Source organism: Manacus candei, unplaced genomic scaffold (genome assembly GCF_025592945.1).
Source record: "Manacus candei isolate 608988 ecotype Guabito, Panama unplaced genomic scaffold, ASM2559294v1 h1tg000028l, whole genome shotgun sequence".
Taxonomy (NCBI): domain Eukaryota; kingdom Metazoa; phylum Chordata; class Aves; order Passeriformes; family Pipridae; genus Manacus; species Manacus candei.
In genome coordinates this window covers 38,644,810-38,788,988 of record NW_026138076.1, presented here as the reverse complement: position 1 = coordinate 38,788,988, position 144,179 = coordinate 38,644,810, and the positions used below count along the sequence as shown (strand labels likewise).

General features: G+C 40.7%; 1 long non-coding RNA gene across 1 annotated transcript; it reads left to right on the top strand.

The window, feature by feature from the left end:
* Positions 1-26,733: 26,733 nt before the first annotated feature.
* Positions 26,734-142,338, top strand: LOC127471996 (uncharacterized). Its single transcript, XR_007904830.1, has 10 exons — positions 26,734-26,757; positions 31,940-32,188; positions 43,865-44,072; positions 72,883-72,991; positions 99,716-99,865; positions 111,802-111,959; positions 133,083-133,209; positions 138,918-139,007; positions 140,743-140,821; positions 142,207-142,338. It is a non-coding gene; the product is annotated as an uncharacterized LOC127471996 (long non-coding RNA).
* Positions 142,339-144,179: the final 1,841 nt, after the last annotated feature.

Genomic DNA, 144,179 nt, shown 5'->3' with positions numbered 1-144,179 from the left:
GGGCAGGGAAAGCACACTGGCTGTCCATGAATATAGAGGCCCTTCTCATGGTCACTATGAATATTTTATTTACTTTTTAATTTAATTTTTCTTTTTACTTTTTTATTTTACTTTTATTTACATTTTATTTTCTTTCTCATATCAATCAGCTTCTTGGATTTCCCACTCATTGCATGACATTTGTTTTGGCTTGATTTTTTTGACTTTCCACCTTGGTAATATTTGAACTTACTAGCTTATTTCAACCTGATTTTGGGGAAGAGGCGGTTTGAGCATGCTGAGTTTCTGCGTACTTTCTGAAAATAGGGGGTCAAGTAAAGGACTCAAACCTTATCAGTGCTCCACTAACGAGAAAGGCTGAAATATGAGCTCTACTGTATAATTGTACACCAGGGAATCCGCATGCAAGAGAGACATACTCAATGAAAGCACTCAGAAACCAAATTTCAAAAACTCTCCTGCCTGTGTAATTACTAGTACGTTGGCTTTGAGAACTCCAAAACAGGTAAAGGGGTTTGTGTTTAACCAAAGCAGCTGAGTCCTACAGCAGGACTTGCACTGCACTTTGGCTAGTAATGGCAGGCGAATGTTGAAATGTTATGCACAGAGGGGACTGCCCTGGAGATGTACCCTCTATGATCTGTAATGTGCCGTTTTTGTCATTATAAACTTAAAGTAAGAACCATTTTCTCATTAGAATGGTGAATAGTCTTGACTCCTGAACACTTACCAAAGCACGAGAAGCTGTGCTGTTATCCCAGGATGTGTATTTTCCTTGATAGTTTCTAAATGTGTTTCTTGTTTCAATTTGATACAGAACAGTCTCTTCTGCTGAACAATAGAAACTTCATCTCTTGAGTTTCAAATAAGGGACTATCCCATAGCAGAGTGTTAGAGCTTCATATAATCTGCTGAATGTAAGTGACAAGCCACACAGCAAGATTTGATAGCAATCTGCAAGTGTTTTTAAAACAGATCTTAACCATATGTACAGTGTACCACTTCTGCTGTTGTATATTGAGCTCAGGAGAAGGCAAGTAACATAATTGCCTTCAGCAAAATTGTCAAACAAGGAAATCTTTTAAAACTACATAGAAGGGGGAACATAATGAAAGCCTTGGAAGGAAGAGGCTAAGAGCAGAAAAATTGGCAGGGAACATTAACATATATTTTTCACCAGTCTTTTCACAGAGAGAGGAATGACCCAGAGGCTTGACTGTTATAGTTCTTTTTTCAGTGAAAAAATTTTGTATGTGCTGCTGTGTAGAAGAGAAATGCTTTTTTCCCCTGTGTTATTTTACATTTCAGTTTGGACAAGCAAGAGGAAGCTTTATTTAGCCTGTTGAGTCCAACCCCACAGTAATAAAGCATATAAAACTTCCAAGAAGTGAAAGGCATGCTGAATTCACATTTCAGATAGATTTCAGGATAACTCCTTGGCTGGTATAACCATATGTCATAAAAGACATAAATTATTAGAAATTATTTGCTACAGTCTGCAATCATATTACCTCCCAGGGACCTTTTAGGCTGGATTTATGAAGAGAGATGTTTCCTGAATGTTTTTCCTAAAGAAACAACAGATTGCAGGACAAATCAAATTTTGATGAAATAAGGACTCTGGATTTGAATTGCTAAGTGATACCTAAGAGTTAGTGACTATATCCTCCAGAGGCAGTTAGGGATAGCTATCCACAAGGATATAGGAGGATATTTTTTGCTTTATGACATATGCAGATGTTGCTGAATAGCAGCCACTTATCTGGTTCTTCTCCTGCAGAAGTATTGTGGAGAAATGGCACAGGAGTGAGAAAAGCTTTAAAGATCTTCCATCTGGGTGAGTGGAAAGCTGTGAATCGAAATTGTCTTTAGGTAAGGGCGAGAGATGATCTCTTGGGCCTAAATGGTTGAGTAGAAACCTGCAAAATATAAGCAAGTATCACATTGTGGTGGTTGTAGTTGTATACATCAAGGCTCTGTGCTGCACTGTGGTCATTTCCAGCTTTCATTTACTTGTTCTGGAAAGTGCTCTTCATCCCCTTTTTTGCTTCAACCCTTGTCTGCTTGTGCTGTAAGGCAGTGCAAGCACAGAACATCAGGCAGCTCACAGATCACATGCAAGAGAAAATCTTTGTCCGTGAGATGTAGGTAGCTTCCTCTTTCCTCTGAACATTGTAGATTTACTGTTGCTTTTCCTCTCTTTTCAAATTGTCCTTGCCCTTTGAGGAAAAGCCTTGCATGAATCCATAAATGCCATCCATCCTGTGTTTTCTTAACCAGATACTAAAATCTTATGCACCTGGGTATAGGTGAACGGTTCTGGCTTCATATACATCAAGACTGTGGGCAGTCTGAATACCAGATAATCCTGCAAATAAGGGAATAAGACAGCAATGAGCAGGGCTTGAGCCTTTACGTGGTCTCTGTTACTGGAGCCAGTGTGGATAAAGTGTAGCAGCCTGGCTTTTGGGAAGACACTACTGTTCATTGCTTTGTGCTTCTACAGGTATGATAATCATAGCAATCTGGTCCTGCTTGATGGAGGAAGGAGTCTAGTAGGAAAGCTTTTAGTATGGAGATGTGTGGATAGAGGAATTCCATAATTAACAATAATGATCACCACAGGTGACATTTCTTTGTAGTTAATAGCTGCTGGTATGAAATGCCCTGAGGCAGAGCCTCAAGCTTCTAAGCTAGCAAGTGAATTGCCAGACTATTTGACCTGCGGTTCATTCCTAATATATATGGTGTGACTATGAAAAACCTGAGCAAAATGTTCATGGACTCTGCTTCTTGGGCTGTGTGGGAGCGCCAGCAATTTTGTATTTGGGATTGAAGCAGATATCTCATCTCGGTAATAGTGTTTGCACCAGCTCTCTAGGAAGATGCAGAACTGTAGGCATCACTTCCATCTTCTAGAGGGAAAGCAAAGAAAGTCTTATACATCTGAGAAAGTGTAAAAAATTGTAGCCAAATTCTGCAGTAGAAACATTATGGAGATTTTCACCCTCAGGGCCATGGAAGTTAACCCCAATAAGTGGGTTGACCGAAAAAACAGTAGTGCTGAAAAAGGTGATGGCTCTTAGGCTATCCCTTTTTTCACCATCTCCATTTCTGAAGATTCCTTCTGCAACTCTTTTGACAAAGAAGGGATGGAAAAAGTTAGACGGTTCTGAATTATTCTGCAGGCAGGAGAAATGGGGCTTGTGACCAGGAATGGGAGATGGGGCAGCTGTTTGCCAGCTGAACACTTCAATGTTCCCTGGATGTTGCTTTTATTGGTGATTCAGAGATGGGTCATGCTCTGCACACCTGATCCTGCCAAAGCAGCCAAACTGCCTCTGTCAGTATGGGATGCAGCAGCCAAGTAAGGCTGGGGCTATGCCAGGGTGGCTCACGTGTCACTGTCTGAGCTGAGTAACCTTATTTGATACAAACTTGATTTAGACTGAGAACATGGCTTTTGCAAGTCCTGACCACTTCAAAAATGCAACTTTGGCCAGCTTATTTGGGGGAATAGTCTAGTGGCCCCTAAATGCTCAGACAAGCAAAAGCCAATTTTTTTTCAAAAGACTGATTAAAATACTCCAAGTAGAGGTTCTTCCCAAAGTAGAGTAGAGGTTCTTCCCAAAGCTTTTTTTCCACTTACCATCTCACCATAAAATCTATTATTGCCCACTTTTAAATGCAACTAGCCCTTTGTCTCCAGAGATTGCCCAGTGAATAGTACAGGTCTTGTTTATTGTTCTAAACACACTGAGACACATAAACAGATCTACTGTAACAAGAAGTAACCCATTACTGTAAGAGAAGACTGTGCACTGAAATATATCTTTAGGCTTCAGTCTGAAATACAACCTGCTGTCATGTTTTCTGCATGGCTGGCAATCTTACCGTATGACAAAACAGATCACAGTGCAAAATAGCTGTGTTTTATCTTCTGCTAAAAAATTGAACCTGCTTCAGTGAAGCATATGGGAATTGGACTAAAGAAGTGGACTCTTTCCTGCAGTTGGGTGTGCTGCTATTAGGAAGAAAAAAGCATCAAGAATCCGAACGAAAGGGAAGACAAGCGTAGTTGCTTTTTTTTTGCAGCAGCAGCAGCAGTTGCAAGTGTTATTTGTGTTAATAATATTTGGCCTCATCACAAAAGCATGCTGTCATCAGCTCTTGCATTCTCTCACTTCCTTCACCTATGTGGCTTGTGCTATGCCTCTATTCAGGGTTCTGTGTTTTAGAGAAACTTCAGCTATAAACCTCTCTAGTTGGAACCCCATGTGCTTAACAGTTGACATATCAGTTTGTTTCTATGGAGTGAATATTAAAATTAATGTAAAAGACTAAACCCCAAAGACTAAATTAAAATAACAAAAGAGATATTACTTACTGAAAGGAAATGAATGAACAACATTAGACCATGAATTAGATTTTTCATGAAGCTCAGCTCCTATTAAGCAGCTGTATAAATAGAGGCACTGAAGGGCTTAACCTCTCTCTGCTCCCATGTTTTTCTGTGGGAGCAATTGGCATAGCTGGTTTCTAGATCTGACCTTTTTGCACCTTTTTATGTGCACTTGATTTATTCATTTTAGTTCATCATTAATTGATGAGATGCAGACAGTGAGACCTAGCAGAGGTGGTGTTGTGTCTGACATATGATAGCTTTGCTGAGATGAGGTGAGATGACTGGAGTAGGTCCCCTCTAGGAACCAGCACTGATAATGAAACAGGTCCATTAGCATTGGTACAGTCTTAATCTAGAACAGCTTTATCCCTGGTTCTGACTCTGAAAGCTTTAGCAAGGGCTGTAGTCTACTTGCAAGGTATATATTTGAGTGTCTTCCTGAAAATGGATGGGTTTATAGTTCCTCTTTAAGTATATGTATCAACCAAGACCCTTGATAGTTTCCAGTGTAATCAATATTGTGTTAATGAGCAGCAGATACAGATATGGTCCACACTGCAAAAGCAAAACTATGTCCTAGTTGTACTGGGGACTGTGAATTAGTTCCCAGGTGTTACAACTTTGTTCCTTTGTACCTGGGGGGATGACAAGGAACAGTTCTCTCTCCTGCTTCTCACAAAACAGCCACAGCATGTGTGACTGTTTGTGCAAGGTGGGAGAGGCGGGTGGGCTAACAGTTTAGAAGGAGTTCTAGGTGGTTGCTTGAACCTCCAGGTGAAACAAAGTGAACCCAAGGTGAGAGGTATGTTAGAGACTAGGGAATATTTAAGCTTAGTAGGGTGAGTTACTATCAAACCTGCAAATGAGGGGGAAGTATTTTATTAGGGCAATCCTATGGAGAAGAAGGGCTGTCTGAAAGTGAAGATATTCCTACATTCAAGTTTGGCTACTTCTATTATTTTTTATGGCACTGAACAGGCCCTTTTTGCAAAATGACAACTCTGAAAAAGACAACTAATACCCGTATGCAGCCCTGTGGTTAGTCTCCTGCCTCATCTGTTTTTGTTTTTGGCCTTCACACAAATCTGATTTGTAATCCAGCACTGTTCCCTGTCCTGGAGGTTCAGTTCCTGGTGCCATGAGAAGGCAAGTGCACTGACGTTTGTCAGGTGGACATCACCTGGCAAGCACTGCCCTGAGGAGCTTGGATAAGTGTAATGTGTAAGTAAGTGCAAAGTCCCTGGTTTCCTGTTTACATGACAGTAATTGTTAATTTGAACTAGTGGCTTCAGAAGAAAAGAAAGCATGTTTTATTACCTGATCTATAGGAGGTGGGCATGGAAAAACAGCTGTTTGTAATGGTGCAAAACTGAGAAATGCAAGTGCTAGGCAGCCTATTCATCCCTTGTCTCTCCATTCTGCCTGCTTCCCAAAGTGTATTTGCATTGGCACTGTTGGAAATGGGTGCAAAAGTAGATGCGGATTAATATTAAATAATCCCCCTTATCTCACTCACAAAAGGCTAATATCAGCAGTAAGTAAACCCCAGGTCATCTCATGCAGTGGGTAAACTTGTGCTCCTTAACTAAAGTGCCATCTGAATTCTGATGCTGAGCTTTAAGAAAGTAGGTATTTAAAAACATGGATAAATAACTACCTTATCCTGTAGTATAGGCATCAGCAGTGATCAAGTATCTGAGCTCTGCTTGTCCTGGGGGGAATTTTTTGTTTGCCTGCTTGCTAAATTTTTCAGAAATGTCTCTGAAAGCTGATACAAAAGACTGATGCTGGGTCTCTTATGCTAGAGAGAGCACTTCTGTTCTGACAGTGCTTGTTCCAGTTACTTGAACATTTGGCTGGTGTCCCCTGTGTTCGAAGAGTAATAACAACTTTGCAAAAAAAAAAGCAAAAATACTGTTCTTACTGTAGACTGTAACATTTTCTGTCAGTGACTTCACCCAGTCACATGTTCAGTGTGTCCCCAGAAAGCCAAATTTTCGAAGGTGATATATTTTCCATTAATGGCTGTTGCACAGCAATGAGTTTGATTCCAGGCAGGCACATTATATGAAGCTTACCTTATTATAGATTGTGGTGGGAAAGGCACTCTGTAGATGCAGCTTACTAAATTATCTCTGTGAATCAGTAGGTGGTAACTTTGAGCATGCTGCATGTCTGACCCAGTTGTGAATACAGCCAGTTAAGGGCTGATGTGTTCAGTGTAATAGCTAATCTGTCTCATTTAGCAGGCAATGTGTCAGAGCTTGTATGTGATATATCTGACATGGTGAGTGGCATGTCTGTCTCGGCAGTTGAAAAGCATTACTCATTCTGGAATATATCTTCTTCAATAGAGAATATACACACAAGCACTTATTTATATTTTGTGTTAGCAGATGATTGAGCACACACCAAAATGAATCAATCCTACTTAGTATGCAGAGGGGTTTTCTTGCTCTGTACATCATTCCCCACTTGACCATTATTTTATTTATCAGTAACTGGGATATATTCAAATAATGCAGTCTACAATTGGACTTCTTCCACAGTCTGCTGTGACGTTTTGTTTTTCTGGTTTTTTTTTAATACATTAGCACTGGATAAAATAAAAATATGTGTGAGCATGTGACCAGCAAAAGCTGCTCGAAGGCTTTTTGTCTCTGAGTGCAGGGAAGATTCTCAGATTGTCAAAGAAGTAATTGTAACTTGTTTCTTACCACTGCATACTCTACCATGCCTGCTGTAACTTAGTCTTCTCTCTGTTCAGGGTTCAGAATGCAGTCTTTTGGCAGCCCACGCTCTGCAGGATCACATATTTTTTTCTTAAAAGGGCAAGATGGCTGGCAGCATTTGGAAGGCTGGCAGTGCAGTGCTGCAGGCTGGCTAGAGCTCAGTAACATGGGGTGGGGAGTGGGGATGGTGTCAGCATCTCCAGGACTGTGCTTGAGACCAAGGAATAATAAGAATATTGAAATGTATCTCAGAAGGGAAACAGGGCTACCTCCCAGGTTAAGCTGGCATTCTTAGAGGAACCACAGGAGAGTGAAGGCTTATCTGTTGAGTTAGCAGAATGCCTAATGGGAAGGGGAACTGATCATCTGATTAGCATTGGCACGTTGTCCTTCAGCAGCAGATTGCCTCAGGCAATGGGCACGGAGCTGCTGGTCCTGCACAAGTTTCATGTTGTTCTGCTCCGTTTAGCTTATGCTTTGATTTGCTCCACTTATTTCTCATTTGGTGGAAGATAGAATCAATAAATCTTGAATACAAGTTGCTCAACAGAGGGCTGCACTATTTTTATTCTTTGTGCCGCACACCTGTCTGTGCTATTAGCATGTTTGCTCTTCATGTTGAACTGCTTTCCATATCAATGAAAACATTCTCACTGCTGCTACCTGATTTTTTTTATTATTATTTTTTAAGAGATGAGTCCCCACTGTGCAAATCTCCAACTGTGTGTGCTGTTGATGAAGTCAGATGAGTAGCACCACAAGCAGAAGGCCTGCTGGTCTAAATGCTGTGGGTGGCAAAGCCATTAGTACAACACATAGAATTCCAAGCATTGGTCTATATTACTCAACCACTGTGCCCCAAGCTCCCTTTTTCTCATGTGATAAATCTAGTAGGCTTCTTACTGATGACCACATAAAAAGGAATATCTTGGAAAGATATCTGAAATGCTGCCTGAAACAGCGGTTTGCCTGTTTATTCTTGCAAATGTCTTTATTGCAGCTGGTAAGAAATGTATGCAATCATTCCCAAGTTAAAAATACCTGTTCTTTCTCTAATAGTTTTGCATTAAATTGGGAAGGGGAAACTCACCTTCACCTTTCTTGTGTGCTGGTCTAAATTCCACACTGTGGTGAGCAAATAACACAAATGAGATAATGCTGGCTGTGGGTCTTTTCTCTAAAACCTGTTCCTGAGTATTTGAATAAAATCAGAGCATTTCCTCACAGGGGAAAACACGTATCAGGAAGAGTAATGCACAGGCTGTTTATCTACCTGTCTTGGACTGTTCACTGTGTGATGGAGATGATTTGTGTTACTGTTGATTCTCCAACAGTTAAGGAAGTGGCAGAAGAGAGCCCTCTTGAGTTCAAAACCTTCCTAAAATTTGGACATGCTATAATTTAGAAATGGTCTCTGGATGTTTCTGCTTTATCTCTTCGTTCAAAGTAGGTCCTATAAAAGCAGGTTACTTGAGTCTTGTCCAGTTAAGTTTTAAGTTTTTCCAAGAATTAAAATCCCACAGTCCCTCTGGACACTTGTGCCAATGTTTGGTCATGCATAACTTCGGATAACTCCTCTGTGTTGCAGGACTAGTAGCAGAGGAAGCAAAAATAGTTATCAGATATTGGCAGCTCTCTGGTACTTATGCTGTCCGTGATGAAGTGGTCCAAGCTTCTTCAGGACCAAAGATAAATATCTATACTCATGTCTTCAGTGAGATCAGAGGTGCCAACATTGGCTATGTTGGAATACAATATCCCATATTCAGTCTGGTAGGCACTCAAATTAAATACATGCCAGCTTTTCAAATAATAGCAAAAGAGTATAATGGGGACAGAGCACCCAGAGAAAGCTTGCTGTGTCCTTGTAACTCCTCTGAACTACTATTGTTGGCGACTAAAAATTTGCATGTTTGCTCCAAGTTTTATTGGAACAACGGAAAAAATTAGATGAAAATAGTAGTAGGTACCTTTGACAGCTCAGTCAAATAGGAACTTGCCAGCATATGTTATGCAAAGACAGTAGCTAGCAATAGGGTTCTGTGTTATTTATTTTATAGTATCTACAAACAAACTGTGGATTGTTATCTAAAGGTAGAATTCAAAGAAACTTTGATAATATTTCCAAAGAATTTTTCAGTCATGATGAAGTCTGTCTTTCAGTGTTTCTGTATTACCCTTTCATTACAATAATCAGAGTAAAACTGTGTCCAGCTTAAGCCCCTCCTCCCACCCCAACAATAATTGACTTAAACCACAATTTTTAAGAGATTAGTGATGTGGATTGCTTGGTTTGAGAAATTTCAAGTGTGTCTATATAAGTTAAAATATTGATTTCTATAATTTTGATTTTCCTTTATACTGGCAAATATTTTAAATGGGGAAAGATTTATTTTTTTTAATCAACCAGATATTGTAATTCAGTTACAACTGTTGTCTGCAGGGGTAAACTGTAGTACTATAGACATTTGTCATGTGAGAGTTTTCTACAGCACAGAATTAGTGCTGAAAATTTTCATTCCCACCATCTCTTTTAGTGTTGATGTGAGTCAAGCTTACCATAATTAATTTACATGGAAAACCACTTCTCTACCAAGATATAAAGATGATGATTTTGAGTTGCCAAATTATGTTATAAAATGTATTTATCCAGAAACCTGCCTCTTCCAAAGTAGATGTCTTCATAGTGCATATTCAGTGCACGCCCCTTTTGTGATTTCCACACTGTAGCTGCAATAACTGAGAGCTGAAAACATCATTGCGAGGCTGTCAAATGTGCTGTCTGCATAACTGGTGATAATCTAACTATTCTTCAGCTTCACATATCAAACTGCTGGGAACTGAAACTTCAGCGCTTGTTATTGGCAGCAGTAGGTGGAATTGAGTAATGTGGTTTGAGTGTCAAAGGCCTGTGGTGCTGACAGGAATATTAACCATAAATCAAACACAGCGCAATGGTGGAGCCGGGCTGGAGCAAAAGGCAAGATCTTGCAGACCAGACTGCTTAGACCTTACTTGTGGGAATATTTCCATTGGCTAACAGAAGCAAGGATCGGTGGGCTGGAGCTCTAGTAAGGAGCCATTTAACTTAAAACTAGGAAGGAGTGATAGAGCAGAACAAGTGACATGTGAGATGGCTGTGTGCTCTGCTGAGTGTGTTCCCAGTTGCCTTGCAACCCTGTCACACTTCAGAGGCTGGTGAAGGGGGTATCTCATCCCTGGTTAGGCAATGTCACTGCTACTCCTATATGGCTTCTGCTGTAAAAATCTTTCACTGATGGCTGGCCTTGCACTTGCTGCATTTAAGTGAAGCTTGCAGGGCTGATGTTTAAAATGTCCTTGATTTAGAGCCAGCTTGTGAGATTCTTTCTTGCAGCAAATAGTTCCCCCATTTGCTAAAAGGACCCCACTGCCTGCATTTTGGCTACTCCTAGCACCTACAGTCAACTGAGCTGGGGAAGGTGTGTGACTTCAGCCTCCCTGTTAGCAAATGAATCAAAGCGTTGGGAATTGTTGGTGGGAGGATTGTGTGGAAATTGTCTGGGTACCTCATGGTGACTGCTAACTTTATTTAATGGCATATGGTCTTTCTAGATGCCACAATCATATATTCTATTGCCTTTAGTGACTATTCCAGCAAGTTGCTCTTATGACAAGCTTGACCAACTCTCTTTTTATAATTAGGACCTAGATTATTGCAAGTTTTACGTATTTTTTAAGGTCTGTGCATTTTGTTTATTTACTGTGTTAAACAGAGATGAGGCAAAAAGAGGAAACGGTGCTGAGTTGTAGGGCAGAAGTCTGATTCTAGCTAACTCTACCTGGAAAACCTCTGGGGAAGGGCACTGCAAAATTTTTTTCCAATTATGTGGAGTTTCTCAGTAGGGAGTCAGCTAACAATATCCAGAGCAACTCAGCAAGCAGGAAATGTAAAGCCAGAAGCTAAGCAAAATACAGAGATTTCATTATAAATTAGTGTTGGAAATTAGAGCCAAGCTGTGAAATAACCACAATTAAAATTCAGAGAGCAAAGAAGAAAAAGCTTACCTAGTGACCTCTGCTTGCTGCACAGGGTTAGAAAAGAAGCTGTGCTACTTTAGTATTCTAGCATAATTTGCACATTACTGAAATTGTTGGGAAATTAAAGGAAGACCAAGGGACTGAATCTTAACTGATGAAGAGAGCCTACAGGAAAGACAGAGAGGGACTTTTTACAAGAGCATGTAGTAACAAGACAAGAGGGGAATGGATTCAAACTAAAAGGGAGTAGGTTTAGATTGGATATTAGGAAAAAATTTTTACTTTGAGGGTGGTGAGGTACTGGAGCAGGTTGCCCAGAGAAGTTGTGGATGCCACATCCATGGAAGTGTTCAAGGCTAGGCTGGATGGAGCTCTGAGCAACCTGGTCTAGTTGAAGGTGTCCCTGCCCATGGCAGGGGGCTTGGAACTAGATGATCATTAAGGTCCCTTCCAACCCAAATCATTCTATGACTCTATGAAAAGCAGCCTAACCCAGCTGATATCAAGGCCCCTAAAGTGATGTACAGGAGCTAAAAATGTGCCTCTAAATCAATGGCTCCCCCACTCACTAAGCCAATGTAGATGGAGAGAGCAAAGCAGCTTTTTTTCTGGCAAGTCTATGCACAAGGTCCTAAACTGTATGCGTGTATTCAGTGGATGTGAGCTGTTTAGGAGTAAATAAACCAATCTCAAAGTTAACTCCAGAGGGAGAGAAATGAGTCCTTAATAAATCAGATCAGTATGAGGCAGGGGTTTTTTTGGTGATTCTTTGCTGAATTTCCTTCAGTCAATTAATTTTACTAATATGAAACCAAGTTATACCCAGTTCAAGTTTCTTATGAACATTGAAATTCTAAAATGCCAAACCAATAGCAAAAAAATAGTACCAAGATTCTAACATAAGAGCTCCCTGGAAACAAATTCAAAGGCAGCCAAATAAAACGAGATTAAAATATACAAAATAGTGCAATTTAAAAGAAAATCACTGAATTATTGAAACTCCATAGAAGAGATGTCACAGCAGTACTTCTGATCAGCCTGATTAAAAAAAGCACACTATCCTTTTTTTCTTCCCCTCCTTTGATGTCAAGAAGTGTATTGTAAACTTAAAATGATGTGTGTAGTTCAATCAGATTGATCTGGGAAGTTCAAAGATACTGTAATTTTTTGAGCATTTATACTTTATCCTATATAGTGGAAAGTATGTTGCATGTTTACACAGTGTAACCCTTTTAATACTGTGTTGTAGGACTGCAAACAGAAAACACTTTTATTTAGAGTAAAAAAATAAGCAGCCTCTATGGAAGAGCTCTGTGCTGACCTTCACTGTTCAGGGTCCCTACCTGATGCAGTCAATGCACCAAGTGTCTCACTCACTTGGGGAGAGCTTTGCTCTCCCCAGTTGATTATTTTGCTATAAATTTCCATACAGGCTTTGCAAACTGCCTGAAAATTGCAACATCAGCTGGCAGGTTGAGGAGCTCGAGGGCAGCCTCTGGATCCCTTGCTCTCTGAGCACAAGTGACATTCTCACTGCCGAAGAGGCGCACGGAGCTCGTGATGGCAATTTTGGTGCTGATGCAGCATCCGGGACCCGTCACTGTGCAAAGAATGTGTTTGGGCAGAGCTGCCTCCACAGGATTCTGATATCACTGTGGTGCTCCATACGAAGTGGCCCAAATGAGTGTGAGGGGCAGTGCAGTTCACCTGCTGCCAGAGGTACTGTCAGTATTGGTACTTGAAAGGAGAAGTTTGGGTTTCAGCAGGTGAAAGGGTTGTTATTTCCCTAATGGAACAGAGACTAGGGTTTCCATACGTTGCACGCTACTTAACATGGAAAGAGATGCTTTTTCCCCTTGTAGGGAATTCTGACCCATACTTCTGGCTAACCAACCTATTTTCACCGTCTCTGCCACTGGTAGTTGTTTCAGGTTGTGCTGGGGTCAAGTACCTTTTGAAATTACTTGCCTATTTTGAGTGTTAATTTGTAACCTCTGTCCTAAAAATTCTTCATATAAGTAAATGAGGTGGAAAAAATACTGTTATTGCCCTTTTGAAGGAGAAAAATGAAGCTGTAGACCAAAGCAGTGCTTTAAAAACCCAGTGAAGTAGATGGAAAGGCAGCATTAAGCTGTGGCAGGCTTAGGATTTTGTACCTTTGCAAAGGGCTGATCTAGGCATTGCCAAAAAGAGGTTCAGAGTTCTGCCTCCAGTACAGACAAAGCTGAATTTAAGAACTATTTTAAAGAATTTAAATCTTACAGATTTTCCTTTTAATTATTTATGATATTTTTAGGCAGAATCTATTTAGAGTTTTTCATTTCACCAGAAGTGCCATAGAAAGAAAAAGGAATTGTAATTCTGCATTTTTTTATGGAAACTTTCAATTTATTTTGGCATTTCTGTAGACCTGTTCAATAGACTGCAGAGTGGACCTTGCTTGCTCAAGGCCTGTTGCAGAGAATAAACCCAACTGGCATAATTGAAGCTACAGCTATTTATACTAGCAGAAAGATGTGACCCCTGCTCCTTGATTACTCTGGCAGAACAAAGTGCTACAAGGCAGGGATTTTTTAGTGGTCCTTTATCTACTTGAATTGCCTGGTCAGCTACAAGGTACAGAGCCTGTAAACAAGGGGAAATTGGGATGGCAAACCGATCAATTACAGAATATTGAAAAGATCAAGGAAATGGCAGCAATACTTCTAAAACCAATATGGAAAACCCTTTCTTGTCCAATAACCTCATTCTTGTGACAAAGGTTATAACAAGATGGAAAACGGCACAACATGAATGCATTCTGGTGGCAATGATTGCTGTGAGAATTGGGACTGGTTTGTACTTCACCCATTCTGTCTATCTTTTCTAGATGCTGTATCCCAGGCAACCCAGGCAGAAGGTGTTATATTTATTATGTCCCTGTCGTTTTTTATCTCTTGTAGTGAAAACTGGCATTAAATTGTCTCTCCAACTTCTATTCTTTTAAACAAGCAGGGAAATATGACTACATTACCTTCACTTAATCTCCTAATTATCCCAGTAGAATATATCTTTTTCTTCTCTGACTGATAAGGTGTGTGCCATGGATCTCTAAAGTGGCTGCTGCTAGCACATTTTCTGCCTCATCTTGTAGAAGGGGAGTTTTTGGAAATGGGCTTGGTCTCATTTCCACTACACATCAGGTTTAAGGCCTCAAAAGAGATGAGGTTTAGAGACTGTACACAGAGCTTGAGAGATGGCAAGATACCTGTCTGGAAAGGGTAATGCTTACCTTGTCTTTACAGGGTCTTCTAGATGACTAAAGGCCTTGTAGTTAAAAAATACATATAAATGAAAGACATCTCAGGACATTGCAAGATTTCTATGTTCAGCTTGACAAATCCTTTTTCTTTCTTTCCTGTACTGAAAAGGCTGCTTTGAGCCATTGAAAATGCTCTTTACATCCCAGAGGTTGTTAGCGGCAGGAGGTGTGGAAGGAAAATCCAGCTTTGGCAGTCACAGGATCAAACTTGCCAGGTCAGATCTGTATTATTTTTGATAGGTTAGTGAATGTTAAGGTCACCTGGGTAAGATCAGAACTGGTAAGGGACAATGAAGAGGTGACAGTTTCTTACAGCTGCCTTTGAATAGAGCTTGTGGTGCAGCTCTTCTCTCTCCCTGTGAAGTTTAACGTGTCAGCAAAACCACTGCTGGTGTGGTGGCAGTTTCACTTAAAAGGTATTTTTAAAGTTTGCCACCATGCAACTTTCTACTGCTGCTTCCCAGATGAGTTCATGTGCCAGCAGCACAAAACATGCAGTCAGCTAAGGAACGATGTAGCTTTCTTCTTCTCCTAATGGGTCCCCTTTCCCTACACTCAGCTCCAGTGTAAATCATGCATTCTGGCAAAGCTGGCCAGAGGACACAAGTCCTGGTAGGGCCACAGTCAAGGCTTCTTTCTCTTGCAGACTCTTTGTTGCCCCAATGTATGTTACACGTACTAAATTCAAGTTTCTTTTAGTTCAACCATCACTGCTGCCTACATGATGCTGTTGCCTGTAGCTGGGAAAGTCAAAAAGGAACAATGGAGTGTCAGCAGCTGTCTGAATCAACTCCATCTTCTCTGAGCTGGCAACACTGGTTACTATTCCAGGGCAGGACCATGAGATCCAGGTGAAGTCACAAACCTTAAGGGTTTCCACTAGTTTGTTAGCTGCTCACTGTCTTGAATCTCTCTTTGCTGCTCAGTTCTCGCATGATGGAGTAGGAAGAAAATGTCCGCAACCTGGGACTGCAGCCTGTGCTCCTGGACTGGAGGAGCTTATCTGCTGCTGACTTAGGATCACATACAAACAGATAAGCCAAAAGAGGATCCACACATTCACAAAGATAGAGAAATCCTACTCTAATCTATTGATGAATTCCCTTTTGTTTTGTTCGCTGTTCAACTTAGCTGAGTTACTTCATATTCCTTAGCAAACCAGGGGTCAAGACTTGGAGTTATAGGTGCTCCTTGGTCTTCATCTATGCCCAGATAGCTGCAGAGGGCTCTTGCTACAAAGCTAGGGAAGTCCTCATCTAGTAGCTAGGGAAGAAAGAAATTCCTGTCCTGGTGGTGAGGGAGAAATCCCTCCTTCTGAGTGACATTATGTTTTTCTTCAGCATTACCCACATCAGGTTGTTCTGTCCCCCTTGCTGTCCCCCTCATCCATTTGCAGAGGAGTAGTTCAAAAGTCACAGCTGTTGTTTCAGACTTCATCTATCCCTCTTCAGTTATTCTGCAGATAGGCCAAGACAACAGCTTGTTAGTATTTAAATGAGCCCATCCATATTTTTGCATGAAATTCTCAGTCATTTAAGCCTCATGTCTGGTCACTGAAATGATCTGCTCTCTAATTCAAGGCTTTGCTTTTAAGCCTAACTAGAGTGTAACGCTATTATGTGGTCATTGCCTCTCAAAGGAGGAATAATTCTGAACCTAATCTGCCATTTCAGGGCATTTTTTTTCAATGTTGCTACTACAGAGTGAGGTGCAGGAGGATTCTGCATCATTTGCATGAAAATGAGGGATATCAGAAGAAAATTAGGAGAGGTAGCAGTGGAGTATGCCGTTTTTTGATGCTTCCCTAAAAGAAATTGCAGAACAGCCTGTCAGATCCTGGAATTGCATACTGGCCAAGCCAGGGAAGGATATATGCTACTTAACTCTAAGTCCCTTGGAAATGTAGACTCTGATTGAAATGCTGTTGGCTCTGGCTGACTCAGCACAACCTGGTGCTATTGACTCCCCACCTACCAGCTAAAAATGACAACTCATAGTCTTCTTTGGCTTGAGTCTTTCTGTTACTGTGTTCAGATGGCACAGGGCTTTTGCATCTCTCCCTAGGGCAAGCAGACAGGTTGCCGAAACATGTGGTCGCGTTTCTTGCAGGCAAGGAGGACTCCACGTCCTCAATGCAGTGTGGCTTTGGGAAGCCAAAAGGTGTGTGTGATTCTGGGATTTTGGTTTTCCCCTTCTATGTTTTGGGGGGGCAGTGGAGGTTGTTTGCCACTCTTGTTTGCGTTAGAGCTTCCAGGTGCTTTATACCAACTAACAATATGTATATCATAAAAATGCCAGCTGATGTGCAAGCCAAACTGCTGTAGCTATCATTGGATTGTATTTTTGGAACTGACTTGGATCCAAGGTTTGCATATTTTAAACAAAACCACACTGGCAGAGATCCACACACAGACAAGTTCCTTCCACCATTCTGCTAAGTGACTGACTCTTCCCCCAACAGCTCTTTCTTGATCTCCTCAGAGTTAACTCAACTATGGCTTCAGGGCAGAAAATGACAGTCCAAAATTAACTGAAGAAAACTCTTAAGAATATCTCTCCTCCTCTCCATTACCTTAAAAAAATTAAACTTCTGTTTAGTCTGAAGTGCTTCTGTTGCTCTCAATCCATATCTCCTAATAGGTTTCTTAGAGAAGCATTTTTTTCTATGCAAGTAATTTAAGCTGTACATGCCCTCTGGCTATTTTTTAATTAAAAGAAAAATAAAAAAAATCTTGTCCCGAGTAGGGGGCTTATGCTGTTGATTGACTACAGCAAGGAATTTTGCAGGAATTTTGAATTCTGCACTGCCAGATATGAAGTCAGCCCTATAAGTATAACCCTGACCTGAGGCTGGAATTTTTAAAATGAGATTCTTAATAAGAAAGGGAAGAAATAAATTTGACTTTGAATAAGCATAATGCAATCTCCCTTCACACAAATTGCTCCTTTATTATAGCCCAGATATTCACATTTATCTGTCTAAATACTTAAGTCATATGCAGCTTCATTTTACTGGTCTCAGCTCGGTCCTACCTAAGAGGGAATTTGTTATTACAGTAGCTTCATTCATAGATACTTTTTGTTTATGCCCCCATAACCCAACCAAACACATGTGGCCATGAGCTCCTCTCCTCTTCCTGTGGCTGAGCAGGGACTGCCTCTGTAGTAGAATCATAGAATGGTTTGAGTTGGAAGGGACCTTTAAAGGTCATCTAGTCCAACCCCCATGAAATGAGCAGGGACATCTTCAACAAGATCTGGTTTCTCAGAGCCCCATCCAACCTGACCTTGAATGTTTACAGTGATGGGATATCACTGGGCAACCTGTGCCAGGGTTTCACCGCTCTCATTGTGAAAAATTTCTATCTTATATCTAATCTAAACCTACCCTTCTTCAGTTTGAAGCCATTGTCCCTTGTCCTGTAAAAAAGAGCCCTTGTAAAAAGTTTCGCTCCATCTTTCTTGTGGGCTCCCTTCATGTACTGGAAGGCTGCAATTAGATCACCCCAAAGCCAACTGTTTTCCAGGATGAACAACCCCATCTCTCTCAGCCTTGGTAGTCTTCCTCTGGGCTTACTCCAGCAGGTCAGTGTCCTTCCTCTGTTGGGGACCAGAGCTGAGCTAGATACAGCACTTCAGGAGGTGTCTCCCCAGACCGCAGTAGGGGAGCAGAATCACCTCCCGTGACCTGCTGGCCTCGCTTCTTTTGGTGCAGCCGAGGATACAATTGACTTTTTGGGCTGCAAATGCACACTGCCGGCTCATGTCCAGCCCTTCATCCACCAACACCTCCAAGTCTTCTCGGCAGGGCTACTCTCAATCCGTTCATCCCGAAACCTGTATTTATTCTGTGGATTTCCCTGACCCAGGTGCAGCACCTTGCATTTGTCTTTGTTAAACTTCATGAATTTTCCATGGGCCCACTTCTCAAGTTTGTCCAGATCCCTCTGGATGGCATCCCATCCTTCAGATGTGTCTACAGTACCACCTAGCTTGGTGTTGTCTACAAACTTGGTGAGGGCACACTTGATCCCCTTATGTCATTGATGAAGATATTGAAGAGCACTGGTCCATGTACAGCCCCCTGGTGGACACTACTTGCTGTGAATGTCCATTGGGTAGTTGACCACTACCCTATGGATGCCACCACCCAACGAATTCTTTATCCACCAAATCGTACATCCATCAAATCTCTCTCTCTCCAATTTAGAGAGAAGGATGGGGTGGGGGACCGTGTCAAAGGCCTTAGAGAAGTCCATATAGATGACATCAGCAGTTCTTACCTTGTCCCCCAAAGGAGTCACTTCATCGTAGAAGGCCACTCAGTTGGTCAAGCAGGACTTGCCCTTTGTGAAGCTACACTGACTGTCTCAAATCACCTCCCTCTCCTCCATGTGCCATAGTAGTAAGAATACCAAGCTGTTACAGTGCCATGCAGCTGTATTTTTCAAGATTGTGGAGTAGTTCTCATTTAGTTTTCCAGAGCATTAGCTTTTCTCAGACAGCACAGAAACCGAGGATAAAGGAAATAACCTAATTTATGTAATCAAAAGCAAATCTATCCTCTTGCTGAACCAAATGCAAGGCATTTGGTGCATGCAGTACCTCACAGGACACTTTCCTGCTGTACCATGTCTTCATCACAGAAATGAATATAAGGTCATAGAGTTAGGGATTCTGTGCTCAGAGCATTCCTGTACATGTGGCTCATGTTGTTGGTTTCCATGGGCATGGGGGACATTGTTTGTTAACCATTTCTACCCTTTTCATTTCAGCAACAGATGGTCAGGTTTCTGCCCTCTTCTAACAAAATACTCTCATTAGGTGTATTAGGGAAATTAGGGCAAATCTAAAGGGTTGCCCACAAGCAAGAAGGCACAGTTGGGTTGTGTGACTTTACCTCTTTATCCTTGCTACCAGCACGTGGATGCAGAGGTGACAACCCCCCAGACTAGTGTGAGACTGGCTGTTGTGGACAAGAGGCTGACCGCAGTAGAGAGTCTTGGTTAATACAGCAAAGCATGTCTGGTGGGCAGGGTAACTTTAAGTAAATAAACCAGTTAATGGCAGAGGTGTTTTCTCAGAATGGGTTGACCTTGTACCAGTGGCTGGGGTAGAAAAAGGCCTGAGATCAGCATTGTTTCACCTGTCTGTTTCACATACTTTCCCTTTCTTTTTTTTCTTGTAAAGTCTGATTTTCCTAGCTGAGAGCAGGCTAAGTATGTCCAAAGCAACTCAGCAACTGCTGAAGGTAAAGCCAGAACTGTCAGAAAATGCAGAGCAGAGGTATTTTTGCAGGTTGAAATAAAGGATGGGAGAGCCACATTTGGAATTAAAAAAAAAAAGAATTAACCTTGAACCTCTCTCTAAAGTCTGATTTAAACATGAATCTCATTTGAATGAAAAAAAAAAAAAAGAAAAAAGGCAAAAAGTATAATTCACTGAGCTCTTTTATGCAGTGTCTGCAGTTCCTGCTTTGGAGAAGCGATGAGAAAAGACAGCCAGAGTTCAAGACAGTGGTGCTGACTACAAACTTCACCTGCAAAGGAGGCAGATGCAGAGAGATCATTAACTTTTCCCCAGGTTTGTGCCTTGTCCCCTGACTGGTGTGCCAGATTGATCATTAGGTGGTTTATTATCGCCTTGAAAGCGCTGACAGAGATTATTCTTTGCAGTAGTACCAGAAACAGGCTCCTTACCTATAGGTTTAGGTGAGCCGACATCTTTTTTTTGATATTTTGTGAGGCCATGGTGAGGAATAATATTCCCTATTAATCCCTGGTTTAGGTAAGAGCATTGAAGAATAAATCTTCGTTGCACAAGAAAGTATTGCTTGGTGCAAGAAGTAGATGATGAGGGAATGGAGGACTGAGGAGGCGAAATGGGATATGGTTGTCTGAATAGATGGTCAAACAAAGAAAAGTGCAGTAAACTGATTGCAAGTCAGGAAAGAACACATAAATTAATCCAACTTCAAGGCAGGAATTTACAAAAATCTACCACTAGCCCTTTACATCTTCATCGGACCATTTTTCTGATGCTTGAAATACTTTTTTCTGCTACTACCTACTCCCACCACTTTCAAATACCTAGAGAAAGGGTGAGAGAGGAATCAGTTTTGCAGTGAGCTCAGAACATGTCTAGAATGATGCTAGTAAACATGACCTGAAGTATATTTTTGGCAGTCAGGGATTATCCCTTGGGGAGAAGTGGCAACTCCGCTCAAGTCTCTGCCCGTGATGTAAGATGGACAGATAGAAGACAGATCTACCCTTGGTCAGCAGGGTAGAGTGGGATCTCAGGGAGGAGAAGGAACTTAATTTTATTTTAAAGCACTGCAGTAGCAAAACCCTAGAGAAGTTTTCCATTTGGTGTGTTTGGGTTTGGTTCTTTTTTTCTGTGGAGAACTGTGTTTTTTCCTCTTTAATCAAAAGCCCAGTTTGCCTCATTGGTTTTGATGGAAAATTTTCACATAGGTCTTTGTTGTAAGATACCAACACATCAGAATTATCCCTTTATCTCAGCAGATGTGCTTTCCAGAAGGGGAACACCTCAGATGATAAAAAACACAGCAGCTCTGCTGCCTCGACTCAGAGAAGATTTTTATGGTAGCGAATTTGTCTAAACAGACTCTTTTCATTAAAACTGAAATGGACAGGTTTTGGATTTGTTCAAGTTTTAACTGCTAATTTTTTGCTACAGTTACATGCAGTGCTTCATTGTGCCTTCTGTAGAGACAGTACATATAGTGGTACAGGATCAAGTCTTTGCTTTGACCTTAAACTAGTCTGTCCTGAAATGATTCAGATGAAGACAAGTCATGATATGAAAGAGGCTGCCAATGTATTACATTGTTTGCATCTCACATCTGGAATTGGAAAGTAGTGTTTGACCTAGAAAAAGAAGTTTTTGCCCAATTCTGACTGAGAAAAATCTTTTGTGAGACTGGTTCTTCCCTCCTGAGGACTGCAGAAGTCCAGAAAGCCACCTCAGAACACCTGTGTAATTCTCCCACCAACCACAGTGGGAAAACCTTGCCAACACCAGAATGTTTTAAAAATACTGAGTCTTAAAATATAAAAGCAAAACTTTTCAGTGGTGTGAAAATGTGTAAGCTGGCATATTTAAGAAAAAAACCCAACAAAATACTAAAACCAACAATGTGCACCAACATTTGCCAATGTCCCATGCAGTGTGTGGTGTACAAGCTGGCTGCCAGGCCCGGGTTTCCTTAAGGGTGGCTCTGTGCCGTACCGTGGAGCCTGGTGCAGGGGCAGCTGTGGCAGTGCCGATCAAGGGAGATTAATGGTGTTGTGCTTCAGCCTGGCAAGATACGTTCCCTTGGATTGCCTGAGCAGCACAGTCACATCAATGGTGTGCCATACTGCACTTAATAAGCTTGGGCTCCCAGCAGAGCTAAGCAACATGGCCCAGCATGGTGCTGTCACATCTTTTCCTGCATTTGGTCCAAGCGTTGAGTCTGCATTCAGTATAGTGCTCCCTGGCATAGTTCTAGATGTGCCTTAAATTCCAGCCTAGTGATGTAGCCACTAGACCATGCAGTTTCTCCTCCTAATGGTGTTGAGATGAAATGCCCTTAAAATATATTTTACTTCCCCTCCTGTCTGCTAAAACTACCTGGCACTGCATTCAGGACCAGAGTTCAAACTGTTCCTAAAGGAAAAGAGAGTATTTTTAAAGAAAGTCTTTCAATCTACCTGCTGGCAGGATTTAAGGTCATTTAAAATGAGTCTTTGGTTTTCTAATCCGCTCGGTTGGGCTGGCTGAATGTATTGACTCTGCACCCTTCAAAATCTTCAGTTGCTACGGATGGAACATACTAGATTTTCAGCATAGAAGTTTTCTTTTTCTTTTGAGGTACTTATGACCATCTTAATTTTCATCCATGAAAGGATACATTTGGGTATGTCTGCAAGTGCATTAGCCCTCAGGCTCAGGGAAATATCTGCCTGGTCCTTGTAATCCTCAGTATTCAGTAGGTACTGGGAGTATTGGTAAGCAACAGATGTGTTTTGCAACATATTTGTTTATCACCTGTTGTCTTCTAGAGAACCTCAGATGCCACGAAAAGAAAATGTATACACAGCAATGCCTCTTCAGTAAGGATATCCGAGTATTTAGATCACATTCAGCAAGGACAAAATATTTGTGAGCAGTGAGACGGCCTTTTGCAATGGGATATGACATATTGGTAAAAACCAGCTTCCTGGGAGCCAGTGGAAACACAATTACTCTTCTTTTTCCCCAGCCATGTTCTCCTAGCTCTACTCTCTGCTGATGAACTACCATCTACGCAAAGGAGATTGAAAAGGGGATTTATTTTGATTAGACTGAAAATACTTTCCTAGTATTTTCAGTCATAAGTGTGGCAGCTTTAATAAGCAGGAAAAGAAGATAAATATGAGTCAGACTGACAAGAAACTCAATTGGAAAAGAGTAGAAACTTCCATTGGAAGCCATGCTCTAAATTCCATCTCTTTCTAGAAGAGTTTGATAATCTGCTCAGTCTGAGGAAGGTAGCTTTCTGCCAATCTCTGACAAATACCAACTGAAGGATTTCAAAGGGATAAAATTAAAGCTTTAATTGCTGGGATAGAGCTGAATTTATATTCCACCCAGTTAAGGCTGGGAGAATTTCCCATCAGATTTTCTCTTTCTGTGACATGTTGGTTAACAGGCTTCAATGATCTCCTGCCAATCCCAAACCGAAAGTAAGAGAGGTTTTGAGCTGCACTTTTTAGGATAGTCGCAGAGCCAAGAGGGAGTTGACCTGTACTGGAAAAGACTGGTGTCAAGGCTTTTTGTGATGGGAGTACGGGAAAGTCTGGTCTATTTCTAACAGGATTTTTACAGGATTTATGTTCTTAACCCCAGGAATCTATGCACCGCTTTATCTTTCTGATGAGTCTCCCTCAGGTTTGGATCATGTGTTCCACAGACAGCTTTTCTTCAGAGTTAAACCTCCTAAGTATTTAATCTTGAGACAAGATTGTTAGTTCAGTTTCAGTAAAGCTCAGTGCAGAATTGTCTTGTTGAATGATATTTCATTATCTGTAACAATAATAACTGAGAGAGGAAACCACTGTGGGGACTAGAATTTGGTGAAATTATCTCTGCAGCTGACCAAAGTATGACAAAAGACAGTGTTTTTAACAACATAATAGAAGTTGCATGTGCCTTTTTTCCTCCAAGTGAAGGAAGAGACACTGTGTGTTTGAGGACTTACCCTCCATCCTCTTTGAAAACTGGTGAGATATAAGAACTACTTACTTTCTACACCAGCTGCAGGCATCTTCTCTGACCATTTGACACTCTTGAACACTAGATAAGAGGTGCCATTTTGTGACCACAGAACTGCAGTTACAGCATGGAAATACAATAGTTTTTGGTTCTGTCAAAGAATAAAATTATAGTGGCAATGAATCCAGCAGGTGTGAAAACAACTCCCATATCCTCCTCTAGGAAAAGTAGAAGAAAATATATTTATTCTAAATCAGTGAGCTTGAGCATTTGGTCAGGTTTTAAGAGAAATGGTAAGACCAGACACTACTTCTCTTTTATCATTTTTTGCAAATAGCTAGTCCACTCCCCAATGATAGGTAGGCAGATGGATAGAAAGAAAATCATCGAGGCAAATATGTTCTGCCACAGTAACATATAATTACATGACAAAAATATATCAGTCTGTGCTTCAGGCAAGACATTGTGTCTCATTAGTGTTTGGTGGACTTGATCACAAATAACATGTTTCAAAACTGTGAACTCTCTAATTCTTTTTCTATATACTCACAGTCATGTTCAAAATTAGCAGATCCCTGGAAATAGACTTCATCTGGCCAACCCTGTTTCTAATAATTCACTTGTTTAATTAAAGGAATATGTCCTTCTGCAGCTGCACTTTGAGGGACTAAAAGCAGATAGCTTGTTCTCAGTGAGGGACCAACCATTTTTAACCAATTTAATGATACCAAGTTGTCCTCTGTGCAGTAAGTTATGATAACTGGCTTAGTGCAGTTTTCAAAGATCAGTTCTGGCCATACTAGGTACTCCTGAGATACATGGCCCAGAAAGCCAATCCAAGAGATCCCTTTCGAGAACCAATATTTTCCTCCACTGCTTGAAACTGAATGCAACAAAACCATTAACAACAGCAGATTCACTTAGGGCTGTGGATCTGTGCCTTCATGCTGATACACTGCAAAACATGCATGAAAAAGTTGATCAATCTGCAGCTGAGGGTGCAAACTCATTTTTTTCAGCAGTATTGCTGAAATACATGCAAGCTTCCATTGTTTAGTCCCTCTCCGAGTTCCCACCTGTTAGGGCAGTAGAGAGGAAACAAGAGTTTTTTTCTTGATATCTACAGATTTTTTGAGATACAATCTTTTTCAATCCTATTATTTTTAGTAGAGTCAATGCATGTTGATTGATTTCTTATTGTTTCTATTTTCTTGAAAGACCATATATGAATTTTGACATGCCATATACTCAGTGGCAGACAATAATAAAGCATACTACTTTGACCTTTTCAGTTGGCTGAACTTAAATTTACTGGCTATTTGCATTCCCTTTTTTTTATGGCCCCTCAGTATAACTGGCAAGGAGAAAATAGACTGGACAGCTAGTCCAGATGCAGATTATTTAAAAAGATAAAGACTGGCTTTACTATTCTGTTAAGACTTTATGGTGTTTTGTGTGTGTTATATGTCATTAAAGTGATGATAGCCTGTTCTGAGCTATAGAAACAGATTTGTAGCTGTTTATGGATCAGCATCCAGTTACAGCACTGTGGGTGCAATCTGGATTAAGTTTTGTAGGAATTAATAGATTTTCTCTGAGTTTTGTGGATGAGTCTGTGATTTGTTTAAAAGTGGCTGTGTGGGTGCTCTCCTGACCACCACTCTGACTCCAAACTGCTGGAAAACTACTGGAAAATCAGGGGAAAAATATTCCCATCACTGCTTTTCCCCCGACCATTTTGATTCACAAGAGCTAACTCTGGTGCAAGCTGTGGCAGATTTCCTCCACCACATGCTCATGAAGATAGTGACTTGTCTGACTAATGCAGAGAGGTGAAAAGAGGTAACAGCTGCCTGTGATCTTTCTCAATGCACTTGAGAAATACAAACCACAGTCGAAACTGCATCTTGAGACCCTCACTGCGTTTTGTTGTTATCTGCACACCACAAAAAATTCTGATCATCCTTCAGTTTGGCGAAAGCCTAGAGGAAGTTTTCGCAGTGAGAATGGTAAAATGAGGACAAAATGTTCTGTTGAAAGACTTGTTTGTGTAGGGATGTCTGAGAGTGGGAAATAGTGACAGCATAGCCTAGATTTTTGAGACAGAGCTTTGTGTATAATAGGAAAGTTTCAGTTTTCTGGTGGCTCTGAAAAGTTCTAGGTGGCAATCTATACATTAAAAAGAACAGGAGTGATGAAAAGGTAAAAAAAAAAATAGCAACAGCTTTCGTCATTTTGTTTGTTTCATTTGTTTTTCATCTAATCATTTTGATTTCAGGTTTGCTGTTTCTTATTTTTTATGTCTCTGGAGGGTTGCAATAAAAAATACAATTAGGAGAATAAAGAAGGGTAGCCAAAGCTTGATTACATTCTGTTGCTCATTGCACAGTTTTGCTGATCGCTAGTGCAGAATGGGCTGGTATAGTTTTCTAAACTGACCAGCATATATTAAATTTTACCCATGAGTCCTGCTCCAAGCATAATCACCTGTGGCTGAACTAACCCAAAGTTCTTAGAGTAATATTCAGTCTTGATTTTGAACACTTAAAGATTTATAAAAATCTATAAATCTTTAAAATTTAGGGAGATAGAGACCACCATCCTCCAGATGTTCTTAGAGAACATCCTCCAAGACCTCTGGATAGAATAATGAAAAAGAAAGAGGTGTGTTTCCGTTTGCTTTTTCTTCAATCTGAGTTTCTAACTGGCAGAAAACTGAGTTCAATTTACAGCCTGCAGAGGTAGGAATGATGTGTCTGATGGGCTGAAGAATCTTAGAAACACTAGAAACGCTCTTTCTGCTTGGATAAATTAAGGCAGTGGTGAACTACTAACCTTTTGCCTTTGGTTTTAGAAAGCAAAGAAGAAACCAAGAGGAAATCCTACCTCATGAATCCATAGAACCTAGCATCTCTTGCCTGTGCTCCCAGAGTGGTATGGCTCAGGCATCACTGCCTGGTGGGTGCTGACTGCAGAGACATCACTTAGCTCCAAGAAAATCAATGGGATTCACCGTGGATTAAAGCGTTACCAGCAAGGTAAAAATGTCAGAAAGAAAGGACGCAGTTTTTTGGTGGAGCTGGCTAATAATTTCCTATCCTAGTGTTTTTCTACTGAAAACTGTTTTTCATGAAAGCTTTTGTTTTCCTCAAGCCAAAGTTGTTGTGCAGAATTTGGATGTGTTGTTTTCATTTGGGCTTTGAAACATTTTGATTTTGTTTGGGGCAAGACAAAGTGAAGGAGTGAGTTAAAAGTCAAAGCTCAGCAAAAAAATTGAATAATTCAAGCACAAGACATATTTCTACAGAAAAAGATAAATCTGACTTGCAGTTATGTTTGTTTAACTTTATCAGCCAGTTCCAACTTCCTTAAAATATATCAGCATTCTGTGTGTATTCTCTAAAAAACTGGGCCAAAAAAAATAAAGAGAATTCAGACTAGGAGTTGTTTTTGAAATTTTGATACTATAGAAAAAGGGAGCTCAGACTATGGTTTTACAGGTATAGACATTTGTCCGAGTTTTCTCCAGCAACAAATTAGCACAATGTTTTTGCAGTCATGGGATCAAATTCAAATCAAAGTACCAGTAGAGTCATGAAATCAGGTGGACCACATCTGCAGGGGTGTACACTTCTATTCATGAAGTTACTGGATGCAGATCAGTGGTAGATTTGACCTATTTGAGGTTTTATTGAACAGTCTGAACCATTGTTGAGTTCTCAGCACAGAGTTCAGCAACTGAGAAACTTTGAGCAGGGTGGCTTGGTAAGACATTTCTAAAATTAGTCCTTGGAGGTGTTTGCTCTGTTAATGTTGTTCTGTGTAGAAGAGCTGAAAAGAGAAGAGGTTGGAACAGTGCTGGCTGATTATGCAAATTATAGTCTAAATTAGTATAAGGATACAGAAAATTACCTGAAATCTATACATTCTCTGCTGGCAATTTTTAATTTTCTATTCTATCCAATTTTTTTCTTGTGGATGACTTTTACTGTTGCACCAAGTGGTCCACAGACAATGTCATGTGTGTGGGATGGAGGGACAGAAAGTCACAAGTCTGACTTTGTGCCCTGATTTACAGAAATAGCTCAGAAGGGAAAGATGCTTTCTTCAGCTACGGTTTCTGCTTTGTGCCCAAGCAGTTGCCCTCTGTACCTCACAGGGGATTTTTCAGAGTGTGGACATATATCCCTTAATAACTGGTCTGAGGCTTTGCATTCATAATTTTTTTTGTAGCCACAAATCCTTAATGAAGATCAAAGAAATATTGGGAGAGGAGAAATTATTTTCCCACCCCAGCTCCTGACTCCCTCATTGTCCTGTTAAAAAAGAACTTCATAATTTTTACTGGCATAACAAATCCAGAGAGCCTCTCTTAAAAGAGATTTCTTAAGATAGTGCTGTAGCACCTGACTGGACACCCTTACATTCCCTTAACTCCTCTAATAGGACTATGCCAGATGTATTTAAGACAGAGTTTTAATTCTCTGCTGAGTCCTTCCACCCTCCCCTGCATACATAGATACTTGTGTATTTCAGGCAGTAGTGACTCACTGCTGCCTCTGAGGAAATAAGGTTGTATATAGTTTTCTTTCCACCTGTAGTAAATAACAGCAGATGCCATCGTAGCAGCAAGAGGCAGTCATGGAATGTCAGCAAGATTTTATTAGAGTCCTTCCACCCTCCCCTGTCAAAGAGGTATGGTTTTCTAGCTGTCAGAAACCGAGCAGAAAAACCTATGTTCAGAAAGCCCAATGAGAGCCTGAAGGACGGATGTTGGATACTTTTTGTTTGCCTGAGCTCGTGTTACTGACCACACAGTTGAGTTGTGGTGTGTTTAGAAAACTCACATTTCACTTTCCATCACATTGGCACAGTTTAATATATTCAAATAATTTTCTCCTGCATTTGAATGGGGTTTTTCAGCCCTTCCATTCTAGCACCAAGCTAAAATTATAGCTTTGTGATACAGCTGCCAGATAACTTGGACCTAAGAATAAAAGCACATATTCACTTCATGGTGTAGTTTTTCGAATGGGAACAAAATTAAGGATATTCTTAATGAAGGGTCAGCTTGGCTGCTTCTACCTCCTCTTTGGTTAAACTGAAATCTCTATTAATGAAGTTACAGCTTTATCACACACGATGACTACTGCTAAAATGAAATTGTGTTGCTACTTTTGGAGTGTATTTTTTTTTTATCTTCCTAATTGCATAGCTACATAAGGTGGGATTATAAGAAAGAATGCTAACTATCAAGACTTGCAATAAAATTAGAAGTGATGGTCAACTACACAATCCATGTTGCTTTTCAATAACTTCTTGCTGTAAAGTCACTGAGGTAGATAACTAGGGTGATGAGATAAAGTGTATGTTCTGCAATATTAATATAGTTTGCAATAAATCTTTTCTGATTCATGAGAAGTTTTTTAGTGTAAATGCAAAATAAAATTATTTTACCAGCAAAGTTCAAAAAATAATGATAAAGAATTACTTCTTCCCACTCAGCTGACATCAATAGATGTGTATGCCTCACCTAGAATGCTACATGGTATTCCAAATTTATTGTGACTGTAAGCAACAACTCTGCTTGCTTTATGGCTTTCCTGGGCTGCAACAGTAAAACACAATATCTCTATCTGGTTGAAATTATGTGTTATAACAGTTTTATGGGGGGGGTAAAGCTCTGATAAAGATAAAATAGAGTTTTGCCTTTTTGTGTGACCTTGTCATTTGAAAAAACATTGCACTCTAACGAGATATAATTTAAAAGACCTCTGGGAGCAAATTGAGTTTACTGAGATATTTCTAAGAGTAATTACTTACTGTGAGTTGTCAGTGCACTCTGTTGCAGTTCCTTCTCTAGCAAATGTAGATATCTGGGACTGTGTAGAATGGATTAAAGCTCCTACCATTAATGTTTGATGGGAGACAGTAGTGAAAAAGATGGATGCTTATATAACTGACATTTCCAGCATTTATGGCCATAGACTAAAATGCCAGGTGCATAATTTCAAGTAAAATGGCAGACCCAACTCAATAATATTTAATGATGTAGTAGACCTTGGCTAGAATAGCTAACGGAAGTCATTGAGCTGCATTTATTGAATTGCTAAAATGAGTTGAATAATAATTGTATTTTGCAGGAGTTTTGTTTTAGAAATTTATATCTGTGATCTGGTACTCCAAAAATAAATTATTTATCATTCCAGTCAACACAAAATATAGGAAAGACTTTGAACTAGTTAACTGATGGCAAGATTTTTACGCTGACTTTGTCCTGTGTTTATAGCACAGAAATATATTCAGTGGCTCAGGTTATAGTTTGGAGGATTGGGTAAGATTGATTTGGAAAGCTAGTGAAAGACAAAATTACCTTCCAGAAGAATCTCCTTTTAGAGTTTGATTCTTCGGAAAGTTGGGCCTTTTTGTCTATCATTATATGTCTAGGAATGTCGAGATTTAGATTCTGTGGAGCGTGTTACATAACAGATACCTATGCCAGGATTATGATATCACTGATGATGTCAACAAACAGAATACTAACTTCTTCATTACCATTCTGCTTTAGCCTTGAATAAGCACAAAGGACTTGAACTGACAGAGAACATCAAATTGATAGAGGTCTGTAGGTGTCTTGTTACCAGGTCTGCAGCCACAGAGTCTCCCAGGGCTCTCCCTCAGGTGGCATTTCTCCCTGTGGAAGGCACAAAACAAAGCCGACTGGAAGAGGAAGTGTGCGTGACCTACCATTTGTAGGCCTGTTGGATGTCCATTGGAAAGCAAATTCAGATGATTGTGCAGGCTTTCCAAAAGTTTACAAATTAAAAATGGCTAGTATATAGGCATTCAGGTTCAACAACAACAAAAAAACCTCAAATTTTTACTTTTTGAGTCATCATTTTTAAAGCATTTTATCTCCTAAAAAAATCCAAATATCTTGATCTGAGTATTCTGAGTGTTCTATCTATAAAAAAGGGAAAATTTGGGATTGGAAAGGAGAAAAAAAATATAGATTCATTTTTCAAATGCCAAGATAGAGTCTGACATTTTTCAAGTCAAACCAAAACCAGATATATTAGGTAAATAAACAGAACACTGACTTGGTGTATATACCTCTGTGATTATGGATGAGCTTCTTTTAGCTGTATATGGAAGAGTCGTCAGTTGCACATCTTTAGCCTTAGTACTTCAGGAGGCACAGCAGTTAAGGACATGAAGGAAGTGGAGGGGTAGGGATTCCCTAAACCTCCCTTTCCTTTGCCTGCATCCTTAAAACTTCCTGTTCAACCTGCCTTCTACCACAATGTCTTGCCCCCCCCTAAAGTTACCTTTTCAATGAATACAATTCCCTCAGACCTCAGCAGGGAGAGGGAGACAGAATATTTCACTTGATAGGGCTTCAGAATGGGCTTTAGTTTTTTTCTTTGTGGACTGGCACCTTGAAGAACCATTTTAATTCTTTTCATCACAGACCAGGGTTCCCCCCCTTCTTTCTTTTTTGCTGGAGACATATTACCTGAGGTAAATGTAGGAAATTTTACTTGTCATATCCCCAGTAGACCTCTTTGCTAGCTGTCTGAACTGCCTGAGTCCTGAGTATCCAAGCTGCTTTCTTTCAGTAAAAACACTTAATTTTGCTTTTCTTTCAAAATGCCACCAAGCCTAGCTGTCATGGCCTTGCACATAAATTTGTCAAAGCTGCATGACTGTCAATAGGCCATGACACAGCTCTTAGTAATACTTAGGAGGTCCCTCTGTTCTGTGCAAAGCAAAACTGAGCCAGGGAATAGCTACACTTCACATCCTGGAACTGTAGAACAGGTTAATGCAAAACTTATGGAGACTTTAGCTTAACTGCAGAATGTTTTAAAATAGTTCAAGTGTGGGAGGAAGGGAAAGGCTGATGTTAATAGATCTCATAGGTAGGATTGCTATAAACCCCCAAGAAATGGACTGGTGGAAAGTTTCCAGCTACTAGAGGGTTTTAGGGGGCATTTCAAGAGCAATGTTTAGGTACTTATTTTTGGCCTTGTTTGTTTGGTACCGAAAGAATCTGTTTGCCAATCTGAGCAGTTTACTGAGCCAGTAAAACTCCTGGGGTAGAGTGTACGGCAGTCATAAGTAAAAATTCCTATAAACTGCAAAATTTCCTCTCACTTCAACAGGATTTTCCTGTAGTATAAATTTCTGGAGATTTGAAATAAACCTCTCTTGTTTCAGAACTGCTTAAAAAAAACCAAAAACACCAAACCTAGAGGAGATGGAAATTCCCCCCTGGAGAGTGTCAGCAGACACCCGGAATACATCTCCAGGGTCACTTAATTCTCTGGATCCCACCCAACTTCTATTGAAGTTAATTGAAAAAAAACCCATTGACTTGAAGAGGTTTTGGATCTGACTCAAATGGCTCTTGTGGTGGCAGATTACAAGAAGGACCCCCACTGTGCAATTCCAACCATCTGCTTACGGGTAAGCATTTGATGATACAAATGTATTTGCTTGGAATATGTCATGAGGTACTTTTCTTCCAATTAGGCAGTATTTCAGACTAAAAGGAGATCTCTCCCTCTCATCTGAGGTCATTGTTATGAGCGATCTGTTCTGAGCTGGTGAGCTATAAAGTAGCAACACAAGCTTACACACGGCAATGTCACAAGTTCCTTCTACGTTCTGTGTACGTAAAAAGACCAGCTAGTGCTTAGTTGAGCTGGTGTTCAGTCTCTTGCATCTCTCCTGGCTGGATGTAACACTGCTTGTGTGAGACGACAAAATGTCATCCTTTCCACTTCAAACCCAGTGATACCATTGTCATTATCAATGTTTTACTATATCAGCTGTGGGGTTATATAGGGGAAGAGCTGAGAAACAAAGCAGAGAAATATGCTGAGTGCAACATATAAGAGCTTTCTCAATTAGCACACGCAGCTGTGTGTTGCCCTTTTCGTGTAAAACTGGCAAAGGAGGGGAATGATGTGCGTGGAAAGCGTATTTGAAGGATGATTGTCTTCAGCAGTATTGCAACATACCAGAGAATCAAATGAGTTTTGATGCAAAACACAGCCAGAAACTGCATAAATTGCCCCAGCTGATTAGGGAACAGCAAAGCTGTCAGCGTGCTGGAACGATGCGTGTAAGAAAATTGCTCAATGGTGTGAATTTGGAGGATAGCAACTGATCAGCCTTATTGCGTGCCAGGCCTCAGCGGTGTCCTGTACCTACTTTAATCATCAATTACTGTAATGCTGGGGCAACCCACTAACAACTTAATTATTGTCTGGAGCTCCAGGCCATAGGTAGCTCCTCTAGGCAATGTTACACAGTAAAGCAAGTCAGTCAGCGTCCAGGCTAAAAGGGACTGTGCTGTAGCCTCTGTCTCGGTGTGCAGGCACTACTTGAGCTCATGCTGAAAGTATCTCAAAGTCTTATTCTGTCTGACTCTGTGTGCATGAGGAAGAGGCATTCACTAGTCAGGAAGCCCATTGCACAAGGAGCAAAAGACAGGCAGCAATATATTTTATTGTCTTGGAGTAGCTGTGTAGTACCAGTGTGGGCAGATGTAGCAGAAAGCATTCTGGTTATGGAAGTAATTTTTTCCCCAGGACAAGTATGAGAGCAGCATAAATTTTGCACCATAATGAAAATCAGAGCAGGGAGCTCGCAATGGAGTTTAGGCCAAGCTCACAGAGTCTCCCAAGATTCTTTTATTTTATTTCAGTCAGTTTAGTCAAGCCCTTGGGCTCTTCTCCAACCAAGTATTTGTCTGCCTCCAGACATGAGAGTCTGCTACTAGTCTCCTTTCTGTACTGGGCTAGATTGTGTCCTTGATAGGAATTTCCAGTATGGATAATGAAGACCTTTTGTTGCTTGTGGGTTTTTGCTTATATTCTTCAGAAACATACTCAACACCCCTGGGTTTGTCCAACAGACATTTTAATAAACATGTGTATAAGCAAGAAAGAAATTCCTCTGCTGGAGAGAGCCATTTTAGTTCAGCTCTGAAAAATGCTCTGATCAAGAAACCAGCGATATGATAGTTTTAGTTTTACTCTGGACTGCAGTTGCCATACAGTGCCAGGGTTCATGGTATCAAAGAATGGCTTGGGTTGGAAGGGATCTTAAAGATCATTTAGTTCCAACCCCCCCACCATGGGCAGGGATACCACCCCCTATATCAGGTTGCTCAGGGCCCTGTCCAATCTGGCCTTGAACACTTCCAGGGGTAGAGCAGCCATAGCTTCTCTGGGCAGCCTCTTCCAGAGTCTCACTACTCTCTGAGTAAAGAATTTCCTTCTAATATCTAAACTAACTCTCTTCTTTTAATTTAAAGCCATTGCCTCTTGTTTTATCACTCTCTGCCCATGTAAAAAGTGTCTCTCTTTTTATAAACCCCCTTTAGGTACTGGAAGACTGCTTTAAGGTCTCCCCTAACCTTCTCTTCTCCAGGCAGAACAATGCCATTTCTCTCAGTCTGTCTTCGTGGAAGAGGTGCTGTACCCCTCTGACTTTCTCCATGGCCTCCTCTGGGCTTGCTCCAGCAGATTCCCGCCTTTCTTGTGCTGGGCGCCCCCAGATCTGGATGCATTACTCCAGGTGGAGTCTCACAATAGTGGAGTAGAGGGGCAGAATCACCTCCCTCAATGTGTTGGTATTGCCTTTTTTGATGCAATTGGCTTCCTGGGCTGCAAGCTTACCCTGCTGTCTCATGTCATTTTTCGTCCACCAAAATGCTAAGTCCTTCTCTGCAGGGCTACTTTCAATGAGGTCTTCTCAAGAAGGCCAAGAGGCCTTCTGAGTGCATAGAGATGGTGTCAACTGGAAAGAATGGGCTTAATTTGAGACTAATGAGACTGTGCTGCCCCCATAGTGTGCTGCTCTTAGCATCTGTATTAAACAGGGACATGCACTTCCTGAAATCTCATGATAGTCTCCGGATGTGGTATATAACAAGTTGTTTTGTAGAGAATTCTAGCAAACTGCAGAACACTAGGAGTTAATGTGCAGGCCAGCAAATCTGAGCTAGTAAATTTCCCTTCAGGATAATAGATTGAAGGATCTTGCCTATCGTGCTAAAATGCCCCGTTAATTTGAGAGCCAAACAGATGGAAAGTTTTGAGAAGGTAGGAGAGAAAAGGAGATAATAGAAGCTGCCATTACATACACAAGATCTGGTCTGAAATAACAGCTATAAATGGAAATTATTTGCAGGATATTGTCCATATGCTTCCCGAACCTGTGTCCAGGCTGCAGTGTTTTCAATTACTTCCCCAAATGCTGTCAAATCTTTTGTAGATCTGCATCTGAAAGGGGTTTTGAACATCAAGCTAGGCTAGCATTAAGATTAATTTCAATATTGAAAACTGATGATCTTTCACAAAGGTGTGCCGCAGCACCAGACCACTACAGCTGCTGATCTCCCCATGATCAGGCTGCAGGAACAGGTTGCCTGTCCATTGGTAGCTGGGTGGCTCACACTAGCCCGCAGCAGCCCTGGCAGGGACATTGGTAATGCACACATCTGCTCTCCTTGTGGTGGAAGAAACTTCCCCACTGTTGGAAGCAAAGGGAAATGGCTGCTTTAATGCGGACCTCCTCAGACACTGTGGGTATACAGGAACATCAAAGCAGCTTTAGAAGAATAGGTTTTTTCACATTGAGGAAAACTGAGGATATGGCAGACTCACTTTTCGCCCTCTGCTCTATTGAAATCCCTGTATAACCTTCATTCTTCTGTTTCTTATCTATGAATGGAGGGCAATGTCATTAACATCACAATTCTGCGTGGTTGGATAGTAAAAAGTCAAACTCAGTGTAGAAAAATAACCCAAACAAATTGGGGGATACTGGGGGAAAAAACACAACCCTAACCATATACTTAGCTACCAGCTAGCCTTTCAAGAAGAAAGTGGTGGGGTTAAAACAGGCAGTTCTGCCTCAACATTGGCTTAATGGTCAGTAGCAGTTATGAAAGTAGACATAAGCTTAGGAATTATTGTGAAGGAATAAGCAACAGGGTAGAAGTCATTATTACAGCACTACAGAAATTCATTACTCCCACCTCCCGAACGCTCTATATTTCTGGCAGCCTCACGTTTGAGTAACACTGCTGGAAAAGATACAAAAGACATATTGTGATGACCCACCCTTGAGGGGAAGGACAAGCAAAATATAGAAGAGCTCCAGCACAGAGAGTGTCAAGCAGCTTAGGACTTTTCAAGTCTACCATGAGTTCGTGGTAGAGAGCGATTGTTCAGTGCTTCTTCCAAGACTTCGAGGACTAGAGCATAGAGTAAGGAAAAACTATCGCACAAAGGGTTAAAGCAATGCAAAGTAGTATTTCTTTTTTTTACAAACCATACAGTTCAGCCATGGAAACTGTTGATGTAGAATATTGTAACCACCGAAAGTTTGCAAATATTAAAAAAACCCCTAATGAAACTCCAAAACTATCCACTGGAAAAATCCCCAAGAGAGATGTTAACAGCTAACTGTTCAAACAAAGGCAATGCTTCTTCATCCAGGGTCTCTGGAGCTTCAGGTACTTGTTGCAGGGAGGGAGTGTCATTAGAGACTGTAGTTTCTAGTTGAATTTCATGTGAGCCCTTTATTTTATCCTTACTCAGATCCATAAGACAGCTTTTTCTTCTCCCTTTCAGCATCACAGTTAAACTAGTCTTTTCCCTCTGGGAAGGTCTGTGTGAGGACTATCTTAGAGAGAATGACCGTGACCTTCTGTTTGCAGGGTGGATGGCAACTTCTTTGCTTTGTGAAGGACCTTCTCTCTTGAAACCTTGTCCTACGGTTCATAACATGTGAAATTGATCTTCTCTGAAGGAGTGGGGGTTTTTTCTCCTGTGGTTCTTTCTTCTTTGAAAGAAAAGCTGAGAAGAAAAATAGAAGAGATCACAAAACACTTATTTCTCACTGTGTGATTCAACAGGAAACAAGAAGGCAAGAGAAGAAAGTAAAATAGAGATCTCTGGAGAAGGAGCTGAGGAGAGGAAGCAGGAAAGAGACCTCCTGTCTTGCAGGGAGCCCAGACTCACTTCCTTGTTTAATGATTTTATTATAAGCTTACAAGGCAAACTGTGAAGTTGGAAGTAACAAATGCCCAAAGACTCTTCAACTTAACAAATCCAGCCCACCTCATGCAATTTGGCACCAAATGGAGGCTCTTTCAGATTAAAGGAATTACAGATTGATGATTGGCAATAGTGGCCAGTCTCCACCAAGTAGATTATTGCTTTATTCCTTCTTCTCTCTCAGATGAATTTTGCCACAATGTTTTATCATTAGGTTTCCTTCAGGCTAAACAGCCCCAGCTCCCTCAGCTGCTCCTCATAGCACTTGTGCTCTTGACCCTTCACCAGCTTTTTTGCCCTTCTTTGGACATACTCCAGCTCCCTGCATAACTATTTGTCTCTGTTGTTTTAGGGTCCAGACAAGGTGCTCCTGTGGGTCTGCTGGGAGTGCTGAAGTTGTATGACTATCTACTCCTTATCTTTCCTTCCTCATCTTTCCAGGAGGGATGCCTGTACTCACAGTCATGGCGTCTCCTAAACCTGTGCAAGACTTCTGATCTGCTTCACTGCTGCAAATTATTTAAATGCACTAAAACAAATTGGGAGTGCTTCTATGAGCCACTCAGGTATGTTAGCTCTGATCTGTTATAGCCAGTCAGGGCAGCGAGATCTTAAACTACTCCGTGAGGTCTGCCAGAGAACATTTGCTCAGCCATTTTTCCAGTATTTCCATGCCATTAGTTGTATGACACACCTCTCAGCTGATGCTGGAACAGGTTTCAGCTTTCACAGCTTTAACCCTTTACACTCACCCATACATCTCCAATGACAGCCCTTGTAGAAGCCTCTAGCTAAATCTTTTTGAACTTGTTTGTGTTCCATCTGTGGCAAAATTCCTATTTGTCCTATATATTTGTCCTACTTCCTATTCGGAAGCAGGCTCTGGGGAGAAACAGTCAGGGAGCTGCTTAGCAGCATGAGAATCTTTGAGAAAAACCGTCTTATGTATCAGCTTAAAAACGGGGAGCTGACAAAGTACAAACCTGAAATCTGTTGATGCTTCCAAATTCATTCAAAAATTTGTTGAAGCTCAGAGCTGAGTTCTTTCAAAGTGAGAGTGCTGGGCCTGTGGTTCAACCTTGAGGTGCCGGAGCTGTCACAAAATGTTTTTGCCTGCAGAACTAGCAGCAAAGCAGCATTAGACCATTATCTGGGCTGCCTCTCCCTTCTTCAAGTCAGAGAAGTGGGGAAGGCTGAACTTCTTGGGTCTATTCATCAGTCATTTGGAGCTGCAAATTTCAGGGAGCAGCAGCAGGTGACTGGCAAGGCAGTGCTAGCACGTCTTCTTGGCTATGAAAATAGAACTGGATTTTGTGCTCCCTAGAAGAGCAGTGATGGCAGGGCTCACCTATTCCAGGCAATTTTCTCAGCAAGAACTCAAAGTCCTGTCCTGTATAATTGTTTGAGGAGAGCGGATTCATTATATGCCTGCAGCCTGTGCTCGAGGCAAATATCCCTGAAAGGCAGAGGGGATCCTTTCCGTAGCGTCCCTTGGTGCTTTCTCACTTTAAGGAGAAAAAAACAAAACAGGGGTAATTGTGTCATGTGAAGTCATCTACTGAAATCAGATATTAAAGCAAAGCTGAAATTTAGTGATGAGAGCAGAAGATTAGGATTGAGTTTCCAGATGCCTTTCTCAAGGTATTGGGGTTCGGTTACTGTTCAAACCTGAGAGAAGTCTTACACAAGTTGTCTATGTAGTCAAGCATGCATGTTATTTCTTCAAATATTTTATTCTCCGTGCCTGTGATATTTATTTTACTTCTTTATCCAGCATTCAAGCTTTCTTAATTTTTTTTCTATACAATTACCTTTGTACCTCCCTGTGTCACAGTTCCTCTTTTAGAGGGTAACTGAGACAGGGAGGCTAAGCAGCTTGCTATTATTCTGTGCAACACACAGCTTTCAAAGATACCCTTCTGAAGCCATACCCAGACAAACACCCACCAAGCTGTCTCCATCTTCCTCTGCGAAAGAAATTCCTGCTGAGAAGTGATGAGAAGAGATCCTTGCAAAGCAACAAGGCTGAGTAAAATGCAGCAGGGCATGGGAGTGTGCTCATTGCTTCTCATTAGTGGAGAAATCTGTACAGCACATCACAGCACATACAGGCTCATGTGACAGCCAGTGCACCTCCATGCTGTAATACAGTCAAGCTGGGAGGACACAAAAGCAAGAAATTTCACTTTATTCTCCTAATATTTTTTTCAGCAGGTTTTAACTTACGCAGTCTCTCAGAATATACCGACAACTGCTATCAAAGATGAAATTTTAAGTGAGATAAAATTGCTTTGTGAGGGAAGGGTTTGTGGTTACATTTTCAAGGCAGAATTTTAAAAATCTGAAGCCAAAAAGCATTTCTTTCTGTGTTATCTATTTTAATGTAAAAAAATAATCCTATGCACGAACAAACCCCAATCTGATCTCTATTTTCTACTGAAAGTAATAAGTACTTAGTTTGATCTAGCTTTGTGGTTTCTTTTTGTTTGGTTTTTTTTTTTCCTGGGATTTGGCAGTCATTCACTTACAGGAAAGTATAAAGCTGCTGTAATTTACAGAAAAATGGAAGAAATGTTTTTAGTAGAATCATAGATTTTTGGTTTTGGGAATGAGTCCAGTAAACACTATAAAGCATTGGTACATAAACCAAAGCAAGAAAGTAATACAGTCTTTAACAAACTGTATGGAATATATGTTAAAAAGGCTTGTAAAGGGTTCTGCATGGTATACATTTGACCTTAGTGAACGCATAAATAAAAATACAACAAAAAACCTAAGAAGAATAAAACATTTACATCTTGCCTCCTCTCTTACCATGGTCCTTTATCAGAGAAAAAACTTGCGTGTTTATCAGAGATTCCAATTTCAATTACTTTCTTGGTACAAAGGACCAGCAATACAATTCTTCAAAAGAGTTGTCATCTTCTCAGTGAAATCCATAGGGATTTTACCTTTGCAAGACACATAAGCCAATAACTTGTTCTACTAGAGTCTGCATAAGCTGTATATCATGCCTAGTGAAATGAGAGAAATGTAGTCTGCACTATATTTCTCTTAAAATTGGTAAAATTGACCACAAGTAGTAGATTTGTTCCTGTATTGCATGCTTTAAAAAGTAGAATTTCTTCATCTGAACTATGTACTTTTTTCAGGGGTAGCAACATAGATTTGTTATTTTTAAGTATTAACCCAGTAATATGATTTCTAATTCTATTTTCACAAAAAATACAGGTATAGTAGGATGTAAAGATGCAAAAGTCTTGGGCTAATCAGAAATTTTGTCAAAATTAGGGTATCATGGGTTTGTGTTTGTTATATTTAACCTGACTGTAGGTATCCTTTCTGTGAAACAGTTTTAAAAGGTCTCAGTCCACTGAAGTTAAGGAATTAGTTGCCACTGACTTTACTCTGACGGGTAAAGGATGCCCCACTGGTTCAAAGGGCTTCAGCCTGGAAATTACTACTCAATCAGACTCTTGCCTGGAGAAATGCACTAATCATAAAGCACTTGGGGTCTGTCTCACTAATGCCTCTCTGTGAGTACCAAGTCAGAAAGCACTACCGATTTTCATCATTAAAGCTTGCCTCAGATCAGGAGGTGATGGCTCCACTGTCAGAGAGCCAAGAAGCATTGATGCCATACACATTTATCTTCCTACAAATGGAAGAAACTATAGTGGAGTCATGTTTTCCCATTTATAGGTGGGTATCAAGGTTTACAAAGCACACCAGAGCGTAAATGTGCTGCATTTAAGTTACAGAGTTGAAGGTTAGTCAAAGCTAGTGAGACATGACTTGGGGAGAAATAGAAAAGCAAGCACATTCCCAAGTAGAAAAAGAACCCCAGCATCATGCCTTGTAAATAGGTTGTGAGTGACCTTTGAGTGTGCAAGTCTAAGGGACCATTAAATAGGACTCCAAGTCCATAAAATTAAACCAAAAGCAAACCCTTATGATATTTTCATGCTGTAACTCAAATATTTTCCTTCTCACTGTTTTTTATATTTTCATTTGAAGCACGAAACTGAAATCTTGTTTCTAACACCATACTGCAAATAAAAGAACCCCAACACAACAAAACTAGCAACTTAAACAGAAAACTCCCAAACAAAACAAAAAAAATCACACTTTGTCTCTCCCCCCAAAAACTATTTCACTTTGTTTTTTCTTGGTGCTAATGTTTGGGTTGGACATAATTCCATGCCCTGGATTTTAACACAGAAATGTCCTACCATTCATTTTGATAGTTTTGGATCAAGTTCCCAGATGAAGACTTTCACATTGTTTTCGCTCCTGCCACCTCAACCATTACACATTCAGGAACTCAACTGTGCTATTAGCTGTGAGACTAGCATCCCTGATCTATGGCTGCACAGCTATGGTGATAAACTAGCCAGTTGAGGTCTAGGTCTGAGAAAAAAAGGAAATTGGGGATTTGGCAGGGGGACCTGCCAGATACAGAAAAGGTGGGGGTGGGAAATGCTCATAGAAAGAAGCATTCAGATGTTTTTAATCAAAATTCTCCCTGACATATGTTTTGCCACAGCCCATGTTGAATTACGTTGTTCTGGATAAGATTTGAAATATTTGAAAAGAAGAAAATTTCAAGGATATTTCCAAATGAGTAACCATTTCAAAAGGAAAAATTTAGGTGTTTCGTCACAGATTCTTAGACAGATTTAGAGCAAGCAGTCTGGTTCAGGGTAAAGATTTGTGACATGCTTGCTGATACTGTGAAATCTGCAGTGTTGTAGTTGAAAAAAAACCCTTTCCTTGGCCTGTCTGGAAAGAGAAGCACTCTGATTTCTTGTCACTAGTCATAAGAACATTTTATTTTGTTCACAGTGTCATGTCTGATAATGATACATGCACAGAGCTCTCAGCAGGCTTATTCTTTGTAGAGTATTTCTGTTACTCCTACACAGAGTTCCATTCAGACACGAGCATCCTAAAATCTTACCAAATTTGTAGGTCAATGCCAGACTAATTTATTAATAGTTAACAATTAATGTTGGGTACTTTCCTGCCAGAAGTGTTTAGAACTATACACTGGTTTAAATGCAGTCTCACTATATCCCATGTTGGGATGTGGCCAGTCACAGTAGCGCATTTTTCAGTCCCCATTAATGCACAAAATCTGAAACTCCTGTTAATACATATGTTCCTTTAGGCATGAGATATTAATGTGCTTGAGGAGTATGGGTGTAGGGGTGTATCTTCTGCAAACAAGTAATTTTGTTAATTTTTTATTATTTGTTTAATTACATTTTTGCCTTAATCTTCAGTTCTGAAAATCAGCAGTGACCGATGTAGCCCTGGACATGAACAGTACATCAAGGTCTTGCCATTGCTTGAATTCCAAAGTTGTTTGGTTTATTGGCAGGAACAGCTAGAAGATAAAGTATTTGATAACTTTCCAGTGCTCTACTATGATGTTGAACCTGCTACAAGAAAATAGAGATTAGAAATGAGATTGTAATGACAGTATAGGTGCAGAAAATTGAGGAATTAATTTTTATTTGACTTATTAGATATGGGAGTATCCCTTGAAGATGACAATTATTTTTAGCTGAAGTATTTGGACTGGATTGGTTTATTTACAGGGTTTTCTACTTAATGAGTTTAGTCCTAACATCTGCCTTAGGCTTTGGCCCTTGAGTTAATTCCCCCCTAATTCTTGGCTCTGTCCCAGTACTGACATCTGGGGAGAAGCCTCTCCATAGTAGAGGCATAGAAAATGACACTGCTGGTATGAGTTTGAATTTGCCTTGTTCCATACTGGTACTAAACTATCCTCCATTAAAATGATTAAGTTTTTATCAAATTATTCAGCATGCTGAAAGGTTACCCAATGTAGCTACTTATTAGTCACTTCTGAAATCATTAACAAGCTATTTATGACACCTTCATGTACAGGTACAAAGCCTTCTGGAGGATTCCTTCGATTTAATTTCTCTAGCTTAAAGCCAAATAGAGAGAACAAAGGCAGAGCTCGCAGTCACTAATTAAGAGGATGAAGGAAGGCAGAGGGGATGCTGACAGGAGGTGACAGGCTCATTGAAAAGAAAAAGCTACATCCTGAGAATTGTGAGATATTGTAGACAATTCTATGAGGCTTGCTGAAGTGCAAAACTAATCCATGGGTATCTCACTACCTCTTTTTGTTAAAAAATGCTTTGTTCTTAACTATTTACTTAATACTGCACAAAAGCAGCTTATAATTCCACATCTGAAATAATACTGAGTACAAATTCTGTTTTCCTTTTCCAAAGGACTTTGGTAGGACATGTAGTCCCTTGATTACCAAATGCTTCATGAGTAGCTGTCAAAGGAGTCAGGCTGGAAGTAGGATTTCCCCAGTCCCACGGACATGCTGTCTGAGGTTGACATACCATGCATGTCAAAGTCTCAGCAAACCTTGCTGTCCAGGTGGCCTGAATGTCCTGGCCAAGTCCTCTAGCAGACAGAAATTTCACTGCAGCTGAGATAAAGATGGGCTTTTCTGACAGTGATCAGGGCCTCTCTAGTGTCAAGGGCAGCAAGATGTGAGGAATTTCCTAGCTTTTGGCAAAATTTCTAGCCAGTGTGTTGACAATTTCTCATGTAAAAAGCCAGGATAAAAAAACAAACAAACAAATAAAAAAAAAAACAACCCCAAAACAACCAAAAAACCAAACCAACCAACAACCAGGCAACACATTTTAAACCATCCCCTTAAAAAATAAAGGGAGAAACACTGATCATTCGCTTTGTCATAAACTCATTGCTGGCTTTTCTGCTGCCTTCACCTGCTGGTTTTTTTCCCTGCTGTTACTTGGTCTTTTCATTTCCCAGGTTTCCATCCTTCTTTTTTCTTCTCCCTTACTCCCTGGTGTTTTTAAATATTAAGATGCTGGGGTTTGTGCAGCTGTGATATTCGTCTAAATAATTTTCTCATCTGTAGACAAGAGAGCAATTCCCATCTCTGGAGCCTCATTTCTTCAGGGAATCACCAGGCTCTTTGCAGTCACAGTGCAAATGCATATTCTTCAATTTCATTTTTCCCTTGTTGTCTTTGCTGCCTCAGACCTGTTGCTGTGATGACTTTGGTGTCAACACCAATATAAATTGCTTGAAGCTTTCCAGTTCCTGCTTGGAAGACTGAAATGATCAGTACCTCACCAAGGGGGACTGCATCTCCAGCGCTGCTTGGATGGGCTCTGAGAGCCCCTGTGTGAGCTGACTGCACTGCATCCTGACATGGGGGACTCTGTTGTCAGCACTGCCATGCACAGGTGAGTCCCCATAAAGCATGGACTGTCAGTGTCAGAAGTGGGCATCCTTGTTAGGGGTCTGTGCAGCCCACGACTCAGTAGGCTCCATTCTCAGCTGGGGCTTGGCGTCTTCAGGTGACTTTATTATAGTAATAACCATAGGGCTGACTTGGTTGTTCTTGGTAAATTCCTGTAACATTTCTAATTGGTTTACGATCCTGGGGAGAAAGAAATGAACTGTTGAAGTAGTAAAGCTTAAGCACTGCTGAAGTGCTGTTTTGTGGCACTTGAGTTGAATGGGAGCTCTAGCTGAAGAGAAGGACTCATTTGTAAAGCTGCCTCTTTCTTTGCCAGTTTCTAAAAATTTTTATTAACAGAACAACTGTTTCATTAGCACACTGATTAGCTGCAGAATTTCTATGCTGTTGAAAATGTGTGAAGGGCAAGCTCTTAACACAAAAGGAGCAATCAAGGAGAAGCAACTGGTTGCAGCATGCAAAACTGACTACTAAATGTTCTTACGCTGTCTTATTGTATTTGCTCATACAGAGATCCTGGTACTCATCATACAGGGGACAAGAGACATGACAAAGTATACAAACAGATGAGCAGAAGTAGAGAGATCTCTGAAGCACACCTGCCTCTGAGTATTCCCTGACTGAGCTGGTAAATGCAACAGGGAGAATAGGGAATTATGTACACTGCAAGATCCTCAACATAGGATCCATGGAGGCAGATGGGAAAGGGACTGGAAGGGGATACAAAGTTTAGTTGTCCTTGTGTTTGCTAAGGAGGCAGACTACAACAAGTATTTTTTGCCTTTGGGGGAAAAGGATTCAGCCTCCAGCAGAGGAAACCCCAAGTCTGTCAACTTAGAACCACCCATTCTGAAACCACATACAATGCTACACATAATTGAGCTAGTTTTTACCTTGTGTGTTCAAGTGATGAGCATTGATGAGCAGTTTGGGGTGCTGGAGGACAAGCTGCACCCAGTGAGAACAGTAGGTGTAAGCCCCGGCTGGCACATCTCGGGGTATCCAGACTGTGTGTCCATGCCCAAGCTGCAGACAGTATAGGCAACTCAGGGGCTGGCACTACTTGTAGCTACCAACCACTTTAGCTTATGTATTTGACAAATGAAATAGGTGTGTTGTGGTTAGTGAGAAGCTGGCAATATCATAGAGACAATCTTTACTTTTCTCATCTACAGACATAGAAGGACTTCGTGTGCAAGGACTGTCCCAAAAGGTGTGACTTAATGCTCATTGACTTCAGTGGGATTTTTTTGTTTCATTATGAAGGTTTTTTTTACAGCTTCTGAAAAATCAAAAGGACATTTTCAATTTTTTATTTTTTTATAACAACAACTAATGCCTAATTCTCACATTATGAAGGTACTTCGGTTTTGGAAGTACTTTGATTTTTTTTCTCATGAAAATCAACTTTGAAAAGTTATTCATTTCAAATTAGTTTAATCTTTATTTTCTAAAACTGAAATTATGCAAAAAAATTGCCCAGAGGCTATATTGGACCAGTTTCAATTTTTCACTGTAAAATAACATTCTCTAAAATGACACCACTTGTTTCTGATACAGAATGAAGGTCAGATTCTCCATCCACCTATGTCTATGGTGTCTTGGCATCAGAGTTAATGTTCTTCCTGCTAAGTACCAGTTATGTTCATTATCTATCCAATCTTTTTATTTAATACAATAACTGACTTTTCTGGTTTGTTATTAACGTCCTCGAACAGGTACAGATATCAAGTGACACATATGTGCTAGAGGTATTACATGAATTATGCAGACAGCTGGATGAAGTTGGCATTTGAGTACAATTCCCTTTATAAAATTGATCTCTCGTTTTCTCCCCTAATCATTCATTTGCACTCTACTTATTTTTTTCACTCTGATCCTTCTTTTCTAATTAACTCTTTCATCATCCTCCAAGAGCTCTTGCAGCTTGACTAGGGGCATATCTGCTGAGAAAACCTCTCTACTACCGTCATCAGTAACAGCTCCAGTTTGTTTCAATTAATACTCACAAGGAATGGTACATTTTGTAGGCCATAGTTTTAGAAGAAACCATAAATACATAAAAGTACCATTCCAGGAAATTTTCACTGCCAGTTTACACAGTCCTCAGCTTTTGAGCAATGCAGAGTGAGCTGTGTAGGTATATACTATACTACACTATGTTCCAGCAAGCTTGCAGTCTTGCAGGACAAGAGGAGGTGGGGGTGACATGATTTTTGCTTTTAGTTGAACTAGGTGTTTGTATCCAGGGACAACTGGAAGTACATCATTTTTTAGCTGTTGATCCTAGTACCCCAAATTAAATAAGCTGTGCACTGTGAGTAGAAAGGCTGTCGTTTGGGGGTTAAAACCAAAGTGATCGCTCTACTCGCGGTGTAATTATGTTTTAGTTACAAGGTAACCACCTAATTATTCTTTTTCATATTTGTAATTATACGGTAATATAACCAAAGGTTTTCCTACACGATTTATAACAATTGTGGAGTAAATATACTTAGCTATTAGCAGCATATCTTCTAGTCTGTCAAAAGGGTAATATATACAATGTTATTACCTTCAGCTTCATGTATATCACCTTTAATTACATGATGAAAATCGAAACTTTACAATAGGACATGTTTGTAGTTACGTAAATCCAACTGGAAAATATGATTGTGTATCTATTAATATCCATAACTAAGCTTTACTTTCAGCAGATATAAATTCTGGCATATCTCTAGTGACTGCTTGGGAGTGTGGGTGTAAAGTAATAAGCTCCTTTGCACTAAGTGGTAATCACTATGAGGTCCTGCCCTAAATTGCCTCTCAGCACTAGCAGATTATGAAATGTTTAATAAATGCATATAATGGGAGGAGAACTAGACCCCGGGGTTTAAATGAGACATGCTTATAGCAAATGAATAGTTATGTTATGTTTAAAGCAGATTAAAATACATCTTAATGGATTTCATTCTTCTTATAACCTTCTCTGTGTAAAGTTGTATGTAGTTGTAAGTAGGGTATGCACAGCAAGCCTGTGGGCATACAGAAGTAGCCTTGTGGTCTTAATGCTGTGCCACCTTCTCTACCGATGGCTTTCCCTTTTCCTAAACCTGTTGTTCTTCCACCTGCTTCTATTTTTACAGGCACAAAAAGAGGTGAGGATCTGCTCTGGTATTTCATTTCTGTGTTCCTCAGCTCTAAATAGGGAATACTGACTTCATACTTTTTTTTTTTCCTGAAAGTAAACTTGTGGCTGTTTGTGAAGCTCTTATCTGCTATGATAGTGGAGGCTGTAGGGACACATCTCTAAGAAAGTTTATTGGATCATATAGAAGGTCTGATTAAAAGTTTTGGATGAAAGAATGCATTTCACCCTAATGGTATTCTGACCCTGCTAATATTAATGATGTATGTCTTTTAAAATCCCTACACAAGACAATTGAATATAATTAGAGTGGGCGGACTTCTCAAGTAAGTCAAGATTCTCTTTTCAAAACCAACCTAGCTCAGTAATCATTGCTATTCAGTGCTCTTAGAAATGAAATAGAAATGTGGTGCTATAAAACCACATTTTAGGGTGTTTTGCCCTAAAATCAGTAGAAGAGAAAATCTGTGGGCAGAATTTAATTGGTTGGTCAGATTTGGGATAGTTTTTGCATAGAAAAATTATAAAATCTAGCATCTCTGTGTAGACTTTTTCATTAGTCCTGCCTTAACTGGTCCCAGTTCTGTACATAGCAACCCCACTTGCATAACCTTGGAAGATTTACTGTGAAAAGGAATTGTGTAAGCCTGGATAATGCACTTTCTTATTTTGCAATTACAGCGAGGTTGCTTGAGCTTTTCTTTCTTTTTTTGACCCTGTGTGGGAGTGAAATGCCTTTGTTTACACTAGAATTGTGAAGTCAGTGATGACAGAGAGCAAGTGAGCTCTAGGTGCCTTTTTTAGTGGTTGAAGACCAAAGGTTCTTGTATCTACCCATCAAGTTTGGAAAACTTTCTCCTTTCTGAAGTTTGAGGGACACATCAATGTTACCCTGCATGTGTGTTCCCCAGACTGCCATTTGCCTTGCTCTGCAGACCTGCTCTTGTTATTCCTGGCTCAGTTTCATCTAGCTTACATCCTCACTGTAGTGACATGCTTCTTTCCTGCTTAACATGTATGTCATATATAAAGTATGGCACTTCAGCAGCAAGGTCTGTTTTGTAGAGAAATCAGGATATTTGTGGTCATTTGAGCATGAGAACGGGCAAATGTGTTTTACATACATATATAAGACATGGAAAAAGAATTGCAGCTTGTTAATGAAATGATTCTTTAAGTTTGTTGTAACTTTTTAAAGTCCAAATTTTCAGATGTGTCCAAGGTTTTAGGTGATTGAATTTTAGTTACCTAATATGTACTTACTCTGAGCTTTGATACTGGATTCCTTTACAAAAAACTCTCTTTGGAGGGCAAAAAGGATAGAGCTGAAATCACAAGTCAGTGCTGAACTGCCAGGCTATTTATTATGCTTAATTTTTAACAATGACACGTTATGCCATTTTGTAGAGGCAGGATGCTCTTGGTTCTCATGAAAACAGCAGTGCTTAGCTTTTGTTTGCTTGGGAATAATTATGCCAGGATTGGACGTATGTTTTCATTCCTCCCTTCAGAGTGCTGGATGATCATCAGATGCTGCTATCTGTCAGTAAGCCACTTCCTTTTGAAAACCACACAGTTAGTTTCCAAAGGTTTCTTTCATTGACATGGCATAAATGTGATTAAATATATTATAGTGAAGTTACAGAATCCCTGAGCTTTTAATCTTGGTAAACCTGAGAAGTTAAACACCTCTTATGGCTTTCAGAGCTTTATTCCATCCAGAAGAAACCATCTGCTTTCCACAAAATATCACTCTGTTTCCTTGATCTCTTCAAATTAATCCTACTGTGATTAACTTCAATCCAATTAATAAGAACATGTAGGCAGCTGCACAGGTCTGATTACATGTGGACATGATAGTAGGGCTCCTCATAGGGGAACCAGATTAAGGGCCAATATGTTAGGCTAGATGAGCCTGATAGCAACACTTCAAACTCTTGTATCCTGGCATGACATGCAGTGTATAATAGTACCACACTTGCAAGCTATAAACCTCCTTGCAGTCAAGGAACTCAGAGGTTTTCATGTGAATATATACCATTACACATCCTTCTAAAGATGCAGTGAGACTGAGCATTTATGTCTATAGCAGGATATTGAAATATGGCTTTATTTAGTGCAGAGGGCTAAGGTACACTAGAGAGGACAGGCATTTCCCACTGCATTTCCATGAACCTGTGGCAGATAGTGTCTTCCTTGTTTATTCTCAGTGAAAATGCTAAAACCAGGAGGATTTAGGAGCCTAATATTTGCTGGAGCTTTCTTTGTTTTCATAGAAAATCATGCAGAGAAGGGGCAGATTTTTAGGCACAATTTCAGAGAAATCATCCCGCAACTCAGCCTCTGGGCTCCTGATTCTCACGAGCTGCCTCAGGGTCTTGCTGCAAGAAACAATAAGGTATGGAGTTTGCCACAAAAATCTGTCTGAACCTGCATGTTCCTCTGCACCACGCGTAGCAGGCTCCCAGCATTGCAAAACCTTGTTCCACATCACGGAGGAATTACCATCAGCTTGTGCGGATAATTTAATGAGAAGCACTTCAAAAACGTTTATTGTTATGAATCATATTGCCATGAATAGCCCTGCAGTTGGTGGTGGGCCAGACTTGGAAATGGCTCAGCGCCCAGCACATCTGCTTTCAGATACCTAAGTGGGGAGTTTTGGTGGCTGGTATTTGATTGTTCCCAGGTGGGACTGCTGGAGACTATCCTGCCTTGAAAAAGAAACAAGAGCGAGCCCAGTTTGGGATTTTTTTAGCATACATAAAAAAAGGAAAGAAAATGCCATCCTCAATTTGATCTTTGAGACATCTTTTAAGGATCTGGCCATGGTGTGACCAAACCCAAAAGCTACCCCAGAAACACAATTATAAGACAATAGAAAGAGCACTTACAAGTAATGAGTCCAGCATTACAAATTAAGGCTGAAAGCTTTTATGATTGAATTGGTAGCACTGGGCATTGAACATTTTGCTGTGATTGGAATAGGGGTTTTTTTATTAGGGTTGTTTGTATATATATCCATAGCTTGTCATTAGTGGTTAGACACTGATTTGTAGCAGCATAAAATTATTCCACTAAATGTCACTGCAGCTTCTATTCTTTTTCAACTTCTCTCTTCTTTCCTTCCCTCCCTCTCCCATTTTTTAACTAAAAAAAAGGCGGAGAAGACCATTACTACACTGATTTATGTAAATACAACCCTAATTCAGATTGGTGTTCCAGCAGTCACATAAAAATGATTCATTGCCAAGATGTTTGTATCTTTAATAGCTTCTGGGATGAAAGGAATCCTCATCCTAGTAAGGCCGCCCCTGAAGGACTGGAAATGCGCAGATTTTTTATCTGAGTTGCACTGAATGTGCTAGAATGACGAATCAGTGACTGCAGGAGCTTCTAATTCAATTAAAGCTCTGCATCAAAGAACTGTGGTTGTCAACAGTAGCAACCAGGTAAGGATCCTGTTAACCTGAATATTTAAGACAATCTTTGGAGATTTTGAAAACAGATGGCAAATATCCATCTACTATCAATCCAGCCCTCTGCCAGAGACAAAATATAGAACTAACTAGTTGTTATCTGATTAAATCTGATGATTACTAAGAAAGCTAGAATGTGCTGTTTATTAGTCTAGCATAATTTTGTTTCTTTTCCACTATACTTTTATGTAGCTTTCTTACATGTGTCATAGCCGTTGTTCTCTGGGTTGGTCTGTGTTCAAACAGGACATGCATAAATGAAAAATGTAAGATATTACTTATAGGCTAGTACACCCAATAAAACAAGTCAGCTAATATTCTGAGAATTAACTCATTCACCATCTCAGTAAAACATTAAAAGTCTTTACTGGCCAGGTCAGAAGAATGGGGACATCGCTCCTTGGATTGGGGCTGATTCTTGATGTTGCAGTTTCCATCTCCTGAGTTTCCCCATCTTACCATCACCACCTCCACTTTTCCCTGTCAGTATTTTTCATGTTCACACTCTATACTGCTTACTGTCCCTAACTCAAAAGTTACACTCTATGCTTTCACTTTTCTGACCTTGAATGGCTTTATGTCCTCATGGACATCCTAACAACATACGGGCCAGCAAAACGCACCTGAAGCAAAACAAGTGCTGGTGCTGAAATACAGCCTTGTCATTAATATTCCATTCATCTCTTCTGGCTTTCCTCAAACAGCAACTGCACTTTGAGTCAAATTGTTTCTGGGTATTCATTAGAGAAAGAAATGGTTGGGCAACCCTCAGTTCCCTCACCTCATAATTTGCAAGTCCTCTACCTGGGCGCTGGGCTGCCAAAACAAAGGGAGCTCTGCTTCCCAGTTTCAAGTATAATTGTGCTGCCTTGTACATATTGCTAGCTTAGAGATAGCTCTGTTATCTCAGAATAAGGGATAATAATGTTTCTCTGTGGAAATCAGCCTTTTACTCCACCACCAGTGTCTTTACAGGGATATCTTTCAGGATGTTGCAGTTCCTATATATAGGCTTAAATAGCCAGATTTCCTAAACTACTGAGCAGAAACATCAACTGACACCAGCTGAGATCCCCGAAGTAAAAATGATAGAGAATGGAGAGAATGCAGTATTCCTGTGCTGCTTTTGGAGGGTTTTGGGGTGGTTTTTTTCGGTTTGGGTTTGTTTGGTTTTATTTTTTTGTGTTGGATTTCTGGTTTTGTCTTTTTTTTACCCTTATCTAGTTTAATTGGGATATACTGTTTGGTTAACATATGTAATAGGAACTTATCTCACTTCTGAGTCTTATTTATACTGTTAAAACTTGCCTGGTTGCAAATGCCAGCTTTTGCAGTATCTGACTTCAAAAGTCATTAGATGAGATTCCATGAAGGTGGATGCTGTTCAGACAGTGCATAAGTGTTATATATCTGGGACTATGTAATACACATTTGGAGAATGCTGAGAAAGGCGTATTATATATACAACGTAATATTTTAATACAATTATACAATTTTTTTTGCAAGAAGAATGTGCAGATCACAGTATAAGGCAGTTCAGTATCATTCACAATCACCCAAGGAGCAGGCTTGGAGACCTTTAAACCATGACTGTTATTAGCTTTTATTTTTTTAATGAACAGTCTGCATAAGTATTTGTCCTGCACAACTAGTCTAGTTGCTGCAGGCAGGGCAATTGAACAGATATTCTCTTGAGGTCCCTTCATTTTCTAAGGGAAAAAATTCTCCCTCTATTTTATAAGATTTTCTACTGGCCTTTTTAAAGGTAACAGCACCTGCAATCATGGAGAAAAAAGACCTAGTGGTCAGTTATCTCTATGAGAAATTAATAAACTGCAACATTAGGAAGCAATGCCCAAATATACAACGTGATCTGGCTCTCCTGTTCCACACATGTAAATAGACCAGCAGTAATGCCACAGAGGGCTAGAAAGTTACAGTGACTTAAAACTGGTGTTGAAAAGAATGTCTATGTGGATCAGTGTTTCCCCCTACACAGAAAATAAAGTGAACAAGGATCTTTAACCTCGCACAGGGACTTTGTCAAACAGGTCCAAGAAGTGCTTTGCCATTTTCCAGAGCTACAAGAGGCTGTCTTGCAAGTATCATGTATGAAACCCTTCCATCACTTGTCTGGCAAAACTGGTTTTAATATCTGTCTGAGTTATTAGGAGGTTACGAATGAGAAGGTCTTTCCCAGAGGGGTTCTTTTCAAGGGCTGAATGATCCCATGCAAGGGCGGATAAAATCAAGCCAAAATTAGTGTTTGTTAGCTAAGGAAAACATTATTTTTTGTAGCTGTCAATCACGCACTCAGAAAGAGAGATTCAATCATAGTGAAGGCATTGGACAGTCAAGTCAGCTTGATTCTTCAATTTTATAAACAGTAGGAGGCTGAGGAAGAAACAATGAGGAAAAACGAGGCTATAGAATTAGCAAATAGAGAGAACTTTTGATTCCTATGTCATTTAAATCCAAATTATAGTCATTTACTCAGCCCAGAGAGCCTGAATTTTCACCGTTTTCCAATTTAGGCGACTGTGATGGCAGACTCCACGGAAAACTTCAGCCTCAAATTTAATTGATAAATTCACACCTCCTTTGCTGTTTTTTTTGCCTCCTCATTCTGCTGTGGCAAATGTAATCCCATGTGGTTATCTGTGACAGAAACAACACATACTGCATAATAACATTTTCAGTTAGCAAGATAAAGGATGTGTCAGTAGTAAATTCATAGTCCCAGATTCCCATCTTGGTCAGCCTCAGATATCAACATTGTATAGACATAACCCTTACTTGGAGTCCTGATTCCTGCCTGACTCCTGAAGGAGCTGTATAGACACACGAGGTTCTGTCTTTCTTGATGAAGAATAATTTTTAATGACAATTGCTATATTAGTAATAATTATTTCTAGTCAGATATTTCAATCTCAAAAGCAATATTTGGGTTTTTTCCTCTACTTTAAAAACTCCCTACAAAAGGTGACATTTCCTGTGCATTAGAAACACTGTCTCATTTACCAAATGTTGAAGACCATAGATTTATTCCACTTAACATCCAACTAAAGCAATATGTTCAAAATTGGGGGGAAAAAAAGCAGTGAAAATTTTCTTGACAAAAATCCTTGAGCAGTTCAGTACTTTAGAGTATATTTTGTCCAAGGAAGTTAAGCACAAATTCAACTAACTCAGATTCCTCAAGATCTCCATTCTTGATGTTTTCTGTGGACTGACTGGAAACCTTCATAGTCGTTGCTGAAAGGACACATGGGCACTGGGATTTGGGTGACATTTTAACTCTTAATGCCTTAGTCTGGCAGGCAGAGTCCCACATTTTCAAAATCTTATCCAGTGGATTTCTCTGTATTTAAAAATGTTTTTTAAAGAGCTAGATTAAAATCCCTTTGAAAATTTTAAAATATGAATTAAGAAGTCCTCTGTTCTTCACTGTGGTTCTGGCAATTCCATGTCGGTGGCTGTGTACAAATATCCCTGTTGCCAGGGCATGATCAGTATATACAGGATCTTCTACTTATTGTTGAGCACCCTCTCCTGGCTCTCTGCTATTTGCACAGAAATTATGTCATGAATTGAGTGCTCTGGGATAAACTGCAGTGCCCAGTTGAGTTTAGGAGGATGTCGGCTCAAATACTGTGAGTTGCTGCTCTCCTTTAAGCATACCTGATTTTTAACAGCCTAGCTGGTTTACAGCCAAGAAATCTTTCTAGTGGTGAAATTCCTCAGTAAGGATTTTTTCTTTCCTCTTATGCTACTTCTAATTGATCCCAGAAAAGCACTTGCAGACTAGAGAATACAAAGCATAAGGCACAATCTGATAAGGAGATGATGCCCAGTTGGTAAAAGGCTGTTTACTGTGTGACTAAGCCAACACATCTCTCAGTGGATCTTATCTTTCTCTTAATACCTCAGGAGGCCTAAGGCTTAGTCTAGGAATGAATTGCTGTGTCATAAAGCAAGTTTTTTTTGCAGGGATTCTGGCAATAAACAGAGCCAGAATGAAAATAGGAGGTGAAGCTGGTGGGTTACTGCTCAGTTAAAAGTTACAATATGAGAAACAGTCATCTGATTTTTGGATCTTACAATAAATAGAGCTGGGGCACATAAAAGTGTCTGCAGTATGTAACTGACTGCTTACCATGGTTAATTCAGTCCAAAATTCTTTGCACAAGTCATAGCAAAAAGAGCAAAAATCTTCACTCTATTGCTCTCCTGTTATTCCACAGTCATGCAGCTAGGCAACATTAACACTAAATTTAACAGTTCCCATGCACCTGGTCTGGATCCATCTGGTTCAATCCAGTAGCTTCAGGTGTCTAATGAAAGCACCTACTAATGTAGCTCTTGTTCATCATCCTCTTTGTACTTAGAGGGCCAGGTTCATGCTTTGGAGAGTTCTCCCTCTGCTAAGTGGAGCAGGGGCCCAGGGAGATGAAATTCCTAATTTTGGTGGTGAGGGGCTCTGCTTTTCTTAGCAGCCCATGTCCCTGATGGCTTCAGAGAGGTATTTCTCTTTGGCCATACTATACCTTCAGGCAATCACCACTGCACCGTGTACAGAGACCAAGAACCAGGATCCTCCTAAAGGTGCTTAATAAGAGCTTCAAAACAGCTTCATTGCCAGTTTCCTAAGTGCTGGCAATTTTAGACACGCAATTTAAATGCTTACAAGCTGTTTTAACGTTGTAACATCATCCAAAGTCTCTGAAATATTTGTTCTAATTATCATGTTTAATAAAACGTTGATTTAGCAAGGAGTTTCTAGCATCAATCCCTCTTATCTTGTTCTCAGGCACTGTTCTTGCCCAACCTGAGGAATTCTCACAGCAAAAGGACATTTTTGAGCTCTAGGAACATCATCACAGAGCATACACCAAACTAGTAGAAAGCTAATTTGCAGTAGCCTAGGATTATACTACATTTTTTATTGCAGTGTGCTCTGGGGCTTTGTATTCCTATACAACAAGTATGACCCTGGCTTTTATGGAGGAAAGCCATCATTCTCTCCTAGATGCTATCATGGGACTGTTTGGTGTAAGTAAAGATATCCTATTCAGTTCTTTGATTTCAGCCTTGGAGCCAGTTTTCATTTTGGATTACCCTCAATTAGAAGGTGCTTTGAATTTTTTTGCAGTTTAATTGGAAAATGGGAATAAAGAAGCAGGTAGAAACAAAGAGAATACAGAAGTATTTTCAGGTCATTGCAAAATCAGAGCAGCAGTGTTACTGAATTTGAGTGGATGTGAGCAGGAGCTGTTTCAATTTGTGTGTGACTTTGATACAGGCAAAGAGACCAAAGTCTTATGGTTTCTAAGTCAAGAGGCTCAAAGAATAAATTGACTGCAGCCGAGATCAGAAGCAAAACACTTTGTTTATTTCCTTTGTATGCGTTAGAGTACACCTTTTAAACTGCCAGAGAAACTCCCTAATTTGCAATAATGAGATTAACTGCACGAGAAAGAACAGCACAAAAAGAGACATCATATCAGAGAGTGTTCTTATTTATTTATTCCACATTGGAAACAATCATCCCAGCTTTCTCTTGTCTGACTCCTAAATCACTGGGCTGTAGTTTCATCAGGAATAAATGCAAGTAATTCCACTGAGTTGTAAAGGACTGTGTTCACCAAACTATCCATGTTTCATTCCAGCTCAAGGAAGCAAAGAATTGATAATATTGAGCTTCCCTGTAGCTGAATCTTTGCTAGACAATTTTTATTGCTGTTGATTATCTTTTTTTGTCAAGTAATAGAAGCAAGGAGAGGCAGTAATAGGCATGGAGCAAAGGTGTAAGGCTTTTGGGCTGAAGATCAGGGTGGAAGCAGGTTGCCTGCCTGGCCGCATTGATGGTGTTTATGACTCTGCAATTCTTCTCTCCTTTGTCTGGGCTGCAGCCTTCCTGTCCAGGGCTCCCCGTGTACACACATGACATCCAACACAAGTGTCATAAATTGCCTATTGCTGTCAGACCTGGCCAGGTCCATGTTGCAAGGTATCTTCAGACCATTTCTAGCTCTGGCCTGAGTCAGTGGGGATGCAGGTGTTTTGCCCACACCAAGCTTTCAAGCAAGCATAGGAGCATTATTACTTGCACCAAATCTACCCCTCTCTGTCTTTCCTGTCCCTGTTAGCTGGCTGAATTAATACTAATGAAAAGGCTTATGTGGGCTGGAGTCCTATTTTCCCCTTTTACTGTAGGCCTGAAGGACTGCACCAGTACCCGCCATCGGCAGAGAGGAGTTGCAGAGTGAGAAGAGGGCATTGTACTTTCTGAAACACCTGGAATCATTTGCAGGAACATGCTGTGGAGCAAGGCTTTCCCAGCTTACTTAACGTCCACAAGCCTACCCCTCATTGGGAGTAACTTGGAAGTACTCCACAGAGCCAATAGAGCACAGCCAAACTGCAGCAGCAAGAGTGGGGCCCTGCATCTTGAAGTAAGTGAATTTGCTCGGCTAATTGCACGCAAGTGCTCCCTCTGAGCACCTGTAAATTGTGAAGTTTAATAGGGTGGCAGATGTTGCCAGCTGCCTGGGTTCTTGCTGCCTTGGAAGTAGTTGGGAGATGAGAGCAGCAGGAACTCGCAGTGTGATTATCCTTTTCTCTATTTCTCCTCAATTTCATTGTCATTTTCTTCTCTCTTAAGAGTGCTTAAAAGCATTTTTTGCTCCTTATAATACCCACGGGAGCTGTTGTGAAGTGCACTTTTTGTGTTTAAGGTTTCAAAACCTAAAATCTCTGACTTTAAGAGGTTTGGAGAGTGTCTAAGTTGGAAGCCTGCTGCTGTAAAGACACCTGCAAAACACTGAACTTAAGCTGGCACAGCTGGAGAGAGGGATGGCTCAGAATGATGGGTGGTTACATTGCTGTACTTTGGTGCCCTCCTTCTCCTGCAGGAATTAGAGTTTGTTGCTGAGTGAGAAGTAGATGTCTGAATATTTGGGTGGATCTGGCCTTTGAATTTGAGAGCTTGATGGCTATAGTGAAGCAATCACCTTTGTGATTCCACCATCACAGAAGGGACAGAGAGTCACTAGCAATGAATGAGGGAAGTTCTTTTAGTTGTGGAAAGAATGTAGCACATATAGCCATGGGATTTACTGGAATGGAATAACCTTCAGTCTGCAGATGGTAGAGGAAGCTGAAGCTCTCAGTGCAGGTACTTCCATCAGTTCTTGAAGTGTGTTGAAGGAAATTATCCTTGTGGTGCATTACAGGTAGCCAGGAAGGACTCTGGTAGGAGATGCATTGCTCTGAAGCCTAGCTGGGCTTATCAGAACCCCTTCACCACTCCTAAAGTAGCTAAGGGTTGTTGCCTCCACAATTACAGTGGTTGAGTGCAGGAAACTCAGCTACCTCAAATGAGATTTGGGATGCTATGGACTTTCCAGTATTTCTGTTTTTGCAGGATAGAAACCCGTGTGTGTGTGTGTAGTCCTCTAGCAAGCATTGCCTTCACATGTAGCTTTGCACCTCCATGTCTCTTCTGTCCAAGGTTGTAAGGCATGTGCCCAGGCATGATTCTTGTGTTGCAACTGCATCTGGGTGTTTGACCCATACATATAAATGAATGTTGAGATATATGAGAAGATTCCCTGGTATAGGAGCACTGTCTGCAGTCTTACTTCAGAAGACTGAGCTTTTGTGTTAACACACTGCTGGTAACAGAGAAATTCCTGACCCTGAGCAGTCAGAGCAATCCTCAGACAGAGAGGATTGTCTCCTCCCAGAATAACCAGACAGAGCAGGAACATACTCTGTCTAGTATCAAAGACATGCCATGGCACAGCAAAATTCTCAGGAGGCTTTGGGAGTGGAGGGGAGAGGAGAGGGAAGGAGAGGGCCACCTGACTTCATAATGTGGTGCATAGGATAATCTGCTGGCAGGATGTGGGGGAGCTTGGGCCCTGCTTCCTAGCACTGTCAGCATTTTAAATTCAGCAGATTAAACAAAGTACAATAGATCTCTTCCCCCAATCTGACCCAAAATTAGATGGCAAACAAAAGAAATATCCAGGCTAGTGACCTTTTGAAAACCTGTCCATGAGTTTTGGAATTGGATTCTCCTTCCTTTGTTTATTCCTCTACTTACTGAGCGGCCAGGGTCTCCTCTCTGTTCCTGACCATAGATTGCCTTTCTTTGGCTTCGCAGAGAAAATAAGTTAAACTAGTATGATAATAAAGGACAAAGCCTGTCATGATTAATAGTCACATGAAACCATGTGTGAAGAACATTTGATTATAGCTCTCCCCAAGAGAGAAGAGCGTTTCCCAAATATCTTAAGAGAAAGAAGGAAAAGGGACAATTTGTCTGTGATTCTATGAGACAAGTCACTTTGAACACCGAGAAAAAGTAAGTAATATTGCTGCCCATGGAGAGCATTTGGGAGAATTGGTAGTGGAAGGGAAAAAAGTTTGTGAAACCTTTAGAAAAAGTTTGATTTTTGCTAAAACTTGGTGGCACTCCACTGGGAGCTCTTCTAGCCCAGGGGTTGCTTGCTTTTTAAAATCATTAATAGCCAGCTAAATTTCCACCAGTGTGGTTGGCTAAGAAAATGTATTCCTATTAATTTAACTGAGCTCGAAGACAGAGAGGAAATATAAAAACCTCTTCAAGTTGCTGGTACCTTCTGGGATCTCAGGCATATAGAGGTCTTGAGAAATCTTGACAAATTCATACTTGGGGCTACATTTTCTAAATGGCTCACAGGGGTTTAGCTGCATGTTAATGGGCAGTGTTCCAGCAAAATATTGCAGAATGGTTTCAGCATAAACCCTATGGTGCCTACTCCTTGTTTTTAGGGGGAGTTATACTATCTCCAGGAATAATCTAGTCTTTTGTTTGGGCTTCCAAAGCTTGCTAATATTCTGCCCAATTTTTACAGGGTAAACAAAATTGGTTTGGTGGATGTCTATTGCCCAGATCAGCAACTGTTGTAAGTTACATAGCCCAAATAATAATAGCGGCATCTACTGAAATGCTACTGGGCTATAACTCGGTAGTAGCTGCTCCAGCCTGTTTCCTTCCCCTGTGTTTCATTGAGTGGTTAGGAGCACTTGTCCATTGACTGTGCTCTTTCCTCACTATAAAAAAAAGCATGCGAATTAACACAGTAGGAAGGTGAAAAATTACCCTTCTCTTTTTTGAGTCATTGTGAGGTTCGGTACCTGGGTTTTGCTGTTCCCTGGAGCCAAGTGAGGCTTTTGAACTGCTGTCTCTGGGTTTAACCTGGAATTCTGTCCTAGTCGAACTCCACAGTGATGTCCCTGTCCATTTCCACAGAGTCTTGAACATACCAGCTTAAAAGCAGTTTGTACCTACTGTTTATCCAGGTGCCTTTATGCTTGACTATGAAAGCGTAGAAATCCCCAAAGCACAGTTCCTGCCCAAGTTGCTGCTTTCCATGCCTAAGATACCAGGCAAGGAGTGGACTTGGGTATAGACCCATAAACTACTAAAAGAGCATTACTACTAGGAGGTATGTGACACAGCAACCTCAACGTGGGCTACTTTACTATTGCAAAGGGTGTCCTGAAATGATGTATGTGCAAGGAAACAGCCCGTCAGGATGGAAAACAGTTCAAGTGGGGATGATACAGCTTTTATACTGCATATAAAAGAGATGAGACGTAGAGGGTTTAGCTGCCTACTGTGAGAAACCAGCTCCAGAGAGGACAATGCTTCACTTGTAGAAGAAAGTAGTATAGTTTGCATGTGTGTGTGTGTGTTAATCAGCAAAGTGTGCAACAATTTGTCTTAATGCGAAACATGTACCTTGATCAGCAAATTATCTGCTTGCACATTAAATTATGCACTGTGATCTCTGAGGTGTATTAAATATTGAAATCAGAAATTTTATCATTAATGGAAACCTAATGAGCAACAACGACATTATGCGCCTCAGATGACTTTTGTGAGAAGCAACCCATTGTAGTTGGAAGGTGACTTTTCTGAGTCTCTGGTGGTAAAATGCCAATTATTTCAGTTATCAATGCCCCTGGAGGCTCCAAGTGTGTAACATGGCTGTTTTACCTCAGACTGTGTATGGAAGAGGGTTTCTCAGTATGTAGATAAAAGTCAATTTGAATGGACTGGAGGAAAGAGAGACCGGTTTTTACCATGCAGATTTATAGCTAAAGGCATTCTACCAGCTTCTGTCTTTCAGCTTCTTTCATCCTATGAGGTGACTTTTAGGATGTGCAGTTTCTTTGGACTTTGGGTAATAAAAGCAGAAGGTGATGCCTTCACCTACAGTTAACGTGTAGGTGCCTAAATTTGAATATATACATATGCAATGCATTAAAATGCCTCAGGATGACTCCAGGTAATTCTGTCTCTGAAATGTTTATTATTGGGATTATTGAGCCATCAGAAATCTCAGTCAAGATCAAGGTCCCGTTACAGCAGATTGCATCTCCTGTCCTTGCTCTGCAGTTTAAACAGAGGCTGGTAAAGTGGTGTGACTTTTTCAAGGACACTCAGCTTGTCAGTGACAGACTAGGAGCTAAATGGGAGTCTTCTGCTGTTTGGTTTACATTGCAGTACAGGTATTGGATTGAACATAATTTATATTTATGTCCAAGGTAGCTTTTAAGTAGCAGTATGGGCTTTACTTACGATAAAGGGTGTCTGGGTGGGCTTGCTGAAGCCCATGTCACTGCTATGCCTACTCATATTGTCCCTGCAAAGTGTCTCAATATGTCCACATCATTCCTGTTTGCACCATGAAGTCTTGCACAAATAAAGCTGAAGGCTTTACCAAATTCTTTCACTGATGAACTAATCTGCTCTTTTTTTGTCCAAGTGGATAAATTGAAGCCGTATTTGTATACAACTGTAATTATCCACGACATGGCAGATGTCACGGGCTCACAGCTTGATGGACAGCAAGTTCCAATTTCTGGTCTCTGTGCCTCAGCTGGTGTATTGGCTGCACAGCCATGTATTTCCCTCTTCACTGCTTGGACCTGTGGAGCAGGAGTGAGGCCAAGACATTAAGACACAGTGTCAGCTGCCAGGTACCTTCTAAGCACGTGTATGCCTCTAGGGTGAAGTGGGGTATTGTCTTCCCTAGGAGGCTGACTCTGCCTCCAAACACAGAGCCAGATGACAGTCTTTGTAGGGCTTAGAGATGTCCTGCTTTTACACCCCTCTCCATTGCTGCACATTATTAGATGCCCTTGATTTTTATGATGGTCCTAAATTGCTACAGAAAACAGTGCTGTTTTCTGCTGGCTTAACTGTTGCGTTCCTTAAGGCTTGTTTTTCAATGTTACACTTTACTGCCTATTAAGTTAACTGGATTTTTATCTCCTCTGCCTCTGACTGCCTTCTGTAAAAGTCCAAAGCTAGCCACAGCTTGCCCAGAGGAATATTCCAGGAGAGAAAAGGAAGAATTCAGGAACAATAATAAGGTAACCCTGGCAATACTGTTGCAAAATAATAATACAGAAACATTTAGGCATGAAAGAGTGGTTCACCCCCATAGATACCCACTTAGAGTACAAAAGAAATAGCTCCACAGGGACCTTCTCTGCTTAGAAGAGATTGCAGGTCTAGTTTATCCTCTCTAGATGCAAGTGCAGCTTACAGGTATCTTTGAGGTGTGCATTAATGGAGGTGGTTTTTTTCTCTTCATTGTTCCTGATTCCTTTGTCCCTAGATATCAGAGGAAAAGGGATTATATTTCATTATACTCCCTTGGGTGTGATAATTTACCTTCCCTGTGTTCCTCTCAGTCCACAAACAACTCCTCTTTGATGTGGAGACAGGACAGAGATGCACAAAAGCGGTTGCCTCTGCAGCCCTGAGCAGCATGGGTTAGCAGGGGGCAAATTTTGTTCCCCACACCTTTTCCTGTAGAGGACAGGGCTGAAATGCAAAACAGACATTTGGTGCCCTAACCTAGTACTTTATCCCGCTCAATTCAAAGATACTGGGCTGTGCTCCTCCCTTGTTGGCTATAGTTTGCCTAAAGATTTTGCTAACTTTACCCTGAAATATGTTCCTACAGACTGTTTATGCTATTCTGAGCCAATTAAATAAAAGCACTGCTAAAATATTTGTGTTTCCTTGTACAGCAGCCACTGGGCTTATTATGTTACAGCACTAGCAAGGGCTGCTTTGGGAGGGGACTTACTGTGCCCACGCAGAGCTGATCCCACCAGAGCCCAGCCCAAGATACAGAAAAGACACAGAGACAGACTATCCTTTACAAGGCTTGTTGAACCAGAGGCAGTGCTTTTGAGAGAGACATCTATATAGATTGTCAGCGTCTTATGATAATTTGAATAGTTCCAAGTAGTGAGTGTTGAATGAAAGTATCTCAACACTGCTTTGAAAGCCAAAGTTTGCTGTGGTGAAGCTAAAGGTGGTAGAGAGTGTTTGTGTCATTTGTAGGGCTAAACATTGCAGTAGGTTTTAATTTTCTTTTATCAGAAACTACTTGTGATCTAATGCTGATCCAAGCTGCAGAGAGGTGATACGTAACTGCAGACACCTTGCAGAGAGGTGATACATAACTGTTGGTTGCTCTACAGCGTGTGTTTGGTCATCAGCTGGATGATTAATGTGAAGAGGAACAAAGGATGGGTTCTGGTAGTTTGTAATTTAGGGAACAGTCGGAAGTATTACTGAAGCTCTTGTCTTATTTTACAGAAGTGTGAAGGATTCATTACTTTGCAGAGCAAATAATATATTTTTGCACCTAACAAGTAATAAATGATGAGGAGAGAGAAAGATCTTTAAATATCAATGGACTGTGTTCACAGTCATATTGCATCTCATGGAAGAAAAGACAGAAATCAACGCAGGAGTTTCAAGAACAGTCAAGTAAACAAAAACTTGGTAAAGGGGTACAGCCAAGGATAGTCCTAAACCAAGACCAGATCTCAAATTAATGTTCCTAGAAATGTGGAGGGACTGTCATGATATTTTATTTTATTCTGCTTCTGATAGAGGAACAAGAATTACTGCAGGAAGGAAGGGGCAATTTCTGTTGCCAAACACACTGCCTCAACATCAGGAATGAGACCTAAATCCTAAGATTTCTTCTTTAGTTTTGTATATTTGATAGCTTTTAATCCTTTAACCGTGGCTTGTTTTGTGCATTTCAGTTCATAAACACATGTCTCTCTATTACTTACAAAAATGATTAAGAAAGAAAACTGAAATTATATGTTAAGAATGAATATTACGGTTCATAGAACAGATATTGTCTTTCAAAGAAATGGTAGTATTGTTAGCTGAGAGAGTACTGCTTCAGAGCAAATAGATAAAGAGGACACTGTGGCTGAGCGAACACTGTTGTAATCTTGTGTATAGACGACTTCCATGAGCTTGCTATACAAGGCCAGGAAAGTGCCTCTCCCCTGTGTAAAGAGGCTGTAATTGAATTTAAGCAAGTTAAAATATTAATTCAGCAGGTGTGATGTGCCTTGAGATATCAAACTGCTTTCTGGAAAGGAACAATCAATAGCTAATAATATCAAAATTTGTTATTTTCAAATACTTAAGAGCTAGTCAAGAGCCAGATGTGCTTTAGTTCAGCAATACCCTGACAGATCAGGGTGACTTTTTAACCACAGAATGTGGGTGGTAACAGATGGTGTTCACTTAAGCTGAGTTGTCCATTGCCATCTTGCTGTCTCCAGCTTTATAATTGTAGTAACTAGACATCTTCTAACTTTAAACAGTCTCAGACTTTGCATCTCATCATGTGTTTCCTGCCATTCAGCCTGCTCCTGAGTGAAGTATTCTGCACCTTTAATGCTGAAAAAATTTTACTCCTATTACATCCTGAAACTGTTAATAAAAAATATTGTGAGACTTTTCTACTTATTCTGGAAATTTCATTGTAAAGATGACTTCTTTCTTCAGTAAAAGAAAAAGCAGTAATAGGTGGTAAGCAAAATAGACAGATGACAGACCTGTATTTAATCCACTATTGTCATTTTTCTGCAAGGCTCTATGATTGTATGAATGCTGAGATTATGGGAATGCAATGATAGCCCAGGATACTTCAGGAAATAAATGCTGCTTTCTCTCTGTAGAGTAATTAATTCACCAGTTAGCTGGGAGAGGACACTCTACCCTTGGACTCCCTGCTATATGGAGGACATCAAGCTGGCCAGACTCCAGCTAGGACAAAAATTGTTACTTTGAGAGCTGTTTTCTGAAGCATCTTGTAAGATGTGGGATGTTACACCTTCCCCTGATACTGAGGCTTGCAAGTCACTTTGGTTCCTTGAAAATTGTGCTGATCCATCATAATACAGGTGTAGCAACAATTTGAGGATTTGGGATGCCCCTGTCTTGTTTCTTCAATGACTTTAGAAGGAGCCTAGTTGGATACCTGAGGCTCAGCACCTGATCTTTAGATAAAAGAGAAAACTAACCTGCATGTCCAGTTGTTCCACAGAAAGCCTGACATCAGGCAAACTGCTTCCTGCAGCTCAAGAAGGCTGCAAACTCTGAATGTGTTCTCTATACGAGTCAACTTGATCTCTTCACGTCTTGAAATTGAGGTAAACCTTTCCCAGCTGTTTTTTTGTATTGAAAATTTCTACTCTTAAAAATTGATGACAAGGGAGCAGAATACTCACCACCCATTAGAGTCCTATCCCCAACTATGCAGATGGCAAGTTACATGCTTTTAGTATTATGCTTCAGCTATTTCTGGCTTCTCCTCTCCATATCCTGTCTGTAACCATGTACCCTTTGCACAGTGGGCCCACCCTGTTCCTGTGGCCAGGCTTTTTCAGTGCAACTCAGAATTCGTGTTCCATTGACTCAATGTTAAACAGGTGTTATCATACTAAATGTGGTAGAACAGAAAATTCTTCTTCCTTACACTGTAAGAAGCACCACACGTGTGTGTTTTGCACCATATTGCAACTGGAAAGGTAGTTGAAATGACTGATTGAGCTTCTCTTGATGCTACTGTTGATCACTGTCGAAGTTTAGGACTGCTTCCTTTAAGCTTTTTAATAAGGGCTGCCACAGACTTGGCATGTTAGCTTTAATTTAGTCTTTACAGAGAAACAAAGAACATTCTTTACAGACTTCCAAAAAAACACTAGTTGGAGCTGACTCTGGTGTAAGTCCCTAGTAATTCTGCCTTGAGAGAGAAGAAATTATTAAAAACCTGTGCTCCTGAATCCCTTCCCTGCCCCTGTCGTATGATACAAAGGTATTACTGAAATCCCCAGAATTAGTGATTTGTTGCAAATTTCCTGACCAGGGCACACAGTTTGGATGGGTCTTCTTCCCTCTGAGTTGGTCATGCAACTGCCCCTCACAGGGATGTATGGAACAAGCAACCCATAGTGCAGTCTTTCTGGGAGGAGCTACAGCACTTATAAGACTGATGGAAGCCAGGATATTTTTTTTCTTCTAGACTATAGAATACACAGAAATAAATATTGAGGCTCTGTAGCTGCAAATAAGCCCAAGAGCAAGGTCAAATGTAAACATTCCTGTGACTTTTTTGTTAACCTGTAATGGCCTTTTCAGCCTTCCAGCATGTAAGAATCATCAGGGTTCTGGTCAGAGTACTGGGTTGTGCTTAGAGCTCATGTTATTTCTTCCCTTAGGCTAGATAGTGTGCTTTGTGGTTATTCTACTGTAAAGGTCAAGCTGCTGAGGCATTAAGTGCATCCCTCCTTTTCCTGTATTAGCTGTTTTCTTTTTTTGGTCTGCTTCCACATTTGGGCTTTATGCCTTCCTTGAGCAGTTATGATGTGTGTACTTCATATGCAGGCTAAACACCTTAATGTACTCTCATTCTGTCTATTTTCTTCCTCTGGTTTCACAAACTGTTTCCTATGTTGCATATTGATATCCCCAGGAAGACACTCTTTGTCAGGAAGCAAATTAAACTGAATGGCAATGCTTGACACCAGCTTTATGGGTAACTGGTGATTAAGTTACCTCTGAGAAGCATTTGCCTCCCAAAGACAGAATGAATATATTGTAAATATGCTCTAGTCTTCTTCAAGGATTTTTTTATGTGGAGGTAGAGTTATAGGATCATAAATAATATCTTATGATTAGCTCAAAGTTTGTCTTTCAAAGAACAGGATCTCAGCAAAAGAAGAGGCAATATGGCAGGAATTACAATTATTGAGCCAACTGGAGGGGTCGAGGTGGTGGTGGTTCAGTTTGGAATTTCTTTTTCTGTTTTGGTTTTTTTAGGGATGTAATGGATAGAAAACTACACTTAATGTCCCATGTGGGAAATGATGCTATCAGGATCTTGGAGTAACTTTGGGACCACCCAGCACAGCCAAGACGTAGTGAAGAACTGATAGTCATTATACAGTCATTAACCATGTACAGCCAACAAGTGGCTTTCTGAGCTTAATTTTCTCTAACATTCAAAATGAATCAGGCAATGAGAATTTTTTTAGGGGGGTTATACATTTTCCTCTGTTCTCTAAAAGCAATTAGTGGGAGGTCATCTTTGTCTTTTTCTGCAGTCTGGACAGGGTAAAAAGAAAACTATTAAACTACTTCCCATCCACCTTTTCTGACACTTCAAGGCAGAATCACATGTACAGTGCTGAGCTTCCAACCTGTAATCTTGTGATTAGACATAGCAAGACTGCTTTACTATTCAAAGGTTTACAATTTTAAGACTGAATAGCTGAATTTCTTTAGCCTTGAGTCCTGATTCTGCAAACAGTTCTTCTCAAAAGGGGATTTTCTGCAGGTCAGGAGTTTGATTTGCTTTTATGTCTTTTAGTATAAACCTGAAAACTACCTTGATTATTATGGTCTTGTGATACAGCACAGTGCACCAAGTGGGCTTTTCTTTTTTATGTTGGTTGTTGCTTTGGTTTTTAATTTGGCTCATTTTCTAGAAACTACTAGCTTAAATTGGTTTGGAAATTGCCAAAAGACTGCTTTAGAGGTCTAAGCACCAAAATCTCAGTCCAGAAAAACTCTGAGGTGTAGGTTTAACTTTGAACATGGGCTATAGATTCCATCATGCAAATTATACTTTTGGGAACACCTGAGGGTTTTATTCAACTCCAGCCAAATATTGGGGCCAGTAGTATAGCTGGAAATGGTGTATTTAGTGACACATGGCAATGCTTCTTTCCTGAAAATGGGCACTGGGACACGATTTTAGCTAGGAGGTGTGTTGTTCTTACAGGCTGTCTACAGTATTTAGAATTGAAGGGTGCTTTTCTCCCTAAGTGTGCTCTTATTGGCAGTGTGGCTAATGCAGCTGTCTCCAGCTCACCAGTGAATGAATTGAGAGAAGCTTGGAAGTGGTTTATGCTCACTCAGACAGCAGCTCTGAGACAAGAAAGAAAGAAATGAAACATACAGTTGCTTTGCACAGAAATTAAAAAGCTTCTGCAGACTGTTCCAGCCCGGATGGGACGTGGCAGTCTGAAAAAGAAGAAATAAAAGTAGTTTGGGACTTGTTTTCATTTCAACTGGTGCCCAAATCAGTATTTGTATGTGAATGAGTGGTAGCAAGTCTTATATTCCTGCAGAACACACTGAAATGAGAGATTTGAAAACATGTACTTTTGCTTTGCTTAATAAAAAAGAGTCAGGCCACAGCATCTCTCAGTGCCTCAGTTTCTCACAAAATAAAGGGGACTCAATATTATTTATTCCACCAATGTGGTCTTCAGGGTTGGAATTACCCCCGCTACAGGAGATAATCATGTGGCGGTCACACTGTAGGTGACAGAGACAGAAGAACCTCCAGAAAGCAAATGAGCCCAGCTGAGGTCTGAATTGCTCTCTGGAGTTTCATCTCTGTCCAGTGGCTAAAGGAAACAGTTAAGCAACTGCATGACCCTTTTAGATAGTGAAATGAAACAAGACCTGGAGAGCTACAGATGTTACTGAATTTACATGGCCTGAAGTATTTTCACTGGCTATGCAGGAATTTTGCAAGTGTAATACAGAAAAGACCCTTTCCTTGGAGGCACTAAGGAGTACCATCTGCATCGTTAATCTCTCCTATATCCTGTCACTTCTGGAGGCTTATGATAAAATTGTCATAAAGAAGAGAATTTTTTCTATTAACATGCACCCAGCATTGCATTTCTAAGTGCCAGGTGTCATTTGGGGTCATGAAACTGCTCTTCTGTTGCAAACTTGAGGAAATTAGTGACTGACTTCATGCAAAACCAGAGCTGGGATATAAGAAATCATAATTCACAATTAAGCAGTGCCCTAAGAACTGCAGTCAATTAAAAGGTGTTTTTATTGGAGGGGTGTTTGTTATTGTTTTAGCTTTTTGTTTAAAGAGTCTGAAGTCTATTTCTTTTGGGAAGGCTTGCCTAAGCAGTTTCTAACCATTATAATGTCATTATATATAGGATTCATTACATTAGAGACATTAGGGGAGATTAAAAAGGATCTATTGGAGGCATTGGCTGAAAAAGAAAGGATAAAGACTAGTTGCGGTTTGAGCTTTTATTACGTGACTTGAAACAAATGTTGAAATATTGTATTTAAGCTAAGTATTTGTTGGAGGGAACATTAGGAGGGAAAGCAAAGCAGCAAATACCACTCTCACCATTAAGGAAACAAAATGGCTGGGAACAGTGTGTTAATTAGCAAACTAATTTCCTTGTACTTTAAGTGCATAACAAGTTTTAAATGCCTTCCAAATGGATGATATCAATTGCATTTTGTTCCTTGAATGTAATTGTTTCCATGGCAATGCTGAGTTCTGCTGTACACGGATTATGTCTGTAAATCCTCCCAGTCATTTATGGGAAGTCTGTATTAGTTTAGCAGCTGACCTGTATTCAGGTTGTACTCCGCTTTTGTTGCAGTTGTTTTACAAGCCCATGAACAAAAAGAAAAGTCACTGGCAAAGGACCAGATCCTCATTCCGTCCCATTTGGCTTCATTTTATTGAATTTAGTGGAGCTGTGCTGCATTACCTCAGCTTCTGCCCTGGTCTTATGAATATCTTCTTTATACATGCAGGAAAAAGGGCCGCAAATATCATTTCCCTGCTACTATAGGCCATCGTTCAGGTCACTTTTAATTTGCTGCCTTATGAGATGCTATCAAGTAAGCTCTTATTCCCCAGGGAGAACAGGTAACACCAGGGCACTGCTGTAGAGTTGCTGGCCACTGCTGGGCATCTGGAAAGGGTCAAGAGGAGATCGTTGCCTTCATAGGGAAGTAGTCACTGATTGCAGGGTGACTTCAGAGTCCTCTCAGTGTGAGGAACATCATACAGGAAAAGGACTAACCCACCAACAACTTCTGGTCTCTTAAAGCAGCAGCACATCCCCTTTTCTCTGCCAGCTGTGCCTGTTCTCCTTGATTTTTACACAAGGTGATGTAGTTACACTTTGCTCAGAATCCCTTTACCTTTTCCCGTGTTAATTAAATTCTTATTTTACTTCTGGTATCAGAAAGAGTAGCCTGTGTTCAATAATTCACTCAAAGTCCATGCTTTTCAGGTTGGCATTTGTTGGATTTCCCTTCATCCCATTTTCTAATGGTCATGAAGTTCAGTGTTACAAAATATGCCACATACTTCAGGAGGAAGGTCCAAGTACATGCATTAAGATATTGAAGGGCTGAGTTCAAGTCCTAACTCTCTCATAAATTACTATTTTAGGCTTGGGTAGATTAGATAGTCTCATAACCTCAGTTCCTATTGCACAAACCACTAATTTTTCATTCCCATCACCATTTTATCAGTTCATTCTAGTCTATGTATGTAGTCTAATGGGACCAGTTGTTTACCACTTTGTAATGATGCAACATTTTGTGGAAAGAAGCTAGAGATTTTAAAACTGTGGTTCTTACCCAGAAAAAAATACTCTATATTTGCATTTAATTTACTCATTCCATAATTTACAAGCTCCATGTATGGTTTAGTCTACCAAAACTGGCACCACCTGAACATTATGGTGTCTACCACATTTTGACTTTCTTTTTTTCATTTAGAAATGTGAGAGGTAGTTGGATTCATTGGGGTGTTTATATAGTTATAAAAGATTAAATAGAGGAAATACATAGCCAACTTGGGGAGTAAATGGAAACATTTATACAGAAGACTCAGCAGTTTCTAGTTTAGTGCATGTTTTCTCTTTCCCATTTACCTTTGTACTCTTTTCTAGTGCAGTTTTCTCTTTCCCATTTACCTTTGTTTGCTCAAGACAAAGACATCAAACAAAATCCTGACATTGAACAAAGACTGATGTGTGTGACACAGCATTCAGGAGAAATACACCCTCTAAAAATGTCTTGCATAAATGTGTTGGAGAGGAATTAAACTCTGTTTGGGAATGAAGGAGAAAATAGAAACTCAATTTTAGCTGTGTATCCTGCAGCTCCAGTACCAGCATGCCTCCTTACATCAGTAGTACTTAATCTTTATTTACATTCATTTGTTCCTTTTGTAGTGTGTTGCTTTTGTCTTTTGTTTGGACCCAGGTGTTCATTTTTATGACTCAGTTCTGCATAAGGTGAAGCATAAAGAGACAGTGTAGGGATAGCCCTTGCCCACAAGAAACTACTAATAAAAAGACAGTAGTAAGTTATGTCTGTTTTACATGTAGGAAGCTAAACTATGGAGACATCATGTAATTTGCCCCAGGTCCCATAGGAAAGTCATCCAAAGTTGGGAAAACAGAGTTCATGTGCTGGGTGGACAGCATGACCACAATTTGTAGCTACCGGAATTTTAAGGTGGGCAGTCAGTGACGTCCAGGCACTAAACTTCTAGAAAGGTGCTTATGCTTCAGTGACACAAATGTGAGGTAGAGCCAGAGGGCCTTTTTCACCTTCTGCCAAGTACTGTTCAAGCATGGAGCTTGAAGCCATTCCCAAGAGCTTCTCCAGTGCCTAAACACACAGCACTCAGTAATAAAGCAGGTGAGTAATTTGCAGCAACCAAGAAATCTAGCAAAAAGCTCTTCTTTCATGCTTGGGTAAAATATTGATCATCTCTAAAATATGGGGGAGCATCCAGATATTCCCCAAAGGATGTATCCTTGAAGTATTTCAGGGCATTTCTCCCTCTCTCTGGAATTAAAAATGTGGAATTAAAGAGATCCACATTCTGGGGAGAGACCTGACTTTCATAATTTATGCTAGATGGCAGTATAAAAAGTATTATTAGCAGAGAAATTGAAGAAACCCTTGGTTTAAGAGTTGTTTATATTACCAGACTCCAGTTAAAAATGCTTACTGTAAAGAAAAATAAGAGGTAGCATTGTCTAATACCCTCACTCTCATCCCTCTAACTAAACTCTAGCCAGCTCTTGTAATACCTGGCCCTGGGCAGTGTTAATGGATTGTGAGCCAGGGAAGAACTGTTGGGAAAATCGATTTTTGGTTCAGCAGTCAACATGATTGTTCCAGGCATTTTGTTTAGTTCTTTCAGGAGAAGAGAGGGGGAAAAAAAAAAAAAGAAAAAAATTATATTGACCTAAACATTTCATTTGTTCTATTTTTTTATGCCTTTTCTTTTTAACTATTTCAATTTTAAAAAAGAAATTTTCCTCCAAAACAAGAAGTTGAACACCTGTATCTAAAAAAAAGGGAAAGACAGTATTTCACTTGTGGAATTAATACCTTCCCTCTCTTCCTCTCCATACTGTTTTTTGGGTATAAATCCCTACCCTGTTTGACCCAAACAATTTCAGTTGTGTAAAACTAGATTTTTGACATCATACTGCTAGGATAAACTCTTGCAGTATCATTTCTGGCTGCACTTTATCTTGGGAAAAGCCAAATGTTCTGTTTCCATGAGACTCTTCCTCTCTCATGCAGCCAAGGCAGGGCCCCCTGCTCCCCTAGAGCTGCCTTGGTCTGTCATGAGTACAGCGTGTGATTTTGGGCTCATTTAGCTGCTATCATGGCTGAGAATCAAGAGAGGAAGAGTAAAGACCCAGGATAAAAAACTTGAAGCACTGCACTTTCCTCAGTAGCTGATCCCACTGAGTCTGTGCCCTGTCTCAACTTGGTCTTACCCTTCAGCTAGGCCAGGTACCAGCCTTTTCATGCCTCCTTCTACCTTGGAAGTTAAGAGACTTCTTGGTGCTCCAGATATGTCCCTGAGGCTATAGCCCTATTGTGGAGTGAGTTAGTCTGCGTGGCATCTAATTTCATGTACTAACCTGTGGTGTTTCATTCACCGTGGTCTCCTTTCTCATCTTTCCTACAGGTACAAGCAAGAAATCCCAATGTTGGCTTCTCCATTGCTCCCTGTTGGATTCACCTGTTCAGTCTTTCTTTACTAATGACAATAAGGAGCTGTTGGGCAACAGCCATATGTAAGTCATCCCGACAACTGCATGTCACCTCCAGTAAGGTAAAGAAGGCTTAAAGTTTAAGATACCTTTCTCCTGGGTTAGTATATTAGCACTTTTGCCTGGTTATCAAAGTCCTCTGGCTCTCCAGCATCCCGCAGAACAAGCACTTTAGTCCAGGCACATGCTGGTACCCATTTTGAGTGCTTACACATAGGAAAAGTATAGAGAAATCAGTTTCTAAGTCTTTCAGCTCACTACACAGAAGTTTCCTTCCACTTCTTCATCCCCTTCAGTACATCTTGCTTGTCCAGAACAGCTACATTCTCTCACTGGACTGCGCTCCTACTTCTGCACACACTCCTGTGCACAGTCACGCACAGTCATGTCATACACAGCCGCCCTCACGTGTACTGTACATACACACACGCTTGCACACACATGCTGTCTCATGTACACACCTGGGTAAATTTCATGTTGGGGGTATTTTTCTGGACTTTGGGTTTATTCAGAGATTTATCTCTAGGTGTGAGTTGGAGCCCGTTAGGGTACTGAAGAAGTAACACATTGTCTTCACTAAGAGGGATGCTAACCACATCATCCAGTCCTGTGTTGCACCCATGCTCTTAACAAGCCTGGAGGAACCAAATACCTTACAGACTCCTTTACTGATGATCTGCTTGATGAATCCCAATCTCAAAGGACCTGGTTTCTTTCAGAAAACTTTGAGAGCTCTGTTCCCAATGGGATGATTCGCGCTCTGCATCTGAGAAATTTTAGATTTACAAGGAGAAACAGAGTTAATATATTTAGAAATTCAGGTGGAGAAGTTTTTAAGAGATTGAAGTTAAACTTGTGCTATGCAACATGGAACATTTCAAGCTCCTGATAGAGATGACCTGCGGTATTAATGTATGAGGGACTGTGATGATGAGTTGGGAGCATCTATTCTAAATTCCTTTGAGTTTTAATCTGGGACAGATGAGAAGTGGGGAGAAAAAAGCAGATTTAAAAATAGCTGTGTGCCTTCTACAGCCAATTCATTCTGCAGGAAATCTGAACAATATTCAGGAAATAGTATAACTCCCAGAAAAGCCTGTTGTTTCTAAGCAGAACCAATCTGGTTTCATCTGCACTGAGAAGCAAATGGGATTGACAAGCATGTAACAGAATTGAGACAGAAAGTGTGAAACTGTGTTTGAAAGCAGAGAGAAGCTTATAGATAATGTTAGTTTCAGTTGTGATTGAGAAGGAAGGGAGTTCCCTAAAGGAATTGGGTCTGCATTTGGAAAAAGTGGTGGGCACCTGAGAGGGTCTAAAGAAAACCAGCTCGAATTTTGTGCCAAATAACAAAAAGTTGCTGCATATCATTAAATAGAACATGTCTGGCTTGGTGGAGCTGAACAAAGCTACCGGTATGGCAGCAAGTGACATCCACTTTGCATTCCTTGCATGAGTGAGTACATGAGGACTGGGAGCCAGAGCATAGTCACACGAGCAGGGGGAGGAAGGTCGGCTGAACATAACCCTCATGAAACAACTGTCTGGTTGAACAGTAAAATTCATCACTGATTTGAGACAGGACGTCACTTAATTGAAAGCTAAAAGTTTAGTTTTCAAAACTGCTTTTCACAGCAGTGGTACCCTGTCCACGTGGGATCTTTTCACTGCAGAAGCACTGGCATTTATGATGTTGGTTTTTTTCTTTTAGGTTTGAACAGTCTTTTCTTTTTGTTTGCTTCTTTTTAAAAGCCAGAACAAAAAATTTGCATGTTTGCTTGTCCTGTAGGGTGAATTTTTGTCAGTCTGAGCAAAACTGTGCATACTTCTTAGGAGGTCTTTGTGATCTCTAGAAAAGGAGGAAGCCACCTCTTATGAAGCTCTCTCCTATTCTCTCATCAAAGTGGAAGGGATTTGGCTTTCAAGTAACTTTCAGACAGCTAAATACCACTCAAGAAAAAGTTCATAGAAAGAGATGGAAAAATTGGGGGGTTTTTGTGAGAAATGAGTAATATTGTACCTTTCAAACAGCTCTGCTGCACTGAAGGGTGTCTGTGTGGTAACACAAGGCTGTGCTCGAGGAGCTGATCATACCTGAGCTACGGCCAGAGCTGCAGCACCTCCTCAGGCCAAAAGCAACCTGTGAGGATTTTTATTAGGGCTGAAAGCCTAATCATCAAGGCTCTTTTGTTGCTTCTATTATCCGCAAGCCTAAAAAAACACCACCTGTTGCTTTGTACACTTGCTTAGTTCCCTCTGAGAAATGCCACCCATGGCCAGCACCCCTTTCTTCCTGCTGGGCATCTTTTTCTGTTCAGTATTCAACAGCTGCTATTGGGAAATAGGAAAAAACTTGGCTAAATAGAAAGGATTTGCATGCAGAGCAGCTGCTTTCATGAACAGGATGAGCACATGCAAAACTGCCTTGTCAGTGTGTAACCTACTCAGTGTTCACCAATATTTAAATAGTGGTGATTTTAAGTGTGTCATCAGTCTTTCTTTGGCTAAAAAAAGAAGAAAGGTTTTGTTATTTTTCAACTTGGTTATTCTCTTGATTTAACTACGCTCAGCCATCTGTTGAGGTCACAAAAAGACACAGGCAAGTAATTAAGTGGACCGGTTGCACTCAAATAACAAATAATTGAGATTAAGTGTTTAGAGACAGCTAATAGGCTAAAAGTACTTTCTCATAGATAGCTAGTGCTTGTGAAAATTTTATGCACTTGCGAGAGAAAGGGGTGGCTCCTGAATAAAAGGCAAGCTAGAAATAAGGTATTAAATCTGGAAAAAGATTTTTAGGGACTTTTCTCACCTTACCGTGATGGTCTAAAAGTTTCACTAGACCTGTAGGCACTCTTAAGGAGTCAGGAGAGATCTGTAGACTTATTAAATGAGTTGCCTCTCACTTTGGAGATGTTGTCCTTTCCCAGTATTCCTGGAAGGAGCACACAGCCCAAGGTTATTCAAGATGTATTACTTCAAAAACTCAAGTCAGGGGAAAAGTGCTACTCACAGAGTGAATTCCCAGCTCTGTTGCAATCCAAGACAATTTTGCCTTTGTTCAGTATTTTCTGAAGAAGAGTCTTTCCATTTAGGAAGCAACATCCACCACAAACTTACGGTAAATGTACAAAATTATAGTGTAGGTTGTGCTAAACCCTAAGTTTATAAACAAGCAAAAAGGGCAGGCAGATAGCTAATATTTCTGTGCCTTCCCAAAAGCCTTTTTTTTTTCCCCAATAGTAGGCATTTTATTGAAACTGGCACAACCCACAACATAGAACAGACATTTAACATGAAGTAGTGTATGGAAGGGGCATGGTGGCAGCTTGTGGAAGACTAAAGAACCAACACTGTGTTGGGAACTATCATAACCTGATTTAATTGTCTTTATTTGTGATGTGTTTGCACACCACTTTGGGAGTTGCTGGTGGGAGAAAGACACTCCTCACTCATGCTGCTGCTAAAGTCTCCAAGACTGAACACACCCTACCCTGCTTTGGGGTAATCTGGTCCAGCAGTTCTTGTGGAGCTATGTGTAATTTTGCAGTATATCAGACATTATCGGCTGACGAGCAAAATTACTTATCAACGTTATAGTGGCTGTACTTTGACAGGTATTCAAACTGAAAGATCAATTTACATTTTCTGAAGGGAAGGAACAAGCAGTAGATTAGTTTTCAAATGGTTTTTAGTACAAGAAATGAAACTACTTACATCAGTGATTTCTAAGGTTACATTTGTTTCTGCTGTGGTTTTTTTCTCCCATTCTAGGTGCAATTCCTATTTGCTAGGGACTCTGTGCATTATATTAGAATAAGGAAAACTTGGAGGGCAATTTTAGAAAAACAGATATCCAAATCACTACCATAATCCTTCTGGCTCTTTGAAAATGAAAAGTAGAGTGTTTCAGAGAGCCGTTTATTGGAAAGATTAGTTTTATCATGAAATTATTACTTCACCACATGGTTTGAGATTTTCCATTACCTTAGAAAACTCACAGATGAAAACAGAGTTGCCAATGAAAAAGTGCTAATGACTGAAAGAGTCTTTTCCTTATGCACTTTTTTCCCCCCTGTAGCTATATACTGGCTTCACTTGGGAGAAGTAAACAATCTATTAAAAAAGCCAAGGATGGAAAAAATAAGTTAAAGCTTTACTGTAAATTTTGTAAATCAACTCATTTTGAGTTGAAAAAACTCTATATGAAAGAGTGACTTTAAAAAATAAACTCTTTTGCTCTTTCTTCAAGAACAATCTGACTATAGGTATTTACATGGAAGCTTGTAAAAAAGCTCTTAGTGCTTTTGAATGAATATATGAACAGTATGCAATGATATAATCATTCCCTTACAAGAGAAGTCTTTGCAAAAGATAAAGACAACTCCTATGAGGGTTGTTAATGCATTGACAGGCTTAGCCTACCTTCTTTATTACAGGTAATCCCTTGGGAAAGACCTCATCAGCATCACCTAAAATCAGAAACTGTCTGCCCAATTGAATGCTCTAAATAGGAGAGGACCCTGTTTGTTTTCTTGCAGCACCACTTCACCACCTGCTTAGTTTAGTGGTCTTTCATTCCATAATGGGGATTTAGTTGCCGTTACTGAAGCTCTGAATTCCACATAAGGAAAACTTTGATGTCCATAGAGATGGACCTCAAAAAAATACATGAATGGGTATCTACTCATATTCATTCCTGATATGGAGACGTATATTTTGGAAGAAGACTTCTAGTCCTGTAGACTTTCATTGTGTTTTCTCATTTGCTCTTGTGCCATCTCCATTTGATTTTCACCAATGTAAGAATTTTCTTGAGTTAAGCCTAAATACCTCCAGCAGGAATCTGTTTCTCTGAGTTAAAAAGATGGAACTTAAAGGAAAGTGGGTTTTGAAGTTCAGTGTCATATAGCAAATTTCCGTACCAATAAAGTGGTTCTTGTCATGAGAGGAAAGGATATTCTTGAAACTTCAGCAGAGAGGGATGAAAGGAGAATGATGTCAGTGTCCCTTTAAATGTCTCACGAAGGTTTCATGAAAGCAGGATTATATCAGTCTAAGGATGCCAAGGTTTTATTTATAAAAATTAATTCTTCCAGAAAATATCCCAAACCAGCGTCATGTTGTTGAGTGCAAATGGCTGCATTAGCAGTTAGCGGCAGTTATACATATGTCCATCCATCTGCCTTATGACTTTATATTTGGGGAAGGGGCCGTGTGTTAGTTACTTTGTGTAAAAGTCTCTTTTTCATGTGTGTAAAGAAAAGGATTGCAGGCCATAGTGATACACTGGGATAAAAGCACTCATAGGTGGCCAGATTAAGTTCCTTGCTGTTGATACACTTGTCTCTGGGCAGAACGAGCCAGAGGAAAATCAGGTGACAAAATGGATTTAAAAGAATTATGGACATGTCCTTCTTCAATTTTTTTTCTCAGTCAGTCCTACAGTTTTAATTTACAATTAGAACGCCTTTCAAATTGGCAAAGGAACTCTTTTCTTTGAGTGGGTTGTTCTACTTGTCTCAGACAAGGTATTAAAGTATTCTCAGTGAAGGGGGTCCAATGCCGCAAAATGGCATTTACATGTGTACAAGCATTAGATCACAGTGCAGCCTGGAGGTGGGCGGGGGGGACACGATGCACCACCACATCTCACTGCAGTTCAATTGCAATTCCTTTTGCCTACACCTGAGGCTGCTTTTTACTTGCCACATGTAAAAATTTTCTTTTTGGCAGGCAGTCAAGTGTGAGATGATGCAGGTTCAAATCTTAGCGAGAATTTGTGTCACATCTTTGCATGAGGCTAGCATTTAGAATAGAAAACTACCATTGCAATGGGAAGACTAGAATTACCTCACTTAATAAGGAGGGGTTACTGTCATGAGAAAATGGTGTTTATTACTTTCTTACTATTTTTTTGTTTAGTAAGTTTAAGTCTTCCAGTTAGAGAGAAGAGATACAGACATGCAAGACAGATGCAACTTAGATGCAACACATTGTGAGTAGCCAATGACTATTTTGAAAAAGTCTCATATTCTACGCTGTGTGAAAAGTCTTCCTTACAGCGATCTGACAAGCATGCATGGAATTGGGCTTGGAAATATATTCCGATTTCCAGTGGTCACTGAGGGAAAGAAGATAAATTGACATCTAATACTATTTTCTGTTAATAATCCAAGCTTCCTATGCTGACAAGTGTTTGTTCCAGCAGCCTAAGAAGCCACAAACATGAGCCAATTTGCTGTATGTGGTGGCTCATTTCCACAAAGTTTCTGTATGTACATCTCTGATTGAGCTTCAGTTCTGCAGTCCTCTTCAGAACATCTGAGCTGGAGTACAAATTTTAGCCATTAAACAGTCATTATCAATCAAGATAAATTATGCTTTCTTCCAGATATTTCCCCTTATGCTCTGTGTTTTTTGCAAACACACAGTTTCCAAGGGCACGGTAAATATCTTCCGTTCTCTCTTTCAGCAGTTCCTGTTTGTTCAGTTGTAAACTGACAGTGCAGTGGTGGAGAAGAAAAACAACTCTGTGGAAAGTGTTGCTGCCAGCGATTATCTTTCATGCATCCTTCACTGTCTGGCATGGGCCTTTGTCTTAATTTCCCTTAATGGGATGGAGTTTGCCCTCATCTCCTTTGCCCAGCATTGCCAGATGGCAAACTTCTTTAGTTGTTTATAAAATCTGCTTCTTGTCTGGTCATATCTATCTGGCTGGCTGGCTCATCCAGGTGTTTGTAGGCTTCTCCATGAAGTGGAGTTTATCTTGTTTTAGGAAATAAAATAGATAAATTCTCCTTTTTTTTGCAGAAGGGCAGGTAACTAGCATGTATTCATGGCAACTTCACGCAACTCTTTCCATGCAGGAAGGTGGTTCCCTGTTGTTTATCATATTTTATCATCATGTGTGTGGTTTTCTCTCCGAAAAAAACAGCAACAACAAAACCAAACAAAAAACCCCGCAAAAGTTAACTCCAAATGATCTGCTTTTCCCCTCCTCCCTTATTCTTACTTAGTTGTTCCTCCCAACCTCTTGTCTCTCTCATGTAAAAAAAAAAAAAAAAAGAAGAAAATTTCATATGATGAAATGAACTTCACTAAATATAGTGTTAAATTTAGTATAGGTACTAAATATACTGATGCTTTCCAGTGAGTGTCTATAGCTCTCTGGATTTTCTTTCTGACTGGCCACAGTAAAACGTCTGCCACTTGTAACACTGCAGTCCTCTTCTCCATTAGATCCATTCAAAATCGATTATATGAAACTAAGGCAAATATGATGTAACAGACAAGCTGCAGATAAAATGTAAAATGAGCCTGCAAGATTGTCAGCTGTGGCACATAAATATCACAAATATGTCCACCTCTTCACCTGCTCATCGCCATGATAAAATATTTGGTTGGAATGGCAAAAGAATAGATGTTCTCCTCCCAGTCTTAAATGAACTGGTTTTTCTTTTCATTTACGAACAGTTAGAACCAGGCAAAGCTCTTCTAATTGCAGCGGTGATGCCTCAGGTCATCATTGATTTCTGTAAAGAAGGTGCTTTGGTTGGTCTGTGCTTCCCATGATTGACCACAGCATCACCTGGTTGTAAAGGAAAGGTTTGATGGAAAGCAGAGGGAGCTGGCCTGGGGCCACAACTTTGCTAACTGACAAAGTTAAAGGAGTCATGGTGTCCCCACAGACACCTAAACAGTCACATTTCTCCAGATTGGTTTTGCCCTGCCTGGGTAGCTGTGAACCTGAAGCGTGCCTCCAGGTGAGCACAGGAATCATTGATTGGGGCCCAGGGCAGCAATGTGGTTTTAATGAACCGTGAAGCAAGAACTAAACTTGTGGGCTTTCCTTTCTAAGAATGGTAGCGATTTTGGGGTTGATTTCTGCTCTTCTTGCTGATTTCCCAGGCAGCAGCTTTGAAAGTTGTCTCTCCTATTTTTCAGAGGGCCTTATTAAAAAGTGCTGAGTTTCACACAGTACAGAACAGAAAGAAAAAAAGAAGCCAGTGCAAAACCAGTCTAAAACCAAGACAATTGTATTCTGCTCAGCACTAATTTGGCTAAAAAAATAATAATAGTAATACTGGTAATTTCAAATTAATTTATGTGCATACTCATCTATTTAAGTTGGAATCTATTTTGTGCCAACGCTTCTGGTAAGATTTCAGAACTTGCATCTTTAGAGGGAAAAAACATGTCCAAAATGAATTTATTTAAGTGTTCAGAAGTACAATTGTAACAGCCTTTCTGCATTATTTGCTCTTAATGAGAACAAACTGTCATTGGCATCGTTTCCAGGCAACTACCAAGGAATGCTTAACCTTACATGGGGGTCTTGCAAACCACACATTATGCCAGGTAAAGCATGTCTTTGAAATGAAACTAGCTCAAGAGATCACATAGAAACCGTTCATTTAATCTTATTTTTAATTAGTTCTTTTCCTTATTTTCAGAGCTATTATTTTCCTGTCAAAAACTTGCTTTCCTTGACTATTAAAATCAAATAAAACATGTTTTTCACATTCTATTTTAATATTTAACAAGCCAAGAAGTACTCTAGGCTACAGTGATTACTGTGGGGTCATTTGAAAAGATTTTGACAGTTTGAGAGTGTTCCCTCTTGATAAAAATGGGAAGAGCCACTAAGCAAAATAAGATGGGCAGTTTTAGAGGCTTCCATAGAGACTGGAGACTCATTATGCATCATGCATCCTGCAAATACCCATCTCTCTTAACAGAGCATAGCCTGAATAAATAAGAAATTGATGGAGAAATGCGGGTACAGTAACAAGTGGCACAACTTGCAACAGGGGACTCTCCACCCAAGTGCCAAACAGCATCTCATGAGCTGAAGGAAGTGTCAAAAATTAATCTAGTCTGGAAGTGACAAAAATTACTTTTCACTTATTAAATGAAAATACATATAGATGGTATTGACTGTTACTGTGCTTCATGTTTGGCAGCATCTTAAATCAATTTTTGTGGTTATATTAGAATTTGATCATCAATATATTTTCTATCCACACTTCTAAATGGTGCTTGATGACTAAATTGGCAAATAGCTGGAACCTTTTTTGGCAATTCACTAAAGTTTACATTTTCTCATCACAACACTGTTCACTTGGAAAGCTCTTATTACTTAGTGCAAAGAACAGATAAACTTATAGAATAGAAGGCAATGAACAAACCCTACCTGCTTTTTACAGCCACAGTCTGAGGATGGCTCACCCATTCCTGCCCAGGGTGCTTTGAACCTTCACTGGGAAGTCAGGGGAGAGGAACACACACTGGCTTTCACAAGTGGCAGGTGTCGCTTCACTGGGCCAAGGAGGTGCTGTTTCTCTCCGTGGGTTCTTGGTGTAGAAACAGAGTACAAAGGAATGGGGAAGCTCTGTGGAGCGTTGCCGCAGCATCCCTGATTATGCCAGTGGATCCCAAAGTAAAAAATTCAGTGAAATACCTTTTGTTTTTCCATTCAGTGAGCCTGAACATTCCCCTTAATTTTTGTGTTGGTAGTGGGAAGGTGGATATCTTTCTCATGCAAAGTGGCACCCTTTCTGTCTGCTGTGGATCGTCTGGTCTCCACACGCCTGGCTAAAGTCAGCTGTCATGCCATTGTAGCTTGGACTAACACCTATTTATATGATATCACCACTGGGCTTGGCATTTTTTTCCCCACATGAGGGCTGGCAAGGCAAGCAGGGTAACTGGTATTTAATATTCCACACTGGAAATCACCAATAGCACAGGCAAAAGCTCCAGTATGTTTTCTTACCCAGTTCCCTCAGCCTTCAGGAGATGTAGAGGAAAAGTGGATAAAGGTTCACGAGAAGATAATCTCGTTGATAGTCATGGATAAGTTATAATAATTGGCATGCTTTTCTAGCAGGAGAAAATTTTCTAGTGGCAACAAATTCACCAAAACCTGAAGCCAGAGCAGCACTGCTCTCTTGGCCTCTGCAGAGACAGGTTTGTTGTCTTATCTGTGCCAATACATAGATGTGATATCTTTTTTCTTCTGCCAAAAGAAATTCATGTAAGGCCTGCACAGCGTAGCCTAAACTGAGAAAGAGATTTGTCACTTTTTTGACAATAATTCACACAGACTCCAAAACAAATGTACTTCTGAGCCGCAACTCTGTGAACAATAAAACAAACACTCTTGACTACCTACCAGCCCATCCATCTTTTTAAATCATGTCAGCAGGCTTCAAATTGTTCACTAAGCTTTTTTGTTTCATAGAGAAGGAAATAATTTGTGGTGAAATACACTGAGCCATTGAACTTTGCAATTGTTTATTACTTGGTCTTGATTTCTTTCACATTGCTGCTTCATCATTTACCTATCATTTGTTTTGGATGACATGGTTTGTCCTCTCTTCAAAACTATATGGATTGCATAGGCAAATTTGTAAACTGAACTACTTAGCCTTTCTGCTTGTTAATAGCATCTACTTACTCTTTGTAAAATCTGCAATAGTGCTGTGAATGGGATTTTGTTGTAGGCTAGATGTGAAATCTTTCTTCTATCAAGAGAAACAGCCTGATGTGAAGCTTACTGGCTTTTGTTTGGACTGGAAGGCCGATGAACAGACTTTTTAGGAAGAAAGAAGGTACGTACAACATAGCAGATGGATAAAAAGTGGTTGGCATGGCAAGTAACTAGGCTTTGTGCCATAAGTGACATCTTAGGGTATAAGAATTGTTCAGATATGGGTTATTTCTGTGGCATGAGAGAAACAGAGATGACTGCATCTGAGCTAAGTCTGCCGTTGTTTCTCCTGTGTTGTTATTGCTGTTATAAATGGGTGCCCTAATTAGAACTGAGGGAATTTATGGGCAGATATGAAAATGTGGTTACTATAGTTACCAGGTGCTCCAGCTCACTCAGGAAATGTGGCTAATATAATGATAGCCCAAGGGTAAACACATGAGGTAAATGATGAACACGGCCCCCTGCTTCAGGAGAAAATATTTTTCTTCACACTTTTTTTGGTGGCTTATTTGCCAAAGTAACATCTATCACTACAATTCCTTTTCTGTCCTTCCCTTTCTTTCAGCAGACTGGTTTTGGTGAGACTATAAGGAGCTCTGGGGAAAAGAAAGTGCAAAAATGAAGTAGCATTTAGAGGAAGGATAAAGATCTATTTCCCTGTGTTTCAAAGGTCTTTGCTAAAATTCTTCCCCATTCCTCTGTACATAGGCTAGACAGCAGGGTGAACTATTTGTATGTTCACAAGTTCAGAAAGAAAACTTTCCTTGTGTTTGTATTTTTTTACTTGTGACCCTAATTCCAGCACCAACCCTATTGTTTCATACCAGCCTGTGGACAGGGAAGGAGGAGAATGGACAAGGATCCCATTGGTTCTCTCCTTGCATCCCTTGGCTGAGATATGGGGGACATCTCAGTGCCTGTCTGCTTTAGTCCAACTGCTCAAATTAGCTGCCGGGTGTGGGAGGGTTCTGTGAGAAAAATGGCATTTTAGAGGCATCAAGCCCACAGTTGTGGTTGAAGTGGGATCTTGCTTGGTGCTGCCTACAGGCAGGATCTAGCTAGGTTATTTCATTTGTTACAGGGAAAGGAAGAATTGTGAAGTCAGATTAATTCCTGCTGCAATTTCTCTGAAGTCAACGAGATGCCACTACTGATTGCTTTGACACAGATTTTTCAGTTCTGAGTAATTGCCTGACCTTTTAGAAAAAACACATGAGGAGACAGAAAATCAGAACAGCTGCTGCTAAGGGAGCTGATCCCCACGACTTTAAACAGTGTTGACCATTAGCTGCTCTCTGTTTTTGGAGGAGGTATGCAAGAGGAGAAAGAAGCCTGAAGCATCTCTATCCTGCTCAACCAGAGATAAACTGCGACTATTCTTAGCAGTGTCTAGCATGTTGACTGACATTACTTATTGATAGAAACTACAAAATTATTGCTCTGTGATTCATATTGCTCTGTGTAACTGTAGGGCCAGACTCCAGTGACGTACACAAAAGTAGAGCCACAGTTGCAGCAATGAGGTCGGTGTAAGCACTGTCACTGGCCATACAATTTCCAGCTCCTTTTTGGCATCACTGCAGGCTGATGAACACGCATTCTGAAATCAGAGAGCATTGCCTATCCAGTTCAGTCTCAGATACCTCGCTTGAAGTGCCTTAATCAGATACCATGACCTGAGTCTCAAGCCTTAGAGAGAGACAGGAGCTCTGCCTCTCTCTTAGCAAAAAATGCAAAAAGGCTTTGAATGCAGTTGCCTCAGCTGTAGTCTTAGTCACAGTCATGGCTGTCTTAATGAACTTGACTATCCTGAATGGTTTAAATTACTTTGGATGATGGATTTTCTCCATTAGCAAGAAGGTGATATACCTTCTTGGGGCTCTGCCACAAGCCTTTCCATAGGAGGAGTTAGATATGCTGAGGTGCAATGTCTGGGCTTTAACATTAGTGTTACTTAATAAAATGAAGCAAAGTGCACATGAAGAGACATCCAATTAGGCAGTGTCTCATTGCTGCAAAGACTTTCCTTTCTACCCAGAGCTTTTCAGGGTGATGTGCTAGTGCCAAATAGAGCTGAATCAGGTTCTCAGTGGAAGTAACCAGGCAGAAATTACACATGGATCTATGCATGTACACGAGTTTCTGCTTTGCTGCAGGCTACAGACATCACTGTGGCTGCACAGAGCTCATCTGCTACAGCCTGCCCTCCTGCAGAGGAGGATACTGAGTTCATCCTCTTGGAAGATGGTCCTTCACTGAATGTCCTAGGATATGAGTGGAAATCTCATGGCCTTTTCTTATAGTCTAGCTGCTGTTCCCTGTCATCTGATGTTTGCAGTGAGGCACAGGTTGCCCACTGCAACTTGTCTTTCCTGCAGTGGGGTTTCTGCAGCCTTGCCTAAATGGAAGAAATAGAAAATATTTTAAAAAAAAAAGACTTTCAAAATTACTAGGAAAGGAGGGAAGGAGCAAACAGGTTACATATGCATTACTGTTGTGATTGAGGTTGCTTATCCTTTTCTTATGATACAAAAGACACCAGTGAAATTAAAAAACCTGAAAGATGTCTGCTGTTTTAGTATTACTTAGACTACTGCTCTGACCTAGCATAGCATATTTCTCTCTCTTTGACTTTAGAAGATGAAGAAAGCTACAGTGCCCTGGGAGTTTGGGTTTGTCAGCATGGCATTACTGGGCTCGGCAGTCCCTGGATGGGACATAGAGGAACAGAGACCATTAAATCAGGTGTTCTCCTGGTCACTGAAAGTGTTCCAAGTAGCAAACAAAACAGACTTTAGTGCTTCAGCTGACCTTCAGGATTTGTCTTCTCTGGACCTGTTTTTTGTTTGATCTCTGTATGGCTTGAGGAACAGCATGAGAATCCCATCCTACCCACTTCTCTGTCTGTCTCTTCTGTGTACCTCCCACATGCTATATTAGTCAAGTGCTTCATAGATAATATGTACGCTTGAATTTTTGGTCAGGTTTAAAAATGTTCCGTTTTCTCCCACACCCAGAGTAAAGAAAATTTGAGCCTACTTATTTATGTTGGGTTTCAATTCTACAAAATGTTAACATTGACTCTTTTAAACTTCTTAGGATCTTGAATGTAAATGAATTCAGCAGCACTGATACATGTATTCTTGCAGGAGGGATAGTGAGGGGACAAAAATCTTTAGAAATGTTCAAATAGAAAAATCGTTCTTGGCCACAGGAATCATCAATGATCCGTGCTGTTGTGACAGAGCTGGAGAAATCCCATCTTCTTCATGTCATTATGATCAAGAGCAACTGCTGTGTGCTGAATCTCTGAAAAAAATGCGAAACTTGGTGCTTCAGACCTGTCTTTCTTTCTAAAGGTGATGACGTAGAGTTCTTTCCTCCATAAATTAATACTGTTAGAGATACTCTGCTCACAATGCTGGTTTTCTTTTTGCTGGAAGAATACAGCACCCAGCCTTTGCCTGGAGATAAGCTTCTCTCTGATTGCCTAGGCTAGTTCCGCTCTTTGAATTTTGGATTGGGCAGGTGGCTTGAGCCAAGTTTTTATGCTTTGGCGTTTTACCGAGGCCCAGCTGCCAACCTGGGTGAGCTGTGAAAACACTCTTCTGTAGAACTTGGCTATTTATCTTAGCCACATCTTTAATGCCAAAACAGTTCAGGAGCATCTAGCTCTCCTGTGGTCTATCAGCCTTGAAATAGGGCCATGGCTCAGACTGAAGAGCCAACAGAAGCAATTTTCTTCTGTACAGTTTCTATACATTTGCTCTTGCAGAATTTTTTTGGAAGGGCAGTTTATGTGGTGACCTGAACAGCAGTCTCTCTGTCTATTTTTCCCTTTGTGAGACAAAATCCAAGAACCCTTCTGTCTTTTAGGACCCAGAGAATATTCTTTTTCTCTGATTGCTGAACTGGTATTATAATACTGTGGGCAAGGTTTACTATTAGAAATTGGTAAGACAGATTTGCAGCCTGCCAAGTTTACTGGGTTAGCATGGAGTACAGGCTGACAAGCCTGAGATTGGATAAGTACATATCTCATTTTCACACCTCATGTTAACACCAGGATAAACAAGACTAATTTTGAAAAACAATAAAGCTAGCTGGGAAATGATCTCTCAGCTCTAAAAATGCTCGATATGTCAACACTTTGTCACCTGACCTCAGCTGGAGATAACAACACTGCAAAGTCCTCCCTTACATCTCATAACATCTGCTTTTTCTCATGTTTTTTGGGCCACATGGATTCTTCAGCTAGAAGGTGGAGTTGTTATGAGTGATGTTTACAAAATCTAGCCAGTTCATGCTGTAGATGTACTTAAAAATCAGTGATTCTGAAAACCACTGTAAGTCTTGGATATGGTTGTTTGTACACACAGAGTGACCTTGACACAGCCAAGAGACCTGCAGGGCTCCTGCTGTCATGGTAAGGACCTTGTGCAATGCATAAACTGTTGTGAGATTAAAGAGTGACCATCCCCCGTTGCTTTCTGAAAATTTCTTGAAGAAATGAACCGAGGCACCTTCAGCTATCCTTTTCTGCAGTTTACCTCCTTGGATATATAATTATAGAATTCTTTTGCCAATTTTAACCAAATTTAACTCAAGAGTGCACAGAAGTAATTAGGCTCCTAGGAAGAAGGCAGTCAGATGTCAAGAGAGTGAGATCCAGTGTTGGTCTGACCAAAATGACACCCCTGATTGCAGTGAAGCAACATTGTACAGCAGCATCATGATAATAAGAAAATATACATTTTATTAGAGATCAGTGAATCCAGCCAACAGGGTGGAATTATGCAGGAGCGCAAATTTTCAATTACGTTACTTCTCATTGAAGTCAGAAGAGATTATAAAAAACAAGAGAAAACATCTTAAAATAATATTATATACCACCTACGACAATGTAATAACTATGAAGTAATACATTTGAGTGAACTATGAAATCAGGCATTCGCTTATGGGTGCATCATAGAATTTCTTCTGAAAGAACCTTTTTTTAAAAAAAGAAAAAAGCTAAATGCTATTTTATAAAAGACTTGAGAGGTTTGTGGGAATATCCTCAGCATGCATGTCATTCTGCTTAATTCATGTTCCTAAGAAATACCTGTAGTATCAGTAAAGGCTGGGGGATCAACAGATTGAGAGCAGCCCTGCAAAGAAGGACTTCAGGGTGCTGGTGGATGAGAGGTTGGACTTGACCCAGCAATGTACACTTGCAGCCCAGAAAGCCAGTCGTGTCCTGGGCTGCACCAAAAGCTGCATGGCCAGCAGGGCGAGGGAGGTGATTCTACCCTTCTTGTGAGATTGAGCCTAGAGAATTTCATCCAGCTCTGAAGTCCTCAGTACAGGAAGGACATTGATCTGTTGAAGTGGGTCCAGAGGAGGCACACAAAATAATCAGAGAGCTGGAGCACCACTCCTATGCAGACAGTCTGAGAGAGATGGGACTGTTCAGGTTGGAGAAGAGAAGGCTCTGGGGAGACCTTACAGCAGCTTTTCAGTACCTAAGGGGGGCTTTAAGAAAGATGGGGACAAACTTTTTAGGAGGGCATGTAGTAATAGGACAAAAGCTAAAAATTATACACCAGAAGAGAGTAGATTGGGAGTAAGGACAATATTTTTTATGATGGGGGCGGTGAACCACTGGTACAGGTTGCCCAGAGATGTGGTAGATGCCCCATCCCTGGAAAAATTCAAGGTCAGATTTGGACAGGGCTCTGAGCAACCTGGTCTATTTGAAGATATCCCTGCTTATTGAAGGGAGGTTGGACAAGATGCTTTTAAAGGTCTCTCTCTTCCAACCCAAATTATTTCATGATTCTCTGATAATAGTATGCTATTTTCCAGTGGAGCAAATAGTTCTACCCTTGTCCACTGACGGAGTCACTCCATCACAGAAGACTACTAGGTTGATCAGGAAGGACTTGCCCTTGGTGAAGCCACGATGGCTGCCCCAAATCACCTCCTTGACTTCCATGTATCTTAGCACAGCTTCTTGAGGACCTGTTCCATGATCTTCCCAGGCACAGAGGTGAGGTTGACAGGTCAGTAGTTCCCAGAACCCTCCTTTCTATCCTTTTTAAAGATGGGTACAATGTTTCCCTTTTTCCAGTCATCTGAGACTTGATCTGACTGTCATGACTTTTCAAATATCACAGAGAGTGGGTTGGTAACTACATCAGCCATTTCCCTCAGGACTCTGGGATGCATCTCATTGGGTTCCATAGACTTGTGTACATTCAGGTTCCTCAGGAGGTCATGAACCTGAATTTTATTTGCAGTGGGAATGGAGGTTAAACATACCAAAATATTTGACTTACTGTTCGTTATGATTACTGTCTGCTTAGAGTTCTCTGTAAGCAATAGTCAGTGGTGTCTACATCAGATTGTGCAATTACCCCTTTGGACCATGAACTAGTAAACCTTCCTCTGTGTGTGAAAAACAGATTAAAATACAGCAATATAGAGGCATCTAGAACACAATACCAGACAAAACATCATCATCTCTGTAAAATGTTTGCCACCTCCTTGGAAATGGAGGAATTCAGAAAAGATTGGTAACTACCATCTATGGAGATTAATTTTTCAGTTACAGTTGTGTTTCGGGGTGGCTTTATGTACATGTTATAAGGGTAGGACAGTATAGGATGGTGATCCTTAAAAAATGGGACAGCTTTTTAAGGTTTAAAGTTGGAGAAAGTAAATGGTGGATGGCATGAGAGGAAGTGAGCGCTGTCAGAGCTCCCATCATCCATGGGCAACATCTGTGCTAGTAGATTGAACAGTAGCAGAGAGCAGGTTTTGGTTCTCAGGCCAGCTGGCAGGACATGACCTTGTCCATACTGTTAAACTTCTTCAGCTGAGCTGCATGCCCACACGGAAACTGCCTATTAGACATAGTTCCTGGGTTGTGCTAATGGCAGAATTTGGGAAACGCTTTGTTGGCAGAGGCAGCAGCATGCTGGAGCTGATCAACAGATGTAACACAGCCGACTGTCAGGCTCCTGTGTGCAGGAGTGGTTTCTGGCACAGTATATTTGACTTGTCTAGCTTCAGCTCTTCAGTCTACCCCAGATTCTTGTATTTACAGTCTGTTATTTCAGAGGTCAGAATTATCATATGTGCAGAAATTTGGTGAGGTGCAAGAAGCACTTAGTGTTTGAAAGTGCCTTAAACTCTTCCCCGACTTTCTGAACCGACTTAGGCAAATGTTCATTAGCCTTATTAATGACATGAAATGCTAATGGAGGCAGGAAGTTGTTTTGCAATAGTGACAACTCCTGTTCTGCAAGTCAGACTTGTGTCACTAAGCTGTGACCCTTTGGAGCTGGCAGCTTCTCTGCCATTGGGAGATGGCAAGCACTTACAGGTAGTGTGGAACAGCATCATCAAGCAGACAGTTTCTGTTTGCCCCAGTCAAGCAGTTGTCTTTCAAGACATGTACTAGATTTTAACCTATTGAACAAGAACACAACAAATCAAATGAAAAACACATGGTTCACTGCTCTCAGTTTTGATAGCATCACGAAGGTCAATCAAAGATTAATGGGTGTAACTGTTTTCTAAGCCTATCTATAATGCTTTTAGCTTGGTTTCCAATGGAAATAGAGTGTATGTAGTAATCCTCTTCCAGATTTTTTCCTTACCAGTAATTCTTAATCTGAACAAATCTGACAAGTATGTCAATTCTTACAAGTTTTGTCTATCCAAGTGTAGGAGAGAGTCTCTGTCAGTAAGGAAAGATGGTCTTTAAGCTCAGTGAAAGACAAGAAGAGATTTCACAAGGAAGAGCAATTCTATGAACACCACAGCTGAAGGAAGAGCTGCATACTGAGTTTTCTCTCTCAGCAGAGAGCCATAATAAAGTAGGGCTCAAAAACTGCCTTTTAGTTACTCTCCATCACATCTTTTTTCAGAGAAAACTTTGCAAATGGGACAAGGTTAATAAAAGCTACTTGGGAAGGTGAGGACTGGTGTTTGGAACTCTGCCTTTGTAGATAAGAACAGTAGTTGCTTGAAAAGGAGGGTAGCATCATCAGACTCTGCTATCTGGAGGGAGCACTGCTCAACACAGCGAGGGGCAAAGAGATCCAGTTGTTTGGTTCTGCAAAATGCCACGTGCTCAGAAAACTGTGCATGCTGCACCTTGTTCTTAGTGGCAACAGACAAGAACAATGAGGCGTGTTTTGCCCTGAATGGGATATATTAATACACAATATTTTGAATGTGCCTTATCGCTTTTGTGACTTTTTGTGTTTAATTTAGAATAACAGCCTAAATGCAAGGCCATGGTAACAGAGCTGCATGCAAAACCTGAGATAGGTTTCAGGAAGGGAGAGAGCAGTAATCAGAGATATGGTTTCATGGTATGCATTTTTTTCTAAATTTTCTCTTTTGTTTCTTTTCACATATGTCTCAGCCTTTTCAGTGCTTCCCAACCTTCTTCCATTTCTTCCTTTTTCTTTGGACCCCATTGCAGCTTACTTTGTACTTCGTATTTTTTCTCCTCTCTCTTCCACCCCATTAACTTGTTACTCCTGATAAATTTCATTTATCTGTTTTGAGCCTTCTTGCTCCATTTAACTCTTGCCCCCTTCCTCCGTCCCCATATTTTATGTTTGTCTCTGCTGATACTATCTGAATTCAAGCACCATGACTCCAGTGGACAGCAGGCATCCCTTGGTACTGAAGAGACCCTTCATTTGATGGTGACTACAGACCAAGCTTGAGTAACTCTATTCTAGCTAAAACAATGCTGTATCTTTCCCTGATCATGGCCTGACTTTTCTGCAGCCCTAAGGCGGGTGGAGATTTGGGTGTCATTAGGACCAGTTGTCATTAACTGGAAATAACAGAACTGAACTCTGGAGCAGCACTATAGTTACCCAGTGTCATTTGACACATGCATGTGTATTTGCAGTGCTGAACCCAGGAATGCTAATGGTGCTCACATCACAGAGTGGCAATGAAAATGAGCACTTGCTCACAGCTATTTCAGTTTGCTATTATTTTGGACCATTGACTGTGAATGAAGTTCAAGCCAAATTGAACACCAATCACTTAGAACTGCATGTGAAAGGCCTCAGATAAATTAGCAGTACAGCCGCTAACCTCACACAGCTTAAGTGAGCCATCATTGCGTATCTGCCCCTAAATGTCAATACTGCTCCTCCTGCCTCCATGTTGCTGCACATTTGAGAGCACATAGCCTTGGCAATGCTGGATTCCCACCGTATGCTCAAACTCTGGCTGTATGGATTGCCTTCTTGTATGGCATTTTGTAAGCAAGCCAAGCAACTGCTGAGAACTAATAGGACTTTTGACAGTGGAGCTGATGGTTCTTCTGTCTCCAGTGGCATGCAGGTAGTGATGGGGAGACTCTTCTGCGTTGTCCTTCAGGTGACCTTTCTCCTTCCCAAGGGAGAAAGGCTCATTCCACTAGGTACTCATCAGCAATTGCAGGAGGGCTCTGAAATTACAGGCATCAGCCACAAGTACTCCACTTCAACCAATTATTCTAGTGGGGTGGAGGAGGGGACACACAGTAAAAAGTGCAGGAGCTTGTATGGGAAATCTTAGAGAACTACTTGGCTTCTGTTCCAGACTGTGGAGCTGCATGGCTTTGTGTGTCTGTCAGTAATCAGGAGCAGGAAAGAGCCACTTCTCACTAATTGTCCCTCTAATTTTCTTTAATTGAGGAAATGGCTCTTTTTGTGGACATTTCTCTCTGATGGGCAGGTTAGTGCTAGTAAAGGCTGCTTTGGGCATCCTGTGCAGTGCTTGAATGAATGGGAGGAGAAGTGCCTCTGGCTGCATGGCATTTATTCACTGCCTCCTCCTTGAGAGGGAGGTTAGTGTATCACAGCATGATTAAGGGCAAGAGAATCTTACCCTAAATCAGAAAAAGCTTGGGAAGAAATTAAAATTTACTTCCTCAGGCCACATATATTTTTTTTCTTACTGCTGTCTTTCCTCCATCACAAAGTTCTAACATTGTTGGCACGTACGATCTAATGGGTACACCAGGGCCAGCAGTGTGATGGATTTCAATGTCACAGAGAGAGTACTGAGTGAAGTACATAGGGGGAAAAAAAAAGAGAAAAGAAAAGATCCTTGGATTTCATTGCACAAATAAATGTCAGAATGAAACAGGTCTGGCAAGACTTCAGCTCTCTGCTACCCAAAGTCAATCACACTGAAATGCTCATATAAGCAAGAAATACTGTACTGCTCTGGCGCGGGTGAAATATAGGGTCTAGAGCAAACCTTTTTGACCACTTAAATGCTGCTTAAAACTTAAGAATAGACGTAGCAGGACTTCACTGGAGTCTGGGACTTTTCACTCAACCTTTTAGCAAGGGTTAACTGCAGGTTATCAAGCCTGGGTTGGAGGGCTGGGTCTGATGTTGTGCTGTGGGACCCCAACTGAAGCTTTCTTCACCCCCTTTAAGTCCAGTGAATTGAACACAAGGTGTGTGTGTCTTACACTGTGCCATCACCAGTTTCTCAGCCTACGCTTTTTGTGCAACACAGGTCCATATTTCCCACAGCGAGCCTGGGTGTCCCCAGCTCTTACAGCTACCCCCTTGGAGAAAAAGAGCAGGAGCACATCCCTCAAAGGAAAGGCAAAGGTGGCTTGTCACCTCTGTGTGTTGCTGGCTGAGATGGAGGTCAGGGTATGGTCATAGAAGTTAGCAATGTGTAGTGAATTCAGATCATATAGATGATATGGTATATATACAGGTCCACCTCCAGATGGGTTACTTACAGTGCTGCTGTGTAACAGAAGCTCCGGTCAGCTCCACTCAGTAAAGACTTAGCCTGAACTTACTTGGCTCATGAGACTAGCTATTGCTGTTTTATGGCTTTTACTGGAAAACCAGTAAGTAGAAAAAGGCTGAGTTTGCTTTGTTTCACCCCTTTTCCCCACCACTTTCCACAGGTAGGCTTTTTTCTCAATTGGAGCATAACACTACCTCTTTAAGGTAAAAGAAAAACAGCAAAGATTTAGAAGAACTAAAAGTCTTTCTTTGCAGAATAAATATCCTTTAAGACCCACCAAAACATTTTTGAGATTTTAATCACAGAATTGTAGAATATTTAAGTTGGAAGGGACCCATTAGGTTCATCAAAGTCCAACTCCTGGCCCCCCACAGGACACCCCCAACAGTTATACCATGTGCCTGAGAGCATTGTCCAAATGCTTCTTGAACTCTGTCAGGCTTGGTGCTGTGACCACTTTCCTGGGGAACCTGTTCCAGTGCCCAATGCACCCTCTGGGTGAAGAACCTTTTCCTGATATCCAAATTAAACTGCCCCTGACACAACTTCAGCTCATTCCCTTGAGTTCTGTCACATGGTCACCAGAGAGAAGAGATCAGTGTCTGCCCCTCCTATTCCCCTCACAAGGAAGTTGTAGACTGCAATGAGGTCTCCCCTCAGTCTCCTCTTCTCCAGGATGAACAGAACAAGTGCTGTCAGTGCTTCTCATATGGCTTCCCCTCAAGGCCCTTCACCATCTTTGTTGCTCTCCTTTGGACACCCTCCAATAGCTTTATATCTTTCCTATATCACAGTGCCTCAAACTGCACATAATATTCAAGATGAGGCTGCACCAGTGTAGAGCAGAGCAGGACAATCTCCTCCCTCGACCAGCTGGCAATGCTTTGCCTGATGCCCTCCAGGACACAGTTGGCCCTCCTGGCTGCCAAGGCACTGCTGACTCACATTCAACTTGCCATTGACCAGGACCCCCAGGTCCCTTTCCATGGCACTGCTTTTCAGCATCTCATTCCCCAGTCTGTACATAGATCCAGAGTTGCCCCATCCCAGGTGCAGAATCTGGCACTTGCCCTTGTTATTGATTGCCCAGCCCTGTAATTAATCTAGATCTGTCTGCAGGGACTCTGCCTTTTAGTTAAAATATTGCTTGTTACAGCACAATCCCTTGTGATTGTAAAGTCTTTCCAGAATCTGCAGTTGTTGGAGGGCAGGTATCAAGCAAAAAGCACAAAGCAGCAAAATATTCATAAAGAATCCTGGCAAGAGTACACTTGTGGCTAGGTCTAGATAACAAAGATATTTTTTTCCTTCATTAATTCCTCTATTTCTGCAGGCATTACAAGGTGGCTTAGTACATCCACTGTTGTCTGGAAATAGTCTAATCTTTATTTGCCAAAATGATAGTTTAAAACTAGAAACTAGCCTAAGAGGCATCATGTCAGTTGGACAAATAATCATAACAGTTTCTATGTCTCCTGCAAGGTTTTTCTTATTTAAAAAATAATAATAAAAAAGCTGAAAGCAAGCATTGAATCTTTGTGTAACCCAGTGAGTGCTCAGACAATAAAGTTGCTTTATATATGTCCCTCTCTTACCCTTATCTTTCTTCAAAGTATCAAAAGAACAAGGCAATAAAAACAAATACTTTATAGAGTGGTAACCTCTGAACTGCACTGTTTTAACTGAGACCATATAATGTAACACAACATGATGCTGCTGTTTCTCTCACTGATGCCAGGCTGAAATGTAACGAGAGGGTTGTGTCCTGAATGCAGCTTTTGAGATGCTACTTGAAAATTTTGTTTAGTTGATGTGGTACAGATGTCTGGAGTTACTTGTATGGTGATGCCCTTAGAAGTTGTTTCAATTAGAATACTACAATGTAAAATCAAATTATTTACCATTTGGGATGGAAATCTCAGCTTCTAAATAGTTCATTAGTACAAAACCTTAATATAGAACAAAACTGCATGAATAACATGGGGGCAGGGGTTATGTTTACAGGACAAAAAAGGGGAAAAAAAGAATTAAAACCTCTGATTGTTCTTATTGAAAGAAAAGATAATCCCAGGGTGTTAAAAACTTTCTTTGACACAAATCACTGAAATTTTGAGTTTTAAACATAGTATTTATCTTGAAATTGAAATTCTATTTACGGTGATAAGAAGGATTGAGTGGAAAACAACCTCCTGAATCTTCAAATATACCTGAAAAACTAGGCACTTGCAGTACTCACTCACTCCTCTTTTCCTCCCTCTGGTTCTAGTTTCAGTCAGCACTGTCATGAGTTTGCCATGTTGCCTGTATGGGGCACCTAAGAGGGCCTGGAACTTTTAGGAAAAGCATGGCATATCTCAGATGGCATCTGTTGAAAAGTGCTTGTGATCACCTGGTCATACTTCCAAAGAAATTATCTTCTCAGTTTCTTAAACTGTACACTTCTTGTTCTTTCCTTAGGAAGATAATTATCCATTAATAACTTGTACACACTGTATAGGGACATAGCAATAGTTTCCCATGAGGTCATGAAATCCTTCATAAAAGTGTTTGCCCTCAAGCCGTTTGATGTGTTTTGCTGGGATTGTTCTTTCCTGTCTGGGTGAGTTTCTGTAACATCATTGCTGCTGAATCCCTGAATGCCTCAAACACTGCTCTAGGACATGAGAGTGAGGGGATGTTTCATGTTCTTCTGGAAGCTGTTTTGGTGTGAAAAGAAATGGACCAGATATACCCATCTCCACTGTTTTATGATCCTGTCTATAGGAAAAGAGGTTGTTGGTAGCACAACTTAAGAGAAATACATGCATCCCTTCAACATTGGACAAGAGTAAGACTGAAGATATTTCCATGGACTTGATAACAAATTACCTTCAGGGGAGAGACATGTTATGTCTACGCTTCTGTTCTTCACCAGTGGAGAAACTTAAAGGCTTGTTTGTTGTGATTTTTGGTTTTTTGGTTGGTTGGTTGGTTGGGTTTTTTTAAATCAAAATTTGGACAGAAAGTACTCTGGTATAAACATCAAGCTGGAAGGAGTTTTTAGAGTGGTCCCTTATGTTTCTTATATTTCCAGCAGAATTTTTTAGCAGATATGTCAACTGCCTCTGGGGCAAAAAGCACAAAGTAAGGACATGACAGTACTTAGTTTGCAGCTGATCTTAGGTTTCTCCTGCTCTGATAATGAAAGTCAGTGACCATTCCCACATCTTTGGTTTCATTAGGTGATTCTCAGTGGCCTGGGAGGCAGGCTTAAAGCCAGTAATCTTCTAGAAATAGAGAGGTTCTATTTGTCACCCAGATGCAGCTCTAGCAGTAGCTTCTTTGCATTTGTTTTGTTGACAAGATGGTACCTTCACATGAGAACAACCACCTGGAAACTTTCCAGAATGGTAGTGCAGGAAAGAATCAAATTTGCAGTTGGTACTTAGGGACGAATGTCAGTACAGCAATCTCTGTTTCACTGATAGGAAATGAAAGGTAAATATTGTGAGTGATGGGTTTATTTGAAGGGCTGAAATTAAGCTTTGCTCTGACTCTCCAATATGCCTTAGTTTCCATGCAGAAGAAACCTTTGCCCATGGTGAGTGGTGCATCAAGAGCAACTTAGGAGACTACAACGAAGGTCAGCCTCAAAAGTGTGGGTTTGCCCTCATAGGTCCATTCCACAAAGAGGAACAGTAATCAGAAGGTGCTGCTGGTGTTTGATGGGGTGGCTTGTCTGTGAGCACCTTATTACTGCCATTGCTGGATCCAGTGCCAATTTGTTATAGTCTTGCCAAGTTCTTCCAGCAGCACCAGACCAGTCTGAGTGGCTTTTAAAGGAGATGTAATAGGACAATAGCGTCTTTGTTTGGCATGTGTCTGTGGAACAGCTTGCATCCACAACCAGACCATTTCATTTACTTGCTTTCAGTCCATGTTCTGATCTCTTTAAAATGGGCACCATAATGCTGTCTCATTATGCACAGACTTTATGGGAGAGGTTCAGTAATCATTATGAAAAGGTCAGATGGTTCTGTGAAGGGCACCTATAAATGAGTCTATAAATAAATAGTCTGGAAGCCTTTAGGAGAGGCTAACAACTTATTTATCTTTTATCCTGCTGTTTGCAGGGGATGTATAAAAGCAGTAGCATACTGCTAATTAGTTTAATGCTCAAATTTTGGTTTGGGGGCACTGAGACACTGCTGGGTGTAGCAATTGGCTTGATACGAGACCTGACCAGTGCTCAGCTTGTACTAATACAGAGTGTGGCTCCATGAGATCTGTACTAAGCCTCACTGGAGACCACATTTCTTAATGGGGAAATGGTTGTGGTTTTTTGAGATGATACTCACTGCAAAATGTATCATTGGCAAGCATGCTTTTTTTCACTTGGCTTAGAGGAGAAAAGAGACTGTCAGTAATATTTTTTTATGGACTAGTCTGAGTGCTTCTGGTTGTTTGGGTAAGGTTCAATAGCGTCAAGTCTTGCCTTGAAGCTGTCTAGCATGAAGCTGGTTTCATTCCACACTCTAGTGGTGTTTAAGATAGGTAGTAAGAGACACCTCGTTTGCTTTGAGGTCATTATACTTTTTATGAGAGGACACTCCTGATCTGCCTTTATACCAGTGGGATGGATACTTTTGTTTGCCAGCTGCCTGTGCAACAGGTTTTGACTGTAACAGAAAGGTCTGTGGCAGAGCACAAAGATAGTCCCAGTTCTGAGGGGTGGCAAGAGATGGGGAAAGTGAGGGCGACTGAGGGGATGAGCCTCTTTGAAAGGCTTCTCCCTTGGGCAGCCCATTTAATCACTTCAGTAATGCTTAGCTTTATGTCACATGAGATTCAACACTTCCAGCTTCAGAGAAGTTGACAGTCTCAATGTGGAGGTTTTCAGAGCCTCTGGCACCTGATCCTTAATATGCAGCTCCTTAGGAGATCCCATCCGCCTCCTTGATCCCTGGCTGCAGACTGAAGAACAGAAAAGCCACTTTAATTTAACTGCAGGACATAGAGTGTCCCCTTCCTTTTCTCTCTGACCAAGGAGGCTGGAGTTATAAAGGGAATTGAGCCCCAAAGCATCCTGGTGCTTCTGAATCCATTTTACTTCAAGTTGCAAATCTGCTTAGTCCTCTGACTGTTCCCTGTGTCAGATAGTTTAATGCCAAGTAAAGAGAGAAGAAGACAGTTATTCATTGTCCTCCCTTCATCTGTCTTCTGAAATAATTCAGACAGGCTGGGTGTTTATTTTAAATCTGGTTTAAATATCTGAGTTAAAAGACTGGCCTTTTTGTTTGACAGTCTTATCCCACCTGGGTTCACTTTTATCGGCAGTCTGAATGGAAGAGGGCTCAAACATTCAGTTGCTTCGTGACAGGCTCATTGCCACCTGCTAGGCTCTCACAGGATGGTACTGGGTGTTGCACTCTTTGCAGGTGGGATTTTAATGATTGCAATCTTTCTTCTGTTGCTGCCTTTCCTTTCAGAGAGGTGGGAAACACATGTGTGTGTCCATGAAGAGAAAGAGCAGAGACTACTTAAAAAGGGAAATGCCCTGATGCACTAGAGAAAGAAGAAATGAACCTGCAGATTTTATTCCTCACTGCAAGATGACCCATCTTAGGAAGGCAGATTTGGTAAGTGTCTTATTTTGTCTTCAGACCACTGTCTCTTCATAGTATCTCAACATACAAAATGTTCTTCTACTTCAGCATTTGCACTGTTTCAATTAGGCTGGAGAGACAATCAGCCTTTCTTTGATGGCACACTGAGCCACTTCAGCCCAAGAACCAGGAGAAAGAACACCCCCTAGAAAAACATAGAGACAATAGGAGCTACAGCAAAAGACACAGCTGAAGAGCACCTGCCTTCAGAAGGGTTCTCAGCTAGTGCTAGAGGAAAGAATTAACCGATGCATTAGCACATTGCAGGTTAGTCCACATCTGGCCAGCCTTCCTGAGCACTCAAGGCAAGCATGTGGTTGGGGTTCAGTTTCTACAGAGGGCAGTGCCTGAACTGAAGTATATATTAATCGAGCCATGTGGGAGCTAGCCCGCTGGCACATCCAGAAGGGCAGTGTTATTCAGTGTAACATCCAGCAGTATGCTGGACTTCTCACTTTGCTAGAAAAACATAGGTCTCAAAAGAGCCTAAGCTCAAACCCCAGCAAGCTGAGCACTGCCCCTGTGTGTTTCCTTTCAGTGAGATAAAGGACTCCATCTTGAGAATCACTTGGTCATTTGACCTCTGTCTTTTTCCCTAGAGGTCTTCCGTTCTCCCCTGATCCCCTGCACCCCCATCCAAACCCTTTTCGCAGAAGGGACCTCTACATTTTACTTCATGCTAGTCTTCTGAGAATTGTTCGGACCTGTATGAGGTTGGACAAGCTGAAGAAGAGCATGAATGGAGACTTTCTGGATGAATAAATCACCAGGTTCCTCGGAAGCTTACAGCAGTTCTCTCCTCTCTTTCTCACATGGGTGTAGCCTGTTCGTCCTGCAGCTTATTCTTAGCCCAGAGCAAGAAGGTAACTCCTCTTTGCAACTTTATTCATCACTGAGTATTGGATCTTCACTGTAAGGAAACAACATATTTTTGCAAGCAAAAGAAAAAAAAAGTGCTCTGATGATCACTAAAATGGACATTTAAGCAGAACAAAACATTTGTGTCAACCTGAGGCTGCTTTTCTTTGGAAATCTCTAATAATAGGGTTTATAATCTTTGCTGGGTGAAATCTTGTCAGTCCTTCAGGCTCCGTTTCAGGTATTAGGATGTGTGTAAATGAGAGTTTTCCAGACCAAACCTCACACCATATAAAAATGTATGGAGCCAGGGCTAGACAGGACATAGCATTAGCTAGACTTTCGTTTACAGTGTGTTATAGTTGTAAGGATCATTCATTCAAGCCCAAATTTTTGCTATTTTTCATTACTGCCTATGTACTCTACCGGAAAATTTTCAGCTAAAAATTTTCCCTAAAGAACTACTGAGTTGATATACATGTATCTAATTTTTCCCCCAGTAAGCTAGTGAAATGAGAGCAGTTTCCTCAACATCTTTCTTGTGTGAAGCTTTCTTCCTCCAATACTGGCAAGACACTTGATCAGTCTTGGTTTATGTTTCTCTCTTTTGAAATAGGCATTAAAATGTTAGCTCACTAGGCTGATTTGTAAGAAGGATAAATTCAGTTATACACATCAAGATGGCAGATACTGAATAATGAAATGCTGAGTTTCAGAAAAGTATCTCTCTGTCCAGGTTGTGGCTTGGCTATGGGAGATGCCAAGCAGTTCCCATCAACCAACGTATTCCCATAAAAATTATAATTTTTTTTTCTCAAGTTAGATGATGATCACCTTGGGGCTGGCTGACATTTATACTTGCAGTCTTGTAATTTTTTTAGGAAAAAGAGTTTTTTTACATCTGCTAATGGAGAAGAAATGAGGATATTTGTTCTACAAGTGCCTGTTCTAGACAGAGTATTTCATCTCTATTTTTATTCCTTCTTTCGACAATGATCACAGATATTTTTGTCTCATTATTCATAGACTTTGAAGGATTAAGTAAGCAATAATTGTGAACAGGACAGATTTCATATTTAAAGGTTCCATATCAACAAGGCAATGAATAAATAGGATAAATAGATTTAACCAAGGCTTACAGTGTATTAACTTCATCTCATTTCTCATTAGTTTGGTATCGAGCTTGTCTTATAGTCTGCTGGAGTTGCACTGTATATAAAAATCTGCTCTCAAAAGCAAGTTGATAGTTTCTGGGATTTATAAATATTGATGGCTGAATGTGGCTTCCAAGTGTGTCATGACATTTCACACTGGAAAAGAAGAAAGTTGCAGCAGGTGTGCAGCATCTCATGATCCCTTGTTACCAGCCTTTTTTCCTCCACTGTTCAGACTTTCTATTCCACCCTCCTGAGGACAGAGACATCTTTATTTTTTCATGGGTCTGAACCTACTTGGGAAATAAGCATTCTGTGAGCATAAAGGCTAATACACACCAACTGTTAACAAGCTAATTGTTAATTTTATGCTACTCTTGTTAAAAACCTCACCTCTTCCATGTCTTCTATGCTGTGCCCTCAGGCATGGTCGGAGGTTATACTCTTCCATGGTCTTGGATGGAAGTGTCAGACTGTAATGGTTTAATTCTGTAAATTAGCTTCTTGAATTCTTTCTCAGGCCTGGAAATGAGTAATAGATATGTCTTGTGTTTCTAAAATGTGAGGCACGCCCCTTTCTGTCTCTCTGCAAAGATCATCAGGTTTAAGAGAACAAAGCACAAGATATTTGCATGTATCTTGAATACTTATTAAGATGGAAGTGACATTATTCTTAAAAGCAAAGGTGTAGAGAGTAATCCAGGCTATTGATTTTTGAACCAAGTTCTTTTGTTCCAAGAGAGAAGGTAATTCATCCTTACATTAGACTGTTGTTACATTAGATATTGGAAATTTGTATAGCAAGGCAAAAAGGAATTGCTGCCCTAAAACTTATATGGCATCCCTTCTGGAAAAATCCCTGCTGTAGCTGCAGAATTGGTGGCATCTCATCAGCTCTGAGCAGGAATTGTCCCAAGAGGGGTTCTTGAGTGCTTCATCATGCAAGTTTGCAGTTTGGAGGAGGGCAGTTGAACCTTGGTCACTGTCTGACAACTGCCTATGCTACAGCTTTCTCCTGTAAGGAGCTAATCAGGAGTGTTTTGTATTTTTGTGTTTATGTGTAGCTCTGTCTCAACAGCTCTTGTAACACTGTATCACCATGGAAATTTGCTGTTATGGCAAATGCTGTACTAACCACAGAGATGAGATGTTTTAGGAAGGTGTTCTGCTTGTACTATGATAAATGAACAGAAGGGCTACTTCATAGTGCTTTTGTGGGAGACTAAAGTCCTGTTTCCCCTCATTGTCTCTATTTTTGAAAAAGGTTATCTTTAATTCTTCTTGGTTTGTTGTTTTGTTTTGGGCGATTTTTTCTGGCCACTAGACCACCAGGGCAGCACAGTATTTGGGAAATTTTCCCAGAATATGTTGATGCAAAGAGCTTGTTGTCTGTCAGTGTTCACAGCTGCTGTGCTAGGAAAGGAAAGGGATCTGTTTGTTATTCACTGATGGTTTGTTAAATGCTTAGAGGCAAGGATACCCGATTATACCTTCACCTAACTTCTTTCATTTACTCTTCTGAGGAGAAAGCAACCCTGTTTGGGAGATACAAATGGGATATAATAGGGTCAAGTCGGGATAATTCTTTTCTCAAGGTAATTCAACCCTACTGCAAGAGATATATCTTCACACGGATAAATGGGGAAGAGTTTTCTTTCCCAAGTGCTCTCAGCACTGTGGGGTGCACAAGCATAGTGCTTAGTATGTGTGACTGTCTGGCAAAATAGTGCTCTAGTTTTTTCTCCTCCTATAAAAAATACAGTAGGATCCCGAGAGAAAGTAACATTTGTTGCCCCATCTTGTCACATATTTGTGTGCATATATGCCTGTGTCTGCCCCCCCCCCCCTTAATTACAATTATACCCAATGCCTGGATGCAACCCAAAAGTCTCATGGGTGCTCCTGTAAATTTTATGAAAATAAATGTCCGAATGGAAAACAATTATCCTGCTGAGGGAAGGGCTTCCAAATTCATGCTGTACTAGACTTTGGGGAAGCCACATAGTGGAGCCTACTGTCATAGGATACATTAGCTCGGTTAACTCAAAAACCTGCTGTTGGGTATGTTTGGTTTTCAGACTGCCAACAAACCCCTAAAATCAATTAGTCGCGCAGCTCTACTTGCAGTACATGTTTTCCTGCTGTTCACAGGTAGAAGCTATTTTATGTTATCCCTAATTATTTTTGCATTCAGCTTTTCCTGCTGGCTAAGGCAGGCATTGCTTTTTGTGCAGGAATTAGATCCGAGGTAGCCTCCGATTTTTTTCAAATCTGCTGTAAACCACACTAAATATCTGCACTGGTATCAGACATTGTTTGTGTCACTGTCTAGCACACTTAATGGGGAAGGAGAAAGGCTTGCAACCATTTAGTTTCTCCCAAAACCCTTTAATGCTACACTTTAGGGTAAATAGAAGTCTTCTTCCTATGGCCAGAGCTCCATCTTTCCTAAATTCAACTGGGACTTCATAGTTCAGCTCAGAAAGCAGGAAAATGTGATTGTTTGGTTATACTGATTTTAATACATTGGTTTTTATACTTATTGGTACATACACTTGTATTGCAATCTGTTGTATACATGAACCTCAGTTGGATGGGCAATAGGCTGGGCACTTATAGGTGATTCCCTTTTTTTGGGTGCTCTCAAAGCTTTTTCTCTCTTTCTTTTGAACTAATTTTCAGCTGTCAAAGATGCTGGCTGTTAGGTCACAGCAGAAAAAGGTGACCCACTCTAAACAGCATTAGAATGAGTCTGCATTATTCCAGAAATAAAAGTGTGTATCTTGGTCTTACTGTACTACAAAGTACCACTGTAGAATTTCATTCAGTTCATTAATGGTTCATGTTTTAATCTTACCTTTAAATCAAAGAAGATGATCCTTTTTTACCACAACCCAAAGGGATCTGAAGGACGTGGAAATCATCACTTGGAAAGTTGGACTGGTACAGGGAGCCACATGCCTATTACATGTGCAAACACAATCCTGTTTTCTCCTGTGCATTTGCTTCATCATCCAATCATAACTTTTTTGGTCTTATTGGTTCTCACCACATTGAAGTACACATTGTAGAGATCTTCGGTGATGTGGGATGTGGTTGTTTCACAATGCAAAAGCAATGCAAGGTTGGATGATAATTTTCCAGCAGTTACCATGGCACTAAAGTTTGGATAACCTAAGCAAATTTGGCCATCCTGTAGCTGTCTCTTGCAGACTACTGTCCTGCTAAGGAAAATGACGTAGAGAAGAACATTTCCAGTTAATTTGATATGTTTTTCCCCAAACCCATCCCTTAGTTTCTTTATTTGCAAGTCTCTTATGGCTTCTCAGTGCTGAAGGGGGTCTTACTCATCACCTCTCACTCTCCTCCCCACACTTGTTCCAACTGTTCCTTATCTCCCTGCCTCCCTTTCTCCCTGTCCTCAGCTTTCTGTCTCTAATTCCATCTCTCTGCAAATGGTTGCCCAGGAAGGAGACGGCACATTTTGAGGTTCACACTGAGCTGCCCAGTGGGCACATGGCGTGGGAGATTGCTGAACTCTTCCACTTATCCCCAATTATTGCAGTTTGCTCTAATTCATCTGTGAGATTTCTATCCTCCCTTCCAACTCAGTTGAAACCAGTCAAGCAACTCAAATGCTGTTAAGAGGAACCTTTCGGACAGGCAAAGTGCAACCACGCAAACACAGACACTTAGAAAACCATGGCCAGAAACACACTGTTCCACCTAAAGAGTAAGAACATAATAGGATGTTCTCACCCCAGCAGAGTGTTTCAGGGTGATCAGTGAGAGCAAAACTGGAAACTGCCCTGTCCAGTAGGTATCCTAGAAGCAGCCTGGAACCTGAGGTAGTTTGATAATTTCATTGTTACAACTTCAGCTCCCCTAAATGAACTTTAAAATTTATTTGCAGCATCTACTTGGGGTTTTAAGAGATTATGCTTAAGTGCTTCACTGCATTTAATGTTTTGTTGTATTTTAACTTACTGTGTAATGACTGTCTATATTAAATAATAGCAGCAACATCTGAAATTATTAATCAACAAAAGATGACAGATAATGCATGTTAAGTTCTCTCTGTGTTTTGAATCGCTTATCTCCCAGGTAACATAAGAAGAATGTTAAATCATACTGGAACACATTTCTCAGCTGATGTAAATCAGCAAATGTGCAGCAGCTGAATTTCTGGCCCATTATGATTTTCTATAAAAGATGTTTTTTCCTTCGAAGTATTAATTATCTATGATTCTTTTACTCTTCTTGTTTTTTGCCTTTGCAGGTGCTGTAATTCTCCCAATTTCTTCCAGAAATGGGAAAATTTATCTATATTAGGAAATGTGTTCTTCCCTTCTTCAGTATGCTGCATTTTCATTTTTGGCATCCTTATTTAAATCCTAATGCACATAGAGATATGAATGATGTGGGTTTTACTGCCTACAGTTTTAAATCCTACCATGCATCAGCTGCATAGACAGCTTAACTCCTTGTTTTAACAGAAGACCATGTGTTTTGGTTTTTTTTAAAGATGACTATGGTATACACTGTGTCACACACTACACAGAGGTCTCTGTCAACAAACTGTCCCCATCTTTAAGTCCTACATCCCCAAATCAGTTAAATCAGATAATAGATGGCGCACCGAGTCTGGTTGCTATAGGGGGGATGAAGAGAAGACTCAGAGTTTCTTATCCCACAACCTGCTGGCACTAGCAGATGCACCAAAAGCTCCCATCCAGAGGGACACAGTTGAAGAGGTTCCTTTCCCCTTATCTCTGATTCCCCCTTCAGAATAGCTCAGAGTGAAGCTCACAATAACCGAGCTCTGGGATAACTTTCCATGTCCCACTGCTGTATGTGGGGGGCATTCTGATGGTTGTATGCCAGGGCAAGGAGTATCCCATACTGCTCCAGAGAAATTCATCATTGGTGACCTGTATCCAGCTGCCATGGGAGAGACACCCTCCCCATAAGCCTGTATGGGTGATTCACCACCCCCCAGTGTTTCCCCCAGGAGCTGCAGGGCACACAGCCTGAGCAGAACAGGGGAGAGGGTTAATCCTCCTGCCTCTACTAGAGTTTAATTGGAGGGGAAATTGTCTTTGACTTAATTTCCTCTCTTGTCGCAGCTCAAGTCTAGCGGATCAAAAGAAATGCAAATTGAAAGATAATATTTTGGATGTGCCTGATTTTAAAGTTGAACATGAATAATCTTTCATGCCTCTGACTTAATGTCTGTACCATTTTTGTTACAAAAATCTTGAAACAATGTGTATTTCCTTGTGTGGCAAAAAGAATTTACTTTTTATCAAGAATGGAAACCTGAATGATACTGTCACAGTATTAAAACACAGCTACTAATTACCTCAAGTTATCAAACCTGACATTATCCTTTACATTAAAATACTGTATGTTTTATTTTATAATGAGAGGGCAAAGACCCAGTTACTACAAAGTATCAAGCTTCTGCATGTGGGCTGCCATTATATAGCAGGGTTTTTTCACAAAGAATGCAGTTAGCTGATTATTAGATTATTGGTTAATGCAATTTAATGTAAAACCTTCTTTTTGTTTCCTTTTCCTTTCTTTCCTTGTTATTTTGAATTATAGTACTAGGAAAGTATTTTTCAAGTGGTTAACTTGAGTTTGCTTTCCAACATCTCTTTATTTGTGAAGAAATGATTTCAAAGGTTCTGTTTTCTTTTTAGTGCTTTTGAAAATGAAGGATAGTTGTGCCTGCACTACAAGAAGGGTGATTTAGGTAAAAGTCTCTGAAGCAGCTTGAGTCAATTTAGCTTAGACTTGCCCTGAAATTCTCTATTGCTTTGCTGCAAACTTTCCCAAGAGAAAAGATTTACTCTTGCTGAGCTGTATTGGAGTAGAATGTGGTTTTGTTGGTGTCCTACATTATGGCTGACAAAAAGGGTAGAGAAAAATGCTACATTGAACCACCTCAATGGGGAGGAGAAAAGATTTACTTACTTTTTCTCCACATATTCAGTCTGGGGGTGATGGATGTCAGTTGTGTCATCTCTAAAATTCACATCACACTCACCCAAGAAATCTATAAGGACTTTTTATTGATGGTTTTCCAAGAATACCTCATTTTCAAAGTGCACACAAGAGATTTTTCAGTGACTAGTTGACTGCAGATAGTAGAACCCTTCGTGTTGGCTGACGTGTTGGTAGAAAAAATGTCCAACCCTGTGTTCAGCCCCATTTTGGGAAGGCCCAAATATATAGATGGAAAAAAAGAACCCTACCTTACTTCTCTGCCATTGAGACCACATTGCCCTGAGAATGTGCCCCAGGTCTGCACCATGGAACATACAGGAAGGCAAAGTCCTGAGACAAAACAAAGTGAGAAGGTGCAAGGGTAAATGCTATTTTTTCATTACCCTGGCGCTTATTTATAGATTGGGAGAAATAACTCGTGCCTGCTCTTTGAACAGAGCCGTTCCTTCACTCATGCAGAGACATCTTGCAGGCCAGCTGTGCTGCCTCGGAGTTGCTTGTTATCAACTCTTACAAGTGTGGGGGAAAGCAACAAAATCATGACAATGATAAATATTGCTTCTTTACACGCTTACACGATGCCAGCCCAGTCTGTGGTCCAAAAGCCCCACTGTGGTCTGGCTCTGAGTAAACAGAGTTATTAGCAATCACAGGAGGCTGAGAGGTTGGAGGTTTGAGCTGACCAGTTGTTAGAGAAAAACAACAGATTCCTCCTCTTTTTTTTTTTTTCCTAGGCTCCTTTTATTGCTGAATCTTTCACACTCTGGAGAAGAGTACTGCTGTTGTCTGGTGGCTAAAAGCAAAATCACATAAAGAGGGAAGAGAAAGGAGAGTAAAACAAAGCTGTCTCTCACTCCCAGCTCGATAACAAATGCAGCAAGTGATCTCATAAGCGCACCAGGTAGTGCCTCTGGGCTGGCACGGTGCCCACCTGTGCCATCTGCTGAGCATCAAACCTTCCTCTGCTTCCCATCCTGCAGAACCTGCTGCAGCCGGGCTCTGCTTTTCTGCTGAAATCACTGCGGCACACAGCCAGCCCAGGTTAGCACTTTGATAGCTTTTACTACAAAAAAAGGGGAAAGGGGGGTGCACTACATCTTTGTATTTTTGCAGTTCTAATCCCTGTTATGGTATTTGTGAGTGTAATAGGACATTTCTCTAGCTATTTACAACAGGCCAGGGCAAGAACCCTGCTTCCCATATGCCCTCTCACTGAAATGGCTACTTTTGTTTGCTGAGTACCACTTTAGATGGAGACTAGTGAAACAGCCACACTGGAATTGCTCATATGATTATTGTGTTGAAGGAGAACAATAAATAAAAATATGTTGCATATATTATGAGATGCTGGACTCAAAATGACGGGCTGTCATATAAAAGTGGGAACGAAATAGGAAATTGAGACCCCAAAAAAGGTAGTAATAAAAAGCTCAGTATTTTATTCCATGTCAGATGGTTTCTCTTCTGTCTGAACTGGAATGTTTCCTAAAACAATATTGTTTAAGGAAACAGCTGGTCCATCAGAATGTTTTCCCTCTGCTGCGTATCATCTGCCCAGCATTTTGCTCTGATCAGAAAGGTAAAGAGTATGAGCACAGAATGAGAGTTGAAGAAAAAAAAATTCCATTCCCCTAAATAACAATGCAGCAACTCCAAGAAAAGCCATAGAAGTATAAGAGAAATTCACTGATAAATCAAGCATTAACATTTTCAGCAGGAGAAAATACGTCCCCACCGTCATGATTTCTTTCAGGTTTTACAAGACCAGTTCTTCAGTACTTCAAATGAATAAGAATGTTAAGACTACTGTCTGAGATTACAAGAAAACTGATTTTTGGTGCTGATTTTCACAGTAGAAAAAATTTCCAAGAAATTTTGTAAAATTCATAAAAGGCAAATCTAGAAGTCTTCCATGTGAAAAGAATCATGTTGCTTTAGTCTTAAAAATTGCAAATATAACCTCTGGTACAAAATGTTTTGAAGTATCATGTGACTGTGCCCTTGGATCAGATGCTGTTAGAAAAGCCTGTTGGGGTTGGAGAATTAGGCTTTAATTCAGCTTCTGGTGATCTGTGTTTAAGAAGATTTTTATTTAGGAGCCCTTCTGTCTAAAAAAACCCTACTAAATAATTTGAGGCAGTGCCCTATTTCTCCACAGAATAGTTTAATTTCCAGTCTCATAAGCCTGGGAACTCTCACCTGTGGCGTTTTACCTTTTGAGGTTTTTTTCCTCCTTGTAAAGTTTTGAATCTTGGAGATTTATTAAAATTAAAAAACAGGGTGAACCAAAGAGGTGTTTTGCCAAGAATTGTGCCAAGTTTTACATGATGGTACATTTAGATTGCTTTTATTTCAACCTGAATGGGCTGACTATACTTTAGAGCATTTGCAAGAATAGCACATACATGGATATGTGATGTTGACTTTGAAGGATTAGGCAGACACCCTAATAAATAGTGTGATATTTAGAGAGGATGAGTACTGAGTGACACCTAGTGAGTTATTAACCTTTACTTTGTTCATTTTATTATCTGTCCTTCTTGCTAAATTTCCCATGATCTCAAGTGCAGATTCTCTAGTTTAACTGATTTTGTTCTGCAGCAGCTCTGCTTGACCAAAACCAAAGTTTTCAAGGCAGATTTGCCAAATTCACCAGTGCTGATCTGGAATTCAAATACTCAGGTGTTTTGAAGAGTGAAAATGCTGGAAACTGAGTATTTCACTGATAGTTTTTAGTTCTTTTCAAAACCTGGTATCCATATTACCACGTCTCCTCAAAAGCCCTGAGATCTTTTGAAGTTCTAAATGTGTATGTTGAGCATTTAAAAATTAGGCTTTGGGTTCTTTTTGGAACATAAGTCTAAAACTCATTTGAATAGAGTTAAGGTAAGCACTGCATCTGCTAAACTTAACTGCTTTGGTGCAGATAGATGGGAAAAAATGTCAGGGGAAGCTTGAATTGAGACACTTAATTGCATTTGACTAAAGCACACATTTACTCAAACCATGTTGTCCAAAAACCATGCAGATGTAATCTTAAAAATGTTGAATTGAATTGGTTTGAGCTTTTGGGGTTTTTTTAGCTAAAATACAAGTCAATGCTTTTACATTTAAAAACCATCATTTCAGTTTCAAGCGATTTGTTTTAGGCTGTAACCAAAAACGCAGAACAGCTGTACCACACAGGCACAGGAAAGAAACTCCTGTCTTTTCCCTTAAAATACATGGGAAACCCATACTCTCTGGTCTTGCTACAGTTGATTTACTACAGATTTAACTTGCCAATGTAAAGTCGAAAGTCAGAGATCTACATTGTTTTAGTTTTATCAAAACTCTCTCCCTCATGTAACTTGTTATCAGCTAGAGTTGGGTTCACTATTTCTTCCAAAGCAGGACGACAGGGTGAGGAGACTCCGGGGCTCTGCTGGCTCTGCTGTGGCAACCACTGCTTGGGCTATATGCCTGGCTAAGGCAGCAGCCCTGGGAAAGGGTGCCTCCTGCAGCTGAAGATAGGCGCCTACACAAGCCCCAGGACTTGCCTGGGGGTCACCAAGCTTCTTTTGGAAGAGCTTTTTAAGGGGCTGTGGGCCTTCAAACTCAAAGGATTATACCATAGTGAAATTGGGTATTGCAGTGATCATGGGGTGGCACACCATTTGGTCTGGGCTAGCTAGAAATAGTTCATTTTTTCTTTTCCAAGGAAAATTTCATTTCAGCTGGACTTAAGACATTGTGTTCAATGACCACCAAGTGTTTTGGGTTGTTCATTTGGAGGCTGTTACCTTAGGTTGTACCCTTTTTGAGTGCCATCTCCAGACATTTCTTTTTGAACCCATTGACATGCAGTGCTCCAGAGTGTTTGATTTTTGCCTGTCTCTTTTCTAGGCAAAACTGCTCATCGGACAATCAGAATTTGCAGTTCCCATCTGCCACAAGCTGGGCCTTTGGCTGGAGAAGTAGCTGCAGGCTGTTTCTCTCCAAAGGAGCTCAGAAATTAGGGTCTGTCTGCATCACAGTGCCAGGAGTTCATTTATCTCTTTTTGGTAAGTAAATGTAATGTGGACACACCTGTAGTTTTTATGAAGCCCTCCTTTAGGTGAGCATCTAAGGTTCTTCTCCAGACACTCCCTTGAGACTCTGTGTTGGGTGAGAACAAACATCCTGTAAGTACAGTTCTCTCTTCTCTTCGTTTCCAGTTGACGAGTCCCATTCTGTCTTCCAGTCCCTCTAATAATTTCTATTTCAGTCCAGCTGGAAGTATTCAGATAGTAAAACCTACTCAGGGTTTCTAGTAATTGTGCTGGACCAGGTAGATGGTAGATGGTGATGTGGAGAGCTTGCAGCCTGAGCAATGTTGCATGGGGGCACTTGGGCTGACCTGTTCTAACTCCAGAGCTGTGCAAGGAATTAAATGCAGTAGAGAGAACTGCAGGGCTCCTTTTCCTCAATGTTAGAAGTCCCTCTTGACAGACAGGGAAGCTGGAATTACTGTCTGGCCCCCTGTGCTGACATGACAGCATTTCTAACATTTAAACAACAGTTTAATTTTTCTGGGGAGGAAATGTCTCTAAAATTTCTTGGGAGAAAGCAAAGCAAATCTTCAGAAAACTGCAGATGGAAAGCTTGCATTTATGTAAAATGGAAACATGCTGCGAATCATTGGAGAAAACCTATATTTTCTTGCCAATTATAACAATATTAGGTAGCAGTGAAGGTTTCCAAGGCAACCTGGCCACGGGTGCATTCATGTGGAGTGTGTGTGACTACCTGCTTTGTCAAGCCAATGGATGGAAGTCAGAAGGTGGTGTGGTGGGGGAGTACAGATCATTTCATCAATCTACACTAGGAACACTATTTAAAAGCAGAGGATTTTTTTTTTTCAATGTATGTCTGATTGTGACGAGCATTTCACTGCCTTTGTTTCTAGAATAGGCAAATGTGTGGGAGTCAGGCTGAAGACACCTGGCTGGTGAAGTGTCCACAGTTATAGGAGACGTTCTGGGCAAGACCATCTTGTCTTTGCCTGTCCCTCATTCCCCTCCACTGTGTCTGTTTGGTGTATTGAAGCTTTCTTGGCCTCTCCAGCTGTCCTGCAAAACACAGAAAGTGCAACATAAAGTGTGGTCTCCCATATGTTTTCTTCAGGCCATCACTCTTATTTCCTCTGAGGAGTCATTGCAGTTAGATGTTGTGTGAGGACCCCACTGTCAGTCTCCAGGGAATTCACTGCCTTGTCCTTGACCTTTTAAAAACCTCTGAGAATCACAGATAAGATTTGTTTGGAAAAAAAATCATCAGGGCTCCACAATGCCTGATACAGGTGTCAGGAAAAAAAAAACTAAACAACCCCCTAGGCACCCAAGGGAATTGAGAAAGGAATGTGGGTCATGTTCACCAGTCCTGACTGCCTTCCACATTATCAGATTGCTGTGACACAGCCATAATGTACAGCAGTCTGTCCCTCATCTTAGCAGGTTGGCTAAGCTGAGCTTGCAGGTCTGTGCTGACATCGGAGCAGGGCAGATCACTGGGGGATGCATTCTAAGATTTGGCTGAGCATTTCCACTGTTCTTCAATGGTAGCCCCCTTTCAAAATTTTTTGATTCAGAAAAAGGCAGAAGATTCCCAATTATCTTTCTCTAAACCAAAACTGTTGCAGTACTGAGTTCACTGTAACTTTGCAGCTTCCCCTGGGAATTAAACAGTCACAGGAGGAGTTCAATGCGCAGTTATTCAGGTATTGAAAAATGCCTGTGTGATCCCTTTTGGCTCTGGCGTGAGGGCTCCAACCACATTGAAACTCTGGTAATGTGCACACGTTCCTTACTCAGTGCTGCTTTCAGAGTAGCCACGGTGGCTGCTGTGTGCAGTGAATGACAATCACACCCTAAGTACCCAGAAGTAAGCTTGAGTGAAAAATTAAGATGCTGGGAATTTGTGCTTAAATTACTTTACCTAACTGTTGCTTTTTACTGTGGATTACAAAATGTCCTCTGTGCACGCAGATATGCTCACATCTAGCTCATGCTCAAACAGCTCTCACTTTTGTGCTTTCAGCTGTGGCTCAGATGTGCATCATGCCGTGTCCCTATCCCTGCGCCAATGTGTACACTGCCATCCAGAGGTGCAACAGTTGCATGTGCAGGTACACCCAAACTAGTGGTCAGCTCACTGTCACCATGCAAACAGCAACAAAACCACACTCGCCACAAGACTTGGCAGCTGGAATTCTGGGACTCCCAGCCCACACACGACTGATGGCCATGGTCCTCTTGCACCCGAAGTGGCTGAGCCATGACTGGTGCTGTTAGGTGTGTGCACAGCACCCCAGTCAGATTGTGAACATCAGGGAGAAGGTAAATGTGTTCCTCATCTCAAAGCACTTGTTCAAGCACTTGTCCAATGCCAAACTCCCAAAGAGGGAGGAAATAAAGAGAGGAGGATGCAGATCAGAAAAACCTACTTAGCTAATCAAGCCAGGAGAAGGTACTCATCTACTTTTACAGAGATTTTCCACTGTATTGGCTGTCCTCAAACTTTGGGCATAAGCCCATTTTTTCCTTGCTTGTGGGCAAGAAAAGAAAAACTTGGAAAGAGACAGCTGAGATTATATCCTTTCAGCATCTAAAAGGGGCCTGCAAGAAAGCTGGAGAGGGACTTTCTACAAGGGCCTATAGCGATAAGACCAGGTGAAATGGCTTTAAACTGACAGAGTATAGGGTTAGATTGGATATTAGGAAGAAATTAGTTACTGTGAGGGTCGTGAGGCACTGGAGCTGGTGTCTCAGAGAAGCAGAGGATGCCCTATCCCTGGACATTGATGGAAGGCATCTAAATGTGGTAGTAGCTCTTAAGCATTGAATATGCTATTGAATAGTTGGGCCCAATTGATTCAGACACTCCTGATACTTAAGTCTTGTGTTTAAGGCTCTCAGCCACCTTAGAACTCTGCATTATTTGGCATTTTGGGTTCCAAAGAAAGGGTGAATCAAGATCCTGTATCTGGAGACAAAATAAAACACAGGATTGAATTGCCTTTCCTTTTTACAATATGGGACACTTGACAGAGCTATAGAAATCCCATTTGAAAAATGATAGCTGTTGATTTTCTGCTTGCTGAGAATTATTAGTATTTTTCTATCCTGCAAAACCAGCCATTAAATCAGCAAAATGCTTTGGCATTAGAGCCATTTGGAATGTAAAAAATACTGCTTCTGTAATGTTCAGCTGCAAAGTTAAGAGAACATCTAAAAGAACGAATAATGATCTTAATTTGCAAGACATTTTACAAGTAAACATGTTACAGTTGTAGCTACAAATCAGATAATTGCTGAACATTTTAAAACCCAGGTGTATAAAATTAAAAACAAGAAAATCAAATTTAAGTGAAAACAAATAACAGGGGAATTCTAAGTAGAAGGCTCAGATTCTTTTTTTTTTTTTATGAACCATTTCTTTATCTCTACAACCTCAAATATCATATAGTGGTCTCTAATCATCTACTTTATAATATTTGAATGAGCATGTACTTTAACATAAAGTGGTTTACAGTCAGTTTTTCTATTTTTGTATAAGAAATGTATGCACAAATCATAAAAAGGTCAACCACTTCAATGAAACAACTTTTAAAAATAATGCAGTTTTACAGCCATACATAAAGATATGTATTTTATTATGTCAAAGAATATGAAATAATATAGCTCAGCGTTAAGCCCCAAGTCTTTCATGGAGGATACATTAGCTTTAAACTGGGATATATGATCATTGAAATACATTATTTCTGCTTTGGACTTTACATTTCAAAGTGAAAGGTTTTTCTTCTCCCTACTTCCCATCTTTGGCTGATCTTTTTTCCCTCTCATAATAGTTTATCTATCAAAGTACTAATATGTCTTGTCACCATGTATTTTAGTAATGTCTAATTGGGAACTGAGGGCTGTGCTGGCCCCCTGTGTGCTGTCCAATGCTGTGGCCCAGCTCTGCCATACCAGAACAGCCCATCTGTTCTGACCCATGCTCCTGGAGGGTGCTGGCAGCTGGCTCAGGGAGCAAACCTGAAGTGCATCCAATTATGGAGGTGGCACAGGGGTTCTGGAAGTATTCCCAGGTGGGATGGGACTTTGACTGGGAGGAAGAGGCAAAGAGACAGTGCTTATGTTGATGAAAGTGGAACATTCATCACAACTTCCTGAGAAGACAGAAGGAAAGGGACATGAGACCAGAAAATATACTGTGTATTTGGTCCTCCTGTCTACCCATGACAAAGTATGGCTTGATCTAAGCTGATCCTCAGAGAAGTTCCAAATCCTTGGGTAGGTTTTGTAGCTTCTGACAAGCCTATAGCAGCCCAGATATCTACATTGAGTTCCTACCATACAGCCTCCCAGCATGTCCCACTTGACTATGGGATCCCATGAATACAGATTCCCAAAGCATCTGCTGTTACACAGTTAACTAATATCTCTAGGCCATACCTGACCTAAATTTTATGCAAGTAATTAAAAGGGTAAGTTTATTTCTAAGAAGCAGCTGTTCACAGAGTTGGGAGATAGAAGTAAGGTAAAAAACATTCCCATTCCCTACACATCCTTCCTCTGAAGCACTCAATAAGTTTAATTAGAGTGGTTAGGAGTGAACTATGAAAGCAGCAAAGTTAGTATCAGATAAATTAGGGAAATATTGGGACAGAAGATATATGTGTGACATTTTTAACAAAAATCTGACGTACATAATTACCAGTGCTGCTTGTTATGAAGTGGAGGAGTGTGTGCATCAGGACCCGGCAGCAATAGAAGGAAAGTCTATTATAATCCATCCATTTCACATACTGTAACTGCAGCCTCAACAAGTAATTGGAGGGGAGAGTGGTATAATGGTCACACCACCCTGCTTCCCCCCTTGAAAATACTGGTGTTCTCTTGCTGATTAACCCCTGAAGTCAGTGGGTAAGTACAGGTTTGATATAATGCAATATGATATAATCCTCCTATGTGCAAGCTATTACACTCCACGAAAAGACTTTGCTTCTTTCTAGTATAGAAGGAAATCTTCTACAGTAGTCCTTCTTTGAGTACCAGTAAGGACAAACAAAAATCCCAAAAGATACCGACACCCCTAGATTCATCCTGCTATTTCCCAGATGCCTTGAGTTAGAAAGTCTAGTTGGCTTAGGAGAGTGAATGGTTCTTCCAATTGCCCACCTACAGTGCATTCCCTTTCGGAGATGCCTTGTCTTCTTCAGTGACCATGAAGGTCTTCCCAGAATAAGCACTATGAATCTATTTCTATCAAATTTCAGAGGCTATCCAGAGTAATTCAGCACAGCTGTAACCACTGGACTGTCAAGATAACCCTGTGTCCTTTCCAGCTTGTGTTAGCATTAACATCAACTCCACACATAGTTCAATGTAAGACACATCCCTTCCCTCTTGCTGGTTTGCTGGACAGTACTTCTTAAAAATGCTTAAAGGAAATCATCCCTCAAATGATGGACACAGTTTTAAGGCGTGAAGGTTCCACAATAGGGATCATTTATAACTGCAAGCATTGGCTTCTTGGACAAAGAATTTTAAGGAAACACTTTATTTCTAAGCTGGATTTTGTCTGTGGTGGGGCTGCTCACACTTTTGAAGTTAAGCATGTTCTTAAGAGCTTTATTCAGTTTGGGTCAAAGTGATAAGTGACAGAGCTGAGAGAACCTTTCATAGCAAACATCTTTGTGAAAAATGCTGTAGATCTGTTGATACCAGAGTGTTTTGTGGGCACATACTCTTAGTTCTTTCAGTGCAGTAAAAATACCTGAAATTTTATTTGAGGCACTGAAATTATCTGAGACACTGAATTTCAAAATTTTGTTGGCTGAAATATCTGAACTTTCAGTTTAAAATTGCTCCTCATGTCCATATTTTTTTATTTAATTGAGGCACTTAAAAACAAGACATTTTGCAAAATTTGGGATTTTTTTACTGTAAGGAAAGAACTTATTTAGGTTGGCAGAGAGAATAAATTGAATTATTTAGTGTAAAGAAGAGAACATGATGGAGGACATCTCTCCAAATAAATAAAAGGCTGCTGCAGTGAGGAAGGCAATAAATCTGCTTTCCTCGCTCAGGGTGGATATGAGAAAAAGCAATGGGACTCCAATTGTAGAGCAAAAAAAATCCAAAACTTCAAGCTAAGCGTTAGGAAAATATTCTACCAGTAAGGCTCCAATAGTTCTTCGAGAATTCTGCCTGACTGGAGATCTCCACCAAGCTACCTCAAGTCTTTTCTTGAGGTAAAGCACCCTCAGAATAACAGAAAGGACTTGTTTTGCCTATGGCTTGGATTATCTCTGGGGTCTCTCCAACACTTTGGATTCTCTGATGTTGAGGACCGTTCTCCTGAAAATAAAACACTGTTAATGTGGAAAGATTCTGGTAAGAGATTGTAGGTACAACAAACAGACTCTCAAGGATAGTTTCCCTTGGCTTTGGCAGGCTGGTATGACTGTCCCCAGGCTGTGTACATGCTTTGCCTGTATGTGGTCTGCATGTACACAGGCGCAGATGGGGCTGGCAGAGGCAAAACATTTCTTTTAATCCTTAAAGAAATGACAAATTAGGATGCGATTATAGAACTGTTAAAAAGGAATTACCACAGAGGAATTTCCAGATGGTCATGCAGAATATTGAAGAGTGAACAGTGAGGTTGAGCTACTTATCCAAGTACAGTTCTCTCTTCTCTTCGTTTCCAGTTGACGAGTCCCATTCTGTCTTCCAGTCCCTCTAATAATTTCTATTTCAGTCCAGTTACAACTACCTTTCTGCCTGATAGTTTTCTTGTCCAGTGCTGGTGATATTCTTTTAAACCTAATTCCTCAGGAAAATAAAATGTGTGGGATGATTTTTTCCCCCACTGTGGAAAATAACTTTGGGATTTTTTTTTTCTGGTGTTAAGTCTATTTGATAGTGCATAAGGGATGCTTTGGTACTGTTCTGTGGAGCAACATGCAATTCTGCATGATAGGGTATCAGAGCAAATCACTGCTGATAACCTCCTAGGTTAATTGCTGTGCAATGAGTGCCTTAAATCAACACATTATGTTTAATTTGAGAACACACTATGGCCACCTCTTTACAATGACTCCACAGGGCTTCCAATTGTTATTTATGCATGATAGGTGACACTTTTTCGGAGCCATCTAAGTGGTTCTGATACAACAGTTTAACCATTTTGCAGGAGCTCATCCCTGTAGATGACTCTGGCATAATGTACATTGCAAATGTTTCTACATATTCCAGCTAATGCCTAGATAATTCCCTACTCCCCTTTTTCATCAAAGCTTGTAGATCCTTATTTATTCTCTGCACAGTGGCTGGATTTTTTTAAAATTCTCTTAAGTGCTGAGCACTGCACATGAGTCTCAGAGATCACCACGAGATCTTGATGGAATTTCTCATCTGACTGGAGATTTCTATATTTTACAGTGCTGCAAAATGCTGTGTTTATTCTAGGTAGTCCTCTGGGAACTGATTCCAGGGCTGGAGAAAGATTTCAGTCAAATCAGCAGAAAGATTCTTGTTGTCATTCCTTTAGCTCAGGCCCAGAGAAACTGTCCAGAAATCAAAAGTATTGCAGAGCATGGGATTTGTGTTGCTGCTGAGGATTAGGCTGGATTGCATTTTTACTAAGGAGAATTTCCCAAGATGTTTTACAGGAACTAGACTCACATTCCTATTGAATTTTTTGACAAATTAGATTTTGCTACTTCTGAAAAAACATACCTTTATGATATAACTGGAGCAAGGCTGTTCTAGTCCTAAAAGGCACACTGCTAATGCAGCATCAAGTTTCCCTAGGTTAAAATAGCATACGGTAACAAAATCACATATTTAACAGTAGGGCTGAGCAGGTTCTTGTTCACAACTTCACTGACTGGTCACAAGACAAGAGGAACCCTATAACTCACTCAGTACTCCTTCACTAACCACATTGCTTCTGTTCAGTCTCCTTTTTCATTAGGTGTTGCACTTCCAAATCACAATATTGTTCACAGCTGACTAAGTATTCCTGCCATGGAAGACTGAAAAGGAAGGCAGCTTCTGTTCCTCTTTTAATCTCTTTCCAGAGAAATCGTGCCTCTGCAATGCCCTATCTTTCATTTATTACTGTATCACTCACACCTTCATTTTATATTGTCTCACACCTCCATGTTTGCAGTATTCCATCCACAGGAATGAAGGATGTGACTGAATTTACATCACCTTGTGATGTGGGGAGTGGGTTAAGAAAGGAAGGGAGACAATGCGACACACACCCTGTTCATCTAAATAAAATGAAGTCTGTGTATACAACATGCAGTTACTTCAACTGCAGCAAAGCCCAAAGAAAATACTATTTTCTTACGTCTCAGGCAGCTAGAAGCTATTACAAAAACTTCCACTATCAGCATCAAAATAAATCTTTGCTTCCAGATAGAGCAGTATAAATTTTCTTCTCAGGTTCACGGAGTAGCTCTCAATTTACATCTTATATACAGAATCTGTGGAAGGAATGTGTATTAACTTTTTCATCAAAGTGTTGATCTTTGCTTTGTTGTCTATGGGGCTTTCCATTGCATCCTTACTGCTTTCAAGGCTGGTCATGTGCTGACGGTGAATACTGCTAGAAGTTATTTTTCCATCACGTGCTTGGACCTATAGTCTAAGCCTAGCTTATAGACTTTAAAGTTGACCTTAAGTATCCATGAAAGAAACTTACTGCAGATATAACAGTGGTCTCTGTAGCTTCTTTGTTTATAAGTTAAAATTTTAACTTTATTTTTTTTTAAACGGGGATTTAAAAAAAAATATCATTTGAACTCATAAAATCCACCTCTATGAAAGAAGGCATGTGGCTCAAAAAATAATGTAGACACAGGAGTAAAAAGCTCTGGCAATGAAATGCTCTCACGTAGAATGACGCACCTGCTAAAATCATACTTATCAGCTCATACGAAGAGCAGATAGGGTTCAGTAAAATGCAGGATTTTTCTGATAAATTGCCAGCATTTCCATGGAAATGATAAGGATTTTGCTATTTGGGCTATTTCTGTGTATACTTTATGTCATTTCTATATACTCTTCTTAAGCTGTACTTGTGTGAAAGATTTTACTGATTGAAATACTGAGAGAAATCGTGATTTCTTGTTTGAGGAAAGTTTCTGTAGAGAACATTTGCAGATTCTGATCACATCTTGGCATAATACCGCTCTGTTATGAAATTTAGATCTTAGACTTTCTTACACATTAGGCCAGAGTTGAAGATTATCCCATAAAGGACAGTTTCACAGTCTAATCTGATGAGGAAAAGATAGGAGGGTGGCATTCACTGGTAAATAAGGAGTATCCTTCATTTACAATGGAAGCTAACATTGCCTTTAAGTATATTATCAGTGGTTTTCTTCTTGTACCCTTCATATTTCTCCATACTTTCCACTATCCCTCAGTTTTTGTAGAACAGTTCTGCAAGAAAATTTCTATTGATTGACAGTCTGAGATCGGGCATTTAAAACTGTGGAATAGTATAATGTGTTAGATGTGCTGAGATTTTTATTTGGATGGATGTTTTCAAAGCAAACTTTCAACTGTAGTAAAAAGTTTTCAGTGTGTTAGGAGTCAGCAAACCGTCATTATTTGTAATAAGCAAAAAAGAGAAGCCACTGTTTTCACCAGAATTCAAAGTAGGTGAGAGCGACTGCACAAAAATTTTGCAAACTTTAAAAAACATGGAAGAACTGATCAGTGTTATGTGCTGGAAATGTCAGGGACACAGGAGTAATCAGCCACCTCAACAGAGTCAGATATGGCTGGAAAGGTTCCAAAGTACATTGCAGCTGAACTGTGGGTTCAGAGATGCTGCTGTGCCCAAAGCCTCCTCGATCACTGAGAGTGCTCTCCATTAGCTGAAATGATGGCCATGGTTTGCCCACCTCAGTGTCAAGTACATTTTCTATAAGTTTTGGGACACAGTGAGTTACAAGGAACAGGCAGGCGTTCTTTAAGAGCCACACAGCTCATGTCTACTCTAGTCCAGTTGTAGGCTGGACCGGCTAAAAGCCTGAGGCTACTCTGCTAATCTGTCTCAGAGCTGATGCATGACCCTGTGTAAAGGTACCTGAATTAAGTTCCTCAGGCTCCTTGTGTTGCCCGTGTTGCAGGTATTGCAGATTGCCTGTCAGACTGCTTTAGCTGCTGATAAACCACAGGACTTTGTTGTCCATGTTCTGGTTTAGAACAGTTTTGTGACTGCTCTGACTCTCCTGGGACCAGACTTAATACACAGAACCTTCTAGGGAGGAAAAAGATCATGCTCAGGTATCTGGGCTCCTTGTTACCTAATGGTTCTAAATCCAGCTTTACAGAGGCAGAAATGACCATAAATTAGTGCTAAATGAAACAAGGAAGAGAGAAAAGACAACAGTTTTTTTCCTGTATGGATATGTCTTCAGGGAAATGACCGACAGAGAAACTGTGCAATGGAAGGAGTATTTGATAATGGCTAACACTCAGTGAGCAGTCAAATCCAATGAAGAGATGCCTTAGAAATCAGCTGTGCTACATGAAAGAGAGGTGCAGAAAATTACCCATGCATTCCTCAATATAATAGATGCTTTCTAAGAGAATAGGCAGAAGATGATGCTTCAAAAGGACCTATCTTTCGTTGCTTTTGTCTTTTAATGAGACCAGAGCAACTACCTTTTGTCAGGAGCAAAAAGCGCTTTCTTTGAACATAAGTGCTGGTAGTTGCATAATATGAAACTTACTGATGCATGTAATGGTAGCAGTGGGCCGTCTGGGCACAATGTACGCTTTAAAATTAATCTGTGCACAGATCAGCAAGCACATGCAGATTGTCCCATGTTGACAAGAGCAGTGTACTTCTTTAGGAGAAGCCAAACTTTCAAAGCCTGGCAGCTGGAGTTTGCAAGCTTGTTGTTCCGTTATTAACTCTGCCGGCCTTAGGGAAGGGGTAATGGATGAGGTGATCCCATGAGGTGCCTCCCAGACCTACTTTGTTTGGTTTCATGGTTCCTAACCAAGCAGGCAATAAGCAAAAATGTTTTCTGAAATGAGCAGAGGGAAAGGGATGAGTATTATTTATGCAAGATGCTCCATTCAGTGCTGAACAATGTACTCCGTCCCAGTCAGAGCTCAGCAAAGAACAGGTGAAAGGAGCCACAGTGACAAGGAGGGTGTTTGCTAGGGACCCCTGTGACCTCCAGTGCTGCTGAATGTACCTTGAGGAGAACCACAAGACTGTAAAGAATGAGTTTTGAGGGAGTGAGTTTGGGCAGGACAAGACTGTTAGGGAAAACGTCTCCCAAGAGACCTGAAATGAACATACCTTGACAGCACAGTTCATCAAAATCTCATTTATTTTCTGCAAGAATAAGTGGTGTTTTACAGTGATGCCGAAATCACTCAGCCCATATTGTAAATATACCAGGTTTCTCTGTTGCTGACTTGTGTGCTGTGAGCCTTTAGAAAGCCTAAGGCTGGAGGGAGAGGTCGAGCTTCCACTCAGGGCAAGGCCAGCACTGCTTCCAGACATGTTTGCTTCAGGCTTTGTCCGCTTGGGACTTGAAAGCCCCTGAGGTCTGAGATTCTGCAGCCCCTCTGAGCCCTTGCTCCTGTGTTCGGCTGTCCTCCCAGTGAGCACAATTCAATACATTATCTACTCTCAGGACTGGAGTTGCCAGAGGTTACCAGAGCCTGGCAGGGTCAGACTGTAGCTGTATCTCAGCTCTTTGCAGACCTTGAGGTGCTCCACATCTTTACTCACCCCTTGCAGCTTGTCTTGAAGAGTCTTTTCTTGCATATTTGGTGGTTTCAAGTAATATCTCCACATTTTTTTTATTTCTTTTGAATAAAATCTGTCCCAGTCTTTTTTCAATCCTTTGAGTGCAACAAGGCATTTGTGTATCTCTCCCTTTACCTTCTTCTAACAAATCAAGCAAGCCTTCAGTTCACATTTTAAATGGAACTCAGATGATTTGTAGGCAATTTTGTGATGCATTGTAGAATATTTGTACATTTATGAGCTCAGGTCAGAATTTTCCTTGTGTCTAGAAGAATGACCTATCCTTCCCCATCAGCTTTCAGGGGCTTTCAGGCATACATGAAAAAGACCCTGAGTGATTTAGGCACCTATTGAAAGTCAGTTAGACTGAGGACTCTACTGCACTTTTAAAAATATGACTTTCTTCAGTGTGTTAAAAATCCCAGCTGCAATAGCTGTAGTAGTAAGGTGTTAAGTTGAACTCTGCCTTTTTGTAAGACAGGATAGTTTTTCTCTGTGTTCTGGCAGACATATAATCCAGAAAAACAAGTCATTAAAAGATTCATTTATAAGGATAAACAGAATTGACAAAGAAAGCTAGCTTTTGAAGCGAGGCTGAAAAAGTACTTTTTTCTCAAGAGGTGATGATAGATTTCAAAGCTCAGTCCCTGCTACCTCATGCCTACACCATAATTCCTCCCCCAATTAGCTGTTTATAAGGCAGTGCCATCTTCTACTTGTCACATTATAGGTTTTATTCAAATGAAATGCAAAGGGAAGAACGAGCTGATACCACTGTCACTACCTGAAAGAAAAACCTCCAACCTGTCCAGTACTACCAAGTAGAATTCTATTATGTAAATCTGCTTCCTTATTTTGGGAACAAATGATAGGCAGGACATAAAATGGAAAAATAAATTATACTCACATGAGTAAAAGATCAGTCAGGCAATGTACTGAGGTATCATTAGGGCTGATGAATCACTATTATCATTATAAAAATAACATATAATGCTTCAAATCCTGCATCGTGGTTGACTTCTTTGCTGATGAATATTTATGCAGTTTCTTTTGTTTCTTTGTGTGTCTAACAGATGCCAAGCTAAGTTCAATAGACAAATTGCATCTCTGTGAACTGTCACAGCCTTGTCCTTGTTTTTTTCTAGCAAACTGAAGTTAAATAGCAAAATGGAATAAATAAACAGAGGTCAGAACCTCTATCTCCCTACAAGATTCAATAATCTGTGAAAGAATTCAGTTCAGATCAAAGGAAGAATGAAAGTTAAATCTTCTTTATTTGAAAGGAACTGTTTGCATATCTGCACTGTGAGGATCTTAAATTACCTAACCAATGCCTATGTCATAATCTAATTAGCCACTTACCTCTGCTAAATTTCTCAGTATTCCTTGTTTCTATGCTCCTTAGCTGCAGTGCAGGATGGGAGAATTATTGTAAATGTATGGGGTTTATAAGCAAATAAGGCTTTTAAACAAATAAAAAATTACAAGAAGGAAAATAAAGACAGTTAGGTAGTGGTATTTGTGGACACAAAAGGCTTTTAAACAAATAAAAAATTACAAGAAGGAAAATAAAGATGGTTAGGTAGTGGTATTTGTGGACACAAAAGCTGAGGTCAACATAATTTATAACCTTTTTCAAGTGGCAATAAATCAGGTCAATTAATTCAATGTCTTAGCATAATCTTGTTCCAAAACAAACTGTTATCTTAGCATAGTAGTATTTATGGCAGGCGATTTTTTTTTTTTTCATCAGGGACCTCCAAATGTACAGTCCTATTGATTTGCTTTGCAAGCTTTCTGTAGAAGGTAGAATCAATGGTGCACTGTCACCCAAACAACTCTGAAGTAGAATTTATAGATTTGGGGAAACGACTTAATTGCTGGAACCATGCTTGCAGCTAAGCCTGCCCACTTACACGTGCAACTACTGTGCATTATCCAAGTATTAAGCATCAAACATATAACAGTACATAAAAGTAACCAGAAAAATGTAAGTATTTCTGGAATGTAACCACTCTTGTGATGTATTACACAGCATTTAACTGATGCTCACACAGGGATACCATCTCTGAAGTTTGTCCCATATGCCACCTAGAACAACCTTGAGTCTTTTGACATCCTCTAAGATACACAAGGCTTCCCACAACTAACTTAAACTATACAAAAGCAGAGTTTGCCATTTAAAAACCTTGCCAGGCAGTTAGGTTAAGGATTTTCTCCTGTCTCAGTACCAACCATTTCTCTCTATCTTCATGTGGAAAGTCTCTCCTTGCAAAGGCAGTACAAGGGGTTTGGTAATGATTAAATGGGCTAAAGAGGTAACATGCCACCTGAGAAGCAGATAGTTTGGCATCGCTTCACTAAGTGATACCTTTGTAAAGATCATGTCTCTGATAAGCAGAAACTCACACAAAAGTTGATTCTCCCTTGTCAGCTTGACTGTTCCAGTGCCAGTTTTTTCAATGTAGGCAGTGCCCATCAATACAAGTCCCACTGGTCATAGTGATTACTTACAGCCCAACCTCTTCTCTGAGGTCTTGTAGTCCCTCTGTTCCAACTTCTTCAGAAAGTTTTTTGTTTTTTTTTTTTTTTTCTGCTAATGCAACACTCTACATCTTTTGGGCAGCTTTGCCCAGGAAATTTTAATATCTTCACAGAAATCATCACCTGCCGTACCCAGCTATACAGAAGGTACTGAGCCTTACACTGAACACCTCCTAGGTTCTTCTGTGCTTGGCCACTGCCAGGGTGTTTCCTGCCAAGGGATCCAATAGTGTGTAACACCACACCGTTTGCTAGCACTACTGACTCTTGAAAAAAACATTAGGTATGGAATTAGAGGAGTGTTTTTATGGGGAAATCTTTTCACACACCTGCATGATTCTGTCTTTAGCCAGTATCTCTTCAAGTGGCATCATAAAGTCATTTGATTCACTTGCTTGACCAGTTTCTAATTGGATATAATGAAGCAAAGCAAAATATCTGTATACACTCCCTCTAGCTCTGCTCAATTATTCCTCACATCTCTGTGATGAGATCAGCAGGACCGTCTCATACATGCCGGGCTCTCCATGCAGCTGACAATCCCACCCTGCTAATGAGGCTTTACTGCTATTTCAGCGCCGTTGCATTTTTATTCACTCGTCCTTAGATTTACACTTCATATGAGCCTCTGCGAGTACTGCATGAGCAAATCAGCTTCTTAATGCAAAACAAACACACAATCTGTATGTATTACACATATATACCTTTTGCTAAAAGTCAGCTGTGCATTAAATGGATGGTATTTCTATTTAAAATAGTGAGCATGGTCTGAACAGATACACTGTGAGCAGGTTGCCTAGGCAACAAAATTCCTCAGCTTGGAGGAGTCTATAACAGAAGATGTTTAGCTGGCTTTAGTTTTGGGGCATGGTTTCTAAAAAATCTTAATTGACTCCTTTCAAATGTATTTTATGTAGTGATAATGCTATGTTTCAAGCAACAACTAGGACAGATACATCTATCTCTGCTACAAATTATAGCTATAAAGCATATAAAATAGAGACAAAGGTTAAAGGGTAACTTATTTCACAGTTTGGCAAGTATTTAGATGTTTGAGCCTTGCTTCTTAGCTACTACGTTTACTGAATATTTGTTTATTTTCTTCATACATGTAAAGCATCAAAAATTATTTTTGTGAATTTGACTGCAGTTGGGCTATCGGCTACCAAAATTCTTGACCTTGTTTTTATTAAGTTCTATATTTTCTGTAATGTTTTCTGTGAGTCTCCTTGAAGCATGCTGTTCTCTCCATATAACAGCACCATGGAGAGTGGTTATCCATAATCCTAGAAATGGTGTTGGACCCATTATCAAGGGAGATGTGTAGACATTTTTGTCTTGCCTCTGGGGCTGCACTTTGACTTGTGGGACTGCACCGGTTTTTTGATAAGTGGGATGGGCTTTTTCCTCTCAGTAGAGCATGACTTTGGTCTCCCTTAATAACCCCTGCCCCTCAGATGGATATGGTTATGTGTTAACATGGTTTTGCAGCAAGGCCTGAAGGCTCAGTGCGGGTCAAGCTCCCACTCTGGGGGTGGTGGATTTATAAAAGGGCGGCTGTATTGCTCCCAGAGCTTGAATCTGTCTGTTAGGGGCTGTATCAAGCTGTGCTGTTAAGGGTGACACTGCAGGGTACAATTGTACCATCAGTGTGAAGGTGAGGGTGGCTGTACATTTACCTGAGGGGATGCTGCAGCACAGTGTTGGGAAGAACCATTTCTGAGATATCCCAGCATCAGTTTCCCAAGAGTTCAGTGCTCACAACTAGAGAAAAAATGCCAAAAGGCTTATCTCCCATTAGTCATTTGTTAACTGATGAGATAATCTAAAATATTCAATATTAGGTAACTTCTGTTGTTCTTGCAGCACCAGAGGCCTCTCTGAAGCCAAGCTGGTCATGGCAGCATGGGTACATCTTGCACATCTGTGGCAGCTGACAAATCGCTTTCAGAGATGGCTGTGTGTGCAAAGTTGTCCCCACTCAGATGATCTCTTGGGAACCAGGTTTGCTGGCTTTCCAGAGATTTTGAAATGAATTAAAATTAATAGGAAGTGAGCCTTCAGATCTCTTAAGAAGAAGTTTCAAAAGCAAAGGCTTAATGTTTCTGTAGGTGATTTTTTCCAAAGTGCTCAGGAGATTTGAGAGCATGAGGCTCCCTGCAAGGCAGCGGGACTGCATTCCTCAATCCCTTTAGGGAGAGGATTGTGGGCTGCCTACCCAATGACAGGTAGGACATATCTCTCTGAACAAAAAGTTGAGAATTTTTCACCTTGTGCTTCCTTTCTACTCACCTGGATTATACTGATCTGCGTCTAAAGCAAATGTAGGGCTGGGAATCAATCACCCATAAGTAACTGCTGCTGTCTGGATTTAGGTATTTCTTAGTCTCTTTCTGCAGCTGCAGTTTAAGGGGAGGCATGTGCAATTTTGTGAATTTTAACTTTGGGACGAAAGGATTTGGTGTATATCTGTTGTGGACAGCAGAAATCTTACACAGATGATGGTGATATTAATTTTTCTTGCCTTCACCAAAATTACATCTATTGTCTTTCCCAAATTAATACTGATGTTTCCACCGTAGACTGAAATTTCTCAGCACTTTGTTTCTTGAGCAGATATTTTTGCTTTTCAGTCCTGTTTTCTACAGATGTTTTTAAAAACTTCTGTTAAGTGTATCTTGAAGGCAACACATGGAAACAGTCGTGTGCACTCATGCTTGTGTATTCACAAAAAAGAAATTAGAATAGTTTGACCCTTATTTGAGGAAAGCTGGTAAAAATGACCTGTCAAATATACTAAAGTTTCAGTGCCAAATGCAGGCAGTGAAATGTTTTCCACTCAACTGACACTGGCTCATCGTCTTCCTGCTCAACATCCATGTGCTCCCTCTCCTGTGTGCAAGATCTTTCTCACTTTCATTAGCTTTCCCTAAAAATTCAGAGGGTATTGTTTGTTTTTCTCTGCTGACAGATTTTTGCCTTTTAAAGCTCAGCCTTGCTGAGTGACTATGAAAGTACTACTGAAGCTTCTGATTCAGCATTTTTATTCTTCATTGTCCATCATTTTTTTGTCCTGAAAATCTCAGTTGTTTAGACAAGAGGGAGATGTCAGGTGCAGCTTAAAGGAACTGGCATGATAGCAGCCTGTTACTAGGACCTCTCAGTGATTCAAAACAAGATGCTTTGTTCATAAGCTCTCTTTTACATTTAGCTCTGGACATTTATTGTGGCAGGTTCAGCTTAGACAGATGTCTGTTGCAGGTCCTGTCTTGTTCTCACATTAAACAGGAAAGATGAAAAAATGTGCAACTAATTGCCAATGGGGTAATGAATCTCCTCATATTTTGACAGAGCCTGTTAATTCAGTTGTGATCCTGTGGGTCGTTTAATCAATTCTGCTTGGAAATGGGTAGACACACAACAGAAGGGTAGAGACACATCAGTCCCTATGTACTCAGGAATAAAAAGAAAAACTCTGTTTCAGGTTGATACCAAATAGACAGAGAATACCAAGTTTTAGTCAACTAAAATATTTTAGAGTAAACTTTTCCCTTTTTTTTTTTTTTCTAAATTGCTATTATTTTTTTGGTATTTGGCTGAAGTTTTAAGACATTTAAATGTATGATGTAAAGGAACTTTTGGAAAGGAACAGTCACTTGGAATTGAATGCAGAAGTATTTGTCTAAGGAAACAAAACAACAAAAAAAACCCCAGATCCAACCCACCATGCCAACCTGAGATGTCTAGATTGTTACCATCTTGCACCTTGTTCCCTCCCTAGACCCACTCTGGCATAAGAAAAAAAAAAATGAAGGCAAACAGAAAGGTTCTTTGTCCAAAAAAAATACTGTAGTATTACCAGATCACCATTTTTTCCCAAAAGCATTCTTTGATAGAAAATGCTTTACTTTGTGCTTATCTAGGAGCACAGGACATTTATCTGAATTACAGGTGAGCGTAAGGAGGACTACAGATCTTCTGCTATCAGCAAAAAACAGCTTTAGAGTTAGCTCTGCACTGGAATTGCTGAAATCCTCTTCAACTGAAGGCAGTGGCAGCGCAGTCCTTTAGGAGGAAAACAAACAAACTGAAACCAATCTGTGGGGCATTTATTAAATCACATGGCCAGAATTCATGCATACAGTACTTAAGTCAGTAAAATCTGCTTGTGAGAAATACATTTGGGAGCAAAAGTACTTAGGATTTCTCAGTGTCATTTTACTTTGCTTTAATTTTCAAGTTAAATTTGGAATAGCTTAATACTTTTTCTGAAATGTAGTAGGGCACAGAATCTAATAACTGGAGAGTGGCAAAAAAACTAGAAAGGGAGGTAAGGAGCATATACAAGTGACTGCTGAATCCTGCTCCTTCTATGGCTAACCTGAATGCTAGGCACCTAATGCTGCTATGATATATGCTTATTTGCTTCTAATAGCAGTGGAAGTGGAAAGTGCTAAGAGTGGTCCTTTTTTAATTTTACTTTTTTTATGCCAAGTGAGAGGACATTTATATTGATCCATCATTTTGGCCATACTAGATGGTTATGTTGAAATTGTAGCCTGGTTGGCCTGTCCCTGCAGTAGCAGATAGGCCAGTCTAGCTAATCATGTTACAATTTCATGTCTTCTGCTGGTATTCCCTGTCTCAGGACCCAGTGTCCACTGTTCAGTGGGCTAGTCCTCCTCTATCTCATCCCCCATGCTGCCTTAAGTGCAGACCCAGACATTTCTGCACACAAAAAGGCCCAAACCCAGTCACTTCTTCCAATTTCATTCCTACGATCTGTTGCCATTGGTTTGATGGAGTGTTTCTCCATTTTAATCTGACATTGAAAACACGAAGTCCTGCTGGTGTGCTAGGTACCCCTCACAGTTGTTGAGAAATGCTGTGATGAAACTCAGAGCTTCTGTAGACTGTTCCTGTTTGGCAATAAGCCTTCCACACTCCTTTTACCACAACTGAAATCATCTGTCAGGCCATATACCTGTCTACAAGTCATATTTACTCCCAGAAAACACCTTTTTTCTCTTCATATCTCTAGAAGACTAAGACATTCCTTGGGAGTTTTAAAGAAAGGTGGACTGCAGTGGTCCCAGCACAGCACAAAAAGGAAATTAGAGGTTTGTCCTGTGGATTTGATTACTTGAAGGAAGATGAAGTTCCCAGTGCCAAGAAGTTTTGTGAATGCAGGAATCAATTGAATCTTCTGCAAAAAGTCACCTGCAGAACAGCTTAGAAATAATTTCTGTGTTAAGTAATTAACCTGTAGTAATCACCTGGGGAGGAATGATTTCACAAACTTTATGATCAACATAAAGTTAGGCCTGGCTAACTAGAGAAGGAACTCTCCAATCTCCATGTGGAGAAATTTGGTCTGCTCACTTGAACAAGAAAAATGCGTTTGAAGCCCATTTATACCAAGGGAAATAGGTGTATTTCAGGCAGATAAATCACAGCTAATGTTCTTTGAGGGAACTGAATTCTGGACTGGGAAGCCTAACTCAAGGAAGATGGATCTGGGAATATTTGCAGTGTTGATCTGCTTGCTGAAGCTGGCAAACTCACTTATTGCATTTCAGGGATTTTCAGATGTTTATTCTGTATTTCTCTAAGTTGCCTCAGTCCTGTAGAGGCTTAGGTCACTTCATCCTGCTCAGCAGGATGGGGGACAGGGTTTTATGACCTCACATGCCCCAGTGTCATCTGTTATCTTTCTTTGTAATATTTTTTGCTTTCTTTCCCCATTTCTATGGCAACTTTTGACAACGTCCCTTCTATTATGCAGCTCAGCATAACTTGGAAGAAAAAAACTGTTAAATTTTCAACAGGGTCAGATGTCAGGCTTTTTAGAATAAGATTGAACATTTGGCTGGCTACACTTATGTTGGCAAAGTAGGGGGAAAAATTCCTTTGCAGGGAAACTTTTTCTAAAATGTGCAATACAGGCTGTGATTGTGGGTGATACGTCCCTGCCCTGTGTCCCCAGCATGAAGTAAAGGCAGGATGACAACAGGGGAATAGTTCAGCCACTGGTCTGGACTACCTGCATCCTTTTAGGCAATTGCACTTCTCTCAGTGTACTGCTTCATGGGTTTCTCTGCGGGAACAAGGCAGTCTAGTGTGCTTGTTCTCCTGCTGGCGTGACAAAGGGACAGGTTAAAGTGAGGCTTTGCTTCTTATCTTGCCTTATTTAATGAGAAGAATCCAGAGATATACAGCTGTCCTCACCCTTGCTTACTAACAACACCTCAATCCTGCACAGAAAAATACAATGGTAAAAGGCAATATCCACAGGGCACATGTTATGTTCATCTCTGTTCCTCAGCAATTATGATATCTGTAGTGATCCACCGAGGCAGGCACAGCTATGAATGACTATTTTAGCAAAGGTCTTGTAAAAGTTGCTGGCATGGTGGTTGGTTCTTCTACATCACCTTAAGAGAAGCTGCAGTTGCCAGACATTATTCAAGAGCTGGACTCCTCAGTGTAGGACCAAAGTATTGATGGGGGGGTCTTCCAAAATGCTGGCCTGACTAGTTTTGCCTCTCTGGAAATGAGATGGCTAGAAGAGTCTCTGACCTTGTATTTGCAGTCAGGAAAATTGAAAGAAACTCTTCCTGCACACCAAGCCTGTGAATGAGATCAAAGGGGGCTCAGAGATCAGAACTTAACAGGAGTCAGGGGAAGAGCAAATAGCAGTTGCTTTTAAAAATTCCGATATATAAAATGAAGATCAGCAGTTTCAAAAGATGTCATGTTTATTGCTGATACACTCAATTTATTTTTGTCTTCTGCTCTAGGAAATGACAGTGTCCTAAATGAACATACTGGAGAGCAAGGGCAGGCCAATGAACACACCTTAAAACAAGTGGCTTCCCTCAGATGAATGAAGGGACACACTGTTTGCAAGCCTCATAGTGCTGAGAGGTGAGTGATGGGGCAACATCTAGACCATGTCTCTCCAGGGGTGGGGTTGAGGTCTCTGGGGCATTCCTGGCAGGAGATGGCAACACGTGTCCCCAGCCTACCAACGTGAGCTGTGAGAAGCAGAGGGGTTGCACTGGGGTAGCTGTCACCTTTGCACCTCTGATGATGTTTGGAGGGAGACAGAAATGTAGCAGGTATGATTTTGAAGCAATTCCTCCCTCCACTGCTTTGAGGAAAGCAGAGCAGCTGTCAGGAGGAATATCTCTATTCCACGTGGCTGTTCCATGTAAATATAACATTGTAAACAAAGACTTGCCTGGGAATTAATCCCAGGGTGACTAAAAATACATGGACATGTTTTTACTGGCACTTAGCACAGCACTTTTTCCAGTCACAGCTGATAGATATTTCCATTAATGCATGTATAAGCAATTCAAAGAGTTGCTGCTAGCAGAGCAGGCTGGGACTTTCAAGTATCAAAAACCTGAAATGGAGAACAGAAGTCATGCCCAAATTCCAAGCCCAAATACCTGCATGTTGTAGTGCTGGTGAAGCACTCAAAGCAGGGAACATTAAATGGTACAGGAGGGCAATGCCACCCCACAGCCCCACACTAATACAGCCAGTTAGTGCCTGGCTGAGCTGTCTGACTCTCATGGGGAAGAGGGGTGTATCATAGATTTGGAAGCTGCAGGGATTTTTTTTCTCTGGGTCTGATGTGGGCAATAACATGCCATGGTCACACGCTGCCTGGTTTTGGAGGCATCCTGCCTCCTTGGCTACCCAGCCTTCAGGTACAATTCCTCCCTGCCTAGCTGTGTCAATCGTTACTTTCCCCCAAGAGTCCGTGGGAAGAGAAGTGATGAATAGAGACTAGTTTATCTATTTTAAAGAGATTAATTTATATTTTGCATGAAAGTTTTCATATTTTTGTAAAAAATAAACCTTATTGCCCTCCCCTTTTCAAATCACAACCATATTCTGCTGCTTGTAGAGAATATTTGTATTTGTTTTAGTGCTCTATATTCAAATAAACCCTTCCTTACTCAGGAACTCTTGAATTTTTGAAAACTATAGGGAACCCAAGGGTGTTGGCAAGTGCATTTCTTCAAAATGGTCCCAGTGGTGGAGATTTGAAAGCATATATGAGCTGTTTTGATAATCCCTCTACTGAGCTACTTTATAACTTTGGATTCTAAAATACTTCCCTGACTCTGGCCTAAATCACTTCAAAAAACAGAATTTAGACACTTAAATCATTAAGAGAAAAAATCCTATCAGTAATGCGTAAGTCCTTTTGAGAGTACAACTCAATGTCTTCAGCATCAAGTCCATAGAACCCACATGTCAGACAAGAAAGCAGGTTTTGCTAGCAAGAAAATCCCCTCAACTTTGAGAATTAAACTGCCATGACACCCTACAAATCATACGCTCTTTGTAGCAACCTGTCATCAAAGTTCAACATCTTGTTCAGGCCTCTCACATTGGAAAAAGTTGCCTTCATGAACTAGAAGACACACAGGCATCCCTCTAGAAAGGTCAAAGCATGACAGATTCCTTCTGTGTCATATCTCATACAGCAAAATCAAGAAAGAGTTTTAAAGTGGTGCACAAATGCAGAAGCAAAAATAATTGGGGTAGACAAGTTAGATGACCTACCTAATTGCACCTCAAACAGGTAATGCCTTCATAGATACACATGGGAGAGGAGTTAAATATACATCCTGATTTGTATTCTTCAACATGAGAGTGTGGTTGGCTATTTTTTGGTGGGAGAAAGGGAAACAACAGAGTTGGACTGCTGCAAACACGACGCCTTGTGATTCTGCATGTGCCTGGCACTAGGATAATAGCTAGAAATAGTTTAGACATTCATTTTGCCTGAACCTGGATGCCTATCGGCAAACAGGAAATACGACCTGTGCGAGACAACTATTTTTCTGGAGAGGTAACCCACTGCCTGTCTGAGTACAGAACAGGAGAGATATTTCTACTTGTTTGCAGTCTGCCTAAGGGGTTAGTTCATAGAAACATAGAATATACTGAGTTGGAAGGGACCCACCAGGATCATTGAGTCCAGCTCCCGGCCCTGCACAGGACACCCCAAGAATCACACCATGTGCCTGAAAGCATTGTCCAAACGCTTCTTGAACTCTGTCAGGCTTAGTGCTGTGACCGCTTCCCTGGGGAGCCTGTGCCAGCGTTCAACCACCCTCCAGGTGAAAAACCTTTTCCTGATATCCAAACTAAACCTCCCCTGACTCAGCTTCATGCTGTGTTCTTTAGTTCTGTCACTGGTCACGAGAGTGAAGAAATTGCTATTTGCCCCTCCACTTCCCCTCGTGAACATCTCACTGCATCACAGACTGCAACATTTACATAAAGCAACTCTTCATCAGCCTCTTGTCTCATGGCTACTTCTTAGAGTATTTTGGTGGGGCACAGTTTTGAAGGGATATTTACCTCCTTCAGCAGTGCTAGAGGCACCAAAGAGATATTCAGGTTTTCTAGGTTTTGAAGAATGACATCAGTAACTTTGGACATCTTTGCTGTGACAAAACAGCTACTGGGATAATTGGGGGGGGGGGGGGAAGGATAGCTAAGCCTAATAACAATAAAAATTTAAGAAATAAGGTTCTGACTAGCTCCTTGAGTTTTTCCTTTCGGGGTATTATTTTGAGGTTGTGAAAATAAGAAAAGAAATCTTGTGGTTAGTTTGGCCCACAAAGAGCTACTATGAAGACAGGGTGATGGATGTGTTTCATAGAATGGATATCGAACACATTCATGTGTTTGTTGGAGTGAATAGATAGCATTTCAGCTACTTCTTGAAGCTGAAATACTGATCCTAAATATGTTTGAAAGTGGGCGGAATCTGACTGACTACAGCCCAAGTGACAGGAGAACTGAGAAATCCATGTAATGAATAATACTTGGGAATTTCACCCAAAAAATGTTATTCTTACTACCCCATAATTTTTTCTCTGAACTCAAGTATTAGTTGCCTCAAAGCCAAATGCAGGGATAGCCCACCTTAAACTTCTCATCTGCAGTCTGACAGGCAGTGTCTATGTCCACCACTCCATCTGGCTTAAGCTTCCCAGGAAGCTGATGTTCATCTTTGCGCTTCAGTGAATGGTTTCCTTTTACTGAAAAGGAACCTAGCTCAGTAGCACTCAAGGGGCTGTCAAATGAAAATGGAATTAAAAAATGTTGGCAATTTCTCTAATAATCAACAGTCTTCTTTGAAATACTCTTGACACTTTCCTTTCAAATTAACTCAGGAAACATTTTTATATGCAAAAATCTTAAGGAGTTTTTCCTGACCCTGAGAGTTTGAAGATTGTCTGTTGTATGCAGAAAGTTGAAGAGAGGTCTTGGGAAAGAAATCTGTAGAAATTCTCATTTTTTAGTACTTTTATTATATCCAAAATAGACATTGTGCAGGCGAAGACTTTTTGTTTTGTTTTCACTGGTTTTGTTGCAGCTTCCTTGCAGTCCATCTGCATGCCAAAATGAAACTCCTTGAGACCCAGACAGGAGGAAGTCCCGCTTCATTTCATATTCGTCTGGTAATGCCAGGTAGTCCTGGCCCTGGTATGAGAAAACTTGAATTCTGTGGGATTTTTGGTCAGGTTTATCAGATCTTCCTATTTGAATTTCTGGGCTGCTGGTGATTTGGTGTATCAAATACTCTTTAGGTGGCAGGTTTTGATTCAGTGTTTTCTATCCTGTGCCAGCCATACTCAGGTTCCTCCGACTATATTATCCTGAGTTAAGGCTTCTTAGAAAAGAGGGGCATGCACACACAAAACAGACCTGAATACATGCTATAAAAGAGATCTTTGTAAGCTGAAAGTCAAGTGCTAAGGCTTTTGAAAAGCATCCTAGTTTCATCAGGTCCTACTCAATCTTGCAAATGGTTTCTCTCACCTACAAGGCTAATCTTGCTGACTGTGCTTTATCAGCACAGAAGTTGCAGCACTAATTGGCTGTTAAGGTCTGTGTAGGTGCATTGGTGGGAAGTACTTATTGGCTACCTATTAGCTACTAGTATATCTTCTGTATCTTGTAAACTCTGTTTGCTCCCTAGCACAAGTGTGTAAACTCGCAGGACCAGACCAGACCAGAAAGGACAATTCTTACCTTAATGACAACACCAGCATGTGCAGCCTTCAGTATCTGTCAGCACAAGGTGGTGAGACTCCAAGGGGAGACGCACAGCACATGGCACAGGTCAAAGACCTACACAGCTCATCAGCGGGAATGACCCTAGCACAGCACACTCTGACAACACCCAGCCTTACTGCCCACCCACTGACCTGTTCTTGCTCACTGCTAGGATGAAAGCTCATACTGTGCACACACAGCAGCCAGGATGCAGTAATACAACCATCAACATACAGTTCACACTGTGGCAGATGTTACTGACAGTTTACAACAGGGTACAAGGCCAAATGCAACAGCTGTGCAGCTGAGAGGCCCGAACGAGTTGCACTTGGGAGGTTACCATGTCTTGTAGTTGGTAGACCAACATTTTAGCACAGTGGATAACCCAGAGTAACTTCCTAAAAACAGTTTTGTCCCTGAGGGCACAGTGCTGAGTGTTCCCCTTTTGTTCACAGATTCTCACAGGTTCAGTCACTGGTGGAGTCTCTTCTAACGTGGGTACACTGAGGGTGGCAACTTCAGACGGGTCATATTGCAAAGTTGACATACTACACATTTTACTATCTGGCTCAAAGGATGGGAAAGTAACGGCTGGCATGTAGAAAAGGAATAGAATAACTTTATATTTTTACAATTACCTGGTTAGTCATTTCATAACACTTTCTCATAAAGTTACATGCCCACATACTACAAATTTAGGATTTTTTGACATCTCTAATTGAGGAAGCTCTTCTCTCTGCCAAGTACTGCTTTTAATCTGTTATTACCTACTCCTTTTACCTATTTAAGGACCATTAATTTCTGTAACATTTTTCTGAAAGATATGAAAGTATAGTTCTCACTTCTGAAGTTGCAAAAATAGCTTAATGATAACAAATTATACTTTACCAGATTGCATGTGAGAAACATTTGGATTTAATTGAATCACTTGTTTCTTCCAACTCAAATATCATTTGCAAATACATAAATTATATCTACAGAGACTTATATACATATTTGACAATTTCTACACAAACATATTCACGATCAGGTCATTTTGATCATATTTAATAGTGGGCACAAACAGAGTTTCTCTTTTATGGACTCTGAGACACTTGAATTTACACCTTATTTTCTTCTTTCCATAACTTCAGTCATGGCCATAAACTAAGTGTTGCACCTTTTCCTCCTCATATAAATATGTAAAAATGGAAATCATTAAAGCAAAGTTAGGCAGTGAATACTTGTTAATATTTATGTGGTGGAATTAACTACTTGCTCTCCTGTAATACTTATTGAAGACATTTAAAAATAAGATAAAACTGGTGTTAATGACTATTTCAGTTCTTACTCCATAGGATTCAGATGTTAACAGCATGCTCAGAAGTGGGGTTTTTAATTCTTTTATTTAGTTTATTAGCTATTATTCTTAAACTGCTGTTCACGAGGTTGTTTATTTTTTTGTTCCATCTCTGGCCTATAACAACGAAAAGATAATGTTTAAAGTTGCAATTGCTACATTTAGGCTCAGATTTTTGCCGTCTTCCTTTCCCTCACAGGAAGCTTTTAACCTGAGACTTATAAGCATGTGCTGTAGTGTCAGCCTCGGGAAACATGAAATGCAACACTTAAGCCTCAGTTATAAATAGGTAAGATTATCTTCTACTATTTTATTAGTTTGGGCCAGGATAGAGTTAATTTTCTTCATAGTACCTTAGAAGGGTTATATTTTGTATTTGTTTTGAAAACAGTGTTGATAGCACAGGGACATTTTAGCTACTGCTGAGCAGTGCTTATAAACATCAAGGCCTTTTCTGCCTCTCACACTGCCCTGCTGCTGAGTAAGTTGGGGGTGCATGAGAAGTTGGGAGGGAATGCAGCTGACCCCAGCTGACCAAAGAGATATCCCATACCATGTCCTCATAGTCAGCAGTAAAAGCTGGGGGAAGAAGAAGGAAAGAGGTGACATGCAGCATTTGTCTTCCCAAGTATCACTCATGGTGGAGCTCCGCTCTGCTGGGTGTGACTGAACACCTGCCCACCTCTGAAAAGTAGTGAATGAATTCCCTGTTTTGCTTTCCTTCCATGGTGTTGCTTTAGCTATTAAATTGTCTTTATTTCAAGCCACAAGTTTTTTCACTTTTACTCTTCTGATTCTGAGCAAGCAGGTATGTGGGGCTAAGCTGCTGGCCAGAGTTTGCCCAAAACAACCATTTTCCTTCAACATTTCTTCTACTACAGAAGAATCAACATTTTACTATTAATTATTCTCCCCCCAGAGATTTCTCCAGTACTTACATAGACTTTCTTGAAAGAACATGACTAAAATCAATAGCTTGAGGACTAGGTTCAGCTGCTTCTTTTAAAATGTTGTCTTGTAGAGTGTAATCCTGCAGAGGTACAACAAACCAGAGAGCCTCGTACGCCATGAAAGTGCTTGGGTTTAGAGCATTTTCCTAGAAGTTGATGGAGACTTACAGAATCACTTTGTAAGGCTATCTGCTCCTGAAGTTTGAATACTTCATCAGTGTCTTCATTTGTTTCATTATTTGGGCATTTGTTTTGGATTGCTAGGGGCTTTTTCCAATTACAAACACTATTAGTTTTTTGAAGTTGCATTCTTCTTCATTATTAATTAGAATTTGCACAGGAGCTTTCATGTATTCTTCTTGCATATTCAGCTTCCCGCTCTTAGTTATACCTAAACAACTATGTAAAATGTAAAAATGTTGTGGCTTTATTGTGTAGTTGAGTAATGATTCAAATGGCATTTGTCATAGCCTGCACCTCCCTAAAATTTCTACACTGTGTTGATAGATGCAACAATATCTTACGCTACACAGTAGTCTTAGATTAAGTCAACTTTTAAGTTTGCTAGATATGAGACTGCAAACTGAAAAGCTGAGAAGTAACAGAGTTACCGCTATTCCTTGTTGCTTTGCTAATCAACATCTTATTAATTTTAATGATACTGGAAAGTCACACTGGTAAGGGCAACAGTACCTTCATAAAAATGAAACACACCACTCATATTCCTGCATATTTTGGATATGTGCCCAATGCAGAGGCAAAAGGCCTGTGCTGGGCAACTGCCCATGTGTTGCCTGATCCTGCCTGGCTCCTACCACCTTCATGGAGGTAGGAGTGCAACTCCTACTCGCTGTCATGCCAGAGGGAGCTCTTGACATGGTTGTAGATAAATTGTTGCCATCACTTGATTATAAGTAGCATAGTTTAATATTGAGTATGTATTGAATAATCAACTTACAAGTATATAAATAGTAATGAATTACTAGTTTATAAATATTGTCTGATTATTAAACACTCAATAATTAGTTAATAAGCACAGAAAGTATTGTATAAGTGTAACATATCAAATTGCAGATGCTGTTTGGCTGCTTTCTGGAAAAGTGCCTTCCTTCCCAGGGGTGGAGGAGCAGGTTCAGTCTTGCATTTGTCCTTGGTGAGTGTGGGCAACTGGGCCAGTGGCACTGCTCCCACAAGTTACCCAGCAGGAACCATGCATGTGCTGGGACACATCATTTCTGCCCTTGAAAGGAGACAAGGAGAGACCTGCCCAGGGTTCCCTGAATCTCTGAGGAAGAAGCCAGGCTGCTTGTGCAGAGGACAATGCTGCTGCCTGCTCTGCTTCTGTCTGGGGGTAGCCCTGCCCATCTTTAAGCTAATTAAAGCTTCTGCTCATTATAGCAGTGTGGGTTTGGCAAGGTCATAAATCAATCACCGTCTTAGAAATATGAGCTGTCATAATTGTGCATTGTCTAAATGTGAACTAATGAGTTAATGACTATTCCAGTTGTTGTACACACCTTGAATAAAGAGTTGGACATACAAAAACAGTATGAAAAGTGTCTTTTTCCCCAGAGACTCTTTCAGACATTGAGTTCAGCCTGTTGTAGGCTGGTGTCTCAAACTTTGGGGACCAATATGACCAAACCCCCACCCCTGGTAGAGGTCTATATACCCTGCTCACCTCCTGCCTGCCTGGAACACAACATCTTCCCAATCCCTCCCACCCTCCTGCTCAGAAACAGATGACTCAGTCTCAATTTCTGAGACCAAACATGCAGGACTTGGTCTCTGCTCCAACTCCACAGCCCAGCCCCAGGAACCCTTTTCCCAACCCCAAAGACACAGGACTTTGTTTCATTTTTAGAGCCCCCAAAACAGCTCCATGAACCTTTTTTCAAGTCTGGAAAACTCAGGACTTAATCTCCATTTTCAAGTACAGAAAACACAGGTCTTAGTCTCTGAGTTTGATGACTCTTGGTCTTAAGGCCCAAGGACACGTGTCTTCATTTGAGGCCCACAGCCCATGACTTGCTCTCCTTTCTTGAAGTCAGATGAGCTGGGGTTTTGCACCCTCAAAACTGCCCCCCTGAGCCCATATCTGGAAAAAGGGTTTAGAACAGGCTTCAGTGTCCTGGCTTGCACCAGTTACTCTAGTTCCAGCCTGCCTGTCACCTTCCCCATTCCAAGGGCCGCTCAGCTTATTGGGTGCCACATGCCTTCACATCTGGGAACTGATGTTTCTGAAAGCAAAGCCAGAGTAAAAAAACCAACCATAATGATCCATTTCCACATCTCAGGCAGAGCAGAAAGTTCCCTCAGGGTCACATATACTGACAGCAGCACTGGATCAGGCACTGAATGTGTCAGAGCTGCTGTGAGAGCACACAGACATGTTGGGAACTGCAATTTCACTGGAGAGCACATGGCTGGGTCCATAGGACTCTCACAAGTAAAATACTAAGCAAGGGGAAAGATAAGAACAAAGAGAAGCCCAGCGGTCTCTCTGACATCGCTTTAGTGCCTCTTTTCTACAATCAGATTTGTGCATAGGAGTGTGGATGTATGAAGGACACACACTGCTTCTTTCATTGTGCCTGAAGGACAGACACAAAGCCTCCTACAACTCTTCGCTGGAACAAGTGCCAGGAGAAAAGAGAAGTCTCACGCATGGAAGCCAAGCCTCCAGCCCTAGCCAATGACAGAGGACTTCAGAGGTTAGTGAAGGCTGGGGCCTTTCCAAACTGACAGGAAGTCACCCAGCCTGGCATTGTAGCTGGTAAATCCTATGCTGGACAGACCCTTCCTTTCCCTGGAGCTGTCTGGGGGGCTGCAGGCTGCAGGGCTTCAGGAGCCACCAGCTTCTGCTCCCAGTTACTGCCTCCCAGCTGCTTGCACATATTTCTAAGGGAAAGGCATAGTTCTTTTGTAATGCCACAGCGTCATGTTTGCCACCTTGTTGTGTTAGTACTTTGTTATGTTGTAGGCTAACTGGGCTGGGAATTAAACAACACCCTTCAAATTAAGATCAGAACCTTTCATTCTCATCCCTCCTCCCTGATTCTGGGCAGTGAACTAAGCCTCTTGACTTTGGAAGATCTCTTCACTGATTGTTTTGGGAAACGAAGATGTCTTGGGAGCTGGCTGTCTCTCCCAGAACTATACAAGGAACATGAGGGAAGATACACCAAAAAGCCAGGGATTTTTGTCCAAACTGACTGTCTGATTTTGCTCTATTTCTCCCAGAGAGATGACCTGCTCTCAGGTAGCGAAGGGCAGCAGCCCTGCGGGGCCCTTAATTAAGCCCCTGCTTAATTAATTAACCTTAATTAATTAATTAATTAACCTGAGCAGGGTCCTCCCACTGCCATTTAAGCTCCAGCTGAGGGGCCATTCCTCTTTTCCTTGCTGTGGGTAGGTCTTTGTACACCCCAGGTCCTTCCTAAACTTGGTGTCCTTCCCAAACTTGGTGTCCTTCCCTGGATGTCTCAGTTTCAGCACCTTGTATTTCCTTTCTGTGTGCAGGGCCTTTGGCAGAACCTACTGTTAATTCTCGCTCAGCTCTGCTTGGCTGCTGGGGGAGCTGGGCTTCACCTATGAGGCTGATGTATGTGGGGGGCTTATTTCTGGTTGGTTTCCTATCGTGGGATTGTTTAGGGCTGGCCTGTACCTTTAGGTTCAGTTGGAAGTGGTATAGGAGACTGTTGTTAGCTTGCAGCTGTGCACCCTAAAACTTATGACCCTTCCTTATCAGATGCTGCTCTGCTCAGATGTCTGGTGCTGGTTTCTGGGTCTTTGGGGATATAGGGTGATACCTCTCTCTACACTGATGTGCTGCCACAGCTTGGGGATCAGCACCTCTAAGAGCAGCTAAGTAGCTCCTGGAGCTGCCTGTGACCTTTCTTCTGTCTCTTGTACCCCCAGGGAGAAATTGCTTGTGAGCAATCCAGCTCCCCTGGTGGGACTGCTGGGGCCTCTGACCTGGGACTTGTTGGTCACATCCTGACAGGGGGCAGGTGGTTGTCTTGAATACAAAGTGGCCCTGACCAACCTGATTTCCAGGACTGCCCACAGGGGGGAAGTTGGAAGAGACAAAATGCTTGGCTGGTTCCATATACCTACCTTGTTAATTCTCTGTCTCCTCACTCACCTCAGGAGGGGTCCCTGGGAGCAGCCAGTCCTGGAACCTCTCTAGACCTCTCCCTGTAGTGGAGAGCAGCCAGTGGCTGAGGGCACCAGCAAGCCTTAGCTGCCCTGAGCAGTATTGCCTGGTACCTCACTGGGATTCCCCTCTGGAGTAGGGAAATGGGTCTAGACAGTGACAGGATTTGACAAGGGTTTGGGTGTGCTGTGCTGTGGAGAGCGTGGATGGCTGCCCTGGGCTCTGTGGAAGTAAGCCTTGGCTGTCTCAGCTCTGAGAGACTCAGTTCTAGTCTGTAATAGGCCTTAAGGGCTCTTTCCTACATTGAGTTAAGCAGCCAGTTTCAGGAGCTGACCTGTGTTGTATGAATTTA